This window comes from Haliotis rufescens, unplaced genomic scaffold (genome assembly GCF_023055435.1).
Source record: "Haliotis rufescens isolate VD_foot unplaced genomic scaffold, xgHalRufe1.0.p SCAF_64, whole genome shotgun sequence".
Lineage (NCBI taxonomy): Eukaryota > Metazoa > Mollusca > Gastropoda > Lepetellida > Haliotidae > Haliotis > Haliotis rufescens.
Genome location: NW_025964355.1, coordinates 597,910 through 742,088, shown reverse-complemented (window position 1 = coordinate 742,088; position 144,179 = coordinate 597,910). Strand labels below are relative to the sequence as shown.

Below are 144,179 nucleotides of genomic sequence, written 5' to 3'. Positions count from 1 at the left end.
TTTTAGAGGTTACAAAAACAGCAGGAAAAGGAAAAAGTCAATTTTAACTCTGATAATGGTGAGGACTATAATGAAACATTTTCACTCCATGAATTATATACTGCCCTAGGGCAATCTCATGACACTGAAGCAGGAGCCGACAACATCCACTATCAGCTCCTGAAACACTTGCCCGATTCACGAAACGTTACTTAGTATATTTGATGAAATATGGACAACCGGAAATTTCCCTTCTTCGTGGCACAATGCTATTATTATTCCTATTCCAAAGCCAGGTCGGGATCATACCGATCCATCCAACTACCGTCCAATATCATTAACTACCTGTGTTTGTAAAACCATGGAGCGCATGGTCAACAATCGATCAGTCTGGTACCTGGAGACCAATAACCTCCTGAGTGACATCCAGTGTGGTTTCCGAAAACACATGAGTACCATTGACCATTTGGTGCGTTTAGAATCGTTTATTAAAAATTCTATTGTCAACAAACAACATACTGTATCAATCTTTTTTCGATATAGAGAAAGCTTATGATACAAGATGGAAACATGTTTTTTTAAAAGATTTCCATGAGTTTGGATTTAGGGGTAGATTACCTCAGTTCCTATCTAAATTTTTAAACAGACAATTTCAAGTACGAGTTGGATCTACCCTGTCTGATCGTTTCGATCAAGATCATGGCGTCCCCCCTCAAGGCAGTATACTATCAGTCACCCTTCTCAGCATCAAAATTAATAGTCTCACTAAAGTATTAAACAACATCGTTGATGGTTCACTTTTTGTGGACGATTTCAACATTTCTTGTGGTAAGAATATGAATACAATAGAAAGACAGCTACAGGTCTGTCTTAACAAAATTCAAAAATGGGCAAACGAAAACGGCTTCAAGTTTTCTAAATCCAAAACAAACTGTATTTTTTCACTTTTGTTGTAAATACAAACCTCACAAGGATCCAGATTCATTTTTAGATGGTACTCCTACCAAGGTGGTAGAGGAGGCTAAATTCCTGGGCCTCATATGTGACTGTCATCTCACATTCTTACCACACATTAAACATCTCAAGGCAAAGTGTCTGAAGGCTCTCGACTTGTTAAAAGTCGTTTCAAATTCCGAGTGGGGAGGGGATCAGACCACCCTCCTTCATTTGTACAGATCGTTAATACGCTCTAAACTAGACTATGGTTCCGTTGTCTATGGTGGAGCCTGTAAAAGCAATTTAGAAAAATTGGACACTATACACCATCAAAGCCTAAGACTCTGTCTTGGAGCTTTTAGGACCTCTCCCGTGGACAGTTTGTATGAAGAGGCAGATGAACCTTCACTCGAACCGCGCCCCATTAAACTTTCACTGCAATATATCACTAAATTGCACTCAAATAAATCTAATCCAGCATACAATTGTGTTTTCCACCCTCAATATGAAAACCTGTTTCAAAATCTATCAAACCTGGTTCCACCACTTGGAATCAGAATTCAACCACACATCACTGCAGCTAAAATAGATGTAAATATTATATCACCTCACCATCTTCTGTCTTCTCCTCCATGGCAGATGGTGAAGCCAGAAGTAGACCTCACTCTAACCAATCTAAAAAAGTCGGATACCAATCCTTTGGTATATCAACAATCATACAACCAATTACGCTCCAAATATAATTCTCACAGGTCCATTTTTACAGACGGGTCCAAGGATGGTGGCAAAGTTGCAAGTGCCACCATCATTGGATCAAGAACTGTCTCCTCAAGAATCCCAGATTTAAGTTCAATTTTTACTGCTGACGCCAAAGCTATCCTAACAACTTTGACCTATATTCAACAACAAAACCAATCTAACAATTTCATCATATTCTCTGATTCGTTATCTTGCCTTCAAGCACTTAAAAGTGTCTCACCATTGCACCCTATTACCCTTGACATCTTAGAACTCTATAATGATCTTTCCACTGGCCAATGTGACATCGTCTTTTGCTGGTTACCAAGTCATGTAGGCATAACAGGTAACTCAAAAGCCGATGCTGCAGCTAAAGCAGCTCTTGACAAACCGTTATCTCCACTTCTTATCCCGTACAGTGATTTCAAACCAACCATCAAATCTTATACTCGGGATCTCACGCAAAAGAGGTGGGACACCCAAGTAGGAAGCAATAAACTACACGAATTGAAACCAACAATTGGTCATACCTACTTGGGTTGTCAGTCAAGACATGACGAGGTCGTTTTAAGACGATGTCGTATTGGCCACAGTCGGTTTACACACGAAAATCTGCTTAAGACGGATGAGGACGAACCTGCAAAGTGTATCCCTTGTGATAAAAGGTTCACCGTCAAGCATATATTGCTTGACTGTGTGGACTTTGCAATTGCAAGGGATTCATATTATCAAAGCGTAAATCTACAAGATATCTTTTCCCGTGTCAGCGGGCATCTCATCATAAATTACTTGAAAGAAATTGGTCTGTATAATAAATTTTAAATATGTATGTGAATAATTTAATGGTTGTTTTTTAACTTTGGTGTGATGCTACTATTAACAGACATTATTGAAGGCTCTGTCCAGGAGGTTAAAGTGTGACACGTAATCCTATCATAATCAATGTAACTATCATCAACCAGTGTTTTGAAGCCAACACATTGATGAGTATATTTTAATATTGGCTAGCATTGTGCACAACCCCCAGGTGTTAAAGTGATGACGTAAATCCTGCTGGGGTATCATGCAGGAAGCAGAGGTACTGTAAGTCTCCATGATCCCCAGCGAGGTGGCCCAGCTTTGGTTATTGGTGGCCTATAGCCCGTGTTTTAAAACTGTATACATGATATTGTTATGCTCAGATATGTTTCATGAATGGTTTTAAAAAATATAACACTCATGTATGTTTTATGAATTGTTTTTAAATACAACTTTTGTACAAATGTCTCAATTGTGAATATATTAACTTGGTCTCGTCGCTATATGGCTGAAATAATGCCGATGCAACGTTACATTTTAACTCACTCACTCATTCTTTATTTGCTGTTTAACGCCGCACTCCGCCATATTCCAGCAGTATGACGGCGGTCCGTACATAATCGTGTCTGGACCAGACAATCCAGTGATTGACATCTTACGTCGCCTATTACGACAAACATGGTCGCCTTTCACGGCAAGCATGGTTGCTGAAGACCTATTCAACCCAGGTCTTCAATTATATAAATGATTTCGGGGTATTCATGGTGAATTAGTGATAGGATTGCAGATGCATTGTACACGATGTCACATCTCTTTGGTAGCAACAAACCTGATGCATTGAATGAAGGAAAAAGGGTCACAAGAACTAAAGGCATTGTCTAATATATTGCCTGCAGACAGACGCAACCTAGTATGTTTGTTTGATTTCAGAGTATCGAGGTTTGACATGTATGTCTTTAATTTGTCAAAAATACAAAGCAAATCCAATCTGAAGTTTACTGAGAATTCAATTTGTAAAATTTTGAACTTCCTCATTGATAACATCCTTGTAAAATTTGGGAGCATGACATTTTAGTAGAAGTAGGCATCCCTACTACGTAAAGGTAGTAAAGGTAGTTAAAGGTGACTAGTGAAACCGCCTCGTCTGTTTTATATATGCCATAACAACTTCGACCTCCTTCAAGTACAGTATCAAACAAGTCAACTTTTCTGACTTCCGCATAACACAACTTCAATTTGTCATTCATTTGAAAAGCGGGGAGCTCTTCGGACACCAACCAGTGGCTAAAGTGATGACGTAATTCCTGCTGGGGTATCATGCAGGAAGCAGAGGTACTGTAAGTCCCCATGATCCCAAATGAGGTGGCCTAGCATTGGTTACTGGTGGCCTATAGCCCGTGTTTTAAAACTGTATATATAATATTGTTATGCTCAAATGTGTTTCATGAATTGTTTCTAAATATAGTATGCTCAAATATGTTTTACAACTTGTTTTTAAACAAAACTTTGCATTAATGACTAAATTGTAAATATATTAACTTGGTCTCGTCGCTATATGGCTGAGATAAAGCCGATGCAACGTTAAATTTTAACTCACCCACTCACTGTTACAATGACGAAATATTGAATATTATTAACAATACATGATATTAATTACACTTTCGCAAAAAACGCTGTTTTAGATAATGTATTATTGGATATGATTAAGCCTTAATAGATTTTTTTTCAAAATAACAGAATATTACTTTTCTTTATTAGAGTAGACTAATCAGATTCCTATTTATCAGATTGCTCTACGTCTGTCACGTTTAATATAATGCTATTGAACAACAGCATGTAATCTACGTTTTTCAGCTGTTGCCACTCACGTTTTCTCATCTATGTTCTCAAACATAATGAAACGTTAGCATATCACAACTGTATGGTCGAAAAGTATTAGACAAAAGAGAGCTGGTATCTTTGCTATCCACCGCCACGCGTTTAGCGGGTGGTATTACAATGGACACCGTTCGTCCGTCCGTCCGTGCGTCCGTACAAGATGTCGTTTCCAGAGCAGATCTTGAAAACCGCCCCCGTGGGGATCCGGTGTAGAATAGAATGTGTCCTCAGCACCCCATTGCTGGTCGCAAGAAGCGACCGAATTGGGCAACCCGTTTGTCGTGGGTTGCGCCCATGTATCAGTCGGGAAGGGGAGTATCCTGAATAAATTGCTAAAAGGTCATTGTTTGTGGGTGATTTTAATATTTCATGTCAAGGTAACAATATACACACCCTTGAAAGACAATTACAGTTGTGTCTTGATAAATGTTGTCTTAAGAGTGGCCTTAAGTTTTCACAGACCAAGACCAATTGTATACATTTCTGTTGCAAATATAAACCCCATAAAGACCCCCGAACTATTTTTAGACGGCACGTCAATTAAGATTAGAAAAGAAACACAATTTTGGGGCTTAACTATCGACCACCATTTGACGTTTTTGCCACATATTAAATATCTAAAGACAAAATGCCTAGATTTGTTGAAAGTCGTCTAAAATTCAAAGTGAAGAGGTTATCAGACAATTCTCCTTAACATATATAGATCATTAATCCGTTCTAAATTGGACAAGGGCACTGTGTATGCAGGAGCTTGTAAGAGTAATTTTTAAAAGCTGGATTTAATCCGATATCAAGAACTAAAACTATGCCTTGGTGCTTTTAGAACTTCTCCTGTTGGCAACCCCTATGTCAAAGGTGATGAACCTTCTTCGAAACAACGCCGTATTGAACTGTCTCTTCAATATATATGACTAAATTATACTCCAATCCTTCTCATCCTGCCTATGACTCCGTTTTTTATCGTCTCTATGTTTGTTTGTTTGTTTGTCAGTTTGTTTGTTTGTTGTTTAAAGCCGCACTCAGCAATATAATAGCTATATGACGTCGGCCTGTAAATACAATGGACTTCTTCACATCATGGAATGGGGTTTCTTTCGCTTTCATTCATGTACTCAATACATACACATACCTGTCCAAGGCAACAAGCCATCTACATTACTGCATACATGTGCAAGTTCGCTTGATGAAAAAAACAACACTCAGCTGTATGATCTGTAAATATCCGAATCTGGACCACACGATCCTGAGCATAATATTGTGGGCAATGATCCAAGCCACTGGGGTACATTGGCTAGCGTAAACAAAGTCACCGAGTGTGACCATGTAAGCCGATCCATTAAGTCGCCTCTTTCGACCAGCATATACTTTATACGTGTATATGACTCTGCCAAACCAATGTGGATAAATATACTAAAGACATATTTGATATTGTGAATAATAGTTACTTTAATTAAAATTTAATTATGAACTCCATTGAACACAATGCAATCTGTTACCACAACGCCAACATCCTATATGAAAGGTAATTAAACTATCTATGTTGATAATTAAATGTGGGTAGTAATGTGGGTAAAACAATGTTACATGGGAAAAATGAAGGAGCCTGTTTCAAATATACTAAAGGCCTTGTCCACTAAAAGAGTGGAAACAACACTTATGCAGTAGTAGTTTAAGTGTATGTATATCCCTGAAGATTTAGCAGAAAGGCGATATGCAAAGTTCAACAAACCTGAGCACTGTGGTAATAAAATAACTCGTAGGGTTATTGTATAGTTTATATATTACAATTTATGAAGGTCATCAAACTACTTTTAACCCATTTATACGCCTGATTCATACTAATTGAGTGAGTGACTGTAACTTTTACCTATTCCAGCCATACAGTGACTAGCAGAAATCGTACACTAACAATGTCTAACCCCTTGTCAACGATGAACAGTATACTCACCAGATTATCGCAGATATTATGTAAAACTCGAATATGGAGCAGTTATGACTATTATTTGATGGTACAAACTAGATCGCCAGCAACCAAATACAAAACGCCAGACAATAATCAGACTCCATTGAGATGCAAAAGGCAAAACAGCGGTGGAAATGATATGAACGGATCACTGAATAGCAGTGATGACACCAGGCGTTTGCAAATGTGAGGCCACCCCACTAGGGATCATACGAACTTCTGTTACACCATCCCTTCAGCTGAAAATTGGAATGAGCAAATATTCTAAAACGTGGTACAAATATACATACATGGTCTTGCAAAACCCTCCAAAAGGACACTAATTCACACTACTTCAACCCCCATCGATGGCACAGCCACTGTCAATCTCAGTTCAATCTCAATTAATCATTCTAGTGATCCATTCCTATACTTTAGTGAGTGAGTGCGTTGGGTTTAACGCCGCTTTTAACAGTATTCCAGTTATATCACGGAGTGTCAGCTTAATGTGGGAGGAAAGCCGGAAGTGATGCAGGTCTCAGACATTTACCACTTCGGTGAAACCTAACGAGCACGGGTATGGTGCTGACAAACCTAGAAATATAATTAGCGCGAACCGGGATTCGAACCCACAATCATAGGTTTCTGGCGTCCCCAAGCAACTCTGTGCAGCGAATCATGGCGTTTTAGACGACTGGGCCATCCGTGCCCCCTCGTATACTTGAATTCACTGGGTTTTTTATGACTGATCATTTTCCGGCCCTGATTTTCCGGCATTTTTCAGACAAGCGTTGTCTTCACTACACCACGGAGGCGGTACACGTTTGTCACTAAAACGTGATACATATTTGTGATATTGTTACAATGACAATCCCCGTGGGGATCCGGGGAAGATAAACAAGAATGTGTCCTCAGCCCCCCAATGCTGGTCGTAAAAGGCGACCAAATTGGGCTGCGACCCTGTGTCGGCAGAGGAAGGGATTCTCGTGGTTGAGGATGACGGAGCCGGCAATAGTGCTCCTTAAACTAACACACCACTTCGACCCTAACTTTGCCTAGACGGGCGGTAGAATGGACCAGATTCTATCAATCAGCTGATCATGTCATGCCCTGTGCATACCTTTTCGCACAAACGATTGGTACTTAAAAATAAATGTATTCACAATGTCTATTCTAAATGTATGAATCAATAAACTTGCTCTATGCCCTATGCCCAGAAGGCGGTGGCTCATGGGCCAATCTGGTGATGCTGACCTCCGAATTCTGTACGTCTCCAATTAATTGTCATGGGCCGAACCAGCCTGACCCTTAATTCGGTAGGGGCGGTCGGGTAGCCTAGTGGTTAAAGCGTTCGCTCGTCACGCCGAAGACCCTGGTTCGATTCTTGACATGGGTACAATGTGTGAAGCCCATTTCTGGTGTCCCCCGCCGTGATATTGCTGGAATATTGCTAAAAGCGGCGTAAAACCATATTCACTCACTCACTTAATTCGGTAGATAGTTATAGCTTTTCGTATCAAATTTGCTTGAGTATACCACCCCTTTATACCCTGTCTTTGGAGCTTGGAGATCCGCAGCAGCATAAGACTGTCCTTGTAGACACTCCATGGTGGGTGGGGAAAAGGGGTGCAGAATTATTTCCCTTTCGACATGGCTTCCCAACACCCTGGTTCAAAAAGAAGACACATAGAGACTGACGAAAATACTACGCCTACTCGATCCGACTATTGGCCACGTTTCTTGGTTATAGAAGATGAAGACAAAGAACCAATCAAACTCAATCCATTTGCAATCTCCAAAGGTATCATTGGTGTCTGCGGAGAGGTTACAAATGTCACAGTTATGGCTCTCTCCTTGTAGAATGTGCACGGAGACCTCAATCTGTCAATATTCTCAAAGTAAATGAGTTTGTCCATATCAAGGTTGTTGTCTCAGTGCCACAAGACACTGAAATCGTGTAAGGGCATTGTCCGTGACAGAGCTCGCTGCCTGTCCAGCATGTCCGAAGACGATATAGCCAAGGAACTTGAACAACAGTCGGTCACAGCTGTAAGACGGTTTACTTTCAAGAAGGATGGTGTGGTCCAACCAACCAACACCTACCTCTTCACTTGCGCGCGAACGTCTATCCCTCGATCTATCAAAGCTGTTACTGTAACATTGGAGTGGAAGTGTATATCCCCAATCCGCTCCGGTGCTACGCCTGCCAAGCGTTTGGACATGGATCCAAGTCCTGCCATGCCTCCGCTGTTTGTTAGCGCTGCGGTGACAAGCACGAGGCCACTGACTGCAGGAAGGATGTGAAGTTTTCAAACTGCGCTGGGAACCATATGGCTTCTTAAAAATCCTTTCCTGTGTGCAAACGCGAGTCCCAAATCATGAGAATTAAGACCGAACAAAATGTCTCGTACCACGAAGCCAAGAAGAGGGTTGAAGGGCTCACTACAAGCACTCTCGCCCTCCTGTCACTACTGCCTCTATTGACTGCCAGACTGATCTGACATGGGTCAAGTCTGTTCAGCCACTTCCAACTGCTTCAATCCAAAAACCAGCTGTGCCACCTTCATCTGCAACACCCCCAAAACAAAACATCGTCAAAAATGTTGAGTCTCAGACTCCTAAAATAACACCTGAACCAGAACCAGTTACACTTACAAACAGGGAAAAGAAATTATTGAAAAAGAAGCAGCTGAGAGAACAGCTGCAAACACCAAAGGCCTCCTCTCCTTTAGAGGTCCCAGTAGAGGTCCATAACTCCTTTGGTCCTCTGGACATGAAGGTAACTCCATCTCTACATGATACCAATAGTAGTACCATAAAGTCTTCCTCATGTTCTCGTGACATTTCTCCAGTGGAAGCACCACCACCATGAATCCACAACACATTATACAATGGAATTGCAGAGGACTTAAGAAGAATTTTGATGAAATACAACTTTTAATCCAAGATTTTAAACCGTCAGCTTTTTGTCTCCAAGAAACATATCTAAAACACACAGATCTATTTGATATCCGTCAGTACAGTTCTTACCACTCGTTTTCCCCTCCTGGTGATAAAGCTAGAGGAGGTTTTTCTATCCTGGTGAAGCAGAGCATAATCCATAGCCCTGTTCCACTCAACACGACTCTTCAAGCTGTTGCTGTGCGTGTTACCTTGAACACAGTGTTTACACTGTGTTCACTGTATCTTCCACCTTCCTCAACTATCCGTCAGTCAGATCTTCAGAGCTTGTACGATCAGCTCCCGAAGCCCTGTATCATCATGGGCGATTCAAACGGTCATAATCCCCTATGGGGGAGTACTGACACAAATATTAAGGGAAAAGTCCTTGGATATTTTATCTCAAACAATGATTTAAGCATCTTCAATGGTGGTAATACCACATATCTTCATCCCGCCATTGGCACATTCTCTGCCCTTCACCTTTCACTGACAGATTCAAATATTTTAAATGAATTTGAATGGTCGGTCCATGATTACCTTTGTGGAAGCGACCATTTTCCAACGATACTTACTACTATTAATCCGCCTGACGAACCACCGTCAACAAGGTGGAACTTTACAAAGGCCAATTGGTCTTTATTCCAAACACTTTGTTCTGAAAAACTCGAACCCGACAGTTCCTGATCCTATGCAACTTTTTTTCAGATATATTGAAGGCTATTGGAGACGAAAGCATTCTTAAGTCCTCTGCAAACCCTCATATACGTAAACCATGGTTTGATTATAATTGTAAACAAGCTAGGAATAAATAGAAAGAAAGCTCAAAAATATTTCCAACGACATCCAACTGTCCACAATTTGAATAACGTTTAAATCACGGGTGCTAAGGCGAGACGTACCTTTAAACAGAATAAACGTACATCCTGGAGGAACTATATATGTTTCAAAAATTAATTCCCGCACACCTATGTCCAAGGTGTGGAACATGATTCAAAAGATTAAGGACAAAGGATCATAATCTGGAGTTCACCATCTCAAAGATGGTAATACACTTTTAAGTACTAAATCCGAAATTGCCAACAAACTTGGTGACACTTTGGCAAACCATTCCTCATCACCAACTATAATCCTCAATTTCAGAGGTTACAAAAACAGCAGGAAAAGGAAAAAGTCAATTTTAACTCTGATAATGGTGAGGACTATAATGAAACATTTTCACTCCATGAATTATATACTGCCCTAGGGCAATCTCATGACACTGAAGTAGGAGCCGACAACATCCACTATCAGCTCCTGAAACACTTGCCCGATTCACGAAACGTTACTTAGTATATTTGATGAAATATGGACAACCGGAAATTTCCCTTCTTCGTGGCACAATGCTATTATTATTCCTATTCCAAAGCCAGGACGGGATCATACCGATCCATCCAACTACCGTCCAATATCATTAACTACCTGTGTTTGTAAAACCATGGAGCACATGGTCAACAATTGATCAGTCTGGTACCTGGAGACCAATAACCTCCTGAGTGACATCCAGTGTGGTTTCCGAAAACACATGAGTACCATTGACCATTTGGTGAGTTTAGAATCGTTTATTAAAAATTCTATTGTCAACAAACAACATACTGTATCAATCTTTTTCGATCTAGAGAAAGCATATGATACAAGATGGAAACATGTTTTTTAAAAGATTTCCATGAGTTTGGATTGAGGGGTAGATTACCTCAGTTCCTATCTAAATTTTTAAACAGACAATTTCAAGTACGAGTGGGATCTACCCTGTCTGATCGTTTCGATCAAGATCATGGCGTCCCTCAAGGCAGTATACTATCAGTCACCCTTCTCAGCATCAACATTAATAGTCTCACTAAAGTATTAAACAACAGCGTTGATGGTTCACAGTTTGTGGACGATTACAACATTTCTTGTGGTAAGAATATGAATACAATAGAAAGACAGCTACAGGTCTGTCTTAACAAAATTCAAAAATGGGCAAACGAAAACGGCTTCAAGTTTTCTAAATCCAAAACAAACTGTATTTTTTCACTTTTGTTGTAAATACAAACCTCACAAGGATCCAGATTCATTTTTAGATGGTACTCCTATCAAGGTTGTAGAGGAGGCTAAATTCCTGGGCCTCATATGTGACTGTCATCTCACATTCTTACCACACATTAAACATCTCAAGGCAAAGTGCCTGAAGGCTCTCGACTTGTTAAAAGTCGTTTCAAATTCCGAGTGGGGAGGGGATCAGACCACCCTCCTTCATTTGTACAGATCGTTAATACGCTCTAAACTAGACTATGGTTCCGTTGTCTATGGTGGAGCCTGTAAAAGCAATTTAGAAAAATTGGACACTATACACCATCAAAGCCTAAGACTCTGTCTTGGAGCTTTTAGGACCTCTCCCGTGGACAGTTTGTATGAAGAGGCAGATGAACCTTCACTCGAACTGCGCCGCATTAAACTTTCACTGCAATATATCACTAAATTGCACTCAAAAACAATCTAATCAAGCATACAATTGTGTGTTCCACCCTCAATATGAAAACCTGTTTCAAAATCTATCAAACCTGGTTCCACCACTTGGAATCAGAATTCAACCACACATCACTGCAGCTAAAATAGATGTAAATATTATATCACCTCACCATCTTCTGTCTTCTCCTCCATGGCAGATGGTGAAGCCAGAAGTAGACCTCACTCTAACCAATCTAAAAAAGTCGGATACCAATCCTTTGGCATATCAACAATCATACAACCAATTACGCTCCAAATATAATTCTCACAGGTCCATTTTTCCAGACGGGTCCAAGGATGGTGGCAAAGTTGCAAGTGCCACCATCATTGGATCAAGAACTGTCTCCTCAAGAATCCAAGATTTAAGTTCAATTTTTACTGCTGACGCCAAAGCTATCCTAACAGCTTTGACCTATATTCAACAACAAAACCAATCTAACAATTTCATCATCTTCTCTGATTCGTTATCTTGCCTTCAAGCACTTAAAAGTGTCTCACCATTGCACCCTATTACCCTTGACATCTTAGAACTCTATAATGATCTTTCCACTGGCCAATGTGACATCGTCTTTTGCTGGTTACCAAGTCATGTAGGCATAACAGGTAACTCAAAAGCCGATGCTGCAGCTAAAGCAGCTCTTGACAAACCGTTATCTCCACTTCTTATCCTGTACAGTGATTTCAAACCAACCATCAAATCTTATACTCGGGATCTCACGCAAAAGAGGTGGGACACCCAAGTAGGAAGCAATAAACTACACGAATTGAAACCAACAATTGGTCATACCTACTTGGGTTATCAGTCAAGGCATGATGAGGTCGTTTTAAGACGATGTCGTATTGGCCACAGTCGGTTTACACACGAAAATCTGCTTAAGACGGATGAGCACGAACCTGCAAAGTGTATCCCTTGTGATAAAAGGTTCACCGTCAAGCATACATATATATTGCTTGGCTGTGTGGACTCTGCAATTGCAAGGGATTCATATTATCAAAGCGTAAATCTACAAGATATCTTTTCCCGTGTCAGCGGGCATCTCATCATAAATTACTTGAAAGAAATTGGTCTGTATAATAAATTTTGAATATGTATGTGAATAATTTAATGGTTGTTTTTTAACTTTGGTGTGATGCTACTATTAACAGACATTATTGAAGGCTCTGTCCAGGAGGTTAAAGTACCGTAAAAATATTGCCCCCCTGTGTGACACGTAATCCTATCATAATCAATGTAACTATCATCAACCAGTGTTTTGAAGCCAACACATTGATGAGTATTTTTTAATATTGGCTAGCATTGTGCACAACCCCCAGGTGTTAAAGTGATGGGTATCATGCAGGAAGCAGAGGTACTGTAAGTCTCCATGATCCCCAGCGAGGTGGCCCAGCTTTGGTTATTGGTGGCCTATAGCCCGTGTTTTAAAACTGTATACATGATATTGTTATGCTCAGATATGTTTCATGAATGGTTTTAAAAAATATAACACTCATGTATGTTTTATGAATTGTTTTTAAATACAACTTTTGTACAAATGTCTCAATTGTGAATATATTAACTTGGTCTCGTCGCTATATGGCTGAAATAATGCCGATGCAACGTTACATTTTAACTCACTCACTCATTCTTTATTTGCTGTTTAACGCCGCACTCCGCCATATTCCAGCAGTATGACGGCGGTCCGTACATAATCGTGTCTGGACCAGACAATCCAGTGATTGACATCTTACGTCGCCTATTACGACAAACATGGTCGCCTTTCACGGCAAGCATGGTTGCTGAAGACCTATTCAACCCAGGTCTTCAATTATATAAATGATTTCGGGGTATTCATGGTGAATTAGTGATAGGATTGCAGATGCATTGTACACGATGTCACATCTCTTTGGTAGCAACAAACCTGATGCATTGAATGAAGGAAAAAGGGTCACAAGAACTAAAGGCATTGTCTAATATATTGCCTGCAGACAGACGCAACCTAGTATGTTTGTTTGATTTCAGAGTATCGAGGTTTGACATGTATGTCTTTAATTTGTCAAAAATACAAAGCAAATCCAATCTGAAGTTTACTGAGAATTCAATTTGTAAAATTTTGAACTTCCTCATTGATAACATCCTTGTAAAATTTGGGAGCATGACATTTTGGCTAGCATTGTGCACAACCCCCAGGTGTTAAAGTGATGACGTAAATCCTGCTGGGGTATCATGCAGGAAGCAGAGGTACTGTAAGTCCCCATGATCCCCAGTGAGGTGGCCTAGCTTTGGTAACTGGTGGCCTATAGCCCGTGTTTTAAAACTGTATATATAATATTGTTATGCTCAAATGTGTTTCATGAATTGTTTCTAAATATAGTATGCTCAAATATGTTTTACAACTTGTTTTTAAACAAAACTTTGCATTAATGACTAAATTGTAAATATATTAACTTGGTCTCGTCGCTATATGGCTGAGATAAAGCCGATGCAACGTTAAATATTAACTCACTCACTCACTCACTGTTACAATGACGAAATAATTAATATTATTAACAATACATGATATTAATTACACTTTCGCAAAAAACGCTGTTTTAGATAATGTATTATTGGATATGATTAAGCCTTAATAGATTTTTTTTCAAAATAACAGAATATTACTTTTCTTTATTAGAGTAGACTAATCAGATTCCTATTTATCAGATTGCTCTACGTCTGTCACGTTTAATATAATGCTATTGAACAACAGCATGTAATCTACGTTTTTCAGCTGTTGCCACTCACGTTTTCTCATCTATGTTCTAAAACATGATGAAACGTTAGCATATCACAACTGTATGGACGAAAGGTATTAGACAAAAGAGAGCTGGTATCTTTGCTATCCACCGCCACGCGTTTAGCGGGTGGTATTACAATGTGCGTCCGTACAAGATGTCGTTTCCAGAGCAGATCTTGAAAACCGCCCCCGTGGGGATCCGGGGTAGAATAGAATGTGTCCTCAGCACCCCATTGCTGGTCGTAAGAAGCGACCGAATTGGGCAACCCGTTTGTCGTGGGTTGCGCCCCTGTATCAGTCGAGAAGGGGAGTATCCTGAATAAATTGCTAAAAGGTCATTGTTTGTGGGTGATTTTAATATTCCATGTCAAGGTAACAATATACACACCCTTGAAAGACAATTACAGTTGTGTCTTGATAAATGTTGTCTTAAGAGTGGCCTTAAGTTTTCACAGAACAAGACCAATTGTATACATTTCTGTTGCAAATGTAAACCCCGTAAAGACCCCCGAACTATTTTTAGATGGCACACCAATTAAGATTAGAAAAGAAACACAATTTTGTGGCGAATCTGGACCACGCGATCCTGAGAATAATATTGTGGGTAATTATCCAAGCCACTAGGGTACACTGGCTAGCGGAAACAAAGTCACCGAGTGTGACCATGTAACCCGATCCATTAAGTCGCCTCTTACGACCGGCAATGGTTCCTGAGGACCTATTCTAAATCCAGAATCCCCATGGGTCTGAAAGGCACATTATTGAAAAGTCAGCGTTGCTCCTTTACACACGATATAACTAACCAAATCACTGGTTGAACTGAAAACATTCATAAAATTCAGTGATGTAATTAATTATATCGTGTACAGATCTAGGGGGATAATCATGATAATTTAATTGATGTTGCTTCTAGCCAGGTACTTATCAAGAATAACATTGAAATCTTACCGCATTTGTTCAATGCAGCTTATCAGTGAGCACTTTTCAGAGAGCTATTTCATGTTTGATGATAACGTAAACAAGAGTAAGTACGTATCTTATATAAAAATGTGACCGCTTTAGGGCCGCGTCCCAATCAAACCCTCTCATTCAAAACTTAATAAACCAAAACATCAGCCCCAAAAACCAAGCTCTAGCTCGTAAACACCCCTTACTTACCCCAATATCCCAAAGAATAACAAACTACCTAAATGAACACCAAATTAAAAATCTTAAACAAAACTGCAAACAATCAAATATCTTCACCCCTAAACTTAAAATACCCAAAATAGACACAACACTAGCTAGCCAAATAAATAAACAAACCGACCCAAACATAGCTAAAACTACCACACTAGCATACATACACGAAAATTGGCCAAATTGGTGTCACATTTACACGGACGGATCCTCAAATCCGACCTCCAAACACACAGGTTTCGGAGTCCATACCACACAACCAACTAAAACCACACAATCCTTCCGACTCCCAAACAACCAATCAATATTCACGGCAGAACTAATGGGCATGGCCTCAGCCCTCCATAATCAAGAATCCAAAAAACACAATAAAATCCTAATACTCACCGACTCCCTAAGTGGACTGCAAGCCCTCCAAAACAAAAATACCAAAAACCGACCTAAATTAATAAATCAAATACTTAAATGCTCCAACGACCTAACTAAGGCAGGCAAACAAATAACCTTCTTGTGGATACCCGCCCACGTAGGAATATACGGTAATGAAAACGCCGATAAAGCAGCTAAACTATCCCTCAAAATCCCAGAAATAAGCTTAAACTTACCCATCTCAAAATCAGAAATTAAAAGTGTAAACAAGCAAAAAATCACAAAAAAATGGCATAACCTATATCTAAACTCAAATAGCCAAATCAAAAAAGTGCTCAGCAAACCACTAACCAAACCAAAAATTCTCCATCCATCCAAAAAAATCGACAGAGTAATCACTAAACTCCAAACAGGACACACCAACCTAAATAACCACCTAAAAAAATTAAAAAACACACTACAGGTAACTCCCCACACTGCAAACAACCAGAAACCCGAGAACACGCACTCATCCACTGCACACACTACCTAACACATCGAACCGCATTACAAACCACCCTCAATCTAAACAAGGTTCTAACTCTAGAAGCAATACTAAACCCACAAAATAAACTAGAAAACTTCAAGGCCTTAGGCGTATTCTCAATAAAAACGGAACTAATAAAACGCATCTAAAAACACAATAACCTACCAAATCAAAATCACATAAACAAACAAACATCCACCATACCCAGCTCCCTTAGTTCTCCTCCCCAATCCCATCGGCATCTATTCCAAATCTCAAAATTCCCAAATTCTATATAAGCAACCCCTAACCCCCCCCCCCCCCCCCCCCCCCTCTTGGGTTGCACAGACCACCTTCGCCCCTTTCGGAAACACATTAAATGGCCTGGCCGGGCCCGTGTGCGAAATACGCATCAGTCGGAAAGCGCACGTTAAATCTCTAAAGTAAGTAAGTAAGTAAGGGGTGAGAAGTTTTACTCGAGGATGACATATACTTTATATGTGTATATGACTCTTCCAAACCAGTGTGGCTAAATACACTACAGACATATTTGATATTGTGATTAATAGTTACTTTAATTATAAAATAATTATGTACTCCATTCAACACAATGCAATCATGCTAACACAACGCCAACATCCTACATGAAAGGTAATTAAACTATCTATGTTGATAGTTAAATGTTGGTAGTAATGTGGGTAAAACAATGTTACATGGGGAAAAAGAAGGAGCCTGTTGCAAATATACTAAAGGCCTTGTCCACTAAAAGAGTGGAAACAACACTTATGCAGTGGTAGTTTAAGTGTATGTATATCCCTGAAGATTTAGCAATAGGGCGATATGCAAAGTTCAACAAACCTGAGCACTGTGGTAATAAAATAACTGCTACCGTTATTGTATAGTTTATATATTACAATTTATGAATGTCACCAAACTACTTTTAACCCATTCATACACATTATTCATACTAATTGAGTGAGGTAACTTTTACCTATTCCAGCCATACAGTGACAAGCACACATCGTACACTAACACTGTCTAAACTCTTGTCAACGATGAACAGTATACTCACTAGAAATCGGAGATTTTTTGTAAAACTCGTATATGGAGCAGTTAATAGTTAACGTTATGACTATTATTTGACGGTACAAACTAAATCACAAGCAACCAAATACAAAACGCCAGACAATAATCAGACTCCATTGAGACGTAAAGAGCGGTGGAAATGATATGAACGGATCACTGAATAGCAGTGATGACACCAGGCGTTTGAAAATGTGAGGCCACCCCACTAGGGATCATACGAACTTCTGTTACACCATCCCTTCAGCTGAAATTGGAATGAGCAAATATTCTAAAACGTGGTACAAATATACATACATGGTCTTGCAAAACCCTCCAAAGAAGACACTAATTCACACTACTTCAACCCCCATTGATGGCACAGTCACTACAAATCTCAGTTCAATCTCAATTAATCATTCTAGTGATCCATTCGTATACTTGAATTCACTTGGTTTTTTACGCCCAATGAAATATGTTTCGGCAATCGAGACTTAATATTTTCCGGCGCTGATGTTTTTACATTTTTCGGACAAGCGTTGCCTTCACTGCACCACGGAGGCGGTACTACTTTGTCACTATAACGTGCTACATATTTGTGATATTGTTACAATGACAAAATAATAAATATTATTAACAATACATGATATTAATTACACTTTTGCCAAAAACGCTGTTTTAGATTATGTATTATTGGATATATTTTAAGCCTTATTAGCCCTTTTTCAAAATAAGAGAATATTACTTTTCTTTATTAGATGAGTCTAATCAGATTCCTATTTATCAGATTGTTCTACGTCTGTCACGTTTAATATTATGCTATTGAACAACTTCACGTAATCTACGTTTTTCAGCTGTTGCCACTCACATTTTCTCAATTATGTTCTAAAACATGATGAAACGTTAGCATATCACAACTGTATGGTCGAAAGGTATTAGTCAAAAGAGAGCTCGTACACTACTGCCTAAAAGTTCATTCCCCTAACACGCGTTGAGAACGCGTGTAACACGCATGTGACACGGGTGCTCAACGGGTTGCACACGGGGTGAGCACCCGTTGGACACGTGTGTGCAGCGCGTGTAACACGGGACCGGGTTCCGGTTGAAGTTGACAAATTTATCAAATGAATAGTGAGATAAAACAAAACAGTGAGATGTGAAATTTGAGTTAATGAGCAGTCATTGAGCTGTGTTCACCAGACCGTAAATACAAGGTCGGCCCGTCTTAATTAGTGTTCGGTTGCTAGACTTTTATGGCATGAACCATTCCACTAGGGTCCAGTGTAGCCATTGTGGCTAGCCGACAGTGGAACAGTAGTGAATTTAGATGCGAGTTTATTGCTAGGGGAACCCCCGTGTTGACACGATTGTCGCGGGTTGGTAAATGTTCGCCATTAAGGAATATGTCCCATTTCCCTACACCCCACTTTCTGTTTTGTATTTTGAAAGAATAAATAAAAGAAGGTTTTATACTAATTATAAGAGGATGTTGTAAATGAATATGAACTGTTGATAGAATTTGAGATCTTCAGAATCACCGGGTGTGACCATGTAGACAGAATCTCGTTAGGGTTTCTGATTTTTACATTTGCCCAATGACCATAGTGAGTATTGCTGGGGATACCAAACGTAACAGTTTATTATTAGAGGCTGTGAGTACCTATACCACGTAGATAGGATATCTTTAGGATTTTAATCCTTCTTTGAGAGGCATTTAGAAGTTGGAGTACTACGTTAGGATAAGATTTATGGGTGACTTTAATCCTTTCTTTCTCTGTGGGTAATCCGTTCACGTTGATTGGAGGAAGTCACTCAACCAGGTCATGACAGGTCGTGAGTTTACTCACTAACTACTGTGAGCGTTTTTGGCATGACATCTTTTCTTGTATAAACATAGAAACGATGCTCACTCACTCACTGTTAATTTTCTGCAGTTTGCTGGCAAAGTGGGGATAAACCTCAGTGTCAAAGACGATCAAACTTAGTTCGAATCCTTGTTTATATGTGACATCTCCCAAATTGGGACATTTTCATAAACTTGGCAAGTGATGATGAATTGTAATATCAATATTATTATAGTTTATGAAATTGTTAATAAAACTTTAATAAAATTGTGCTTCACTCTCACGAAAAATATATTGTCTGTGAGTAAATTTATATGTCACGTTACATCGGCATTTTTCAGTGATATTGGGACTATATGAAACATGGCTGGTTTTCCATTTCTGATACAGGTGCTTGACTGACTGAGTAGTTCATGATCAATTAGATATGTTTAAATCAGTCAAGTTTGCAACAATAGATGAATAAGTTGATACATTTGGACCGCAGTTACCGATTAACAACTTAAGACATAGAGACAGGGAGGAGATATATAACCAAACCTATGGTCTTGTTGAGACAGTTGACAGTTAGAACGTTGGATTAAATGACAGTAACTAATTTGAACATTCCCCAGTAATATCATAAAATACATCATAACTCATAACAGTCCGAGAGACAGCTTCCAGCCATATACTAGTATTGAAGGGACAATCGCTTTTGACAGTTTAAAAATAAACTGACCTCAGAACTGAATATGTTTTTTAGGTTTGACAGCAACTATGCTTGTGGATTTCAGAGAAAGACATGATTTGTTAGCTAGATGTTATTACAATAAGCGAGAATGTCTTAAAAGTCCACAGTTTGTTTAATAGTACAAAAAGTGTGTTATAGATCTATCAACGTTTTCTTTTATTGAACATAATATTTGCACTATATTGCTGTAAGCTGTAAATAATCTAGCCTCCCCATGTACGTAACTTACACATATTTATGTATGACCAGAACAGCAAATAAAGTTCTGGTAGATAGGTACCTCGGAGATTTAACGTGCGCTTTCCGACTAAAGCCTATCTCGCACACGGGGAAGCACTTATACTATTAGGGAAAAAAAGCGTAATGATTAAATAAAGAAGTGCAACCCCCCCAAAAATGTATAAGTTTACAGCCTATTCTAATAAAGTTAAGGGGGTTGGGGTTTGGCTGGGTGGGAGTGGGTGATAAAAGAATATTCAATAATATGGAAAAGTTTGGACCTGGGGGTGGGCAAGCGTGGGAAGGCACGGCGTCGGCTGGCGAGCGTGTGTGGCTAGAAGTCTAGGGGCGGTATCCTTGTAGTAGTCTCTTGGTCAGATTCTCATCCTTGGGGTCGGGATTCTGGTCGAGACTCTTGGCAAGGAGGGCGGCGGTATTGGCGACGAAGTGGTTTGAGGTCGGTACGCCACTACTCTGGAAGAAGTGGTACAAGTCTATGTAGTTTGTGATGTCGTACTCGATGTTCTGTCCCCCCTTCTTGTGCACCATGACGAAAGGAACTCCTTGTTTGGCGTAGAGATGTTCCTTTGGGGTGTTGATCTGGTCAACCTTGAGATCCGGCCGGGCCTTGTAGTGGTTGATCGGAATGTCTGACTTTTCCACTAGTAAATAAAGTTCTTTGGTATGACCTCTTTTATCCCTGCTGACGTAATCCTAATCTTCAATTTCAGTCTGCCTCACCAAGCGTAAGAAAGCATTGTACATGTCCTGATAAACCACACTGATGCAATTAAGCAAATGAATATTTGCTGTGGGCAAATATCTATTTTCTATATATATTTGTGGATATGAAGCATTCTAGTTAATTGTGGATACACTGGGCAGACAGAATTGTGTTTATTTCCAGGCCATCCTGATCGTCGTTTACTACTATAAGGTGTATGATTGGAGGCAAGATCAAAGGCGCCGCACAGCATTTATTAGATAACAGACGGGGTCGTCCGTTTCGCTTTGAACAACCACCCCACCCTGTCTGTAGGAGTTATATAATCGGTGCGCAAATAATATAACTGTGTCAAGTCCACTGCCGGGCTGATGCGGTGTCAGTGTCAGCGATGAACATGAATGCTCAAATTATAGACCTGTAGCACTCACAAGTTGCTTAGCCAAAATATTTGAAAAGTGTATATTCAATTCTCTGATAACAGCAAATATAACCTTAGAAATAGGTTCAACATACAAACAATCAAATGTAGAACACAGACCTATGCTTAATCATTTCTTCTGGATATGATCAACCTGCGGAACCCTCTATCCGATGAAGTAACTAATGCTCGCTTTAAAAGAAATCATTAAAGAAATCAATTCCTTAATTAATCATTCTGATGCAATTATTAATAATTTTGACTTCAAATATTTTCATAGATCATGCCAAATTGTCCACTGTCGCCTTAGGCTCGGCTGCAGTGACTTAAACGCCGATAAGTTTAGACGACATGTATCAGACATACCAGACTGCACTTGTGGATATCACCTTGAAGATACAATTAACTTTTTCTATAACTGTCAAAAAATACGATAATATCAGAAACTCTGTGTATTTCTACACACATGGGTATGGTCTAAAAATGATATTACATGGCAGTAGTTAAGCAGTTCTACAAACATGACTCTTCTTAAATCAGTTTACGACATCATTGTCAAAAGCAAAAGGTTTGAGTAGCTTAATTTTATGCATGTAGTAAAGGAAAACTGCATTACCTTATTTCACAGACACCACTTGCTTCAGTGTATTGGCTTCGTGTATTTCATTTGTGCATTTTGTATGTTTATGTTCAGCACTCTCTTATATATATCCAGCTGTTGTTAAGTTGTTACCTGGAGAGATATTACATAAGCAAGTTTTGCTTGTTTACCGATCCAGATTTCTTTTGAAATAAAAATACGTTTAAACCAACACAGCTAACCCTAAAACACATGTTTGTAAACTATTCAAAAAGGGGCACAAATCTCTGGCTTCTTCTCGGGTGTCGGACTCAAACTCATTTATTCTTAGAATAACATGACATACAATTATCTACAATTTTTATTATGTACAATTTAACAAAAATAATAAAAAATAGGATACGTGGATACTAATACAATTTACCAATTGTATTGTACACATTGTTTAGGAATTTAGATAGGCCTTTTAGATTTCTTACACTGTTAGTGGTCATAATTTTCTTAAATGTTTGGAAACTTAAGATATTGCTTATTTAAGAGTTCATATCTCCGTTGGTGAAAAGCTTCACATCGGAATAAATAATGCAATTCATCTCCCACAGCGATAGAATCACAGAGTGGACACTGGCTGTCTTCCCTGGGAATGTTCAGCCATCGACCAGTTTCAACTGGTAATCCTTGGTTAGAAAGTTCTGACTTTTAGTATTGGGAGAAATATTGATTTTGAGAGCAGTAGATATTTCTCAAATGAAGGTTGATTCTTCAGGTAATACGACGTTTGATTTCCGCTTGGGCTTACTAGCTGCCGTGAGTCAATTTGCTCGTAAACGCAACCGAGCATGACAAGAGACTGGGCTACCAGTCTGCAAGGACAGCTAAATAAACTTACGCATTTTTGAAAACTGATTGGTTACCCGTGATCTATGAAGATTTCGACAAAGGGCGCATGGTAATTAATTTCTTCAGCCTAAACAAACAGACAAATAACGGCGAAAGTTCATCGAATGTCGTTATTTGGAAATACCCCTGATGGTTACAGTTTAATAATAAAAAAGTATCCCTGAGTGAAAGCATTTGCGGATTTCGGATTGCGTGGATGATACAATTACTACTCCCTTGTTGTCATCCACATTTTCTGGTTTAACCCTACACTTGTGTATTTGTCGTAATTCACTTGCTGCTCAGTTAATGAATTTATAACATGTATACTTACCTGGGGTAATTATTCAATCTAAATCCAGGTTTGAAGTGAGGTGGAATGTGAGTTATGTGATATGCACGTGGCAGCCCAGCAAGAGATGTATGATCAGTTGCTTTACTTTTTTTGTAAATCATCGATCATTCCCAGACATCAAAGGATCAACAGGAAATACGTTGATTGATTAATTACTGTTATCTTGCACAGTGGATATGTCAAAAGTAAGTGTTTACATGTGAAGGTAGGTTTACTAAACCTAGGGAATACACTCATATCATGCCGTGAAGTACAGATGTAAAAACAACATACTTTGTTCAAAGGGTAACCGATAATACACTGACTGGTTGTTCATTGTTATCTAACTCAATGTATGTTTTTAAGAACCGTGGACATAATAAAATAGTTGTCTCGTGGGCTTTCTCAGCTAACTTGGCACCTATGTGAAACAATTGAAACAAACTAAGTGATCAGTTAAGAAACAAACACGGGTTATAATATTCGATACATTTAAATAACGTTTAAAAACGATATATTTAAATATTTTAATATATTTCATATATATTCCAAATATTGTTTCCAAATAATTATTATTAAAGTATTTGATTCTCACATAGACATTTGACATCGAAAAAGTATTTTTGTACAGCTGCAGACGCAATGGATATTGTTCCTAAATGTTGATATTCCCGGATACATTATAACTTTGGTAGGTTGTAATAATGATATTTGCATTTTGTTTTCATTCATTCGCTGCAGCTTTGAACAGAATCATTCTTGTTCCTTTCTGTTTGGTTGGGAAGTTTTTCGATGCGCGATAGACGTTGTTTTCACAAGTATTTTCTTTTGTAAGCGTGTATATGTTACAGTCAATGTGTAAAATATGATCTACTCAGGCAATTTATTAAATATCTAAATATTTCAGTCATTTTACAAAATGACTGAATAATCCATTATTTAACCGGCTGACTAAAAATCATAAAGACGATCAAAAGAGCTTAACACATCACAATATATTAATTATGCTAAGAAAAGAAGCCAAACAATACAGAACTGTACTTGGTGATGATATTAAACATAAAAAAATATTTGGAATTCGTTATCATATTAATAAAGATGGACATATTTTTCAGTTAATTTGTAAAATAAACTGAATATTTAGGCGTTTAATAAATTTCCTTAGTGAAATCTGTTTACATTTTGAATGTAAACATATACACACGGTAAAATAAGCAATGTTTAGATGAAATATTTACTTTGTGTTGCAAGTCAAAATAGTGTACACGAAGATCGCACAATTACCAAGCAAGTGACTTATCAAAACTGCATCACCATTATCGATGCTCCCCACAAATATACCTACATTTCCTTATTATTTCCAAAACTGTATTGTTGATCAATGTGACCATACGTCCTTCTACTATCAATAAAAATGCGCTTACGAATGGCGAGCACAGGTCGCGAACAAGTCTAGATTTCTGCTATATCATCGGGGTACTCACTGGGAAAATACAGTAATGCACAGGTAACAACTACTCCCGCGGAATTGCTTTAGATCAGTGCTCCTTTGTACGTTGAAATACTATATGTTGTGAATGCCAAATTGATGTATCAAGGATCAAATAGAAGATGCATTGACCGTAGCGCTGGGAGTTTATTCAACAGACCCGTGAAAATTACACTGCTGTATCTTATTATTTATTTTAGATGACGCAGTCAAAGCTCACTTCTCCTGGCGGCCATTATCGATCGGCCAGCTAAAACACAACCCCGCGCTTACGTCTACAGGCCTCTTCCTGTAGTACGGTAATTAGTATTCTCTCCCTCAAGTGTATTCTCAATGATATAACCCACCCTCATTAATTACATGCTGCTCTTTTCCAGCTTCACGGATATGGAGCTGAGATAAAGAGTCCAAGTCATCATAAAGTAATTAGGGTCCAATAAAAACAATGCGCCGCCAAACCTCATACATATTATCAATGAAAGTCGTACTACAGACGGTTAATGTCAAATCACAATAAAAACATTTCAATTGCAATAACATGTTCCAGGACCATGTATTCTCTTAACACCATCGGATTTAGAAGCAATGGTCGTATAAAACAAGACAGATCTATTTAATCACAACAGTATTCATGTTATTCCCACAAAATCACATAAAGAAAGGAGACATTAGCAAATACATGTGTATTATCATTTTTCGTCAGGATAACAAAATTTTCTCTTCTTGTTACCACCTCCAGGTTCTGCTTAACACGGGCCCTCCTTTGGTCAAAAGTTTGTTCCCCCTCTAATGAGTGTGTCACGCGTGCACACGAGTGGCGGACGGGGTGCACACCCGTGTGCAACGCGTTGCACACGGGTATCACACGCGTGACCAACCCGATGCACACTGGTTGCGTAACGCGTTGCCCATGCGTGTAAGGGGAATGAACTTCTAGGCAGTAGTGTATCTTTGCTATCCAGCGCCACGCGTTTAGCGGGTGGTATTACAATGGACACCGTTCGTCCGTCAGTGCGTCCATACAAGATGTCGTTTCCAGAGCAGATGTTGAACACCGCCCCCATGGGGACCCGGGGTAGATTAGAATGTACATACATGGTCTTGCAAAACCCTCCAAAGAAGACACTAATTCACACTACTTCAACCCCCATTGATGGCACAGTCACTACAAATCTCAGTTCAATCTCAATTAATCATTCTAGTGATCCATTCGTATACTTGAATTCACTTGGTTTTTTACGCCCAATGAAATATGTTTCGGCAATCGAGACTTAATATTTTCCGGCGCTGATATTTTTGCATTTTTCGGACAAGCGTTGCCTTCACTGCACCACGGAGGCGGTACACCTTTGTCACTATAACGTGCTACATATTTGTGATATTGTTACAATGACAAAATAATGAATATTATTAACAATACATGATATTAATTACACTTTTGCAAAAAACGCTGTTTTAGATTATGTATTATTGGATATGATTAAGCCTTATTAGCCCTTTTTCAAAATAAGAGAATATTACTTTTCTTTATTAGATAAGTCTAATCAGATTCCTATTTATCAGATTGTTCTACGTCTGTCACGTTTAATATTATGCTATTGAACAACTTCACGTAATCTACGTTTTTCAGCTGTTGCCACTCACATTTTCTCAATTATGTTCTAAAGCATGATGAAACGTTAGCATATCACAACTGTATGGTCGAAAGGTATTAGACAAAAGAGAGCTGGTACATGTATCTTTGCTATCCACCGCCACGCGTTTAGCGGGTGGTATTACAATGGACACCGTTCGTCCGTCAGTGCGTCCGTACAAGATGTCGTTTCCAGAGCAGATGTTGAACACCGCCCCCATGGGGACCCGGGGTAGAATAGAATGTGTCCTCAGCACCCCATTGCTGGTCGTAAGAAGCGACCGAATTGGGCAACCCGTTTGTCGTCGGTTGCGCCCATGTATCAGTCGAGAAGGGGAGTATCCTGAATAAATAGCTAAAAGGTCATTGTTTGTGGCTGATTTTAATATTTCATGAACAGGTAAAAATATACACACCCTTAAAAGACAATTACAGTTGTGTCTTAATAAATGTTGTCTTAAGAGTGGCCTTAAGTTTTCACAGACCAAAACCAATTGTATACATTTCTGTTGCAAATATAAACCCCATAAAGACCCTGAACAATTAAGATTAAAAAAGAAACACAATTTTGGGGCTTAATTATCGACCACCATTTGACGTTTTGTCACATATTATATATCTAAAGACAAAATGACTGAAGGCCCTAGATTTGTTGGAAGTCGTCTAAAATTCAAAGTGGGGAGGGGATCAGACAACTCTCCTTCACCTATATAGATCATTAATCCGTTCTAAATTGGACAAGGGCATTGTGTATGCAAGAGCTTGCAAGAGTAATTTTGAAAAGCTAGATTCAATCCAATATCAAGAACTAAAACTATGCCTTGGTGCTTTTAGAACTTCTCCTGTTGACAACCCCTATGTCAAAGCTGATGAACCTTCTTCGAAACAACGCTATATTAAACTGTCTCTTTAATATATGACTAAATTATACTCCAATCCTTCTAATCCTGCCTATGACTCCGTTTTTCATCCTCTCTATGTTTGTTTGTTTGTTTGTTGTTTAAAGCCGCACTCAGCAATATTATAGCTATATGACGTCGGTCTGAAAATACCAAGGACATCTTCACATCATGGAATGTTTTTTTTTTGCTTTCATTCATGTACGCAATACATACACATACCTGTTCAAGGCAACAAGCCATCTACATCACTACATACATGTGCAAGTTCGCTTGATGTTTAAAACAGCATTCAGCTGAATGACCTCTAAATAAGCGAATCCGGAACACACGATCCTGAGAATAATATTGTGGGCAATGATCCAAGCCACTGGGGTACATTGGCTAGCGGAAACAAAGTCACCGTATGTGACCATGTAACCCGATCCATTAAGTCGCCTCTTACGACCGGCAATGGTTTCTGAGGACCTATTCTAAATCCAGAATCTCCATCGGTCTCAACGGCACATTATTGAAAAGTCAGCGTTGGTCCTTTGTATACCACATAACTAACCAAACCACTGGTTTAACTAAAAACATTCATAAATATCAGTGATGTAAATAATTATATCGTGTACAGATCTAGAAGGATAATCATGATATTTTAATTAACTTTGCTTCTAGCTAAGTAAAATTGAAATCTTACTGCATAAGTTCAATGCATTTAATCAGTGAGCACTTCTCAGAGCGATATTTCATGTTTGATGATTACATAAAACAACAGAAAGTACGTATCTAACATAAAAATGTGACTGCTTTAGGGGTGAGAAGTTTAACTCGAGGATGAAATATACTTTATACGTGTATATGACTCTGCCAAACCAGTGTGGCTAAATATACTATAGACATATTTGATATTGTGATTAATAGTTTCTTTAATTAAAATTTAATTATGTACTCCATTCAACACAATGCAATCAAGCTCACACAACGCAAACATCCTACATGAAAGGTAATTAAACTATCTATTGTGATAGTTAAATGTTGGTAGTAATGTGGGTAAAACAATGTAACATGGGGAAAAAGAAGGAGCCTGTGGAGCCGCTGGGGTACATTGGCTAGCGGAAACAAAGTCACCGAGTGTGACCATGTAACCCGATCCATTAAGTCGCCTCTTACGACCAGCAATGGTTCCTGAGGACCTATTCTAAATCCAAAAAGAAAGGAGCTTGTTGCAAATATACTAAAGACCTTGCCCACTAAAAGAGTGGAAACAGCACTTATGCAGTGGTAGTTTAAGTGTATGTATATCCCTGAAGATTTAGCAGAAAGGCGATATGCAAAGTTCAACAAACCTGAGCACTGACGTAAAAAATAACTCGTCCCGTTATTAGTTTATAATTCATGAATGTTACCAAACTACTTTTTACCCCATTAATACACCTAATTCATACTAATTGAGTGGGTGAGTTTAAGTTGTAACTATTCCAGCCTTACAGTGACTAGCACAAATCGTACACTAACAAACCCTTGTCTAAACCCTTGGCAACGATGAAAAGTATACTAGATTATAACAGATCCTATGTATATAGAGTAATTAATAGTTATGGCAAAACAGCGGTGGAAATGATATGAACGGATCACTGAATAGCAGTGATGACACCAGGCGTTTGCAAATGTGAGGCCACCCCACTAGGGATCATACCAACTTCTGTAACACCATCCCGTCAGCTGAAAATTGGAATGAGCTAATATTCTACGATTTAAAACGTGGTACAAATAAACATACATGGTTTTGCAAAACCCTCCCAAGGAGACTCTAATTGTACAACCCCCATCGATGGCACAGCCACTACCAATCTGAGTTTATAATTATTTTACTACCAATTTGTTAACTTAAAAGAACAACGTTGTTCAATGTAAGAAGAACTAATAGTTTTCAAAAAATCTTTAAGAGATGATGCTTGGAATTATTAATCCCTTGTGAATAAGGGATCACCAGCCTAGCTGATCATGTTTAATCGTGACTATGATTCTTTCAACAAATATTCATGTGTAAATCGCGAATGGCCAATACGTCCCGACTGGAAATCTAGTTGGGTGTTTCCAAAAGTTAATTTCATGTAATCTGTTGATATCCACTTATGTTTCATTTCATCTTTGATGTACCTAGTAAAAAGGTTTGATATCACTGTATGATTTGTTGAGTACCTTACATCATGCAACACGAGCTATTGTGTTATTATTGAGTCCAGCATGGCTGGGTAACCATCTGAAGACAATGTCATATTGACCAGTAGCAAAATATTTGAACAATTCAACAATTGCAAGTAAAAACGTTGATGTGTACATGACAGAGACACATGAAAGGGAGTACGAAAACATTCATTGGTTTTAGAGCCCTTAAATTGCCTTGGACTGCTGTAAAAACTTAACTATCATTTGGTAATCGCGATCATAAAGCTACCTTTGCACTCTCCTCCATACACGACGAAGCCATAATTCAGTTTATAGCGTATAGGAGCTCTGTATTATTGGAGGAGGTTTTTCAGATCCCCTTCCAACTCTGAATTTGAAGAGACCTCAAGCATTTTTCTCTAAATATTTACTATGTGATAAAAAGCTTAAATGATGGTACGAAATAATGCCAAAGAACTTGCTGTCCTTTTCATTTGCATTTAATTTTAAAAGGAATGCCATCCAATACAAGTGAGGGTTAAGAGATGATGGTGGCAATCCATGCAGGTGTTACCAAAAGTTAATTTGTTTATCTTCAATTATTTTGCATTTGATCTCAATTTACACGCAGTAACAGGTTTGATATCACTAAATTAGAAAAATAGTTGTCGCAGATGTTTTGAGTGCAGTTTGTTCTGCAGCGCCAGCCATTGTGTTATCAATGATTGCAGTATGGCAGGGTCACCAGCAAAGGACAATGTCATATTGATCAGCAGGAAAATCATTAACAAAAATCAACAAAATCAACAATTTCAAATTAAAAGTGTGGAAAACATTACTAACATTTCTGTTTAGTTTGGATATTAATTTTAACTGTTTGATTGGCATTCTAGAAGTGGGCAAATAAGAATGGAAAATTTTACAACTTTATGGATAACAACTTCTGGTTCATGCAAATGGCAACGTTTTGATGTAGATTCTTACACCGTTATGAAACTTGAGTGACAACAACCAACTGATGCGATTTATATGTGCATGACATGTTGTGATAAGCAGCAGATTAACATAGACAGCAACAGTAATAGATAACAAGCAGATAATGGATGAAAATTCGCGAAGTGCATTAAATCACGAGAGCACCTTCATTAAAAATATTGAAAAGATTTAGAAAATATATGTCGACGTCCAGTTGATGGTACACATGCTTGCAAATCAACAGAAATCTGCAGTCTAAGAACCAAACGTCCATTAAACGGGTTTGATTGGACCAGCAGGAAACATACTATGTACATCGAAATGTGATTGGTTGTTGTCACAAATTGGCAAAGCAATGGCCTGACCAATGGTTGCTCATAGGTAGAGTTCATTACAACTTACATGGGCATCTCCTCATGTGATTCTATAATAACGTTGATTGTTTGCACGTCAACGTACCTAACCACCCTTTCTGTAAATGGACCTAACTATTGAACAATTATATACATATATGGAGTTCAGCTGTGCTGAAGCAGTGAATCGGTTGTTCTGTTGCAACAGATAGCGATGGAAAGTCTCGGGTTTGGCGTATTAGCTGTAATGCTTATGTTGGGCTTTGCCAGATGCGAAGACTACGCTCGTTTCCTTGTTGAAATCGTTGAGCCAAGAGGTGTTGCTGACGTGGAGACCACCATGGCCACTGTAAAGGGGATCTTGGACGAAACAGAGGGTGTTGAATTCATGTTCAAGGTTGGTTCAAATTGATATTCTGTGTTTGGTCAAAATGCATTGAAGGGATTTGGAAGAATTTAAATTGATATTTACTTTACTTTATCTTTTGAAATATTAATGCAAAAATCATGTTGAAGGGGTAAACAGTTTTAACAAAACACAATGATGCGTTTTTGTGTCTTTTTTGCAGGAAGTTGGCGAACCAAGAGTATTAGTGAGTAAGTACAAACTTGACAGTCATTCAGAGTTCCAGAATTCGTGTTTTGATATGTGCGCTTGATAATGAGTGTGATGAGATCATGAAGAAAGTTTTAAAGATCTTGAATACATTTTGAAGCCTTTGATCAAATATTGGCATATGTGCAACCAATCAAAAACTAGCGCCAAGTTCAATTACTGAATGATTTAATGTGTAAGTGATAATTTGCATGACAATCAATAGTTCAGAAAATAGTAGACAGTAACACCTCTTCAGGCCCAAACAATGCATCATGTTTACCTTTAGCATGAAGATAGAGTTTGCTTTTAATTAGTCGACACACTAAGTGTTATTATTACCCATAAAGGCTCAAATATTCAGTGTAAGAACTTTTTGATATTTGCACAGTGTGCAATTAGTGATTCTCGACCAGATTTGAGACCTGTCAAAGTAAATGACATCGTTAAAGCAGACGGAGATCTGACTGACATGAAAAGTTATTCGTATAAGTCAACCTCTGAACACATTTAATGTCTTTGTCGTCAAAACTGCATATGGCCAGATTGAAGTTCCAAGATTCAGATTTTGATGTTGCCAGAAACTGTTTCTAGGGCGCCAAGATCATCACCACCAAGTCCTAATTTGCGTCTGTGTTAGAGGACTTGCTGTTTGATGAATTTTTCGACCACTCGAATTCAAAAACCGGACTTTGTATAGACAGGTTTGCCTTTGTGAACGATGATGACATCGATCACTGCAAATGAAAATGAAAACACAATGAAAAAGAATAAACTTGACAAGTTGACATGAACTTATTTCACTTTGCTGAACTCGGAGAGGTTTTGAAATCAAAACAAAAATAATTAAAAATACAAGGAAAAGAAAACTTACCCTAGCGAGCTGATCCTGTGTCCGATATTGAACTAAATGAACTCCGTGAATGCGGACAGCTTAGCACCAAGTCTCCAGATACCGTGTTTGTCTATCAACAGGTATTCGACCATTATGAATCACATCAAAATGTGAACAAACTCCCGTCATCTGACTGTTTCCACTTGCCTTGTGACAAATCCTGTTGAAATCCCACATGCACATGTCTCCCATCAGTGACACTTGTCTCAAATCACACACGATGTTCATTAAATTTGTTGTCCGGATTAAACTGTAACGCTGGTTCTGTTGTCATTCCTGGTTTCGGCTGTCTCATATCTGGGTCAAGTCGGGTCATTCATTCCGACACTGTGACAGCAATCGTACTTTTCAAAGTTTACCTTCTTTTCGTAACTTTTCTCCAACAAACAAGACTTTTGTACATTCCGTCTATGTTGCTGTTATAGTTTTTGGCATTTTTGTCAAATGACACATACAAAATTTGACATGTTTTCCGTGTTTCCTCTTCTCAATGTGAAATGCATGTATCTGCCGATGCACGACGGGGGCTGTCTGTCACTGACGTGATCTTGTCAAAACAAGCTTTGATTAAAAATCCTGATGAACCCTTTCATCTTTATCAATGCTAGATAGTGTACGCTGTGTAAATCGGACAGAAATATAACTGCAATAATGTGATCTTTACATTTTTTTAACAGAACTATATTTTTCACGCATAACAACACGTTAATTGAGTTATGCGGTTGGAATGAGTTGACAGCGTTTTTTCACATGCGGATTGATACAAAACAGCTGATTCTTGATCGGCGACAGTTGATTGTTTTTTTCTTGAAACATGTCTTTAATATGAGATGGGTAATAAATAGAATAACCCACTCCGTACGAGTGATTACGGAAAATATGTCACTCGTGAAATTAATGTTTTAAGTTCCTTGCTAAAGCTCGGGACTTAAAACATTAATTTCATCATTCGTGACATATTTTCCGTAAAGACTCGTACCTCGTGGGTTATTCTATAATTCTATGTACCGACACCACTGCTGACGTTGTAAGATTGTGTTTCCAACTTGATGAATTCGTAACAAAAATCATGTCCTATCCATTTCCTTAGTTTGACCATATATTCCCATAATATTTTCTGACATTGCCACAAACTATAAATTATTTATCTTTTTAATGCCTTTTCCAGTTACATATAGAACTGACGAAAAATAGGGGAACTTATGAAATGATAGTGAACGACATGGTGCAATGAGGATAAATGTCTACATTCCTGAGCTGTAGATCAATATCTGGTGTGTCCACCATGTTGGGCGATATATGCACGTCAAAATTTCGTCAACATATGATTGACCATGCACAATAACAAATAAGTTCGCCTGCAATGTGTGATACCCACACCATGAAACTTCTGCTCAAATACCGAAAGTGGTCAAGCATTGTTGTCCCAGCATACCGCTCGACGCTACATCCCCAGAAACTTTTTCTGCCATCTGTGACTCGGTGGTAAATTATTGAAGCATTATTGTTCCTGGTGTCGCATGGCCCAACCCAATCTGTGCCGCCTACGTTATGTTGTAAGGGTCACACCCTTCACAGGACGCCATCTTCTCTGGTGGGCTGCCTAGACCCAGTTTGTAGTGGTAGACGTTGAAAAGACCTTCCTGTTATTGTACGGAACTCTCTATTGATAGATTTGAATCTCTTGTACTGTGCAATGTTATTAAGTGATGAGACGATCTTGTCTAGGTCTCGTTTATTGATCCCCATGGGGATCAACAAGATAAACAAGAATGTTTGCAGTGGGCTGCGACCCTGTGTCGGCAGAGAAAGGGGTTCTGGTGGTTGAGGGCGACGGAGCCGGCAATAGTGCTCCTTAGTCCAACACATCACTTCGACCCTAACTTTGCCTAGACGGGCGGTAGAATGGGCCAGATTCTATCAATCGGCTGGTCATGTCATGTCACGCACACTTTTGATATTTAATTTTTTTTTTAACCTGAATGTATATCATATCTAACAATCTATAAAACTTGCTTAGAGCCCAAAGCCCAGAAGGCGGTGGCTCATGGGCCCATCTGCTGGGGCTGACCTCCGAATTCTGTACTTCTACAATTGATTGTCATGGGCCGAACCAGCCTGACCCTTCATTTTGTAGAATGCTTTAGCTCTTCGTGTCAAATTTGCTGGAGTATACCACCCCTTTATCCCCGGTCTTTGCAGCTTGGAGATCCGCTGCAGCATAAGACTGTCCTTGTTGACACTCCATGGTGGGTGGGGAAAACGGGTGCCGAATTACTTTCCTTTCGACATGGCTTCCCAACACCCTGGTTAAAAAAGACGTCACATTGAATCCGATGAGACCCTTACGCCCACACGATCCGACTATTGGCCAGGTTTGTTGGTTTTAGAAGATGAAGACAAAGAACCAATCAAATTGAATCCATTTGCTATCTCCAAAGGTATCATTGGTATCTGCGGAGAGGTTACAAATGTCACAACGCTTCGTTCTGGCTCTCTCCTTGCAGAATGTGGATGGATATATCAATCTGTCAATCTTCTCAAAATAAATGAGTTTGTCAATATCAAGGTTGTTGTCTCAGTGCACAAGACACTGAACTCGTGTAAGGGCATTGTCCGTGACAGACCACATTGCCTGTCCGCCATGTCCAAAGACGATATAGTCAAGGAACTTGACCAACAGTCTGTCATATCTATTAACCGATTCACAGTGAAGAAGGATGGTGTGGTCCAACCGACCAACACCTACCTCTTCACTTTCGCACGAACATCTATCCCTCAATTGATAAAGGCTGGTTACTGTAGCATTGGAGTGGAGGTGTATATCCCCAATCCACTTCATTGCTACACCTGCCAAGTTTGGACATGGATGCCTCTGCCATGCCTCTGCTGTTTGTTACCGCTACGGTGCTCAAAGTGATGACGTAAATCCTGATGGGATATCATGCAGGTAGCAGAGGTACTGTCAGTCCCCATGATCCCCATAGAGGTGGCCTAGCTTTGGTTACTGGTGGCTTATAGTCCGTGTTTTAAAACTGTATATATAATATTGTTATGCTCAAATATGTTTCATAAATTGTTTCTAAATATAATATTCTCAAATATTTCACAACATGTTTTTAAATAAAAAAATGCATTAATAACTAAATTGTGTATATATTCACTTGGTCTCGTCACTTTATGGCTGAAATAATGCCGATGCGACGTTAAATTTTAACTCACTCACTCACACACTCTAGGACTCCCATAAGCAACGGTGTAATAAGCGAAATTCTTAAAATAACCATAAATATAACCACGTTGGTCTTTTTTGAGTGCTCAATAAGCGCCAGTATACACTACTGCCTAAAAGTTCATTCCCCTAACACGCGTTGAGAACTGAGTTTTGAACATTAGATCACGCTTGTCCCTTCTAATTTTTGTTCGGGGGATTTGAATATACATCGTGCACGAGGTTTAAAACACAATCTGGGATCCCTTCCCCGTTTTGTCCACACCAATCCTTCATCTGGTGCAACGTTTAATATCCGTTTCTTCAAGTCCGAGTATCTACGATCGCTCCAAACACTTCATTTATTTAGCTCAGTCCAGAAGTTTTGGCAACGCTGTTTTCGAATCGACGAATTTCTGCAACATGGTGGCCTCACCATTCCCAAACTGCGACCGTCTGTGCTGTGCTGTGTCACGCATGGTTGACAAAAGAAGTGTGAACATACAAATTCGGCTTCATCTGTTTCCACAATGAAATATCGCCGTGACACTGATTCACTGGTCCCAAGAATCGGAACTGAATTTGTCAAAGTTTCTGTTGCACTTGCAAGGGCGGGAAGAGAGGCGCCATATTGTCGATTGGAGTTGACGATCGGAATTATGTCGTCTTGAATTGGAACTTTCTCCACGACAAAGTCACCAATGTCATAATCAAAATAACCAAAGGCTATCTAGAACAACTCTCCGTTAAATTACGTGTCACATGGAAATGTTTTGTTGCTCATATCAAAGACAAGCGAACTTGCAAAGTTCTTGAAGTCATAAGCGGATGCGCTTATGGGGCGTGGTTGATATGAGATCGCGTGGTCAGAAAGGGGGAACACAAAAAGTTTTAGAAAATAATAAAAGAAATCCGCAGTGCAATCAAAAAGTAACATGTACAGGATGTTTTTTAATAATTGTATTCACGATAACATTTCTTTTCTAAAAATGCAAATTAATTTATCAATTCATCCCAAGGTCGTAACCCTGATCACGTGGTGGGTATTTTGGAAGGAATCTTGGGATGAGGCCTTGTGTATTACATTGTTGAATTCAACTGACGAGGAAGATGGTCGAGGCATTGACATTATGACAGATGCTCGTTATGAAGAAATGCATCTGAGAGAAACATTGTTGCTTTGAGATATAGATAAAACATGTGTTCATGCCGAAGTAGTTTACAAGAGAGGATGACCTGTGAATCCAGCGACCTGAATAAGCTTGATGAAAATAATGTTGAAATCCATTTTAACGCACATGACAGAATTATTGTGAACATATATTTATCTGAACATCGATTCGAAGTATACACATGCACGAAGGTTAAGTGCCACCCATCATATTTGTGAGCTGTTACTTCTGGCACTTAATGATGACTATTATAACTATTATGTATGATTGTTGTAAGCCGTATATGTAAACCTCATGTGATGCAAAAGTTGTCCCAAAGCAAATTTATCTTGTGTTCCCAAAGAATATGAGCAGAAAGGATTTTTACCGAAGACCAGAAATTGAAGGATTAGAAATGATTGAAAAACGTCTTTGTCATGTTACTGTTATGATATCATTAGACCATATCAGGTGTCACATAGACACCCTAGGGAGTGCAGGGTCTATTGCAAGACAGAAACGTCAGTAACGTGTGTATGATCCACGGACATTGACCACAGCTTCAACCCTACGCCTCATACTCATTACAAGTCGTTCAATGCTTCTCTGAGGCAAACGGATCCATTCTTCATGAAGTGCGGCTTCAAGCCCAGCGAGATTTTGAACTGGCGGATCACGATGTCTGATTTTCCGGCCAAGAATGTCCCAGAGATGCTCAATCGGATTACGATCCGGACTACAGGCCGGCCAAGGAAGAGTGGCAATAGCTTCTTGACGCAAATAAGCCAAAACTGCCCGAGATCTGTGTGGTCTAGTAATGTCATCCATGTAAACAGGTCTTGTCTGAAGAGGATGGTTGTCAAAACGAGGGACTACCACTGGACGAAGAATGGCATCTTGGTATCGTTGGCCATTCAGGTTTCAAACAAATTGTCACCAGCGGAAGTTTGCAGCCGAAGGAAACACAACCCCATATCACGACGGAACCCCTGCCACATGCTAAGGTCTTCTGGATGTTCCTTGGTGCAAAACGAGTGTTACGTTGCCTCCAAACACGTATTCGACCATCAACAGTTCATAGCAGCATTCGACACTCGTCAGACCAATGGATCCTTCTCCAGTTGGCCAAGTTCCATCGACTACGGGCACGTCACCATATCAGACGATTCCGCATGTGCCTCTCAGTCAGTTGAGGACGTTTTACTGGTCTTCTGGCGTTATAACCAGCCGCTCTGAGTCTCTGATGGGTAATCCACTGCAGTCTTAAATCTGTTCAAGTGGCAAATGGATTTCGTCTGACTATCCTGAAAAGACGTCTATCCTCTCTGTTAGAGGTCTTTCTTGGCCTACCAGACCTATGCCTGTCATTGACATCATTGGTGTGACCATGTTTGGCAATCAAACGAGTGTTAACACTGTGATGACGACCCATTTGTCTTGCAATGGCCCTGCATGACATGCCAGCATTTTTCATGCCTATCACTTGCCATCTTTCAGCGTTCCAGACCTATGCCTGTCATTGACATCATTGGTTTGACCATGTTTGGCAATCAAACGAGTGATAACACTGTGACGACGACCCATTTCTCTTGTAATGGCCCTGCATGACATGCCAGCATTTTTCATGCCTATCACTTGCCATCTTTCAGCGTTCGTTAACTTTCTCCTCACCATGGCTGATTTTCAACCTCTATTGGAAGGGGAATTTCACACAGGAGCGAAATGCAACCACGTTTCTGAAACTTGAATTTCACTATTTATAGGGTAGGGGAACTGCAGCAACACGTAAAGCACGCTTTCCTTGAGGTATCTGGACAAATTTGGGTTCATGAAACTATGGAAGCCTAATTCAGTCATACATCATCATATTTCGTATTTCTGATTCCCATATGTGAAATCAAGAGACTATGAATAGGGTAGCGCTTTGTGCATGTGTATATATGGGGCTGTCCGTATTTTAATATTTTTATCTCCATTCCGACGTGAAATAATAGAAAGTTTTCGTGCCTCAAATTTGCGGCCGCTGTGGGAAATTGTACACCGATCCAATAAAAGAAATACGACTAGATCTACCATTGCACCGTCATAAAAGAACCGGCTGTTTATTAAACATTCGATACGAAGCAAAGCGAATCAATCTACATCATGAAATAATTCATAGACTGGGTTCTAGTACCAAGTGTTTAAACCTTTTTTTAAATGTCACAAAATAACTTGCACAATTATTGAAAGACATTTTTTTATAAGGTGCACCGCTCACAGCTCACAGTTAAATATTGTATCGGTATCGTTTTCAATTTTATTGTATTAAAGTTCATGGTAGTATGAACTTAATGATATATTTACTGTCGTGTGAAATAATCCCCCTCCCTCTATCCTTCCCACAATTCGCCATTTTGCCTGTTCATTGAGATACTTTCTCGGGGGCATCGTTGAGCGTGTGCTTAGCTCATTTGCATTGGTGTTGTGTTCAGATACATTGCATTGGTATTATAAATGTCCACCTCAACAATAGCTACATTACAATCATTTCAATAATTACAATTTGAATATGCAATATATTTTGTTATTTCATAATATCGAAGTATTTCTTTTTGAATAAGTTTGGTTTGACTTTTTTCTATTAAATGTAAACAGCACAGATTTTGTTTCCATAATTACTGCATTGGGTGAATTATTATTATTCTCTTTAAATCCAAACAGTATGTGTTCATTACTAAAATTAACTCTGCCTTCTGTATAGTTTCCAAGCCAATCTGAGAGTGTCGTCCATATATCAGCAGCATAGTGACAATTACATAATGAACAAACTGGCGATTCAACATAGCCAATTTTAAATAAAAATAACCGTTAGTACTTAAAAAATTAGGCATAACTTTGAACTGAAACCATCTTAAATCAGAACTTTGTGTACATCTTTTTGCCAGGTTAAAGTTTGTCCACTCTGTATCTGTATACTGTTTTTTCACAAGAACATCTTCCCATTTACTGTTACACTTATGTTTTATAAATTTACGGTTTAACAGGGCTTCATAAAATACCTTGCTTCACTTTTTCTTGTTTAATGTTGATACATTATAAGGAAGTACAGGTCTTTGGCAAACTTTAGCACAAAGTTTTATATTCTTATACCGGACTACTGGCAGTTTTCCTCATTGATAGGTCAAAAAGTCTGTCTTCAAACTGTATTTTTGCACATGTTCGTCAGAATTATATAATTTCCCTGTGTCATGAATGAAGTCATATATATATGCTATACCCTTTTAAAGCCATTTTGGGAAATAAATAGACTTACCAGCAATTTTGATTTCATTATAATACCAGACAGATTTGCTCATCATACCCTCACCAGATCGTTTAACATTATCACAGCAATTCAAGTATACTGACCACCATAACAAAACCTCTTTCCAAAAGTTAATATTGTTAATGTTTGGAATAATATTTTCGTTAATATAGGCAGCATCAGCCATGTTAATTACATTTGCAATAGCTACATTTAAAAAAAAGAAAGCTGTCCACGTGGAATTACCATGAACCAGTCTCTTAATCCAGCTTAATGTTTGTGCAGCGATAACCACTTCCAGCACTGGGACACTGATGCCGCCATATTTAAGATGAAATGACATAATTTATCTTTAACTTTGTCAGGTTTAGGTCTCCAGATGAAATGAAAACATTTTGACTGAATTTTTCTATTACAATTTTGGATGAGCTTCGTATACTGCAAAACAGGTGATTAAGTTTGGGTAACAACAGTGCCTTCAGTACAACATTTCTACCAATAGGTGTCGGGGTTTTTCAGTTTTATTGTATTAAAGTTCATGGTTGCATGAACTTAGTGATATATTTACTGTGGTGTGAAATAACACAAAGGGATGGTAAACGAAGTAATTAATTAATGAAGGAAAGATACAAAAGAAATTATCGACATGAGTGGGTAAGTTAAACATAGTTTCTCTTTTGTCTGTTCAAGATTATTTTGAAAAATGCTACCAAGTTATGGTTACACGTCTCAGGGTCAAAATGACTATATCTGTCTCAATTATTATGTCTTTATAATTACTTTCCAGTCCTGAATATTGCTTCTCTGTGCGATATTCGTCCTCTCGAAGAGCAGTTGTTCGCAGCTAATCTGGACATCACTGTGACGTCTCTTTTCCTGGGCCAAAAACTAGCAGAGGATCTGGGGGTGAACAAAAGCCTCATTGCAAGTGCCCCATCTCCGACAAATCTGACTGGAGACTACATTTACTATTGGGATGCCATATTCAGAATGGACGGTAAAACCTATCATCAGTTTGACTGTATACGGTTGCAGTGTTGTACTTCAAATATACAAATCAGGTTCTAGGTATACAGGACCAATGGTGTTATGGTGTAATTCTTTTAAAAGGCGTCTGTGCCCGTGTAGATTCGGGTTAGAATTGATTTTCAGCAACCCATGCGTAAGAGACAACTAACTGGAAAGCGTGGTCAAGCTCGCTGCCATCATATCCCAGGCGCTGCGGTTCGCTGTGCAGTTTCATCCCTTGAGCACGCCAGAAACTTATGATCGTGGGCTCGAATCCTGGTTCGTCACGATTATTTTTCTAGGTTTGTCAGCAGCATATACCCATGCTCGTGGGTTTCACCGCAGTGGTAAACGTCTGAGACCTGCACCACTTCGGGCTTTCCTCCCACATTAAGATGACACGCCGTGATATAACTGGAATACTGTTAAAAGCGCTGTTAAACCCAACTCACTCACTCACCCACTGTCTGGATCGATGATCCATGCAATCAATCACTGGTCCATTCTCGATTATTTACAGACCGCCGTCATATGGCTGGAATATTGCTGATTGCGGCGTAAAACAACCAACAAAATATATAGAGAGTCTCTTTATACATTTTAGTGATTTAGAAACAACCAATGATACCTGTGTCATGATGTTAACGTGTAATATTCAGGTCTAAGCAGTGAAGAATACAAAGAGGAAATCCGAGACAATCTGGAGAGCGGCCTAACGTTCAGACTGGACAATCACCAAAATCTCATGTACAGAGTTCTCGGAGAGTTTCCTATTCAGGTAAAAACTACCATTACTGTCTCTCGATAAGGCTCTGCTTGCTTTGTGTCTTGGTCGTTGGTTCAGCGTTTTGTCACTGATTGCCTGGTCCAAGCTCGATTACCTTCCATCCGGAATTGGCTGAAAATGGAAGATTGCATAAAAAAACACCCACTCACCAACTTCAATGAACCAAAGTAAAATTATCAATAGCTCACTTTCCAATTCGTGTCTGGTATTTAAGTTGTGCCTTTTGAATGATCACATTAACTTACAATTAATTCAGGCCATATTAACAAAAACACATTTTAAACACTTCGTCGTTTCTAAAGAAATATTGATTATGGTTGTTTTTTCCCTTGCAGATGATGTATTTTGCAGCACTGAAACCAGAGGATTCTGAGATGGTTATCTGGCACTTTAACCGCCGGAAACTCATTTTCACAGCTAAGGTGACCTTGTTGCAGTACCTCGACGTCTATCTGAATGGCTGTCAGTAGCAATCTGTACCTTTTGCATTAAAGAAGTCAGTTTCAGACAGTTAATTTGTCGTAATTTAGCAAAAGTTACTCCCTTGAGATACACAGGATACATTTTGTCACAATCTGAACATCTTCAGATGCCGAAACATATTTTTCTGTACTCTTAGCCGCACAATGAGTCCTGCACTTCTTCACATCATGGAATGTGGTTTTTTTTCGCTTTCATTCATGTACTCAATACATACACATACCTGTTCAAGGCAATAAGCCATCTACATCACTGCATACATGTGCAAATAGCTTGATGTTTAAAACAGCACTCAGCTGTATGACCTGTTAATAAGCGAATCTGGACCACACGATCCTGAGAATAATATTGTGGGCAATGATCCAAGCCACTGGGGTACATTGGCTAGCGGAAACAAAGTCACCGAGTGTGACCATGTAAGCCGATCCATTAAGTCGCCTCCCTACGACCAGCAATGGTTCCTGAGGACCTATGCTAAATCCAGAATCCCCATGGGTCTCAAAAGCACATTATTGAAAAGGCAGCGTTCGTCCTTTGTACACCATATAACTAACCAAATCACTGGTTTAACTAAAAACATTCATAAAAATCAGTGATGCAATTAATTGTATCGTGCACAGATCTGGAAGGATAAACATGATATTTTAATTAATTTTGCTTCTAGCCAGGTACTTATCAAGAATAACATTGAACATTTGTTAAATGCAGCTTATCAGCTAATCATGTTTGATGATAACGTAAACAAGAGTAAGTACGTATCTTACATAAAAATGTTACCGCTTTAGGGGTGAGAAGTTTTACTCGAGGATGACATATACTTTGTACGTCTATGTGACTCTGCCAAACCAGGGTAGCTAAATATACCACTGACATATTTGATATTGTGATTAATAGTTACTTTAATTAAAATTTAATTGTGTACTCCATTCAAAACAATGCAATCATGCTAATACAACGCAAACATCCTACATGAAAGGTAATTAAACTATTTATGGTGATAGTTAAATGTGGGTAGTAATGTGGGTAAAACATTGCTGCATGGGAAAATGAAGTAGCCTGTTTCAAACATACTAAAGGCCTTGCCCATTGAAACAACACTCATGCAGTGATAGTTTCAGGGTATGTATATCCCTGAAGATTTAGCAGAAAGGCGATATGCAAAGTTCAACAAACCTGAGCACTGTGGTAATAAAATAACTCCTACCGTTATTGTATAGTTTATATACTACAATTTATGAATGTCACCAAACTACTTTTAACCCATTTGTACACCTGATTCATACTAATGTACACCTGATTCATACAAATTGAGTGAGTGACTGTAACTTTTACCTGTTCCAGCCGTACAGTGACTAGCAGAAATCGTACACTAACAATGTCTAAACCCTTTTCAACGATGAACAGTGTACTCACTAGATTATCGCAGATATTATGTAAAACTCGAATATGGAGCAGTTATGACTATTATTTGACGGTACAAACTAGATCACCAGCAACCAAACACAAAACGCCAGACAATAATCAGACTCCATTGTGAAGCAAAAGGCAAAACAGCGGTGGAAATGATATGAACGGATCACTGAATAGCAGTGATGATACCAGGCGTTTGCAAATGTGAGGCCACCACACTAGGGATCACACGAACTTCTGTTACACCATCCCTTCAGTTGAAAATTGGAATGAGCAAATATTCTAAAACGTGGTAAATATAAACATGCATGGTCATGCAAAACCCTCCCAAAGAGACACTTGTTCACACTGCTTCAACCCCCATTGATGGCACAGCCACTACCAATCTCAGTCCAATCTCAATTAATCACTCTAGTGATCCATTCGTATACTTGAATTCACTTGGTTTTTTACGCCCAATGAAATATGTTTCGGCAATCGAGACTGATTATTATCCGGCCCTGATGTTTTGCATTTTTCGAACAAGCGTTGTCTTCACTACACCACGCAGGCGGTACACGTTTGTCACCATAACTTAATACATATTTGTGATATTGTTACAATGACAAAATAATGAATATTACTAACAATACATGATATTAATTACACTTTTGCAAAAAATGCTGTTTTAGATTATGTATCCCATTCTCTCAATTATGTTCTAAAACATGATGAAACGTTAGCAAATCACAATTGTATGGCCGAAAGGTATAACAACATAAGAGAGCTGGTATCTTTGTTATCCACCGCCACGCGTTTAGCGGGTGGTATTACAATGGACACCGTTCGTCCGTCCGTGCGTCAGTAGAAGATGTTATTTCCAGAGCAGATCTTGAAAACCGCGCCAATGGGGACCCGGGGTAGAATAGAATGTGTCCTCAGCACCCCAATTGGTGGTTGAAAAAAAGCGACCGAATTGGGCAACCCGTTTGTCGTGGGTTGCGCCCCTGTGTCAGTCGAGAAGGGGAATATCCTGAATAAAAAGCTAAAAGGTCATTGTTTGTGGGTTATTTTAATATACTGAGTCAAATTAAAAACTTCACATTTTTAAAAGTAATCCCATATATGATATACAACGGACAAATGTATCAGAGAAGGTAATTTTTACTCATTAATGTCCATAGAAGGATTTTAATTAACGGTGGTAACCATAATTTGTTCCAAGCACCTACGGTATTCGGTAATAACATCAACAGTTTAAATCATAAGTCCCAAGCACGAGAATCTGATGGCAGACAAGTTCAGTAGCGTGTATGGTCACCATGTGCGTTGACAACTGCCACACAACGCATCCGCATGGAACTGGTGATGCTTGTGAACACATGATTGGGAAGACGACGCCATTGTTGCTGCAAAATGGTGCCAAGATCTTGCAAATTCTGTGGTTGGTTCTGGAGAGTGCGCAGACTTCTGCCAAGAGCATCCCAGACGTGTTCGATGGGATTGAGGTCGGGAGACCTTGACGGCCAGTCCAAGACGTTGACTCCCGCATTCTGAAGAAAAATCCTTGTCAAAATTGCTGTGTGGGGTCTGGCATTGTCGTATTGAAAGATCAAACCGGGTCCATGTGCTGCCATAAAAGGCAGAAGTTCTGGTGCCAGTACCTGGTCGCGGTAAGCAGCAGCGTTGAGGTTGCCACGGATGACAAGGAGCCTGGAACGTGCATTGCCACAGAAAGCACCCCACACCATGACACTTCCGCTTGGAAATCTGTCAACTTCCTGTACACAACACTGGGCCTAACGTTCATGACGGTGCCTCTACACCCTCGCCCTACCATCAGCAAATCGAAGATTAAATCGGGATTGATCACTGAAGACGACTTGATTCCAATTCCTCTGAGTCCATCGTAAGTGTCGCTGTGCCCACAATTGACGTTGACGTCTGTGTAAATGAGTCAGAATCGGCCCGCAGCATGGCCGTCGTGCTTGAAGGTGAGCAGTTCTCAGACGGTTTCGAACAGTTTGCGCACTCAGTCTACCCCTAAACAGTTCATTTCTGGTTGATGTAGCTGACACAAATCGGTGTCGGAGGTGACGTAAGACAATCTGACGATCCTCTGCATGTGACGTCACACGTGGTCGACCTGGCCGAGGGCGATCAGCGGTGGTACCCGTTTGCTGTAGACGCGTCTGTAAATCATAAACAGTCCGTCGACTACAACCCATCGTCCTTGCCACTTCAGCTACGGACGTTCCCGTCTGCAACATGCCGATGGCACGTTCACGTTGCACATTTGAAAGGCGTGGCATGACAAATGGACGTAAAGACTTTTGTTTTCTCGTGTTTTTGTTTGTTTGTTAATGACTGCTAACAAGTATGGCTGAAAACACGTGCGGTTTTATGGCCACGTGACCAGTTGCACGTGAAAAACCACTTTATCCACTATAGTGCTGTGCACATGATTTTGATCGATTCACCTGCACAAAAACGGGTGTTATCTGAAGACAATACGTGGCCATTACTGTTTAAATACACAATAAGGACCCACAATGATAACTGGTCAAAATGTTAAATTTTTAGGATTGTGAAGTTTTTCATTTGGTTCAGTATATTTCATGTCGAGGTGAAAATATACACATCCTTGACAGACAATTACAGTTGTGTCTTAATATATGTTGTCTTAAGAGTGGCCTTAAGTTTTCACAGAACAAGACCAATTGTATACATTTCTGTTGCAAATATAAAACCCGTAAAGACCCTGAACTATTTTTAGATGGCACACCAATTAAGATTAAAAAGGAAACACAATTTTGGGGCTTAACTATCGACCACCATTTGACGTTTTTGCCACATTTTAAATATCTCAAGACAAAATGCCTGAAGGCCCTAGATTTGTTGAAAGTCGTCTAAAATTCAAAGAGGAGAGGGTATCAGACAACTCTCCTTCACCTATATAGATCAATAATCCGTTCTAAATTGGACAAGGGCATTGTGTATGCAGGAGCTTGCAAGAGTAATTTTACAAAGCTAGATTCAATCCAATATCAATAACTAAAACTATGCCTTGGTGCTTTTAGAACATCTCCTGTTGACAACCCCTATGTCAAAGCTGATGAACCTTCTTCGAAACAACGCCGTATTAAAATGTCTCTTCAATATATGACTAAATTATACTCCAATCCTTCTAATCCAGCCTATGACTCCGATTTTCATCCGCTCTATCTTTGTATGTTTGTTTGTTGATAAACGCCGCACTCAGCAATGTTATAGCTATATGACGGCGGTCTGTAAAAACCATCAACTTCTTCACATCATGGAATGGTTTGTTTTTCGCTTTCATTCATGTACTCAATACATACACATACCTGTTCAAGGCAACAAGCCATCTACATCACTGCATACATGTGCAAGTTCGTTTGATGTTTAAAACAGCACTCAGCTGTATGATCTGTAAATAAGCGAATCTGGACCACACGATCCTGAGCATAATATTGTTGGCAATGATCTAAGCCACTGGGGTACATTGGCTAGCGTAAACAAAGTCACCGAGTGTGACCATGTAAGCCGATCCAGTAAGTCGCCTCTTACGACCAGCATATACTTTATACGTGTATATGACTCTGCCAAACCAATGTGGATAAATATACTATAGACATTTTTGATATTGTGAATAATAGTTACTTTAATTAAAATTTAATTATGTACTCCATTCAACACAATGCAATCATGCTAACACAACGCCAACATCCTACATGAAAGGTAATTAAACTATCTATGTTGATAGTTAAATGTGGGTAGTAATGTTGGTAAAACAATGTTCCATTGGAAAAATGGAGGAGCCTGTTTCAAATATACTAAAGGCCTTGCCCACTAAAAGATTGGAAACAACACTTATGCAGTGGTAGTTTAAGTGTATGTATATCTCTGAAGATTTAGCAGAAAAGCGATATGCAAAGTTCAACAAACCTGAGCACTGTTGTAATAAAATAACTCCTACCGTTATTGTATAGTTTATATACTACAATTTATGAATGTCACCAAACTACTTTTAACCCATTTATACGCCTGATTTATACTAATTGAGTGAGTGACTGTAACTTTTACCTATTCCAGCTATACAGTGACTAGCAGAAATCGTACACTAACAATGTCTAAACCCTTTTCAACGATGAACAGTGTACTCACTAGATTATCGCAGATATTATGTAAAACTCGAATATGGAGCAGTTATGACTATTATTTGACGGTACAAACTAGATCGCCAGCAACCAAATACAAAACGCCAGACAATAATCAGACTCCATTGAGATGCAAAAGGCAAAACAGCGGTGGAAATGATATGAACGGATCACTGAATAGCAGTGATGACACCAGGCGTTTGCAAATGTGAGGCCACCCCACTAGGGATCATACGAACTTCTGTTACACCATCCCTTCAGTTGAAAATTGGAATGAGCAAATATTCTAAAACGTGGTACAAATAAACATACATGGTCTTGCAAAACCCTCCCAAGAAGACACTAATTCACACTACTTCAACCCCCATCGATGGCACAGCCACTACCAATCTCAGTTCAATCTAAAATAACCATTCTAGTAATCCATTCCTATACTTGAGTGAGTGAGTGCGTTGGGTTTAACGCCGCTTTTAACAGTATTCCAGTTATATCACGGAGTGTCAGCTTAATGTGGGAGGAAAGCCCGAAGTGATGCAGGTCTCAGACATTTACCACTTCGGTGAAACCTAACGAGCACGGGTATGGTGCTGACAAACCTAGAAATATAATTGGGGCGAACCAGGATTCGAAGCTACAATCATAGGTTTCTGGCGTCCCCAAGTGACGCAACTCTGCTCAGCGAATCGTGGCGCTTTAGACGACTGGGCCACCCGTGCCCCCTCGTATACTTGAATTCACTGGGTTTTTTATGACTGATCATTTTCCGGCCCTGATGCATTTTTCAGACAAGCGTTGTCTTCACTTCACCACGGAGGCGGTACACGTTTGTCACTATAACGTGATACATGTTTGTGATATTGTTACAATGACAATCCCCGTGGGGACCCGGGGAAGATAAACAAGAATGTGTCCTCAGCCCCCCAATGCTGGTCGTAAAAGGCGACCAAATTGGGCAGCCTGTTTGCCGTGGGCTGCGACCCTGTGCCGGCAGAGGAAGGGATTCTCGTGGTTGAGGGCGACGGAGCCGGCAATAGTGCTCCTTAGTCCAACACACCACTTCGACCCTAACTTTGCCTAGGCGGGCGGTAGAATGGGCCAGATTCTATCAATCGGCTAGTCATGTCATGCCCTGTGCATACCTTTTCGCACAAACGATTGGTACTTAAAAATAAATGTATTCACAATGTCTATTCTAAATGTATGAATCTATAAACTTGCTCTATGCCCTATGCCCAGAAGGCGGTGGCTCATGGGCCAATCTGGTGATGCTGACCTCCGAATTCTGTACGTCTCCAATTAATTGTCATGGGCCGAACCAGCCTGACCCTTAAGACGGTAGATAGTTATAGCTTTTCGCGTCAAATTTGCTGGAGTATACCACCCCTTTATCTTTGCAGCTTGGAGATCCGCAGCAGCATAATACTGTCCTTGTAGACACTCCATGGTGGTTGGGGAAAAGGGCTGCCGAATTAATTCCCTTTCGACATGGCTTCCCAACACCCTGGGTAAAAAAGAAGACACATAGAGACTGACGAAAATACTACGCCTACTCGATCCGACTATTGGTGCTACGCTACTCCGGTGCTACGCCTACCAAGCGTTTGGACATGGATCCAAGTCCTGCCATGCCTCCGCTGTTTGTTACCGCTGCGGTGCAAGCTCGAGGCCACTGACTGCAGGAAGGATGTGAAGTGTTGAAACTGCGCTGGGAACCATATGGCTTCTTCAAAATCCTGCCCTGTGTGGAAACGCAAGTCTCAAATTATGAGAAGTAAGACCGAACAAAATGTCTCGTACCACGAAGCCAAGAAGAGGGTTGAAGGGCTCACTACAAGCACTCTCGCCCTCCTGTCACTACTGCCTCTATTGACTGCCAGACTGATCTGACATGAGTCAAGTCTGTTCAGCCACTTCCAACTGCTTCAATCCAAAAACCAGCTGTGCCACCTTCATCTGCAACACCCCCAAAACCAAACATCGTCAAAAATGTTGAGTCTCAGACTCCTAAAATAACACCCGAACCAGAACCAGTTAAACTTACAAACAGGGAAAAGAAGTTATTGAAAAAGAAGCAGCTGACAGAACAGCTGGAAACACCAAAGGCCACCTCTCCTTTAGAGGTCCCAGTAGAGGTCCATAACTCCTTTGGTCCTCTGGACATGAAGGTAACTCCATCTCTACATAATACCGATAGGAGTACCACAAAGTCTTCCTTACGTTAGCGTGACATTTTTCCTGTGGAAGTACCACCACCATGAATCCACAACACATTATACAATGGAATTGCAGAGGACTTAAGAAGAATTTTGATGAAATACAATTTTTAATCCAAGATTTTAAACCGTCAGCTTTTTGTCGCCAAGAAACATATCTAAAACACACAGATCTATTTGATATCCGTCAGTACAGTTCTTACCACTCGTTTTCCCCTCCTGGTGATAAAGCTAGAGGAGGTTCTTCTTTCCTGGTGAAACAGAGCACAATCCATAGCCCTGTTCCACTCAACACGACTCTTCAAGCTGTTGCTGTGCGTGTTACCTTGAACACAGTGTTTACACTGTGTTCACTGTATCTTCCACCTTCCTCAACTATCCGTCAATCAGATCTTCAGAGCTCGTACGATCAGCCCCCGAAGCCCTGTATCATCATGGGCGATTTAAACGGTCATAATCCCCTATGGGGGAGTACTGACACAAATAATAAGGGAAAAGTCCTTGGAGATTTTATCTCAAACAATGATTTAAGCATCTTCAATGATGGTAATACCACATATCTTCATGCCGCCACTGGCACATTCTCTTCCCTCGACCTTTCACTGACAGATTCAAATATTTTAAATGAATTTGAATGGTCGGTCCATGATGACCTTTGTGGAAGCGACCATTTTCCAACGATACTTACAACTATTAATCCGTCTGACGAACCACCGTCAACAAGGTGGAACTTTACACTTTGTTCTGAAAAACTAAAACCCGACGGTTTCAGGAATGTTCCTGATCCTATACAACTTTTTTTCAGATATATTGAAGGCTATTGGAGACGAAAGCATTCTTAAGTCCTCTGCAAACCCTCATATACGTAAACCATGGTTCGATAATAATTATAAACAAGCTAGGAAAAATAGGAGAAAAGCTGAAAAAATATTTCCGTCGACATCCAACTGTCCACAATTTGAATAACGTTAAAATCACGGGCGCTAAAGCGAGACGTACCTTTAAACAGAATAAACGTGAATCCTGGAGGAACTATATATGTTTCAAAAATTAATTCCCGCACACCTATGTCCAAGGTGTGGAACATGATTCAAAAGATTAAGGGCAAAGGATCAAAATCTCGAGTTAACCATCTCAAAGATGGTAATACACTTTTAAGTACTAAATCCGAAATTGCCAACAAACTTGGTGACACTTTGGCAAACCATTCCTCATCATCAAACTATAATCCTCAATTTTAGAGGTTACAAAAACAGCAGGAAAAGGAAAAAGTCAATTTTAACTCTGATAATGGTGAGGACTATAATGAAACATTTTCACTCCATGAATTATATACTGCCCTAGGGCACTCTCATGACACTGAAGCAGGAGCCGACAACATCCACTATCAGCTCCTGAAACACTTGCCCGATTCACGAAACGTTACTTAGTATATTTGATGAAATATGGACAACCGGAAATTTCCCGTCTTCGTGGCACAATGCTATTATTATTCCTATTCCAAAGCCAGGTCGGGATCATACCGATCCATCCAACTACCGTCCAATATCATTAACTACCTGTGTTTGTAAAACCATGGAGCGCATGGTCAACAATCGATCAGTCTGGTACCTGGAGACCAATAACCTCCTGAGTGACATCCAGTGTGGTTTCCGAAAACACATGAGTACCATTGATCATTTGGTGCGTTTAGAATCGTTTATTAAAAATTCTATTGTCAACAAACAACATACTGTATCAATCTTTTTTCGATATAGAGAAAGCTTATGATACAAGATGGAAACATGTTTTTTTAAAAGATTTCCATGAGTTTGGATTTAGGGGTAGATTACCTCAGTTCCTATCTAAATTTTTAAACAGACAATTTCAAGTACGAGTGGGATCTACCCTGTCTGATCGTTTCGATCAAGATCATGGCGTCCCCCCTCAAGGCAGTATACTATCAGTCACCCTTCTCAGCATCAAAATTAATAGTCTCACTAAAGTATTAAACAACATCGTTGATGGTTCACTTTTTGTGGACGATTTCAACATTTCTTCTGGTAAGAATATGAATACAATAGAAAGACAGCTACAACTCTGTCTTAACAAAATTCAAAAATGGGCAAACGAAAACGGCTTCAAGTTTTCTAAATCCAAAACAAACTGTATTTTTTCACTTTTGTTGTAAATACAAACCTCACAAGGATCCAGATTCATTTTTAGATGGTACTCCTACCAAGGTGGTAGAGGAGGCTAAATTCCTGGGCCTCATATGTGACTGTCATCTCACATTCTTACCACACATTAAACATCTCAAGGCAAAGTGCCTGAAGGCTCTCGACTTGTTAAAAGTCGTTTCAAATTCCGAGTGGGGAGGGGATCAGACCACCCTCCTTCATTTGTACAGATCGTTAATACGCTCTAAACTAGACTATGGTTCCGTTGTCTATGGTGGAGCCTGTAAAAGCAATTTAGAAAAATTGGACACTATACACCATCAAAGCCTAAGACTCTGTCTTGGAGCTTTTAGGACTTCTCCCGTGGACAGTTTGTATGAAGAGGCAGATGAACCTTCACTCGAACCGCGCCCCATTAAACTTTCACTGCAATATATCACTAAATTGCACTCAAATAAATCTAATCCAGCATACAATTGTGTTTTCCACCCTCAATATGAAAACCTGTTTCAAAATCTATCAAACCTGGTTCCACCACTTGGAATCAGAATTCAACCACACATCACTGCAGCTAAAATAGATGTAAATATTATATCACCTCACCATCTTCTGTCTTCTCCTCCCTGGCAGATGGTGAAGCCAGAAGTAGACCTCACTCTAACCAATCTAAAAAAGTCGGATACCAATCCTTTGGTATATCAACAATCATACAACCAATTACGCTCCAAATATAATTCTCACAGGTCCATTTTTACAGACGGGTCCAAGGATGGTGGCAAAGTTGCAAGTGCCACCATCATTGGATCAAGAACTGTCTCCTCAAGAATCCCAGATTTAAGTTCAATTTTTACTGCTGACGCCAAAGCTATCCTAACAACTTTGACCTATATTCAACAACAAAACCAATCTAACAATTTCATCATATTCTCTGATTCGTTATCTTGCCTTCAAGCACTTAAAAGTGTCTCACCATTGCACCCTATTACCCTTGACATCTTAGAACTCTATAATGATCTTTCCACTGGCCAATGTGACATCGTCTTTTGCTGGTTACCAAGTCATGTAGGCATAACAGGTAACTCAAAAGCCGATGCTGCAGCTAAAGCAGCTCTTGACAAACCGTTATCTCCCCTTCTTATCCCGTACAGTGATTTCAAACCAACCATCAAATCTTATACTCGGGATCTCACGCAAAAGAGGTGGGACACCCAAGTAGGAAGCAATAAACTACACGAATTGAAACCAACAATTGGTCATACCTACTTGGGTTGTCAGTCAAGACATGACGAGGTCGTTTTAAGACGATGTCGTATTGGCCACAGTCGGTTTACACACGAAAATCTGCTTAAGACGGATGAGGACGAACCTGCAAAGTGTATCCCTTGTGATAAAAGGTTCACCGTCAAGCATATATTGCTTGACTGTGTGGACTTTGCAATTGCAAGGGATTCATATTATCAAAGCGTAAATCTACAAGATATCTTTTCCCGTGTCAGCGGGCATCTCATCATAAATTACTTGAAAGAAATTGGTCTGTATAATAAATTTTAAATATGTATGTGAATAATTTAATGGTTGTTTTTTAACTTTGGTGTGATGCTACTATTAACAGACATTATTGAAGGCTCTGTCCAGGAGGTTAAAGTACCGTAAAAATATTGCCCCCCTGTGTGACACGTAATCCTATCATAATCAATGTAACTATCATCAACCAGTGTTTTGAAGCCAACACATTGATGAGTATATTTTAATATTGGCTAGCATTGTGCACAACCCCCAGGTGTTAAAGTGATGACGTAAATCCTGCTGGGGTATCATGCAGGAAGCAGAGGTACTGTAAGTCTCCATGATCCCCAGCGAGGTGGCCCAGCTTTGGTTATTGGTGGCCTATAGCCCGTGTTTTAAAACTGTATACATGATATTGTTATGCTCAAATATGTTTCATGAATGGTTTTAAAAAATATAACACTCATGTTTGTTTTATGAATTGTTTTTAAATACAACTTTTGTACAAATGTCTCAATTGTGAATATATTAACTTGGTCTCGTCGCTATATGGCTGAAATAATGCCGATGCAACGTTACATTTTAACTCACTCACTCATTCTTTATTTGCTGTTTAACGCCGCACTCCGCCATATTCCAGCAGTATGACGGCGGTCCGTACATAATCGTGTCTGGACCAGACAATCCAGTGATTGACATCTTACGTCGCCTATTACGACAAACATGGTCGCCTTTCACGGCAAGCATGGTTGCTGAAGACCTATTCAACCCAGGTCTTCAATTATATAAATGATTTCGGGGTATTCATGGTGAAATAGTGATAGGATTGCAGATGCATTGTACACAATGTCACATCTCTTTGGTAGCAACAAACCTGATGCATTGAATGAAGGAAAAAGGGTCACAAGAACTAAAGGCATTGTCTAATATATTGTCTGCAGACAGACGCAACCTAGTATGTTTGTTTGATTTCAGAGTATCGAGGTTTGACATGTATGTCTTTAATTTGTCAAAAATACAAAGCAAATCCAATCTGAAGTTTACTGAGAATTCAATTTGTGAAATGTTGGACTTCCTCATTGAGAACATCCTTGTAAAATTTGGGAGCATGACATTTTAGTAGAAGTAGGCATCCCTACTACGTAAAGGTAGTAAAGGTAGTTAAAGGTGACTAGTGAAACCGCCTCGTCTGTTTTATATATGCCATAACAACTTCGACCTCCTTCAAGTACAGTATCAAACAAGTCAACTTTTCTGACTTCCGCATAACACAACTTCAATTTGTCATTCATTTGAAAAGCGGGAAGCTCTTCGGACACCCACCAGTGGCTAAAGTGATGACGTAATTCCTGCTGAGGTATCATGCAGGAAGCAGAGGTACTGTAAGTCCCCATGATCCCCAATGAGTTGGCCTAGCATTGGTTACTGGTGGCCTATAGCCCGTGTTTTAAAACTGTATATATAATATTGTTATGCTCAAATATGTTTCATGAATTGTTTCTAAATATAGTATGCTCAAATATGTTTTACAACTTGTTTTTAAACAAAACTTTGCATTAATGACTAAATTGTAAATATATTAACTTGGTCTCGTCGCTATATGGCTGAGATAAAGCCGATGCAACGTTAAATTTTAACTCACTCACTCACTGTTACAATGACGAAATATTGAATATTATTAACAATACATGATATTAATTACACTTTCGCAAAAAACGCTGTTTTAGATAATGTAATATTGGATATGATTAAGCCTTAATAGATTTTTTTTCAAAATAACAGAATATTACTTTTCTTTATTAGAGTAGACTAATCAGATTCCTATTTATCAGATTGCTCTACGTCTGTCACGTTTAATATAATGCTATTGAACAACAGCATGTAATCTACGTTTTTCAGCTGTTGCCACTCACGTTTTCTCATCTATGTTCTAAAACATGATGAAACGTTAGCATATCACAACTGTATGGTCGAAAAGTATTAGACAAAAGAGAGCTGGTATCTTTGCTATCCACCGCCACGCGTTTAGCGGGTGGTATTACAATGGACACCGTTCGTCCGTCCGTCCGTGCGTCCGTACAAGATGTCGTTTCCAGAGCAGATCTTGAAAACCGCCCCCGTGGGGATCCGGGGTAGAATAGAATGTGTCCTCAGCACCCCATTGCTGGTCGCAAGAAGCGACCGAATTGGGCAACCCGTTTGTCGTGGGTTGCGCCCCTGTATCAGTCGGGAAGGGGAGTATCCTGAATAAATTGCTAAAAGGTCATTGTTTGTGGGTGATTTTAATATTTCATGTCAAGGTAACAATATACACACCCTTGAAAGACAATTACAGTTGTGTCTTGATAAATGTTGTCTTAAGAGTGGCCTTAAGTTTTCACAGACCAAGACCAATTGTATACATTTCTGTTGCAAATATAAACCCCATAAAGACCCCCGAACTATTTTTAGATGGCACGTCAATTAAGATTAGAAAAGAAACACAATTTTGGGGCTTAACTATCGACCACCATTTGACGTTTTTGCCACATATTAAATATCTAAAGACAAAATGCCTAGATTTGTTGAAAGTCGTCTAACATTCAAAGTGAAGAGGTTATCAGAGAATTATCCTTAACCTATATAGATCATTAATCCGTTCTAAATTGGACAAGGGCACTGTGTATGCAGGAGCTTGTAAGAGTAATTTTTAAAAGCTGGATTTAATCCGATATCAAGAACTAAAACTATGCCTTGGTGCTTTTAGAACTTCTCCTGTTGGCAACCCCTATGTCAAAGGTGATGAACCTTCTTCGAAACAACGCCGTATTGAACTGTCTCTTCAATATATATGACTAAATTATACTCCAATCCTTATCATCCTGCCTATGACTCCGTTTTTTATCGTCTCTATGTTTGTTTGTTTGTTTGTCAGTTTGTTTGTTTGTTGTTTAAAGCCGCACTCAGCAATATTATAGCTATATGACGTCGGCCTGTAAATACAATGGACTTCTTCACATCATGGAATGGGGTTTCTTTCGCTTTCATTCATGTACTCAATACATACACATACCTGTCCAAGGCAACAAGCCATCTACATTACTGCATACATGTGCAAGTTCGCTTGATGTAAAAAACAGCACTCAGCTGTATGATCTGTAAATATCCGAATCTGGACCACACGATCCTGAGCATAATATTGTTGGCAATGATCCAAGCCACTGGGGTACATTGGTTAGCGTAAACAAAGTCACCGAGTGTGACCATGTAAGCCGATCCATTAAGTCGCCTCTTTCGACCAGCATATACTTTATACGTGTATATGACTCTGCCAAACCAATGTGGATAAATATACTAAAGACATATTTGATATTGTGATTAATAGTTACTTTAATTATAAAATAATTATGTACTCCATTCAACACAATGCAATCATGCTAACACAACGCAAACATCCTACATGAAAGGTAATTAAACTATCTATGTTGATAATTAAATGTGGGTAGTAATGTGGGTAAAACAATGTTACATGGGAAAAATGAAGGAGCCTGTTTCAAATATACTAAAGGCCTTGTCCACTAAAAGAGTGGAAACAACACTTATGCAGTAGTAGTTTAAGTGTATGTATATCCCTGAAGATTTAGCAGAAAGGCGATATGCAAAGTTCAACGAACCTGAGCACTGTGGTAATAAAATAACTCGTAGGGTTATTGTATAGTTTATATATTACAATTTATGAAGGTCATCAAACTACTTTTAACCCATTTATACGCCTGATTTATACTCATTGAGTGAGTGACTGTAACTTTTACCTATTCCAGCCATACAGTGACTAGCAGAAATCGTACACTAACAATGTCTAACCCCTTGTCAACGATGAACAGTATACTCACCAGATTATCGCAGATATTATGTAAAACTCGAATATGGAGCAGTTATGACTATTATTTGACGGTACAAACTAGATCGCCAGCAACCAAATACAAAACGCCAGACAATAATCAGACTCCATTGAGATGCAAAAGGCAAAACAGCGGTGGAAATGATATGAACGGATCACTGAATAGCAGTGATGACACCAGGCGTTTGCAAATGTGAGGCCACCCCACTAGGGATCATACGAACTTCTGTTACACCATCCCTTCAGCTGAAAATTGGAATGAGCAAATATTCTAAAACGTGGTACAAATATACATACATGGTCTTGCAAAACCCTCCAAAAGGACACTAATTCACACTACTTCAACCCCCATCGATGGCACAGCCACTGTCAATCTCAGTTCAATCTCAATTAATCATTCTAGTGATCCATTCCTATACTTGAGTGAGTGAGTGCGTTGGGTTTAACGCCGCTTTTAACAGTATTCCAGTTATATCACGGAGTGTCAGCTTAATGTGGGAGGAAAGCCGGAAGTGATGCAGGTCTCAGACATTTACCACTTCGGTGAAACCTAACGAGCACGGGTATGGTGCTGACAAACCTAGAAATATAATTAGCGCGAACCGGGATTCGAACCCACAATCATAGGTTTCTGGCGTCCCCAAGCAACTCTGTGCAGCGAATCATGGCGTTTTAGACGACTGGGCCATCCGTGCCCCCTCGTATACTTGAATTCACTGGTTTTTTTATGACTGATCATTTTCCGGCCCTGATTTCCCGGCATTTTTCAGACAAGCGTTGTCTTCACTACACCACGGAGGCGGTACACGTTTGTCACTAAAACGTGATACATATTTGTGATATTGTTACAATGACAATCCCCGTGGGGATCCGGGGAAGATAAACAAGAATGTGTCCTCAGCCCCCCAATGCTGGTCGTAAAAGGCGACCAAATTGGGCTGCGACCCTGTGTCGGCAGAGGAAGGGATTCTCGTGGTTGAGGACGACGGAGCCGGCAATAGTGCTCCTTAAACTAACACACCACTTCGACCCTAACTTTGCCTAGACGGGCGGTAGAATGGACCAGATTCTTTCAATCAGCTGATCATGTCATGCCCTGTGCATACCTTTTCGCACAAACGTTTGGTACTTAAAAATAAATGTATTCACAATGTCTATTCTAAATGTATGAATCAATAAACTTGCTCTATGCCCTATGCCCAGAAGGCGGTGGCTCATGGGCCAATCTGGTGATGCTGACCTCCGAATTCTGTACGTCTCCAATTAATTGTCATGGGCCGAACCAGCCTGACCCTTAATTCGGTAGGGGCGGTCGGGTAGCCTAGTGGTTAAAGCGTTCGCTCGTCACGCCGAAGACCCTGGTTCGATTCCCGACATGGGTACAATGTGTGAAGCCCATTTCTGGTGTCCCCCGCCGTGATATTGCTGGAATATTGCTAAAAGCGGCGTAAAACCATATTCACTCACTCACTTAATTCGGTAGATAGTTATAGCTTTTCGTATCAAATTTGCTTGAGTATACCACCCCTTTATACCCTGTCTTTGCAGCTTGGAGATCCGCAGCAGCATAAGACTGTCCTTGTAGACACTCCATGGTGGGTGGGGAAAAGGGGTGCAGAATTATTTCCCTTTCGACATGGCTTCCCAACACCCTGGTTCAAAAAGAAGACACATAGAGACTGACGAAAATACTACGCCTACTCGATCCGACTATTGGCCACGTTTCTTGGTTATAGAAGATGAAGACAAAGAACCAATCAAACTCAATCCATTTGCAATCTCCAAAGGTATCATTGGTGTCTGCGGAGAGGTTACAAATGTCACGGTTATGGCTCTCTCCTTGTAGAATGTGCACGGAGACCTCAATCTGTCAATCTTCTCAAAGTAAATGAGTTTGTCCATATCAAGGTTGTTGTCTCAGTGCCACAAGACACTGAAATCGTGTAAGGGCATTGTCCGTGACAGAGCTCGCTGCCTGTCCAGCATGTCCGAAGACGATATAGCCAAGGAACTTGAACAACAGTCGGTCACAGCTGTAAGACGGTTTACTTTCAAGAAGGATGGTGTGGTCCAACCAACCAACACCTACCTCTTCACTTGCGCGCGAACGTCTATCCCTCGATCTATCAAAGCTGTTACTGTAACATTGGAGTGGAAGTGTATATCCCCAATCCGCTCCGGTGCTACGCCTGCCAAGCGTTTGGACATGGATCCAAGTCCTGCCATGCCTCCGCTGTTTGTTAGCGCTGCGGTGACAAGCACGAGGCCACTGACTGCAGGAAGGATGTGAAGTTTTCAAACTGCGCTGGGAACCATATGGCTTCTTCAAAATCCTTTCCTGTGTGCAAACGCGAGTCCCAAATCATGAGAAGTAAGACCGAACAAAATGTCTCGTACCACGAAGCCAAGAAGAGGGTTGAAGGGCTCACTACAAGCACTCTCGCCCTCCTGTCACTACTGCCTCTATTGACTGCCAGACTGATCTGACATGGGTCAAGTCTGTTCAGCCACTTCCAACTGCTTCAATCCAAAAACCAGCTGTGCCACCTTCATCTGCAACACCCCCAAAACCAAACATCGTCAAAAATGTTGAGTCTCAGACTCCTAAAATGACACCTGAACCAGAACCAGTTACACTTACAAACAGGGAAAAGAAATTATTGAAAAAGAAGCAGCTGAGAGAACAGCTGCAAACACCAAAGGCCTCCTCTCCTTTAGAGGTCCAAGTAGAGGTCCATAACTCCTTTGGTCCTCTGGACATGAAGGTAACTCCATCTCTACATAATACCAATAGTAGTACCATAAAGTCTTCCTCATGTTCTCGTGACATTTCTCCAGTGGAAGCACCACCACCATGAATCCACAACACATTATACAATGGAATTGCAGAGGACTTAAGAAGAATTTTGATGAAATACAACTTTTAATCCAAGATTTTAAACCGTCAGCTTTTTGTCTCCAAGAAACATATCTTAAACACACAGATCTATTTGATATCCGTCAGTACAGTTCTTACCACTCGTTTTCCCCTCCTGGTGATAAAGCTACAGGAGGTTCTTCTATCCTGGTGAAGCAGAGCACAATCCATAGCCCTGTTCCACTCAACACGACTCTTCAAGCTGTTGCTGTGCGTGTTACCTTGAACACAGTGTTTACACTGTGTTCACTGTATCTTCCACCTTCCTCAACTATCCGTCAGTCAGATCTTCAGAGCTTGTACGATCAGCTCCCGAAGCCCTGTATCATCATGGGCGATTCAAACGGTCATAATCCCCTATGGGGGAGTACTGACACAAATATTAAGGGAAAAGTCCTTGGATATTTTATCTCAAACAATGATTTAAGCATCTTCAATGGTGGTAATACCACATATCTTCATCCCGCCATTGGCACATTCTCTGCCCTTCACCTTTCACTGACAGATTCAAATATTTTAAATGAATTTGAATGGTCGGTCCATGATTACCTTTGTGGAAGCGACCATTTTCCAACGATACTTACAACTATTAATCCGCCTGACGAACCACCGTCAACAAGGTGGAACTTTACAAAGGCCAATTGGTCTTTATTCCAAACACTTTGTTCTGAAAAACTCGAACCCGACAGTTCCTGATCCTATACAACTTTTTTTCAGATATATTGAAGGCTATTGGAGACGAAAGCATTCTTAAGTCCTCTGCAAACCCTCATATACGTAAACCATGGTTTGATAATAATTGTAAACAAGCTAGGAAAAAATAGAAAGAAAGCTCAAAAATATTTCCAACGACATCCAACTGTCCACAATTTGAATAGCGTTTAAATCACGGGTGCTAAGGCGAGACGTACCTTTAAACAGAATAAACGTAGATCCTGGAGGAACTATATATGTTTCAAAAATTAATTCCCGCACACCTATGTCCAAGGTGTGGAACATGATTCAAAAGATTAAGGACAAAGGATCATAATCTGGAGTTCACCATCTCAAAGATGGTAATACACTTTTAAGTACTAAATCCGAAATTGCCAACAAACTTGGTGACACTTTGGCAAACTATTCCTCAGCACCAACTATAATCCTCAATTTCAGAGGTTACAAAAACAGCAGGAAAAGGAAAAAGTCAATTTTAACTCTGATAATGGTGAGGACTATAATGAAACATTTTCACTCCATGAATTATATACTGCCCTAGGGCAATCTCATGACACTGAAGTAGGAGCCGACAACATCCACTATCAGCTCCTGAAACACTTGCCCGATTCACGAAACGTTACTTAGTATATTTGATGAAATATCGACAACCGGAAATTTCCCTTCTTCGTGGCACAATGCTATTATTATTCCTATTCCAAAGCCAGGACGGGATCATACCGATCCATCCAACTACCGTCCAATATCATTAACTACCTGTGTTTGTAAAACCATGGAGCACATGGTCAACAATTGATCAGTCTGGTACCTGGAGACCAATAACCTCCTGAGTGACATCCAGTGTGGTTTCCGAAAACACATGAGTACCATTGACCATTTGGTGCGTTTAGAATCGTTTATTAAAAATTCTATTGTCAACAAACAACATACTGTATCAATCTTTTTCGATCTAGAGAAAGCATATGATACAAGATGGAAACATGTTTTTTAAAAGATTTCCATGAGTTTGGATTGAGGGGTAGATTACCTCAGTTCCTATCTAAATTTTTAAACAGACAATTTCAAGTACGAGTGGGATCTACCCTGTCTGATCGTTTCGATCAAGATCATGGCGTCCCCCCTCAAGGCAGTATACTATCAGTCACCCTTCTCAGCATCAACATTAATAGTCTCACTAAAGTATTAAACAACATCGTTGATGGTTCACAGTTTGTGGACGATTACAACATTTCTTGTGGTAAGAATATGAATACAATAGAAAGACAGCTACAGCTCTGTCTTAACAAAATTCAAAAATGGGCAAACGAAAACGGCTTCAAGTTTTCTAAATCCAAAACAAACTGTATTTTTTCACTTTTGTTGTAAATACAAACCTCACAAGGATCCAGATTCATTTTTAGATGGTACTCCTACCAAGGTGGTAGAGGAGGCTAAATTCCTGGGCCTCATATGTGACTGTCATCTCACATTCTTACCACACATTAAACATCTCAAGGCAAAGTGCCTGAAGGCTCTCGACTTGTTAAAAGTCGTTTCAAATTCCGAGTGGGGAGGGGATCAGACCACCCTCCTTCATTTGTACAGATCGTTAATACGCTCTAAACTAGACTATGGTTCCGTTGTCTATGGTGGAGCCTGTAAAAGCAATTTAGAAAAATTGGACACTATACACCATCAAAGCCTAAGACTCTGTCTTGGAGCTTTTAGGACCTCTCCCGTGGACAGTTTGTATGAAGAGGCAGATGAACCTTCACTCGAACTGCGCCCCATTAAACTTTCACTGCAATATATCACTAAATTGCACTCAAAAAAAATCTAATCCAGCATACAATTGTGTGTTCCACCCTCAATATGAAAACCTGTTTCAAAATCTATCAAACCTGGTTCCACCACTTGGAATCAGAATTCAACCACACATCACTGCAGCTAAAATAGATGTAAATATTATATCACCTCACCATCTTCTGTCTTCTCCTCCCTGGCAGATGGTGAAGCCAGAAGTAGACCTCACTCTAACCAATCTAAAAAAGTCGGATACCAATCCTTTGGCATATCAACAATCATACAACCAATTACGCTCCAAATATAATTCTCACAGGTCCATTTTTACAGACGGGTCCAAGGATGGTGGCAAAGTTGCAAGTGCCACCATCATTGGATCAAGAACTGTCTCCTCAAGAATCCAAGATTTAAGTTCAATTTTTACTGCTGACGCCAAAGCTATCCTAACAACTTTGACCTATATTCAACAACAAAACCAATCTAACAATTTCATCATCTTCTCTGATTCGTTATCTTGCCTTCAAGCACTTAAAAGTGTCTCACCATTGCACCCTATTACCCTTGACATCTTAGAACTCTATAATGATCTTTCCACTGGCCAATGTGACATCGTCTTTTGCTGGTTACCAAGTCATGTAGGCATAACAGGTAACTCAAAAGCCGATGCTGCAGCTAAAGCAGCTCTTGACAAACCGTTATCTCCACTTCTTATCCCGTACAGTGATTTCAAACCAACCATCAAATCTTATACTCGGGATCTCACGCAAAAGAGGTGGGACACCCAAGTAGGAAGCAATAAACTACACGAATTGAAACCAACAATTGGTCATACCTACTTGGGTTATCAGTCAAGGCATGATGAGGTCGTTTTAAGACGATGTCGTATTGGCCACAGTCGGTTTACACACGAAAATCTGCTTAAGACGGATGAGGACGAACCTGCAAAGTGTATCCCTTGTGATAAAAGGTTCACCGTCAAGCATACATATATATTGCTTGACTGTGTGGACTTTGCAATTGCAAGGGATTCATATTATCAAAGCGTAAATCTACAAGATATCTTTTCCCGTGTCAGCGGGCTTCTCATCATAAATTACTTGAAAGAAATTGGTCTGTATAATAAATTTTGAATATGTATGTGAATAATTTAATGGTTGTTTTTTAACTTTGGTGTGATGCTACTATTAACAGACATTATTGAAGGCTCTGTCCAGGAGGTTAAAGTACCGTAAAAATATTGCCCCCCTGTGTGACACGTAATCCTATCATAATCAATGTAACTATCATCAACCAGTGTTTTTAGGCCAACACATTGATGAGTATTTTTTAATATTGGCTAGCATTGTGCACAACCCCCAGGTGTTAAAGTGATGGGTATCATGCAGGAAGCAGAGGTACTGTAAGTCTCCATGATCCCCAGCGAGGTGGCCCAGCTTTGGTTATTGGTGGCCTATAGCCCGTGTTTTAAAACTGTATACATGATATTGTTATGCTCAAATATGTTTCATGAATGGTTTTTAAAAATATAACGCTCATGTTTGTTTTATGAATTGTTTTTAAATACAACTTTTGTACAAATGTCTCAATTGTGAATATATTAACTTGGTCTCGTCGCTATATAGCTGAAATAATGCCGATGCAACGTTACATTTTAACTCACTCACTCATTCTTTCTTTGTTGTTTAACGCCGCACTCCGCCATATTCCAGCTGTATGACGGCGGTCCGTACATAATCGTGTCTGGACCAGACAATCCAGTGATTGACATCTTACGTCGCCTATTACGACAAACATGGTCGCCTTTTACGGCAAGCATGGTTGCTGAAGACCTATTCAACCCAGGTCTTCAATTATATAAATGATTTCGGGGTATTCATGGTGAATTAATGATAGGATTGCAGATGCATTGTACACGATGTCACATCTCTTTGGTAGCAACAAACCTGATGCATTGAATGAAGGAAAAAGGGGTCACAAGAACTAAGGCATTGTCTAATATATTGCCTGCAGACAGACGCAACATAGTATGTTTGTTTGATTTCAGAGTATCGAGGTTTGACATGTATGTCTTTAATTTGTCAAAAATACAAAGCAAATCCAATCTGAAGTTTACTGAGAATTCAATTTGTAAAATTTTGAACTTCCTCATTGATAACATCCTTGTAAAATTTGGGAGCATGACATTTTGGCTAGCATTGTGCACAACCCCCAGGTGTTAAAGTGATGACGTAAATCCTGCTGGGGTATCATGCAGGAAGCAGAGGTACTGTAAGTCTCCATGATCCCCAGCGAGGTGGCCCAGCTTTGGTGACTGGTGGCCTATAGCCCGTGTTTTAAAACTGTATACATGATATTGTTATGCTCAAATATGTTTCATGAATGGTTTTAAAAAATATAACACTCATGTATGTTTTATGAATTGTTTTTAAATACAACTTTTGTACAAATGTCTCAATTGTGAATATATTAACTTGGTCTCGTCGCTATATGGCTGAAATAATGCCGATGCAACGTTAAATATTAACTCACTCACTCACTCACTGTTACAATGACGAAATAATTAATATTATTAACAATACATGATATTAATTACACTTTCGCAAAAAACGCTGTTTTAGATAATGTATTATTGGATATGATTAAGCCTTAATAGATTTTTTTTCAAAATAACAGAATATTACTTTTCTTTATTAGAGTAGACTAATCAGATTCCTATTTATCAGATTGCTCTACGTCTGTCACGTTTAATATAATGCTATTGAACAACAGCATGTAATCTACGTTTTTTAGCTGTTGCCACTCACGTTTTCTCATCTATGTTGTAAAACATGATGAAACGTTAGCATATCACAACTGTATGGACGAAAGGTATTAGACAAAAGAGAGCTGGTATCTTTGCTATCCACCGCCACGCGTTTAGCGGGTGGTATTACAATGTGCGTCCGTACAAGATGTCGTTTCCAGAGCAGATCTTGAAAACCGCCCCCGTGGGGATCCGGGGTAGAATAGAATGTGTCCTCAGCACCCCATTGCTGGTCGTAAGAAGCGACCGAATTGGGCAACCCGTTTGTCGTGGGTTGCGCCCCTGTATCAGTCGAGAAGGGGAGTATCCTGAATAAATTGCTAAAAGGTCATTGTTTGTGGGTGATTTTAATATTCCATGTCAAGGTAACAATATACACACCCCTGAAAGACAATTACAGTTGTGTCTTGATAAATGTTGTCTTAAGAGTGGCCTCAAGTTTTCACAGAACAAGACCAATTGTATACATTTCTGTTGCACATATAAACCCCGTAAAGACCCCCGAACTATTTTTAGATGGCACACCAATTAAGATTAGAAAAGAAACACAATTTTGGGGCTTAATTATCGACCACCATTTGACGTTTTTGCCACATATTAAATATCTAAAGACAAAATGCCTGAAGGCCCTAGATTTGTTGAAAGTCATCTAAAATTCAAAGTGGAGAGGGGATCAGACAAATCTCCTTCACCTATATAGATCATTAATCCGTTCTAAATTGGACAAGGGCACTGTGTATGCAAGAGCTTGCAAGAGTAATTTTTAAAAACTGGATTTAATCCAATATCAAGAACTAAAACTATGCCTTGGTGCTTTTAGAACTTCTCCTGTTGGCAACCCCTATGTCAAAGCTGATGAACCTTCTTCGAAACAACGCCGTATTCAACTGTCTCTTCAATATATGACTAAATTATACTCCAATCCTTCTAATCCTGCCTATGACTCCGTTTTTCATCCTCTCTATGTTTGTTTGTTTGTTGTTTAAAGCTGCACTCAGCAATATTATAGCTATATGACGTCGGCGTGTAAATACAATGGGCTTCTTCACATCATGCAATTGTGTTTTTTTCGCTTTCATTCATGTACTCAATACATACACATACCTGTTCAAGGCAACAAGCCATCTACATCACTGCATACATGTGCAAGTTCGCTTGATGTTTAAAACAGCACTCAGCTGTATGACCTGTTAATAAGCGAATCTGGACCACACGATCCTGAGAATAATATTGTGGGTAATTATCCAAGCCACTAGGGTACACTGGCTAGCGGAAACAAAGTCACCGAGTGTGACCATGTTACCCGATCCATTAAGTCGCCTCTTACGACCGGCAATGGTTCCTGAGGACCTATTCTAAATCCAGAATCCCCATGGGTCTGAAAGGCACATTATTGAAAAGTCAGCGTTGCTCCTTTACACACGATATAACTAACCAAATCACTGGTTGAACTGAAAACATTCATAAAATTCAGTGATGTAATTAATTATATCGTGTACAGATCTAGGGGGATAATCATGATAATTTAATTGATGTTGCTTCTAGCCAGGTACTTATCAAGAATAACATTGAAATCTTACCGCATTTGTTCAATGCAGCTTATCAGTGAGCACTTTTCAGAGAGCTATTTCATGTTTGATGATAACGTAAACAAGAGTAAGTACGTATCTTATATAAAAATGTGACCGCTTTAGGGCCGCGTCCCAATCAAACCCTCTCATCCAAAACTTAATAAACCAAAACATCAGCCCCAAAAACCAAGCTCTAGCTCGTAAACACCCCTTACTTACCCCAATATCCCAAAGAATAACAAACTACCTAAATGAACACCAAATTAAAAATCTTAAACAAAACTGCAAACAATCAAATATCTTCACCCCTAAACTTAAAATACCCAAAATAGACACAACACTAGCTAGCCAAATAAATAAACAAACCGACCCAAACATAGCTAAAACTACCACACTAGCATACATACACGAAAATTGGCCAAATTGGTGTCACATTTACACGGACGGATCCTCAAATCCGACCTCCAAACACACAGGTTTCGGAGTCCATACCACACAACCAACTAAAACCACACAATCCTTCCGACTCCCAAACAACCAATCAATATTCACGGCAGAACTAATGGGCATGGCCTCAGCCCTCCATAATCAAGAATCCAAAAAACACAATAAAATCCTAATACTCACCGACTCCCTAAGTGGACTGCAAGCCCTCCAAAACAAAAATACCAAAAACCGACCTAAATTAATAAATCAAATACTTAAATGCTCCAACGACCTAACTAAGGCAGGCAAACAAATAACCTTCTTGTGGATACCCGCCCACGTAGGAATATACGGTAATGAAAACGCCGATAAAGCAGCTAAACTATCCCTCAAAATCCCAGAAATAAGCTTAAACTTACCCATCTCAAAATCAAAAATTAAAAGTGTAAACAAGCAAAAAATCACAACAAAATGGCATAACCTATATCTAAACTCAAATAGCCAAATCAAAAAAGTGCTCAGCAAACCACTAACCAAACCAAAAATTCTCCATCCATCCAAAAAAATCGACAGAGTAATCACTAAACTCCAAACAGGACACACCAACCTAAATAACCACCTAAAAAAAATTAAAAAACACACTACAGGTAACTCCCCACACTGCAAACAACCAGAAACCCGAGAACACGCACTCATCCACTGCACACACTACCTAACACATCGAACCGCATTACAAACCACCCTCAATCTAAACAAGGTTCTAACTCTAGAAGCAATACTAAACCCACAAAATAAACTAGAAAACTTCAAGGCCTTAGGCGTATTCTTAATAAAAACGGAACTAATAAAACGCATCTAAAAACACAATAACCTACCAAATCAAAATCACATAAACAAACAAACATCCACCATACCCAGCTCCCTTAGTTCTCCTCCCCAATCCCATCGGCATATATTCCAAATCTCAAAATTCCCAAATTCTATATAAGCAACCCCTAAAACCCCTCTCTTGGGTTGCACAGACCACCTTCGCCCCTTTCGGAAACACATTAAATGGCCTGGCCGGGCCCGTGTGCGAAATACGCATCAGTCGGAAAGCGCACGTTAAATCTCTAAAGTAAGTAAGTAAGTAAGGGGTGAGAAGTTTTACTCGAGGATGACATATACTTTATATGTGTATATGACTCTTCCAAACCAGTGTGGCTAAATACACTACAGACATATTTGATATTGTGATTAATAGTTACTTTAATTATAAAATAATTATGTACTCCATTCAACACAATGCAATCATGCTAACACAACGCCAACATCCTACATGAAAGGTAATTAAACTATCTATGTTGATAGTTAAATGTTGGTAGTAATGTGGGTAAAACAATGTTACATGGGGAAAAAGAAGGAGCCTGTTGCAAATATACTAAAGGCCTTGCCCACTAAAAGAGTGGAAACAACACTTATGCAGTGGTAGTTTAAGTGTATGTATATCCCTGAAGATTTAGCAATAGGGCGATATGCAAAGTTCAACAAACCTGAGCACTGTGGTAATAAAATAACTCCTACCGTTATTGTATAGTTTATATATTACAATTTATGAATGTCACCAAACTACTTTTAACCCATTCATACACATTATTCATACTAATTGAGTGAGGTAACTTTTACCTATTCCAGCCATACAGTGACTAGCACACATCGTACACTAACACTGTCTAAACTCTTGTCAACGATGAACAGTATACTCACTAGAAATCGGAGATTTTTTGTAAAACTCGTATATGGAGCAGTTAATAGTTAACGTTATGACTATTATTTGACGGTACAAACTAAATCACAAGCAACCAAATATAAAACGCCAGACAATAATCAGACTCCATTGAGACGTAAAGAGCGGTGGAAATGATATGAACGGATCACTGAATAGCAGTGATGACACCAGGCGTTTGAAAATGTGAGGCCACCCCACTAGGGATCATACGAACTTCTGTTACACCATCCCTTCAGCTGAAATTGGAATGAGCAAATATTCTAAAACGTGGTACAAATATACAGACATGGTCTTGCAAAACCCTCCAAAGAAGACATTAATTCACACTACTTCAACCCCCATTGATGGCACAGTCACTACAAATCTCAGTTCAATCTCAATTAATCATTCTAGTGATCCATTCGTATACTTGAATTCACTTGGTTTTTTACGCCCAATGAAATATGTTTCGGCAATCGAGACTTAATATTTTCCGGCGCTGATGTTTTTACATTTTTCGGACAAGCGTTGCCTTCACTGCACCACGGAGGCGGTACTACTTTGTCACTATAACGTGCTACATATTTGTGATATTGTTACAATGACAAAATAATAAATATTATTAACAATACATGATATTAATTACACTTTTGCAAAAAACGCTGTTTTAGATTATGTATTATTGGATATGATTAAGCCTAGCACTTTTTCAAAATAAGAGAATATTACTTTTCTTTATTAGATGAGTCTAATCAGATTCCTATTTATCAGATTGTTCTACGTCTGTCACGTTTAATATTATGCTATTGAACAACTTCACGTAATCTACGTTTTTCAGCTGTTGCCACTCACATTTTCTCAATTATGTTCTAAAACATGATGAAACGTTAGCATATCACAATTGTATGGTCGAAAGGTATTAGACAAAAGAGAGCTGGTACACTACTGCCTAAAAGTTCATTCCCCTAACACGCGTTGAGAACGCGTGTAACACGCATGTGACACGGGTGCTCAACGGGTTGCACACGGAGTGAGCACCCGTTGGACACGGGTGTGCAACGGGTGTGCAGCGCGTGAACACGGGACCGGGTTCCGGTTGAAGTTGACAAATTTATCAAATGAATAGTGAGATAAAACAAAACAGTGAGATGTGAAATTTGAGTTAATGAGCGGTCATTGAGCTGTGTTCACCAGACCGTAAATACAAGGTCGGCCCGTCTTAATTAGTGTTCGGTTGCTAGACTTTTATGGCATGAACCATTCCACTAGGGTCTAGTCTAGCCATTGTGGCTAGCCGACAGTGGAACAGAAGTGAATTTAGATGCGAGTTTATTGCTAGGGGAACCCCCGTGTTGACACGATTGTCGCGGGTTGGTAAATGTTCGCCATTAAGGAATATGTCCCATTTCCCCACACCCCACTTTCTGTTTTGTATTTTGAAAGAATAAATAAAAGAAGGTTTTATACTAATTATAAGAGGATGTTGTAAATGAATATGAACTGTTGATAGAATTTGAGATCTTCACAATCACCGGGTGTGACCATGTAGACAGAATCTCGTTAGGGTTTGTGATTTTTACATTTGCCCAATGACCATAGTGAGTATTGCTGGGGATGCCAAACGTAACAGTTTATTATTAGAGGCTGTGAGTACCTATACCACGTAGATAGGATATCTTTAGGATTTTAATCCTTCTTTGAGAGGCATTTAGAAGTTGGAGTACTACGTTAGGATAAGATTTATGGGTGACTTTAATCCTTTCTTTCTCTGTGGGTAATCCGTTCACGTTGATTGGAGGAAGTCACTCAACCAGGTCATGACAGGTCGTGAGTTTACTCACTAACTACTGTGAGCGTTTTTGGCATGACATCTTTTCTTGTATAAACATAGAAACGATGCTCACTCACTCACTGTTAATTTTCTGCAGTTTGCTGGCAAAGTGGGGATAAACCTCAGTGTCAAAGACGATCTAACTTAGTTCGAATCCTTGTTTATATGTGACATCTCCCAAATGGGGACATTTTCATAAACTTGGCAAGTGATGATGAATTGTAATATCAATATTATTATAGTTTATGAAATTGTTAATAAAACTTTAATAAAATTGTGCTTCACTCTCACGAAAAATATATTGTCTGTGAGTAAATTTATATGTCACGTTACATCGGCATTTTTCAGTGATATTGGGACTATATGAAACATGGCTGGTTTTCCATTTCTGATACAGGTGCTTGACTGACTGAGTAGTTCATGATCAATTAGATATGTTTAAATCAGTCAAGTTTGCAACAATAGATGAATAAGTTGATACATTTGGACCGCAGTTACCGATTAACAACTTAAGACATAGAGACAGGGAGGAGATATATAACCAAACCTATGGTCTTGTTGAGACAGTTGACAGTTAGAACGTTGGATTAAATGACAGTAACTAATTTGAACATTCCCCAGTAATATCATAAAATACATCATAACTCATAACAGTCCGAGAGACAGCTTCCAGCCATATACTAGTATTGAAGGGACAATCGCTTTTGACAGTTTAAAAATAAACTGACCTCAGAACTGAATATGTTTTTAGGTTTGACAGCAACTATGCTTGTGGATTTCAGAGAAAGACATGATTTGTTAGCTAGATGTTATTACAATAAGCGAGAATGTCTTAAAAGTCCACAGTTTGTTTAATAGTACAAAAAGTGTGTTATAGATCTATCAACGTTTTCTTTTATTGAACATAATATTTGCACTATATTGCTGTAAGCTGTAAATAATCTAGCCTCCCCATGTACGTAACTTACACATATTTATGTATGACCAGAACAGCAAATAAAGTTCTGGTAGATAGGTACCTCGGAGATTTAACGTGCGCTTTCCGACTTAAGCCTATCTCGCACACGGGGAAGCACTTATACTATTAGGGTAAAAAAGCGTAATGATTAAATAAAGAAGTGCAACCCCCCCAAAAATGTATAAGTTTACAGCCTATTCTAATAAAGTTAAGGGGGTTGGGGTTTGGCTGGGTGGGAGTGGGAGAATATTCAATAATATGGAAAAGTTTGGGCCTGGGGGTGGGCAAGCGTGGGAAGGCACGGCGTCGGCTGGCGAGCGTGTGTGGCTAGAAGTCTAGGGGCGGTATCCTTGTAGTAGTCTCTTGGTCAGATTCTCATCCTGGGGTCGGGATTCTGGTCGAGACTCTTGGCAAGGAGGGCGGCGGTATTGGCGACGAAGTGGTTTGAGGTCGGTACGCCACTACTCTGGAAGAAATGGTACAAGTCTAGGTAGTTTGTGATGTCGTACTCGATGTTCTGTCCCCCCTTCTTGTGCACCATGACGAAAGGGACTCCTTGTTTGGCGTAGAGATGTTCCTTTGGGGTGTTGATCTGGTCAACCTTGAGATCCGGCCGGGCCTTGTAGTGGTTGATCGGAATGTCTGACTTTTCCACTAGTAAATAAAGTTCTTTGGTATGACCTCTTTTATCCCTGCTGACGTTATCCTAATCTTCAATTTCAGTCTGCCTCACCAAGCGTAAGAAAGCATTGTACATGTCCTGATAAACCACACTGATGCAATTAAGCAAATGAATATTTGCTGTGGGCAAATATCTATTTTCTATATATATTTGTGGATATGAAGCATTCTAGTTAATTGTGGATACACTGGGCAGACAGAATTGTGTTTATTTCCAGGCCATCCTGATCGTCGTTTACTACTATAAGGTGTATGATTGGAGGCAAGATCAAAGGCGCCGCACAGCATTTATTAGATAACAGACGGGGTCGTCCGTTTCGCTTTGAACAACCACCCCACCCTGTCTGTAGGAGTTATATAATCGGTGCGCAAATAATATAACTGTGTCAAGTCCACTGCCGGGCTGATGCGGTGTCAGTGTCAGCGATGAACATGAATGCTCAAATTATAGACCTGTAGCACTCACAAGTTGCTTAGCCAAAATATTTGAAAAGTGTATATTCAATTCTCTGATAACAGCAAATAGAACCTTAGAAATAGGTTCAACATACAAACAATCAAATGTAGAACACAGACCTATGCTTAATCATTTCTTCTGGATATGATCAACCTGCGGAACCCTCTATCCGATGAAGTAACTAATGCTCGCTTTAAAAGATATCATTAAAGAAATCAATTCCTTAATTAATCGTTCTGATGCAATTATTAATAATTTTGACTTCAAATATTTTCATAGATCATGCCAAATTGTCCACTGTCGCCTTAGGCTCGGCTGCAGTGACTTAAACGCCGATAAGTTTAGACGACATGTATCAGACATACCAGACTGCACTTGTGGATATCACCTTGAAGATACAATTAACTTTTTCTATAACTGTCAAAAAATACGATAATATCAGAGACTCTGTGTATTTCTACACACATGGGTATGGTCTAAAAATGATATTACATGGCAGTAGTTAAGCAGTTCTACAAACATGACTCTTCTTAAATCAGTTTACGTCATCATTGTCAAAAGCAAAAGGTTTGAGTAGCTTAATTTTATGCATGTAGTAAAGGAAAACTGCATTACCTTATTTCACAGACACCACTTGCTTCAGTGTATTGGCTTCGTGTATTTCATTTGTGCATTTTGTATGTTTATGTTCAGCACTCTCTTATATATATCCAGCTGTTGTTAAGTTGTTACCTGGAGAGATATTACATAAGCAAGTTTTGCTTGTTTACCGATCCAGATTTCTTTTGAAATAAAAATACGTTTAAACCAACACAGCTAACCCTAAAACACATGTTTGTAAACTATTCAAAAAGGGGCACAAATCTCTGGCTTCTTCTCGGGTGTCGGACTCAAACTCATTTATTCTTAGAATAACATGACATACAATTATCTACAATTTTTATTATGTACAATTTAACAAAAATAATAAAAAATAGGATACGTGGATACTAATACAATTTACCAATTGTATTGTACACATTGTTTAGGAATTTAGATAGGCCTTTTAGATTTCTTACACTGTTAGTGGTCATAATTTTCTTAAATGTTTGGAAACTTAAGATATTGCTTATTTAAGAGTTCATATCTCCGTTGGTGAAAAGCTTCACATCGGAATAAATAATGCAATTCATCTCCCACAGCGATAGAATCACAGAGTGGACACTGGCTGTCTTCCCTGGGAATGTTCAGCCATCGACCAGTTTCAACTGGTAATCCTTGGTTAGAAAGTTCTGACTTTTAGTATTGGGAGAAATATTGATTTTGAGAGCAGTAGATATTTCTCAAATGAAGGTTGATTCTTCAGGTAATACGACGTTTGACTTCCGCTTGGGCTTACTAGCTGCCGTGAGTCAATTTGCTCGTAAACGCAACCGAGCATGACAAGAGACTGGGCTACCAGTCTGAAAGGACAGCTAAATAAACTTACGCATTTTTGAAAACTGATTGGTTACCCGTGATCTATGAAGATTTCGACAAAGGGCGCATGGTAATTAATTTCTTCAGCCTAAACAAACAGACAAATAACGGCTAAAGTTCATCGAATGTCGTTATTTGGAAATACCCCTGATGGTTACAGTTTAATAATAAAAAAGTATCCCTGAGTGAAAGCATTTGCGGATTTCGGATTGCGTGGATGATACAATTACTACTCCCTTGTTGTCATCCACATTTTCTGGTATAACCCTACACTTGTGTATTTGTCGTAATTCACTTGCTGCTCAGTTAATGAATTTATAACATGTATACTTACCTGGGGTAATTATTCAATCTAAATCCAGGTTTCAAGTGAGGTGGAATGTAAGTTATGTGATATGCACGTGGCAGCCCAGCAAGAGATGTATGATCAGTTGCTTTACTTTTTTTGTAAATCATCGATCATTCCCAGACATCAAAGGATCAACAGGAAATACGTTGATTGATTAATTACTGTTATCTTGCACAGTGGATATGTCAAAAGTAAGTGTTTACATGTGAAGGTAGGTTTACTAAACCTAGGGAATACACTCATATCATGCCGTGAAGTACAGATGTAAAAACAACATACTTTGTTCAAAGGGTAACCGATAATACACTGACTGGTTGTTCATTGTTATCTAACTCAATGTATGTTTTTAAGAACCGTGGACATTATAAAAATAGTTGTCACGTGGGCTTTCTCAGCTAACTTGGCACTTATGTGAAACAATTGAAACAAACTAAGTGATCAGTTAAGAAACAAACACAGGTTATAATATTCGATACATTTAAATAACGTTTAAAAACGATATATTTAAATATTTTAATATATTTCATATATATTCCAAATATTGTTTCCAAATAATTATTATTAAAGTATTTGATTCTCACATAGACATTTGACATCGAAAAAGTATTTTTGTACAGCTGCAGACGCAATGGATATTGTTCCTTTATGTTGATATTCCCGGATACATTATAACTTTGGTAGGTTGTAATAATGATATTTGCATTTTGTTTTCATTCATTCGCTGCAGCTTTGAACAGAATCATTCTTGTTCCTTTCTGTTTGGTTGGGAAGTTTTTCGATGCGCGATAGACGTTGTTTTCACAAGTATTTTCTTTTGTAAGCGTGTATATGTTACAGTCCATGTGTAAAATATGATCTACTCAGGCAATTTATTAAATATCTAAATATTTCAGTCATTTTACAAAATGACTGAATAATCCATTATTTAACCGGCTGACTAAAAATCATAAAGACGATCAAAAGAGCTTAACACATCACAATATATTAATTATGCTAAGAAAAGAAGCCAAACAATACAGAACTGTACTTGGTGATGATATTAAACATAAAAAAATATTTGGAATTCGTTATCATATTAATAAAGATGGACACATTTTTCAGTTAATTTGTAAAATAAACTGAATATTTAGGCGTTTAATAAATTTCCTTAGTGAAATCTGTTTACATTTTGAATGTAAACATATACACACGGTAAAATAAGCAATGTTTCGATGAAATATTTACTTTGTGTTGCAAGTCAAAATAGTGTACACGAAGATCGCACAATTACCAAGCAAGTGACTTATCAAAACTGCATCACCATTATCGATGCTCCCCACAAATATACCTACATTTCCTTATTATTTCCAAAACTGTATTGTTGATCAATGTGACCATACGTCCTTCTACTATCAATAAAAATGCGCTTACGAATGGCGAGCACAGGTCGCGAACAAGTCTAGATTTCTGCTATATCATCGGGGTACTCACTGGGAAAATACAGTAATGCACAGGTAACAACTACTCCCGCGGAATTGCTTTAGATCAGTGCTCCTTTGTACGTTGAAATACTATATGTTGTGAATGCCAAATTGATGTATCAAGGATCAAATAGAAGATGCATTGACCGTAGCGCTGGGAGTTTATTCAACAGACCCGTGAAAATTACACTGCTGTATCTTATTATTTATTTTAGATGACGCAGTCAACGCTCACTTCTCCTGGCGGCCATTATCGATCGGCCAGCTAAAACACAACCCCGCGCTTACGTCTACAGGTCTCTTCCTGTAGTACGGTAATTAGTATTCTCTCCCTCAAGTGTATTCTCAATGATATAACCCACCCTCATTAATTACATGCTGCTCTTTTCCAGCTTCACGGATATGGAGCTGAGATAAAGAGTCCAAGTCATCATAAAGTAATTAGGGTCCAATAAAAACAATGCGCCGCCAAACCTCACACATATTATCACTGAAAGTCGTACTACAGACGGTTAATGTCAAATCACAATAAAAGCATTTCAATTGCAATAACATGTTCCAGGACCATGTATTCTCTTAACACCATCGGATTTAGAAGCAATGGTCGTATAAAACAAGACAGATCTATTTAATCACAACAGTATTCATGTTATTCCCACAAAATCACATAAAGAAAGGAGACATTAGCAAATACATGTGTATTATCATTTTTCGTCAGGATAACAAAATTTTCTCTTCTTGTTACCACCTCCAGGTTCTGCTTAACACGGGCCCTCCTTTGGTCAAAAGTTTGTTCCCCCTCTAATGAGTGTGTCACGCGTGCACACGAGTGGCGGACGGGGTGCACACCCGTGTGCAACGCGTTGCACACGGGTATCACACGCGTGACCAACCCGATGCACACTGGTTGCGTAACGCGTTGCCCATGCGTGTAAGGGGAATGAACTTCTAGGCAGTAGTGTATCTTTGCTATCCAGCGCCACGCGTTTAGCGGGTGGTATTACAATGGACACCGTTCGTCCGTCAGTGCGTCCATACAAGATGTCGTTTCCAGAGCAGATGTTGAACACCGCCCCCATGGGGACCCGGGGTAGATTAGAATGTACATACATGGTCTTGCAAAACCCTCCAAAGAAGACACTAATTCACACTACTTCAACCCCCATTGATGGCACAGTCACTACAAATCTCAGTTCAATCTCAATTAATCATTCTAGTGATCCATTCGTATACTTGAATTCACTTGGTTTTTTACGCCCAATGAAATATGTTTCGGCAATCGAGACTTAATATTTTCCGGCGCTGATATTTTTGCATTTTTCGGACAAGCGTTGCCTTCACTGCACCACGGAGGCGGTACACCTTTGTCACTATAACGTGCTACATATTTGTGATATTGTTACAATGACAAAATAATGAATATTATTAACAATACATGATATTAATTACACTTTTGCAAAACACGCTGTTTTAGATTATGTATTATTGGATATGATTAAGCCTTATTAGCCCTTTTTCAAAATAAGAGAATATTACTTTTCTTTATTAGATGAGTCTAATCAGATTCCTATTTATCAGATTGTTCTACGTCTGTCACGTTTAAATAGTATGGCATCAATTGTGATGATGGTTGATGGAGCTATTGTTAATGCTCTAGCTTTTTCAGGGAGTAATTATTTATTTTCTACTTTGAGGGAATAAAACGCTTAAGAAATAGAAGTGGAGCGTAAACGACATAATAAAGAATTAGAACAACTCGAAACAGCTCAGACACAATGGGCCAGACAGAAGATGTTGAGATTAGATTTTATTAATGATGAAGTTCGTAAACAAGGACATTCAATTCAAACGTTTAAGGATGTTGAATCTGCCATGCACGAATACTTCCTTGTTTACGGAAAGACACTTGACCCAAACAAAAAACAAACCCGCCCGTGATTTACAAAGGTTCCAATGCTGCGGGAAAATTCATAGACTACCTACAAAACAAAGAGAGAATAATCAGGGAAGATTTATCTCGTAAGAAACCCATGTGTATGACGAGGGATGATTGGAGGGCCTGTAGGAAGTCAATGATTTGTCATGTTTGTAATAGAACCCTGAATGGAGATTCCGTAAGAGATCATTGCCACGTCACGGGTAATTATCGAGGAGCCTCGCATAACGAGTGTAACTTGAAACTAAAAATGAATTCTCAAACAATACCCATCCCATATGTGTTTCACAACCTTAGAGGATATGATACTCATCTCATCATGCAAGCTTTCTCAAAGACCGATGGTGGTTTAACGTGCATTCCTAATAATATGGAAAAATACATATCATTCTCGTTGACTAAAACTATACATTATACCGACAAGGATGGGAAAGTTAGAACAAAGCAAAGTAATGGGCTTAGATTCATAGACTCCGTACAGTTTCTGTTATCTTCCCTGGACAATTTAGCTAATGCGAACAATCCCAATGGCTTTGCAATAACAAATCAATATACTGATCGGTTAACTTGTCATTTGTTGCTGAGAAAAGGTGTATATCCTTACTAATATATGGATGATTGGTCTAGATTCGATGAAACTAAATTACCACCCCATGAATCATTCTATAGTAACTTAACAGAATCTAAACTAACCGATGCCGATTATGAACACCCTCTGATGGTGCGGGGTAAATTAGGTTGTAAGAATATAGGTGATTATCACAATCTGTACTTAAAAACCGATGTACTGTTACTCGCTGATATATTCGAGATATTTAGAAAGACATGTTTAAAACAATACCGCTTGGACACGGCATGGCACTATTCCAGTCCGAACTACTGCATTGTTGAAGAAGACCGGTGTAGAACTGAAACTACTCACCAATTACGATATGCAATTGTTTGTTGAGAACGGATTAAGAGATGGTATATCGATGACAGCAAAAAGGTATTCTCAGGCTAATAATAAATTAGTGGAAGGATATGATCCGAGAAAAACCCGATACGCACAAATTATATCTCGACACCAACAATTTCTACGGATGGGCTATGAGTCAACCTTTAGTGGTTTTGAGTGGATCAATGTGAATGATATCCACAATATCGATGTGAATGATATTCATAATATCAATGTGAATGATATCCCCGCAGATTCCAATAAAGTGTACATACTAGAAGTTGACTTAGAATATCCAACAGAGTTAGATAAAGACCATAACAGTTATCCGCTAGCTCCGGGCTTTATTAATGGTTAATAAAGATTGGATGTCGGAAAAATCAACATTGGTAATACTAGGTTAGCTAATGTCGAAAAACTTGTACCAAATTGGATGAATAAGACAAAATATATAGTTCACTATAGAAATCTCCAGTTATATCTTTTGTTAGGTATGAAACTAAAGAAAATACACAAAGTTCTAAAGTTTGATCAAAGCCCTTGGATTGAGCACTATATAAGGCTGAACACAGCTTTAAGAAAGATAGCAACCAGGGGTTTCGAAAAGAACCTATATAAGCTCATGAATAACTCAGTACTTGGAAAAACTATGGAGAATCTAAGGAAGCGTGTTGTTGTTGAATTAGTCAGGTCTAATGAGGAAGAAAGACTCATGAAACTTATAGCCAGTCCGGCTTATCTTATCAGTTATCTTACACTTACTCTATCAGGAAGTTTTTGTTCTTTGCCTCTCCACGGTGCTGAAGATTCGGAAGTCACAGATTTAATTTTAATCACATCGGATGGTTTCTTCCCGATTAATCTCAATACTTCATTATTAAGTGCTGATACAACAGCTGATAATTGTGTCGCCCATTTGGTTGATCTTAATCCTTCCGAACAAACGTTCCGCTTATGTCCGGTTAAATCTTTCAACAATAGCTTGACTACGGTGGGCCTCTTTTTCACCACGCCTGATTGTGACATCGTGCTTTGTTAACAGTTTAGTTACTGATCCCATAAACTCGCGACCAGGATCTACTTGAAATAACTTATATATGCGCCTCAGTGTATTAACTACTTCTTTTGAATCTTTCGAGGTTAATGGTTCAGCCTCCTTGTTGCGACTAGCCACATCCACTACGGTTAAAGCGTATTCATATGTTTTGCGTCTTACCTTATCATGGGGAAGAAACAAGTGGTAAGCCTGATGAACTTCATTCGTTGTAAAAATATCATATTTCCTCGATATATAACGCGGTGTCGCTAAGTTTATTTGCCACATCGATTGTTTCTTTTGCCAATCCTTTAGCCAATCCTTTGCCCACATCTTTAGATACCTTAGCCGCAGTGGCTTATTTTTGCATTGCTCCTTTACCTTTGCAATATCCCCGTGGGCTATAGTAAATTTTATTCATTATTAATAATATTGATGTTTCTTTTAATACGAATCCTGACGATCGTTGAATCACATCATCTTTTCTGCATAAAAAAATCCCTCTGTAGCAGCAGTATAGGTATATAAATCTGGCTCCAGTGGCAGTGGTCCAGAATCCCCATTACCTATACTACTGATGGATCCAAGGACGGTGGCAAAGTAGCGGGTGCAACTGTCATGGGTCAAATCATTTATCATCTGGAATACCAGACAATAGCTCTATTTTCTCTGCCAATGCCAATGCCAATATGGCCAATGCCATCCTTACAGCCTTGGAAAACATTCAACGACAGTCTGCATGTAATCAATTTATCATCTTATCTGATTCACTGTCTTGTCTTCAGGCATTGAAAATAAATATTTTAAAACATTACAATGATCTTTCAACTGGCCAATACGACATTGTCTTTTGTTGATTGCCCAGTAATGTGGGCATAAAAGGCAAAAGCAGCACTCAACAAATCTGTGACACCACTTCTTTTACCATACAGTTATTACAAATCAGTGATTAGATGTTACATACGCGATCTCATGCAAAACAAGTGGGACGCCCAAGTAGGTATTAATAAGTTACATGAAATCAAATCAATTATCGGTTACACCTACTTGGCTTGTCAGTCCAGATTTGAAGACGTCATTTATCGACGATGTCGTATTGGCCACAGCAAATATACCCACGAATATTTATTGAAAGGTGAGGATCCTCCATTCTGTATCCCTTGTGATGAATGAATCACGGTCAAGCATGTCCTGCTTGATTGTGTTGATTTTTCCATCACAAGAGATACATATTTCAAGGTTTCATCCACAAAGGATCTTTTTAATGTATATTCTAGTTAAATTCTGGGAGTTTATTCTGAGTTAATTGATAAATGTTGATAATATGTATTGTAAAAAGAAAGGGATTTTAATGTGTTTGAATAAATTAGTAACTGAGATTGTTAGTGAGTGTACCTTCAAAGGAGGTTTAAGTAACGTAAAATAATTTACGTACGTCCCATTTCATTCAAAGTATCTTTTTAACAATATCAGCTCTCATTTAATCATCCGTTTTTTAAAAGAGAACTTATTGATACATTTTTATGTAAATAGGTCTTCTTATAAACTGATAGTGTCTAATTATTAACTGAGATTGTTTATGGCCTTGATGAGGGATGAAGTACTGTAAAATGATAGTCTCCCTGAGAGGGTATTGTAAGACCTTGTCTTTCAAAGTATGTTATTCTTACCTTAGTTGTAATCGCAGCGTATTTGTTATTGTAAGTGATGGCTAAAGTTGCATATCAGGGAGGGTGCAAAAATCCTGCTGGGAAACCATGCAGGTAGCAGAAGTAATGTAAGTTCCCACGTCTAGCATGGTGGCCGATCTTGGGTTGATGATCATCTGTAGGCCTTTTCTATGTTGTGTTATTTAATGATAGTTTATTCTTTTACATGTTCTCAAACTAGTTTGACCTCAAATCTGTGATAGTCTAGTTATTGAACTGTCCTTCGGAGACTGGTTTTATGCAATCTAAACATATTTGTTGTCAATGTTTAACTTTATCACGTCATGTTATGACTGAAATACTGCCGACGTGTCATTAAATCTTAACTCACTCAAGTAAGGACATTTCCCAATACAGGGTGGGGAGGTATAATGTTTTATTTTTATAATTTACCGGGGTGGGGGTAATTCCTAACTAGTTATAAGATTCACACATTCAAACTAAGTATCATAATGATATTTTAAAATGTTTGATTGGAAAAAAGAAATTTCAGGGTGTTTCTGAAACCTCCAGTATGAACTTTGGTAATATTTGTTACATTTATAACTATCTGTGACCTCGTTTTGAATGTTCTCATGAAAGCGGACCTTGGTACCCTGTGTTCTAACGCGTTGCAAGAGAGCGCTGTTTTCAAACCGCCGTTGTTGTCATGGTGGAAAGGAGATAAGCCTACTGTGTTAGCCCGAGGTTCCAAATGTAAATAAGAGGTATCTTAAAATTTCATCGATTTACATCATATTTCAAAACACATCAGCTTTATCTCCTAAATATTGAACAGTTTAGGAGTTCTGCTCCAGAAACGGAAAATGGACGGGACAGATGTTCGGACATGCTGATCAACATGTTACCCTATTTTTCTAAACGTATTCCACATATTCTATAAATGACACTAAGAAGAATTTTCTAAATTTGACTTTTTGCCTGTCAACATGATGTGCTGAGGGTACTGAGAATGAAAATTGAGTGCACACATCCATTGACCAGGGTAATGATAATGTACAGCGTACGCTAGAGAATAATAAATGAGCCACGAGGAATTACGCTCAGGAATTTTGATGGAGTTTGTAAATCATTCCTTTAACCATGTTACGAATGAGCCACTCGGAAAGACATTCAACTGGTTCATTCACTTGTTGTGCCCACTGGCATACACTTCAATAGCATCCATGATTAATTTAAGCTATACACAGAGAAAAAGGTTAAGCCAGCCAGTATTTCTAAACCATGACAAATGGTAAAAATCATGACATGGGATGACTGACCACAGGAGCTGGGCGATACCAATGTCAATTGATAGAACAAACATTTCACAACAAATAAAGAAGGTATTGGTGAGTTGTGACTTAAATTTACTGACCAAGAAATCATGCTAACACATGTAGTGTTTTTGACCTCAGACAATACCTTAAAAAAGTATGGAGCTGCAGGATTAAGAAAACGAGTTACGTTTGATGTTTCATGTGAAAATGTTCCTTCAAGTCTCTACTTGACATGACACGTGAAACAGATCAGTAGCGGGTAATACCGCCACGTGCCCGAAAGAGGCATTCCACCCTACGTCTCAACATCATGTCACACGTTGGATCTGTTGATGGATCAACAACAACCACTTCCAATTGGCGTAAATCTTGTACAAAAGGATCTCGTGCCTGTATGTGCCGCCCACGAATATCCAAAACATGTTCAAGGGGTTTCAAATCTGGGCTCATTTCTGGCCAGGGTAGAGTCGTTATTGCATTGGCCCTCATGTACTCCACGACTGCATGCGAACGATGAGACCTGGCATTGCCATCTATGTACTGAGGTCCAGTAGCAAGAGGGTGGTTGTCAAAATGAGGAACACCTCAAAACGTCCCCGATGTGCTGAGCCCCTGTTAAGTTGCCCCTTATGGTGACCAAATCCAACCTGCAATCATGAGAGATACACCCCCAAACCATTACCGAGCCCCTGCCATATGCAACAGTCGGTTTAATGTTTCTGGGGGTATAGGCCGTGTTACGGTGCCTCAATCTCTTGTTCTTCCATCAGTGACGTGGAGCCGAAAGTGACTTTCTTGCATCTGACCAATGGATCCGTCTCAAAGTTCTCAGATTCCAGTTCTGTCGCGCAATACACCATGCTAAACGAGCAGCTTTGTGGTGATCTCTCAACAAGGAACGCTTTATGACTCGTCAAGCCCCCAGTCCTGCTTCTTTCAGCTGGTTCCTGAAGGTTGTGGTGCTGAAATGACGATTGGGCAACCACAACTGTTTCAGATGAGTACTTGTTAAAAAGGGTGTGTTTTTTTTCTCGGCGTTTGAGACGAAGAAGGTCTTCGCTATATGTCGTCACAGGAGGTCTTCCGGATCTGGGACGATCCTGTACATCCCTGGTCTGAGCATGTTTCTCGACTGAACTGCTTATGACAGTGTGATGATAACCATGGCCAAATTCCGACCAATGGCATTACAAGACATTCCTGCGTTATGCATGCCGATTATTTGCCATTTTGTGGCGTTTGATAATCACTTTCGTGCCATTGTCACACAATATCATGGAATAACTGTTTTAAACCGAGCTTAAGAAAGCAATTTTAACGTTTGGCGATACTGTTTTTTCGAGATACTCGAGGCTAGCATGCTGCACGGGCTTACCATGCATGGCACGTGAGCTTCCGTAACACATGACCAATTACATAATCTCGAGAAAACATAATTCTTCCCGTAATTATATCTTTCATTACTGTACCAAATATTGGGACCAAACAATAATGAAATATATTAGGGTGTGCTTAACTTTTATTTTCTTTGTGTATTCATTCACAATTCGCTTTGCATTGTTCCCAGTTTTTAGGGCAACTCTGAAATAACTGTTGACGCGAAAACCTGTCACGTATCGAGATATCACCAGTGATGGTATCTCCAGACTGTGGTATACATGGACTTTACATAGATTATTACCCAACTTGTGTAAAGTACTGGTGTAAATTGTTAAGAATGTCGGATGATCGCTATCCAAGACAATGTTACCTACTAATTAAGTAGTTAGATTCAGTGGGAAGGAAGACATGGGCATCTTGTATATGATTGTTGTTAAACAATGGATATGCATGGGTTAGTCATGATATTGGAGATATTTCATATTTTCTGTTTAGACAGAGGATTATGGAAAAAAAATATTTTTTAGAACATCAATGATTCAAAACGACTTGCACATTATAAGAATATTAAGTCATTGTTGGCTTTTGAATATTATGTTACAAATATCAATGTTAGAGAATTAAGAAGATGTATATGTTCGTTGAGATTGCATGAACTGCCGTTGCGTTGTAATATCAGATGTAAAGAAGCTATTATTTTCAACCGATTTTGTAGGATGTGTAATACTATAACCATTGAAGATGAACTCCATTTCATATTTGATTGCGAGGCATATAAACTGAGTCCAATTAAAAAAAATAATCTAAAACTTCACATTTCTAAAAGTAATCCCATATATGATATACAACGGACAAATGTATCAGAGAAGGTAATTTTTAATCATTAATGTCCGAAGAAGGATTTTCATTAACGGTGGTAATCATAATTTGTTCCAAGCACCTACGGTATTCGGTTATAACATCAACAGCTTAAATCAAAAGTCCCAAGCACCAAGCACGAGAATCTGATGGCACACAAGTTCAGTAGCGTGTATGGCCACCATGTGCGTTGACAACTGCCACACAACGCCTCCGCATGGACCTTGTGATGCTTGTGAACACATGATTGGGAAGAAAATTTGTTGCTGCAAAATGGTGCCAAGATCTTGCAATTTCTGTGGTTGGTTCTGGAGAATGCGAGGACTTCTGCCAAGAGCATCCAAGACGTGTTCGATGGGAGTGAGGTCGGGAGACCTTAACGGCCAGTCCATGACGTTGACTCCCGCATTCTGAAGAAAATTCCTTGTCAAAATTGCTGTGTGGGGTCTGGCATTGTCGTGTTGGAAGATCAAACCGGGTCCATGTGCTGCCATAAAAGGCAGAAGTTCTGGTGCCAGTACCTGGTCGCGGTAAGCAGCAGCGTTGAGGTTGCCACGGATGACAAGAAGCCTGGAACGTGCATTGCCACAGAAAGCACCCCACACCATGACACTTCCGCCTCGAAATCTGTCAACTTCCTGTACACAACACTGGGCGTAACGTTCATGACGGCGCCTCCACACCCTCGTCCTACAATCAGCAAATCGAAGATTAAATCGGGATTCATCACTGAAGACGACTTGATTCCAATTCCTCTGAGTCCATCGTAAGTGTCGCTGTGCCCACAATTGACGTTGAAATCTGTGTAACTGAGTCAGAATCGGCCCGCAGTATGGCCGTCGTGCTTGAAGGTGAGCAGTTCTCAGACGGTTTCGAACAGTTTGCGCACTCAGTCTACCCCTAGCAGTTCATTTCTGGTTGATGAAGCCGTCAAAATCGATTACGATGGTGTCGTAAGACAATCTGACGATCCTCTGCATGTGACGTCACACGTGGTCGACCTGGCCGAGGGCGATCAGCGGTGGTACCCGTTTGCTGTAGACGCGTCTGTAAATCATAAACAGTCCGTCGACTACAACCCATCGTCCCTGCGACTTCAGCTACGGACTTTCCCGTCTGCAACATGCCGATGGCACGTTCACGTTGCACATTTGAAAGGCGTGGCATGACAAATGGCCGTAAAGACTTTTGTTTTCTTGTGTTTTTTATTTTTTTGTTAATGACTGCTAACAAGTATGGCTGAAAACACGTGCGGTATTATGGCCATGTGACCAGTTGCACGTGAAAAACCACTTTTGCCACTATAGTGCTGTGCACATGATTTTGATCGATTCACCTGCACAAAAACGGGTGTTATCTGAAGACAATACGTGGCCATTACTGTTTAAATACACAATAAGGGCCCACAATGATAACTGGTCCAAATGTTAAAATTTTAGGATTGTGAAGTTTTTAATTTGGTTCAGTATTTTTCTATGAGAAATAGATACATACCGAGATGGCATATTTCATGACATATTTGTAAATTTCACAAATTACTGACTTCAATTGATGTGTCAATCCTTAATATGTATTGCCAATCACCCTTGGATATGCCATCAAATGCATTCTGCTACACATTTTGCAGGACTTCTTTTTAGTTAAGTAATTTGGATGGAATGGTGTTGGTATAGGAGTGTGATAAAATTGGTGCATCTTGATTTTCTAAATATGGAGGGGATACTTGAAACAAATTTGTTTTTTTTAATATACAGCCTGAACTAAGATGATGAAAACAGACTCATTACGTTAGTACGAGGACTGGGCAAGTTACCAACTTCTTTAACTTTGTGATTGCATCCACATGGCGCTTTGACATGGCTCATTAATGACTGACTTCTTTATTGCAAAAGGTACACATAGTTACTGACAGCTATTAACGTAAACGTCAAGGTAATGCACCGGGGTCGCATAATAAGTATGCCACAGCTTCACACGACTCGTTAAGTGATATAAACCACGGTCTTTGCATGTATCAATCTTAAATACATATGGATTAGCCATCAAACCAGTGGTGATACCTTGGAGCGATGGCGTTTTGCTTATCTTATTAAGCACGCGTACGAAGTTGGGTATAATAGTTGACAGATTATTCAACGCCTATTGCACGGAATGTGCACAGATGCATGTAGTGATTAGGGAATAGTTTTATCGGCTTTACCCGCTGCTTTACCCGCTGCTTTACCTGCTGTTTAGCCCCCTATGGACTTTGTGTCGGAGATTAGTTATTCTCTGGCGTTGACGTTTTATATTTAAATCGCTTCGGCAATATTAAAGTAAAATATGTTAGTCGTGGTGCACTAAATGTTGATATAAATATATGAAAAAGTCGTGTTTAGGTGTGGTAGTGTTAAAGTGTAGAGAGTAGTTTGGAAAACATCTAAAAATGGTAATATGTAGAATACATTAACAGTATGACTTTTTGTATTATCAAGACTTTACATTAAACCCATCCTGGGTTAGGATGATTATCACCACAACAAAGCAGATAAGCTAATAAAAAGAGAACAGGGACGAATATTAGCAACGTGTTCCAAAGAAGTGACTTTTTCCAAATAAATTCAAAAGCAACCAGCGCCGGATTACTGAACATTAACCAGCATCGTCAATGTAAAATGTAAAAAGAAGTGTCTCAAAAAGGCTGGCAATGAGAGTGTGAATAACACACACAAACTCTTCTTGAATATTAATGACCACAAACTAAGACGGAACATGAAATAAGCATGAATAAATGGACATAAACCAATGCCCTTGGACAATTGCAAGCTGGACAAACCGCCCAGCAAGTAGCCAATGCATTTCAAGTCCACGTAAGGATCATATACAGGCTCCAGCAACGGTACCAGACCACCAACACCACAGATGACCGACCACGTAGTGAAAGACCAGAGTCACCACCTGACCTCAGGATCTTCAGATTGTCCGACAGCATCCTCAAGATCGCTTTGTTACTGCTGCGGAAACTGCTCGACAGACCATTGGGACACCAGCGACACATTAGTGCGGACAGCGAGCGTCGACGATTGACGCGCAGGCACATCCACTATTCCAGCAAAGTCAGGATGAGGGACAGCCGAAATCGACTTCACCACTGCCGTCTTCATCACATTAATCGCACGAGCTATATTGCAATATTAAGTTGATGGAGGTTACTCATACTATATTAATAGCTCAAGCTGATCAATAATACATAACAAGCTGTATTAAAAACTGTACTTATTGCGAGTCACATGTTAATTCCTGAGCAACAAAATAACTGCATTTATTATTTAACTAAAGCATTTATCTATGACATTAGCATATGAAATAAAACCATGTATGTCATACCTTATTGACATAAGAATGCAAATTCGATATGTAAATTAGATAACCGGAAGTGGGACTTTTTTCGCCGGTGCACGCGAGTAGGTGTTTACAAACAACATGGATACCTTTGATGTTGGAGACAATGTTTTAATAGATCAAAGGGGAAGTGCTACAGTGATATCCATGTTGACAAACGGATATTACCGGTTGATGGTACCGAATTTGAATTTGACTGTGATGAAGGTCTGTGCTGACGCCCGGGAAGGTCACAAGAAATATTGATGCCATTACCAAAGTCTTGAGGAAGCGCTTAGACATCATTTTCTTTGGATGTATACTTTTCACATGAATGGTTTTTATATGAAACATTTATTATTTTTATAAAGTTCTATATTTACAGTTATACTGTTTTTGTAAACATAGAATACCAGAGAACTAATGCCTCTATAATTACTTCCCAGTTCTGAAAATTGCTGCTCAGTGCGATCTGCGTCCGCTCGAAGAGCAGTTGCTCGCGGCTAACCTGGACATCACTGTGAACAAAACCCTCATTGCAATTCCCACCTCCAATGAGTCTGACTGGAGACTTCATTTACATGGGGGATGTCACATTCCCAATGGAAGGTACGAGGGGCGATTGATAAGTTGTGAGCCTACCTCTGAAGGAGTGTGGTAAGGATGAATTCCTTTGTGGTGGTGATAGACTGATCAAGTACAGTGACATACACAGGAGGATTGTTGTATTGGACACATTATTTAGTTTAGTATAAGCTATTGACTGCAAGGGGGGTTATGAGATGACTTAAAATGGAGAAGCAGGAAACGCGAGCTGTTATTAATTACCTTTACAAGAAAGTCTTAACACCCAATGCCATATATGAGGATATGTTATCCACACTAGGGGAAGATGCCCCTCATATGCAACAGTGAAAGATGGGTGGCAGAGTTTAAACGTGGGCGATGGAGCACTGATGATGAACCCCGTCCTGGTCCACCTGTTGTGTCGTCAACACCTGAAATGGTACAGCGAATCATGGGCATAGTCATGGACGACCGACGAGTGACACAGCGACAGATAGACAACTTAGTGGACATCTCTCAGGAGCGAGTGCATTTCATTCTGACAGATATTCTAGGAATGCACAAGGTTTCTGCTCGATGGGTCCCCAAACTGTTGACAGCTGATCAGAAACGTCAAAGAGAGAATCTCTCAGGGGAGAACCTCAAGCTTTTTGAAGGTGATCCAGATAACTTTCTCAAACGATTTGTTACAATGGACGAAACATGGGTCCACCACTTTGAACCTGAATCAAAACAACTGTCTAAACAGTGGAAACATGTCACATCTCCTACTCCAAAGAAAGCAAAGTCTGTGCCTTTAGCTGTGAAAGTCATGGCATCCGTGTTTTGGGATTCTGAAGGTTTGATCATGGTGGACTGGCTTCCTAAAGGCCGTACTGTTACAGGGGCTTACTATGTGGAACTTCTGAGACATTTAAGAGTGAAAATCAAAGTTACGCGACGTGGAAAGTTGACGAAAGGTGTGCTTTATCATCACGACAATGCTCCAGCACACACATCACTGATAGCAATGGCCAAAATCCTTGAATGTGGCTTTGAACTTCTCCAACATCCACCTTATTCACCTGATTTTGTTCCGTCGGACTATCATCTGTTCCCACAGTTGAAGAGGCATTTAGCTGGAACTCATTTCCAGTCAGATGATGACGTCATTACAGCGGTCAACAACTTTTTGAGTGACCAAGAAGTTGACTTCTACAAAAGTGGCATAATGGCATTGCAACATCGCTGGCAGAAGTGTGTTGACCTTAAAGTGGTCTATGTCGAAAAATAAAAAAAGCTTTGGTATCAAACTAACTTTGTTTTCTTTGTTTGTTAGGCTTAGAACTTATCAATTGCCCCTCGTAAAACCAACGTTGGGGTCCACTTTATGAGATTTTATGAGATCGCACTGTTATGATTCTAAGTAACAATTAATGTTGTACAGGGTATTCTTTAAATAAAATGTCACTTTTTATACATTTTATTGTCATTATATGTATTCGTACTTGTATCATTCACATCTAACTTGTGAGGAATACAAGAAGGAAATCGTGGACAATTTAGAGGACAGCCTTAAGTACAGACTGGACAATCACCAGAATCTCATGTACAAAGTTCTCGGAGAGTTTCCTGTTGAGGTAAGTAACTGTCATTGCGGTCTCGATAAAGACCCTGATTGTCTCAGACCGAAGTCTGGATCGTTGCTCATGCTTTCAGTCAGTGATTTGCCTGGTCAACGCTCGATTTCCTACAAGCCAGACCAATTTATAGACGGAAAATTGCATAAAACAACACCCATTCACTCACTTCAGTGAACCCATGTAGAATTCTCAATAAGCCCATTTTCCAGGCTGATGGTTTACGAAATATGGACAACAACTCAGTGTCCAGTATTTAAGTTGTGCCTTTTGAATGAACATATTAACTTAAATCAATTCAGGCCCTATTAACGAAAACACATTGTAACCACGTCGTCGTTTCTAAAAAGTGAAGACATATTGATTATGATTGGGGTTTTTCTTCTAGATGATGTACTTTGAGGCACCGAAACCAGAGGAGTCTGATATGGCTATCTGGCACTTTAACCGCAAGAAACTGATGTACACGGCAAAGGTGACCCTGATACAGTACCTCGACGCCTACATTGAAAGCTGTCAGTAACATGTTGTACTGTTTGCAATAAAGAAGTCATTGTCAGACAGAAACAACTTGTCCTAAATGTAAATTAAAGGGGTGGCGTTACCAGTGTGCCGTCATTGTTGGGTTAATAGTTATCGGTGATGGCGAAAGCTTTTCTCCTACTGGATACATTTTGTCAACGTCCACAATCTTCAACAATCTTCCAACGAAGAAATAGGGTTTATTTTCTCAATATGCTCCATATACATGTTCAAGTCTACAATATATAAACATTACAGCGTGCATGTACGTTACATACACCGCGTGTAGGGTTTATTTTCTCAATAAGCTCCATATACATGTTCAAATAATCAATCCATAAACATTACAGCGTGCATGTACATTACATACACCGCGTGTAGGGTTTACTATCTCAATACGCTCCATATACATGTTCAAGTCAACAATATATAAACATTACAGCGTGCATGTGCGTTACATACACCGCGTGTTAGTCAGTGGCTTTGAAAGCGACAGTATAAACGTTTAGTTGGAGAGAATGAGCATTTTAGAGCTACCGAATGTAAAGACCATTTCTCGAGTGACTTATTACAGTCACATGACATCTCTGGCGTAGATACACTCGATTCAGATATTAGCATTTATCATCCAAAACTGGCTCCCATATGAGATATTGCTTGGGCAAGATCAAGCGATCACCCGTTTAATAAACCTACAGCGGTATTACACATTGTTTAATAACATCACGTGCATACGGAACTATTTTTGGCCGGCCACATGATACATCACATGACCAAACAAAATGGCTACTGTCAAAATGTACCGATTCTCACCAGGGCGTGATTACAAATACTTTTTGGTCAGATAAATTATTATGAAATCGAAAAAGTAATATGTTCTAAATATATGGATGGGAAAATATTCATTAATTAGAAATGATAAACGACATGAAAATTAAAGTACATATAGCAGACGATGAATCTATCGTCAAGTGAATGATCCTATCACAATGGCAACCGAAGCTATAAATGTAAATGATTGTGTCAAAATTGATGGTCAAAAAGGGAAGGGTGCTATCGGTTGTTCACCCCTTAGGGACATACAGCATGTTCAACGTTAAACTGGATGATGGTTCCATGAAACAGGTACCTCGCTATCGAATGCAACGAATTCCGGTGACAGTTTCGGCCATGTTACCCCCACCCACCTTTGTTGATAATGACAACAGTTTCTTCCATCTTAATGATCTGTTCAAAGATGACGTTTTTTATATTGTGTCTGTTCCTCTAAAGGGGGATGTAATACCTGCTCCGCCAACCTACTGTGGCGATTCCGAAAATGCAAATTTCATTGCAACAAATCAGAATGTGATGAACACTTCCAGGAAGACCGCGTATGACTTGAAAATCATCACTCGATTCATGCACAAGCAGAATGACTTTAGACAACTAGAAGCTATCCCGGCCCATGAACTTTGTAAACTTTTATGGAAATTCTTCATTAATGTCTAAAAGGGTGACGGGTCCGATTATGAGCCCACGAGTTTGAGGGGGATGATTGCCAGTATAGACAGGCACCTCAAAACAAAAATTTACGGGAAATCAATCATGCACGATTGATAGAGTTTACACACATCAGGGAGGTACTGAAAACCAAACAAAAAGTTCTAAAACAAGAAGGTCTCGGAAACTTACCTATGCGTGCGCAGTCCCTTAGTCATAACGACATTGACACATTATGGAAATCCGGGGAATTAGGTCTCGAAACTCCCGAGTCAATTTTGAATTCACTTTCGACTGCGTAGGGAGACGTGATGTTAATTCAAGATGGAAATGGCATGGTACCTGCAGTTTGTTGAGCGACAAACCAAAACACGCACTGGTGTAACCATCCGGGATGTTCGGATGTCACGCCGAAAACTTGGGCAACAGGTGACACTCGCTGCCTGGTCCTTGCGTATTTATAAGCGCTATGCTAACCTTAGACCAAATGGTTTATTGGCCATGACGCGCCTTTCTACTTGGCAACAAGTTCTAAAACTGCTCCTGCTCCGACACATCCTTGGTTTAAGCGACAACCTGTTGGCATCAACAAGCTTGGGTCCATAATGAAACGCATGGCAGCAAATGCAAAACTTGAATCTACCAAACGGTTGACGAATCATTCCGCCCGAAAGTAACTGGTCCAAACTCTTTCTGAGAAAAATGTTCCACCTACTCATATAATACAAATCAGAAATGTGCAGAGTGCAGAGTGTCAATAACTATTCACAAATTTCTGAAGAGCAGCACAAACACATCAGTAAATTGATTGACAGGCCTAGTGATTCTTGCACTGTGTTCCGACTTGCCAACCGTCGACCGTCTCTCCTCCATCCCAAACTTTCAATGTGACAGCTAGCCGGTCTCGCACACTCAGCTCTATCTTTACCAGTACAATCACCAAGTCTGTGATAAATGTAAATTTTCTAAACCAGAGCACTGACAAGTCATCAGACACGAATCTCCAGTGAAAGAAAGTTTGACAACAGACTGTCATCGGGGGAATGCCTCTGCCTGTGGTCATGGGACGTTGTGACCTTGGCCTTGTCAACGAACGGTTAAACAAACTTGTTTTGTTTTCGAAACATCACCGCAGTTTCACAATTTCGCAGGAAGTTCAGTACAGTTGATTTGTTGTGGAAAAAAGTGTTCGGGTGTTTTGTCTATTGGAATTGCTAAAATTTTAATATTATAGTTACACTTGACGATGACCATTTACATGACTTTTCATACGCATGACCTGCTTTACACAGACCATTGTGACGTCACTGTTACCATGACGATTTGTTTTTTCCAATAATTTATCATCATGTGGGTTTTTTTCAAATTCATGGTGATGACTAGAATAAAAGGTGACAAATAAGGCATCCAGCGTCCATTTGTTTTCAGACCGCCGTCGCAGGTGTGATGGCGACAAACAATATTAACGTGTAGATCTAAATGTGTTTGTTTATTTGTTTGTTGTTTAACCCCGCACGCAGCAATATTCCAGCTATATGACGGCGTTCTGTTAAATAAATATCATTTTGTATTAGACAGCTGGACTATTTTTCTCTCACTGAGTTCATTCACAAATCCAGGGAATTAATTGACAATTTTCACGTGCTACAAGACCCGTGAAGGTCCGGGCTAGTATAGGTCTTTAGCAACTCATGCTTGCCGTAAAAGGCGACTATGCTTGTCGTAATAGGCGACTAACGGGATCGGGTGTTCAGGCTCGCTGACTTGATTGATGCTTGTCATCGATCCCAATTGCATGGACCGATGGTCCTGATGTCAATCAATGGATTGTCTGGTCCTGATTCGATTATTTACAGACCGCCGTCAGATAGCCGGAATATTGCTGAGTGCGGCGTTAAACAACAAACAAACAAACGCACGTGTTCAGTAGTTGGCCCTAATTTTCACAGACAAAGTTATGTCTGTCCTTAAAGGGCCAATCATTCCACTTGTCTGGTCCAGACTCGAATATTGTTTTTGATTTGAAGTTTACACGATATACTGTTTTTCCATTGGACGAGAGATCAGTCACATGACCACGAAATTGACGGTCATAAGTGTATGAACGACATAATTTGATACGTTTTCACGATACAGTGTTCTTGAAATGACGTAAACACTGACGGACTCGCTGTGCAGAGTTGCGTCCCTTGAACATGCAGGAAACCTATGATTGTGGGTTCGAATTCCGCTTCGCCCCGATTATGTTTCTAGGTTTGTCTGCACCATACCCGTGCTCGTGGGTTTCACCGAAGTAGTAAACGTCTGAGACCTGCATCACTTCGGGCTTTCCTTCCACATTAAGCTGATACGACGTGATATAACTGGAATACTGTTAAAAGCGGCGTTAAAACCAACTCACTCACTCACTCACTCAATTTAAACACAACATCTCTCGGGGCCCATATTTGGAGGCGTTTTCATTTTCACCATATCTTCTTACGACGAGGATTACTCAACTATCGACAGTCATCTACCGGTCCCAAAGAGGACTCATTGATTCGGACTCTGAGTAGTCAATGGGAGTTATTGTTCGGAATAAACTGCAACACCGGTTCTGTTGTCGTTTCTAGTTTCAGCTCAGCTGTCTCATACCGGAGTCACGTCAGGTCATTAATTCCGACACTGTGACAGCAATATTACTTTTTAAAGTTTACCTTCGTAGCTTTTTTCTGACAAACATGACTTCTGTACATTCCTTCTGTGTTGTTGATACAGGTTTTGTCATTTCGTCGTATGACACATGAAATAATTTGACAGGTTTTCCGTGTTTCCTCTTCTCTATGTGAAATACATGTCAATGCGCGACGGCTGGTGCCTCTCAATGACTATATTTTGCTCAAACCAAGCCTTTTTTTAACCATGTCTACTTTTATCAATGCTACGTAGTGTACGCTGTGTAAATCAAACATAAATAAACAGCAACAATGTGATCTTGAAAGGTTTTTCATAGAACTACCTTTTTCACGCGTAACAACATATTAACGGAGTAACTGGAGTAACTGAACTGGGTTTTTTCACACCAGCATTGATACGAACCAGCTGATTCTTGAACGGCGACAGTATTGTTACTTTTTAGTGTGTATATGGGTAATAAATAAATAGAATAGATAAATAGAAAGGCGTTGCTCTTTATGTTTGAATTCCACACTTTTAAACAGCAAATGTATCTAACTTCCGTTCATACCCATATGAATTTCGTATAATCGACGATTAAGCTTTATCCATGTATCTCAGTAAAACGACTAGGTGCCACAGTACGCGAAACGTGATGTTCTTATGCAACGTAAAGTTCGTTGGTAAATTATGAATTTTGACAGCAACGCAAGTATTTAATAGGTATATAACTGAGAAAGGTGAAAACAAAATGGTCGCGAAATTGCAAAACAAACAGGCACTGACAAATTATGTCATCAACTACGTATACAGCAACATTCAAAATAAAACCCTGTGGGAACGGGGTAGAATGTGGGCAAACTGTTTGCCGTGGATTGCATCCCTGTGTCGGGAGTATTCCAGGAATAGTTGTCCTGTGCCCAATACCCCACTTCGTCCCTTACTTCTCCTACAAAATGGTAAGATGGACCCGGTCCTATAAATCGGCTAATCATGCCTGGCCCTGTGCATCGAAACTGAGTTGCACAAGTTTGTCAAAATGGTGAAATGATTTGTTGAACTGTTGTATGAATAGTTTATGTTTAGACAAATGATATATTAGTAGCATTTCAAATGTAAATTTAATAAGTTTGTAGTTTGTCTGAAGTTGTACGTCCAGGAGACTGTTACTAATGGGTCAATCTGGTTGACAAATTAATTCTGTTTGCGTATATCATCTGAGCATCCTTGTTACCGCATGTCATGAAAAGGGTGTACTTAAACGTAATCATTTCATTTGAAGTAAATATTTACATGTTAGCAAATTAAATTTCACTGAGATTTTAGCCTCAAAGGGGGTTGAAGTAGCATAAAATACTTGTTACCCTAAGAAGGTATGTCAGGGCACATCATTCACAGTAGGCCGCCTCCGTGGTCTAGTGGTAGAGCGTCCGCCCGGAGAGCGGAAGTTCCGGGGTTCGATCCCCAAACGCGTCATACCAAAAGACGTTAAAAGATGGTACTTGTTGTTACCCTGTCTGGCGCTCGGCATTAAGGGGCTAAAACAAGGACCGGTCGGCTCGGAGTCAGTATACTGTGTCTGAGTGGGGTATTCATGTTAAACTGCGGCATGGTATCTCAGTGTGCTAGCACTATAAATCGGCATCAGTCTGGACTAGTACAAGCAGCAACACACACACATATACACGAGCATGCACGTCGCTATATAAGTGCAATAATCTTGGACGCGACGTTAAACCCCATTTCACCTCACCTCACCATTCACAGTAAGGTTATTCCGAGTAATATTTTAATCGTAGAATAATTATTTGTTTTAATTATTTTACTACATTTTTTGACAATCGCCAACAACTAGAGGGGTGGTGTAAATCCTGATTGGGTACCATGAAGGTAGCTGAGGTACCGTGAGTCCCTATGGTCCCCTGGTAGGGTAGCCTTTCTAAGTGATCTATAGCCCCTGTGTTGTTATATGGCAGTTTAGCTTATTGTTTAAAATTGATTATAGCTGAGATCTTTTTCTGTTGGGATTCGGTAGACGCTGATTGCATTGTGTTTGGACAGTGATCAGTCGTCAGGAACTTTAGATGCTAGTGTGGTGTGTAAATTTCTGGTCCGGTACACCGCGGACAATGGTAGTATGATATGGAAACTTCTTTAATGTTCTAGTGCCGATGGATTGGAGAGGGCAGTGTGTTGAACTTTTCATTTGCTGGGTAGGTTTTATGTAAGGGAACAATAGCGTGTTTGCGTATCTCTCATGAATTTGTATCCCATCGGAACCAGCTTTCATGTGAGGATCGCTCACCATGACTGATTCCATGCCTAGCCCATCATGGAAGCTTGGCCACTGTCGCCACTTGGTGAATATATATTATCATCACTGACTTTTGCTATCACCACTGTATATTTATATTTGATACTGACCGCGTGCACTGCCATCATATTATTTACTGTCGGTGGATATTGTACTACCGCTCTATTGTGTACTGCCATTGTAATTTATGTGCTGTAATTTCTGTTCATTTTTAAACGGCGGTCTACATGTAAATAATCGAGTTTGGACCAGACAATCCAGTGATTGACACCATGAGCATCAATATACGCAATTGGGATACGATGATATGCATCAACCAAGTCAGTAAGCCTGACCACCCGATCCGGTTAGTCGCCTATTACAAGCATAGTTGCCTCTTATATCAAGCGGGGTTGGTGAAGACCTATTTTGTACCAGGATCTTCACGGGTCCTAAGTTACATGTCCCGCCTCAGTGTTAAGGCACAACAGCTAAATGTATTTTTCCATAGTAAACGTTTTTCAAATGAATTGTAAGACAAAATCAGTTTGGTCTCGGAACAAGGTTCGATAACTTAGGACAAATATCTCAGATGAGAGAAAACTCAAATTGTTTTTTTTTGTGCGTAATATTTAGAAAAATGGACACTGAAAACAAATTAAGTAGTTCTGGGTATTTAGGCATGAGGTAATCAAACACAACAATTTCGTCGCAAGAGTTCGAATCTCATTGGAGATGGACTTAAACACAAAAACAAATATTTTCTGATTAAGAGTTAAAGTTGATTATGTGTATGTTTAAAGTGTTTCAGTATAACGTTTTTGAGTGGCATTTAGAATTTAGTATGATGATCAAGAGAGATGCATCTGTGGAAACTAGTATATAACTTGTGGATAATTGATGTTTATACTTTAATTGTTTGATTAGGCATTACTTAGAAGTTGACGGATGACAAAGTAGACAAATTTTTGGATAACAACTTCTTTGATACTGTAAAGGTGACGTTTCGGTATAGATCCTTATACCGTTGTCAAGCAAGACTGAATGAGGCTATTTTATCCCATCCGCCTACTATGAACTCATTAAGCAATAATCACTACACCTATATAAACTTATCCTGTTTAATTGGCTTCATGTCCCATTGGCTTCCACCTGTGTGTTCTCTGTCCATCATGTAGTGACAGTATTTTTCTTCTGTTGTCAAAACTTACTTATGTTATCCCACTCATGTGAGCATTGTTGTTACTGTTAATCCTCTACTGTTATATATATTCTGTACAATGTACAACGGTATGAGGATCTATAGCGAAACGTCGCCTTTACAGTATTAAAGAAGTTGTTATCCATGAATTTTGTCTACTTTGGTGTTTATACATTATGTTTATACTAACACATTTTCTTTTGTGTAATGATCAACCTATGATCATTCAACCTTGTATAAACATCCATTATCCACATGTATTTCACCTTCCTACTTCACATTCTGTACATCACTTGCTTAATAACGGTGTCAATACATACGCCGAAACTATTCCTCTTTTTAGTATGTGTTGCACATGACAACACAATAATAAAACCAACAAACAATGGATACTGATTTGGACCTGTATCATTTATTACGCACGTGTACAGTAGCTGTCCCTAATTTTCACAGACAAAGTTATGACTGTCCTTACATGGCCAATCATTCCATTTGTAGGCCATAGTTTTGTCTATGCCCATACAGTTCTCTTGGCCGCCCCAGTTGGATGGCTGCCCAGGGTACCAGTTCTGGTAGACCATAGGGGTCACTTGGCCCTCCCAAGTAAACCGTCCTTCCAGTCGCAGATCGGTACCCCCCAGAAGGTAGTAAGGTGCTGCAATTAAATGGTATGTTTCAGACTAACTATAAATTAACAAGATAAGCGAGTCCTGCTTTACACAACGCTACTTTTGACTTCCTACACTCGACGCATATTGGTGAAGACCTTTTCTACCCCGGATATTCACGAGTATATTGGTGAAGACCTATTCTCTCCCGGAAATTCACGGGTATATTGGTGAAGACGTTTTCTACCCCGGATATTCACAGGTATATTTGTGAAGACCTTTTCTACACCGGATATTCACGGGTATATTGATGAAGACGTTTTCTACCCCGGATATTAACAGGTATATTTGTGAAGATCTTTTCTACACCAGATATTCACGGGTATATTTGTGAGGACCTTTTCTACCCCGGATATTCATGGGTGTATGTGTGAGTGACTATTTCAGTTTTATCTCATGTCAGCTTAATACAGGAGGAAAACCACCCGATCCCGTAAGTCACCTCTTAATATAAGGCAAGCATGGGTTGCTAAAGACCTATTCTCCTCCGGATCACGGCGGGGGACATCAGAAATGGGCTTCACAAATTGTACCCATATCAGGTATCGAACCCGGGTCTTCGGCGTGACGAGCGAACGCTTTAACCACTAGGCTACCCGACATCCCCATCGATATCATGGGCATCTATCTACGCAATTGGGATATGATGACGTGCATCAACCAAGTCAGCGACCCTGACCACCCGATCCCGTAAGTCACCTCGTACGGCAAGCATGGGTTGCTAAAGACCTATTCCACCCCGGATCTTCACGGGGCGGCACGCATAAGAACGAGACCCTCAAGGGATAGTAGCTGTGAACAATTCCTACTTACACTTCCCATGACGCTTGATGTGACCTGTGACGAATTCATCCTCATCTCGGTTATTTATCTCAGCCAGGCGACTCTTTAAGTAGCGGCAAACAGCCTGTAGGAAACTATAGCATGAGTTTGTTTGTTTGTTTGTTGTTTAACGCCGCTGTCAGCAATATTCTAGCTGCATGGAGGCGGTATGTAAATAATCGAGTCTGGACCAGACAATCCAGTGATTGACATCATGAGCAGCGATCCACGCAACTGGGAAACGATGACATGCATCAACCAAGTCAGCGAGCCTGACCACCCTATCCAGTTGTAGCATAGTTGCCTTTTACGGCTAGCATGTTTTGCTGAAGACCTATTCTCTACGCGGATCTTCACGGTCCGAGTTTCATGTACATTATAACATCATCAATGTTGAAATTGACAACGAAGCCAAAAGACGGTTTTGAGTAGTTAAAGTAGTTTAAAGTGTTATCCATAGAGATGAAGAGAAAACAGAAAATTTTAAGAGTAAAATAAAGAACTGAAAGAAAAGGGCTAAATTTAGTACTGAAACTGGATAATACAGAGGCACAGAGTAGAAGAAACAATTTGTGAGCTAAAAGCAAGGTCCTTCATACAAGATAAACTACATGTATGAACTGAAACTGATATCATTCACATAGAAAGAGCACATGGATTGAAAAGTGGTGCAATAATTCTGACGTTTTCATCATTTACAGCCAGATTTAGTGTGTAATAACACATCTCAAACTTAATAAAGTTTTCAGAGAGACAAACGACTATACAGAGGTTGTTAGAAACATTCGTAAATCTCTCATCCTTTTTATGATCAAAGCTCATGAAACACAAAAGAAAGCCTATTTATCACACGACAAGCTAGTAACTGGTGATAAAGTGTATGTTAAAGCTAAAGATGACAACAGTTTAGGTCAAGTCAGAACAAGACGAAGTAGATCACTACGTCTAGGGATTCACAGGTGTCCAAACGTATTTTCATCAATAGTTGAGTCGAGACTGCGACATTGGTTCGAGTTAAATAAATTGTTAGCCCAATCTAAAGCTGGGCTTAGAAAGGAATATTCTACGATATATAATATCTTTGTCTTGCAATGACTTGCTCAGAAATATTTACGAAAGCCTAACGTCGTTTTTGTGCATCTTACATTGATTTCCGTAAGGTTGATAGGAATCGTTGTTTCATATGTTATTACATAAGGGTATTCATGGTTAAATGTATAATGTTTTGGAAATGTACAGAAATGTTTGTGCTTGTGTACGCTCTGGAAAGTCAAGAAAGATGTCGTTTCAACGTCATACGGTGTTAGACAAGGCTGTATGCTTCGTCCTGTACTTTTCATATTTTTAATCAACCAGTAGGCTACTGATATGATGGAAAGTGAAGCAAATGGTATCTTTGAAATTGATATGACTGAGGGTTCGTATGTCAAAAGTGTAGAAAAATGGTTTTATGGCCATGACAAAAATGAATATAGTATCTTATTATAAATATATTGGTCTATAATTTTCTTCACGTTTAGTATGGTCAAAAGTTGTGTGACGTTAGCTGTATAGGCCAAGAAAGCATGTGTTCCCATATATAATCATATCAGGAAATCTCCGAATCCTTCATTAATTGTTTCTATTTTTGAGACAAAGATAGGCCCTATTGCATGCTATGGCAGTGAGATCTGGCGATACACTGTTAGGGAAAGTGTTGAAAAAGAGCAAAGAGATTTTTTCAAAAGATTCATTTTACTTTGTAAACGCACATCAACCATGCTGGGCTTGGGGAAGTGGGGCGATATTCATATTGTGTGCTAAGTATTTCTGACGCTGCATGACGTGTTGCTGTAGGCTGGTGCGTATAAACCCAACATGCTATCCTCGGCTTTCTATGACATGCTAAAAGTACATGTTGGTTGGTTTGTTGTTTTATGCAATATTCCAGCTGTATGACGGCGGGCTGTAAATAATCGAAGACCTATTCTACCCCGGATCTTCACGGGTCAAAGGTACATGTGGATAATGCAGGAGTAAACTGGGCGTCACATGTTAAAATGTTACTATTCCAAACAGGATTCTCACGCGTCTGGATATCCCATGAATTAGATGATGAATCTGATTTTTGAGTATATTCCGTAGCACACGCATTGATATTCAAATGTAAACTTGGTTTCTAAAGAAAAATACTTCTGTAGTTCTTGTATATTATGAAACGTATAAAACTTTACTCGAACATGAATAATATACAATTTCAAATTTTGATAAGGATCTTATGAGAAAACTTGGTTTGAAAATACAAATGCAACGCTACAGTGAAAACAGTGTATGATTCAAGATGCCTCATTTGTGAAAAAATGTAACTTGGAGATCGAAGATGAACACCATGTTTATCTAGTGTGTCCCTACTACAGGTCAAGGAGAAATATGTTGTTACCGATATACTATCATCGTTATCCATCAAGACAAAGTGTATAAATTTGATGTCAACAAGAAATAGAAAAACTTAGAAAGATTTAGCCATTCTCGTTAAAAGAAATTTAATTATGGAAATTCCACAACTGATGTACATTCATGATGTAGATATAGTATCGTAGTATCGTAGGGCAGAATCATATGGATGTGCAGCTTGATGTCCATTTATGATACACTCCTGGCGATATCCATCAGTGTCATTAAGAGAGTTTTAAAAGGCGAGTTCCACATGATGGCCCCTAAATCGAATTAATTTGAGAAGGTGATGGTTGTCGGGAAAAAAGTAGTTTCAAGGCGTTGTTTCAATATGAGGAACGTCATATTTTTCTCCGAGCTGCTTCACTGTTCTATTTGCGTTTGCTTGGAGTATTCTCAGGATTATCCTCATCTGTAACGCTTTATGTTTGAGTCAGAGTTTACTTTCTATTGTAGTCGAAAGAGCAAAACAAAAACGTCATTCCCTGATTCATGGAACGTTATTAACTAACCGTGGTGACCGCAGATATAGCTTCATATCTATCTTTCAGAGGTCCAGACTGTCTGATTGGTTGAAAAAAATCGTTATAAATATATCTGAAAGCAAAAATCATCTCCAGTTTACTGAGAAAATAATATGTGAAATGCTGGACTTCCTCATTGATAACATTCCATGTACATTTTTGGGTAAAACATGCGGGCAAGAAGTAGGCACCCCGTGTACACAAACTGTGCTCCCCTTCTTGGTGATCAGTTTCTTTATGAATATGAATCGGAATTTCTGCTCGGATTGTCAAAATCAAAACAAGGGAACATGGCAAAGACGTTAACTCATGCTTCAAGTATATCGATGATCTGATATGGTCCAAAAACCGATTTACCAACGTGAACTATAAAAAGAAGATACCAGTGAGATGGCCTCATCTGTTTCGTATTTAGATCTATGCATACAGAGTGATAATAAAACTCACCGAAAGAGGGATGAACTCAACTTTCCTAATGTAAACTTTCCCTTTATGACGAGCAATATTCCAGCAGCTCCAGCCTTTTGAGGTACAATCGAGCATGCACTTCTCACGAAGAATTTAAAGAGCATCATACGACTTTTGCTCAAAAATTGTTTAATCAAGGTTACAACATTCATGTCCTCAGTAACGTTACAAAAGGCTCTGTAGTAGATATGTTTAGAATTATATATATTATAACTTACAGTAGCCTCTGCAAAGGATCCTTTCTCATTTGAGAACCAGTAGCAGGAATGCTTGTGTGGCACAAAGCCTAGTTGGCACCGGGCTCCTGGGGTGTGGAAGATAAACGTTAACATCCGCTCAATAACAGAATCAGACTAATAATGCGTAAATCATTGCCATACTAGGTACTTAATTTATTGCAAAGTAGAAGCTTTTATAAACTCTTCAATAAACAATATCTTAAGTTTCCAAATTTGTTCCAATTTAAAAAATGTATTACCACTGACAGTGTAAGAGATCTACAAGAGATCTACAAGATCTCTCTAAATCCCTTAACCATGTCTATAATACATTTACATGTACGTCATTAATCAATATCTACGTATCCAATTTTCATTACTCTTTTTTAATGCTGCCGTTGTGTACACATTGAAAATGGTATATTATTAAATAGCATGTATGTATGGAATACTGTAAGGGACATTCTCGCGATCTCGCATTCTCGCGATCTCGACCTTTGGAAACGAGGTAAATATACCCAAAACACGAGAATGCGAGATCGCGAGAACGCGAGATTTGGCCAAAATCTCGCGTTCTCGCGATCTCGCGATCTCGCATTCTCGTGTTTTGGGCATATTTACCTCGTCTCCAAAGGTCGAGATCGCGAGAATGCGAGATCGCGAGAATGTCCCTTACAGTATTCCATATGTATGGGTGCTCTTTCCGAGAAATAAATAGTTGATAATAGGATCGAATCGCTATCACAACCATACCCGTGCTTGTGTACGTGGGTTTTATCATCGGGGTTAAATTGTCTCAGTGAAGACATTCTACCCACATATTTAACACGCCATGATGTATCAAATATAGCGGCATTTATGCGGTACAGGCACTCATGGTCACTTTGTATGATTGGGTACTCTAGTAGTGATGTAACGTTAGCTTGTTACCCTGGTTCGATTCCCTACAATATGGACCCTTGAAGATCAGGGGTAGAATAGGTCTTCAGCAACCCATGCCTGCCCTAAAAGGCGACTACGCTTGTTTTAAGAAGCGACGAACGGGTTCGGGTGGTCAGGCTCACTGACATGGTGGATGCATGTCATCGTATCTCATTTGCGTAGATGGATGATGTCAATCACTGGATTGTCTGGTCCAGACTCGATTATATACAGACCGCCGTCAAATAGCTGGAATATTGCTGAGTGTGGCGTTAAACAACAAACAAACAAAACTAAACCTACAATATGTCAAAGCCATTTCAGGTGAAACCCTCTGTGATATGGCTTGACTATATCAACAAGCAATGTTAGCTCTACTCACTCGTTCACACGCTCGCTCACTCTCTCACTCACTAACTCACTCACTCACTCTTCTGAATCCCAGGTGTGTGATTTCTTTTGGAACAGTACGACTACGTTGTGTACGTGTAAGTCTAAATGTGAGATCATGCACCAGCTTGCTATGTCAACAATGACACGTTTCGTTTGTGACTGATAATCTAACGATGATCCTAACATTCCTTAATGATTAAATAGTGCATTTTTAAAATAAAGAAATGTGTTTACCTTCGTTTGGAAATACACACACTATAACCATCAGCAGCAGAGCGTTCCACAGTCCCATGTTGTATCCGATATCCCACTTTGTGAACTGTAATGAAGCATCTGTTTTGAGCGTGCATACGGATTTGACACCTTCACTCTCATCTCTACTCGTCAGATCCGGAACATGTGTGACACCATTGAGACCCACGTTCAAACCCTCGTATAACCACGCTCATGTCATATTAACATTGTTCCACGACAGCTGTTCGATTGAGCTGACTTTCACTGAGCCTGAAAAAGTATGCGGCTTTTTGCTTCGAGTGATGAGTGATTTTCTCCTGTTCAGAAATCTGAGTGAAGCCTGATTTCTCCGTGGAGGGGTATAATGAACTTATTCTCCGGCACATAAATGTATTTTCCTCCAAGGCGGGATACATGGTATTTTATCAAGATCACGAGAACCAATTCTGACATGGAGGTATGATAAAACATTTTGCACTACGTTTATACGTCATGCAAACCAAATATAACAAATATGTTTGTGTTGTCTGATATATCGAGATTACGACACGAGGGTCTGTCAGATACCATTTATGTTTAAACGAGCTGTTTCAAAACCTATCCAACAGAAAGATGGCACATTAAACAACATTAAATAAGTTTAATGCATCTTTGAAGGGAATTTCAGCCATATATGATGGCGTGTCAGTATGTCGTCTAGCGATGACTAGTAAGCATGGGTAAGGTGCTGACACACCGAGGATTGTATTCGGGGATTCGAACTTATGATCAAAGAGTCTTGACGCCACCAAAGGACGGAATCGACCCGTGAAGATCGGGGTGGTATAGGTCTTCAGCAACCCATGCTTGCCGTAAAAGGAGACTAAACATGTACTTGTCGTAAATGGAGACTAACGGGATCGGGTGGTCAGGCAGACTGACATGGTTGATGCATGTCATCGTATCCCAATTGCTTGGATCGATGCTTATGATGTCAGTCACAGGATTGTCTTGTCCAGACTCGATTATTTAAAGACCACCGTCAAGAGCTGTAATATTGCTGAGTGCGGGGTTAAAAAACAAACAAACACCGTATCCCAAATGCGTGGATCGATGCTCATGTCAATTATTGGATTGTCTGGTCAAGACTTTTTACATACCGCGTCTTATGGCTTGGTTTTTGTTGAGTGTGGCGTTAAACAACAAACAAACTAACATTTCAATTCCGAAAGTCACGCCATCACGCGGCGTTAAACAACAAACAAACAAACGGAATCTCTGCACAGCGCACCTTAGAACGCAGGACAGCCCGTGCACCGAGATATCTGCAGACTATCTACAGACAATATAGTTACCACACTATCTATTCGCAGCGGAAACGTATCTACAGATGAGTTGTTGTGTGTGGCATGCCTGTAGTTTAACACTGCAAACACGAAAACGTCGTTTTTTTCCGTATATGGTCATTGGACGGAAAAACGACGTTATTTGGACGTTTTCAAACCATCGTTTTTCCGTCCAAATAACGTCGTTATTTGACATCGGAATTTACTGGGAGAGAACGATAGCGTTAAGCTCCTCCCTTTCTTGATTGACATTGTCAATCAAGCAACAGCGTCTACCGGTATTTCTACTTCTCAGATTTCATTGGTCAGTCCCCGCGTGTTAGATTACAGGCCCGCGTTTGACGCTGCACTCGAAGCGCTTAGCGGAAGTACTGAAATCAATCGTTCTGCGCATGCGGATTACTTAATGCCTTGACCAAATTTTCCGTTCTGTGCATGCGCGATTTCGCGTATTGTTTCCTAGATTTAATGTCACCACTATTTGACAATGGTTCATAAACACAGTCAAGTGAAGGTTCGGAATCGTAACGAGTAACTCCATTTAAATTGAAGAGGATCCCCAGTGATATGGGAGATTCCAAGATGAAACTATTCTATGGCTATCTAGGCTGCCACCCAAACCGATCTAAACGGGACCCGATAGCTTATTGTATGCTATATAGTCATATGGAAGTGGACAAGAACTATACATTGTATTCCGGCCGATTGTTCTTGCATTTACTTATAAGTCAGGAAAATGGACTTAAAAGGGGAGTTGTTAAATGTAATTATTTTAATTATTAAATGTTGCCTATACACTAGTCTGGACGAACTTCTCATTGTTCTGTTTATGTCATCCTATATACTATTAGTATGTTACCGTTCTAAAGTCAACCTCTCACATAACATTATACTGTTCATAGTATCAAAGTTTAATCAACAATATCAAGAGCAGCGATTTAAACCACTGAAACACCCAAACACAAGGCTGTTATCAAGCGCTAGTGCAGACGTGGTGCATCGTAAAAACTGTATCGTGATGTCTTCAGAAATACAATTATACTACGAGACAGTACGGCTAACGCTGACTCACCGGTGGAACAAAGACAATATCGCTAATACAGATATAACGTATTTGAATGTTAATACTAAAGACAAACAATCATTATTTTGCAGTGACGATATAACACGTATACACGTTTATTGTTAACTTTCATCAGTTTTGCTCTTCATTTTAATAACTTTGTTTTCACATATATATGTAGCAATACCCGACAAGCATGTCAAACATAATTATGGGGCAGTTTTCAATCTTGTACTGAATTACTCTGGTGTTAATGAGCGAAGTTTATTGGCTTGTGTGTAAAACCCCGTTTTTCTGGTAATCTTATTACTTAGTTTATTTCTATCTAATGACCCCCTGTACTCTGGATCATGGCTCCGTGACTATCCATAACAATTAAGATGAACATTCAGTTCAAGTAAATGAATGAGTTTGTTTTGACGCTACAGTCAGTCAAAAAACCAATGCTGTGAGGTTTGATAACACACTTCTACCAGGTCGAACATCGTGGATCCTCATTTTCTGCCTAAAGAGAATCATAGTTCATATGCTAATCCATCTGCGAATACCCTCCCACTCAAGATGACTTTACTTGTTGATAAATCTATCATCTATCCCCCAAATCTCTTGGCTATTTAAGGTCCTATCTCTTTTTTGATTACCCAATAGAGTCAATTCATAGTTACACGGTTGTGAAGAAGCTTACAACTTTATAAGATTTATTCATCTCATTCCAAAAAAGCTACTCGCGCTCACATAAAGTTGTAGTTATTATGTCACTGTTTTATTTCTTTAAAAATATATTACATGTTCAACAATAACAATTAAGATGAACATTCAATTTCCGATACAAGTAAATGAATAAGTGTGTTTTACGCCACAATCAGTCAAAGACCAACGTTGTCCGTTCTGATGACACACACACACACACACACACACACACACACACACACACACACACACACACACGCACGCATTAATTGTTTTATTAAATGTATCTTCGAGAGTCAGTAAGAAACTAGAAATAACTGCCTTTTTTCTGTAAACCTCACCAAGTTTCAGCTTTCGCCTCTTCCTTTGTGGACTGAGGTTTCACATGATCTCTCTTATCTGTCTGTACCATCAACTTAACTGCCCTCACCCCCTGCAGTTTTCCCGTCCCATATTGCCAAGCAGGTGACCCACAAGGAGGAATACCGCCCTCCCTCAGTCCAGTGATACTGTGCCTAGCACAATATGTTGGGGATACGTAGCCTTGCTGTGGGCAAACATTTTGTAACAGTTTGGTAAACTTTGATCTGTAAACAGCAAATATTATTCAGTTTTATTTCAACAAAAACGGAAAAAATCGGATCCTACTTATTTTGTGGATACCATAACAATAAATCAAGTCAATAGATCGTTTGAGCTGGCATGAATATAAAAAATAATTAGCAAGTCGATAGTCATTATTCCCTCTGTTGGTCCCACGTGAAATGTTCTTCATGAATAGAATAGATGGCTGATAGACGTTCGACCGAATAATATCATTTGCTAACTTCAACTATTCATCTAATTTCCATGAATGTATGTTACATAGTTAATATGTTCATGGGCTTCTTCACTGAATGTATAGTGTGGAGGACTACTTCACTTGAGGATAAGTAACATGAATACTGATGATAATTATGATAGTATTGCCATTATTATTCCTTCAGATTATTAAAAAAAAGTTATTATGTTTTAATAGTGAGAAAGAGGTATGGATATTGTAAGATTATTTTTAGCATCGGAATTGTTAACATAATTCTTAAAGATATTATGTTTTGTTTGTTTGTTGTTAAATGCTGCACTCAGCAACGTAAGGATATTAAAACATTACATTTAGGTTCAGTTGCATTTTTATATTTGTATCATTTGGCAAATGTTACAGAGACCTGATAAGGGATATATAATAATGTATAGTCGCTATTCTTAAAGTAAGAATATGTTAGATTTATCAACAAGAAATATTGCACACAAGAGGATAATCATATTTCATGACACTATTCAACGTCGAAGTCAACGATATTTGTGTATGTTATTGCTACATGACACGGATACGTCATGATAAAGCAATTAGAAATTGACATTTGATGATATAAGATAGCTACGCGATAAATCACAAAGAACAAAGAAGGAAGCGATATTTATTTCACGATAAAACATTGTTCTATCATGACGTCATTTATTGAGATTCGAACATGCACTCGCAACTTGAAAAGTAAAATTTGTAAATTTGACCTTATTTTTGAGAGGTATGTGTCTAGTGAGTTGTTCCCAATAAATGTTGCTGGAGAATCCGAAAGTGAGAGTGATATGACTATCGGTATTGGGAGAAAAGGTACAGATGATTGACGAGAAAATTGTGAGAATATGCGGGACCAAACTCAAATCCTAAAATGGATTTATCTAGCATGGCCGCTGTCGGATTCTATTCAAGGAATCATCATTATTTAAGTACGGGTAAATATTGTAAAGCGTGTATTTTTTCCTATTTTAACACCCTAAAAGAGGCTGTACGTAATGTTGATATCTCATATAGAAATAAACGAGTCTCGGTCGTTGTTTATCGTACAATAAACAACTCCCACTCGTCGTTTGTTTCTTAATTACATGACCATATACACTAACATTATATCTTTTCATGTTTATCGGTCAACAAAAGCGACATAAGCATTTCCATTATCATGAGAAACCCTTGCCAAAAGTAGCGCCAACTGCACCATTGCGACAACATCAGGAGCATGTTTCATGATTCATCATAATAAATGATGACATTGGATGCTCGCAAAAACGCGAGCTCATTCCGATCCACTAGTGGCACCCGCCACAAACACATCCAAAGGCAAGCCAATTGTTCACCCGAAAAGGCAGAGAATTGCATCTGACATCATTTTTGTCATTGATACGTCAAACCTGGAAATGCCGTCTACACGTCCAGCACAAAGCCCAAGCCAGGACCCAAATCCTTCAAACCCGGCCAAAGTTATGTTAATTACATACATTTCCCCCTAACCTTAAATAATCTATACTAGTTCTGAAGTAAATCGTATTTACCCGTATGAATCGTCTTATGTTATTTATTGCCGATAAACAGAATATGCACACTTTCTGAAAGTACTGTGTGATAAGTCACGCACCAAACCTATACTCTCGATATACATGCTGCTCTTACTTAAAAAAGAATATTGGGTTAACAAGATACGTATATTAAAGTACCATTCTTTCCTGATGTGCTCTCATTCTAATTTGAAGTAATGGCATAACTAGTTACCAGTCATCTTTCAATATTTTTCAAGGTTGGGTTAATCACGAACATATTTGAATATGTACAACATCTATACTTACTTATCTTTACACTTAAAGGCATCAGGTTTGTCTGTCATAAGACCCCGGAACAAATATGTCCAACAGATCCCAATATTTGGCTCTTGGCTCCTTGTTCTTATATTTTATAAGTATTGTTTAAATAACTGTTTTTTTCTGTAAAATATGTTCATTTCAGAAATTAGATGTTATTCTAGCATTAGGTCTGTGGTACGTTTACTGCATCAGCATTACATTAAAACGATATTACATTATATAAATACATACAGAGGAAATGCTTAACATTTATCTTTTAAGGAAGAGTGCAGGACGACTTGCTTTATACATATAAATGTGGACATATATGTATGGACATTTGGATGATACAGATATACCTCCTTAAAGATAGTGTTCGTAGATGACTGTAGAAAATGGAATAATTATGTGAGTAATCGGGTTAATACCACGTTCAGCAATATTTAGCCATATTGCGATATTGGTTTCCAACATACAAGACGGACCATGAAATTATGACTTGAATTTGGACCTGGCTTTCTGGTGTGATGTAACACCCCAGAATCTCCGGTAGAAAAAGGGCTCAAAGCACGAATTAAGATCACGAGATGATACTGATGTATGCATCTGGACATATATTTGCGTAGTATTACTACCTTAATTCATCAGTATATATGTATTTTGCATAAAAGGATATTATAGGGTCGACGCTGACATGCGCATATAACCTATTCACCAGTGCTGTAATATTTCTTCTGACACATATCGACACGAGAAATTATATTTAAATTTAAAAGGAGCCCAAGTGGGATAGAAATTTGAGTCTGAACCTGTTGAACAAGGCTTGTTTCATTTTGGGCTATAGCATTGCCGCAAGGCCTGGGCGGAAGGGAACACCTGTTTGCACCCATCAGATACCAATCACAACTTCTCTCTCCAAACGAAAACAAAATACGAAAAATGTCGGAAGTGTATCCTTCTAATTTTCTATTTAGATACATGTTTTAACTTTAAAGTAATTATATGTGTCTCATGTATTATTGGTATCTGTGATGCTGGTACCGTTTTGTTGCCATTGTGTAGCTTTTGTGGAGTTATAAATGCCTTGAAATATGGACTTGTGAAAGAACTCATCATTGAATCATTTGCATTTAAATAAATGCATATACCATTTACTTGGCGTGTATGGACATATTATCCATCTACTTATACACACTTATTATGGACATAGACAGGATTTCATTGTACCTTATTATTTAAAAAAATACCCGTGAAGATCCGGGTTAGAATAGGCATTCAACAACCCATGCTTGTACGAAGGCGACTTGGCTCGCTGACTTGGTTGATGCATGTCATCGTATCCCAAATGCGTAGATCGGTGCTCTTGATGATAATGACTAAATTGTTTGGTCCAGACTGGATTATTTACGAACCACCGTCGTATAGCTGGTATATTGCTGAGTGCGGCGTTAAACAAGAAACAATCAAACAAAATTTTTATAATTATTAAACACCTTCCAACAATGAGAAATTAAACTTATATTTTCTAAATATTATGTTATTCTTATAACATAATTTGATTCATAATTTAATTATTGCGTTGCTTTCTTCCCTGTCATTCAATGTGCATGTTCAAACCCCTAAACTTTTAATATTCCATTTTTCATAAATGGCTACGTTAGTGCGTTGCCTAGATCTCTCGTTACCTATTCACAAGAACAGATTAAAATAATTTGTTTTACTATCATATTTCTGTTTATCTAATTCATAATACGAAATTGATAATTCATTTATAATAGTATAGATCATATTCGTGTATATCACTATCTGATGCTAAGGTTTTATTTCAGAAAATATAATTAATTCAAAATGTAGAAAGATACACAATCTGCCATTATTTGACTATTAAACTGTACAAAGTATGATATAATGATCAGAATGCCTGTAACGGGAGGTATTTAAGAAAGAAATGTTTTTGTCGAGAAGTCCCATTTTTCAGATATGCCTTTCAGTAGTATTATTGCATATCTCCAGAGAGAGGTTTACATTGTAGTTCTCATTATTTGTGGATAATTCAAAAAGCAACATAGAAAATATATATGCTACCATGACGAAAGAATACAGAGTATACATAACTCGCAATTCTATATATTCAGCAAACAGCCCAAAACCGAAACTCCACAACATATCCGATTACACTGATTAAGGCTGTCCCAGTTCTCAATGCGATACTGACGCCCGTTCGTCTCCCAGACCATACAGAATAAATTTAAAAGGAATCCAGCTCAAGTCTAGAACGATTTGGCAAGCCTAGATTGCCTCAATTCTATCCATGAAAGTAAGCATTAATAAAAAAATATTGTTCTTGTCTGCTTCAGATTATATTTTGTAGATACTTATTTTAACTAGGAAAATGAAAATAATACAATTAATATGGAGCATAGAACAATTCTTAATTTCAGGCTAGAGCTGTGGAAATCTAGACTTTCCCAATCATTATAGACTTGAGTTGGTCTCATGTTTTACATTATTCTCTTGGGTCAACGTCACAGCTCATACCATACAGTAACAAGACCAGATTGCCCCCCGCCGGAGCTCCCGGATTTTGGTTATATCATCTAACATGGCCAACTCTGCTCTTAAGTAAACAAGAACCTAATCAGCGAGGGGTCCTTTATCATCCCTATGTGGCTGCTTATAAAAATCTGATATCTTTTCCCAAAGACCTGGTTAATAATATATTTTCTGCTGAATATTCGAAACAAATAGAGTGAGTTGGTACTACATGTACATATGTATACGGTTCTATTTTAAATGACTGCAGCGCTCCATTATGAAAACAATTTGTTTTAACGCCGCTCTCAGCAGTATACCAGTGATAAATGACGGCGGTCTGTTGTATATGAAATCAGAGACCATATATCGGTATATGGTCTCTGATGAAATATATGCAAATTGAATCTTGAATCTTGAAAGTTGTAACATTTCCGCAAATAAGTGTAACATGCAGTATACAGTATATCAACTGCAATATACTGTATACATCAGTATACAGTGTGTCGCGAGCTCTGCGCTGGGCTGGAGCACACATTTCCTACAACTCTCCCTTCGGCAAACACATCACGAGGGTTGCAACGAGGTCACAGGTCAGGCGTACACTCGTCAGTTGTCTAATACGGTCAAGAGTAAGATCTTCCGGAAGACCACTGCACTGGAGGTATGTGGATTATTGAGGAGGTACTACGTGTTTGGAACTGGGAGTTGAACACTAAGCACTTTTAGAGAAGAGCTCACAATAAAACGTTATGGACTCGTGGACGGACTTGTGTTTTCATTTCAAGAGGTATATTTATCAGGTTGAACTTCCTAACTGTAACAATAACTGAACTTTACGCCTTTTATACACATTTGTGATGGGGCGACAATGCGACAACGAGACATATTTTGACCTTGAAAATGTCGCGTTACGGCATCGTCGCCCTTTTGTAAAATAAAGAAAAGGATTATCAAAGAGTGACAATGCGAACACGCGACAATGCGACAAATGGCCAATTGTCGCGCTTTTGTTAATTTTGACACGTTTTGCTTGTTTTTGTAAAGGCGTCAATGCGACAAAGCGACAACGAGACAATGTCCCTTCCATAGTAATCCGTGCAAATAAAACTGAGTAATGAAATAGAAGTCTGACAATCCAGTTAAAAGATAGAGTGTTGCAGCTTCTGATTTCATAGATCTTCAAGAAGGGTATCAATAATGGGATGGGTGATGAGTTCAACTGCATACGCTGTGATTAACAATAATGCTCCGAGTCAATACATTTTGTCAAATGTATGACATGTATTACGTGAATGAACATATCGTTTATACTCGTCCATGTTTTTGACGGACAAACTAATTTACATGCTCGGTAAAACTGAGGACGGGCATCATTGTGTGTTTCCGTGCTTTGTTCAGGTGAACAATTGGCTTGTCCTTGCATGTGTTTGTGACGGGTGCCACTTGTGTGGCAGGATACGCTCACCTTTTCCCGAACACCCATTGGATGACCTGAACCACTTCGGATTTTTATCCCACATCAGTCTGATACACCATGATATAACTGAAATACTGAAATACTGTACAGTTGAACATGATGTTTAATGCGATTACCGTAGTGTGTTACTGCAACTGTTCATATTTTGTGCAGTGATGTTATGTAATATGTAAAAGAAAGCATAATTATCCAATTGATTTGAATAGAATATACTTGCGTCGTAATTTAAACACATAAAATAACAGATCACGCATGGTGCCTTGACTTACTACTAGATTTAATGGGCCACCCCGGAATAAAATAGTTCCCCCCAAAGCGAGGAACATATGTTTTAGTATGTTTACAAGAAATATATTCCAAACAATATCCTCATTAGATGAGAAGATCTTTTACAGAATTACCTCAGTAAGTCAATTACAGTGACAGAGCGTCGTCATACATTTACATCAAGTACAATACGTCAAAATGGCCGACACGATAAACGTGACGGGAGATATTTTCGAAGTTGTTAATTAACCTTTGGCTATTTCAAGCCTTTGGCATCACTGATCAATTGGCCGATCATTGAAAGGTGATTGTGAAGATGTGTCAAATAGAAACTAAGGTAAATTCATAGATTTCTGTAAATTGTCACTGCGACAGTTTGGATTTTTTTTCGTGTTTTTTCTCTCTGGGATGGGTTGTAGCGAGGGTATCCTTAAATGGGCTTGCAACCACGCTTCTGTATGAATTCGTACCAGGGAATTCCAAGGGTTTTCCCCAGGAATGTGGAAGTAGTCAGTGTTTACGCCTTTTCAAGAATACAGTCACGTGAAGAACGTCATGTGACCGACCTCGCGTCCAAGTCGTAAATCTTGTAAACTTCACATTAAAAAATTAGTTATTGTTATAACCAAATGAAACACAACCCATTATCCGATAGGGGTAACTGTACATAGCCGTTACCACAATAAACTTAGTAACATTGTTTGGTTTGACTTCTTGGCGCGTGTCTGAATTCCATTAACATGTAACATATCCTAAAACTAGCTTATCAGCAAATCTCGCTGTCTGCGCGCGACAGATACTAGAGCAAGGCATGCCAGAAATACGAAACCTAAAGCTTCCGAAAGGAAGCTTTGGACATCACGTGCGTCGGGGGACCAGCGCCATCTGATTGGCCGTTAACAGTTGTACAAGGCGGAGCAAAAAGCATCGTTTTTCCGTCCATTTTACGCTTGAAAAACTCGACCCTTTTCTGGACACTTTCTAGACGCTGACCAATTAATCAATTTTAATGAATTTTTAGTCGTTTTTCCGTCCAATGACCATATACGGGAAAAAACGACGTTTTCGTGTTTGCAGTGTAAGGTATCAAACATGGCTTGCATGCAGGCGGCACGGGGGGCCCAGTCGTCTAAGGCGTCGCGATTCGCTGTCCAGAGTTGCGCCCACTGGGCACGCCAGAAACCTATGATTGTGGGTTCGAATCCCGGTTTGCCCTGATTATGTTTCTACAACTCGTGGGTTTCGCCGATGTGGTAAACGTCTGAGACCTGCATCACTTCGGGCTTTCCTCCCACATAAGCTGACACGCCGCGATATAACAGTAATACTGTTAAAAGCGCTGTTAAACCCAACTCACTCACTCGCTTTCATGCCGATAATCTACCAGAAAAACCCATTGCTCGATGATTGACAGAACTGACATGGTGAGGTAAACAATACATCGACAAAATATTTAGTCAGTTTAATTTCCACTATAAAGACATTGTATTGTAGCTAGACGGATTGAGTTGTTTTATATTAATTCTTAGATCGAATCAGCTGGATGCATTTTGTCACACAACTGGATGCATTTTGTCACATAATACCAAAATGTTTCATTTCATGAAGGTAAAACGTTTGTTAAGCTGTAAATCTAAACTTTGATGTACAGAATCTGTAGCTGTAATCACTTTTCCCTGAAGACAAAACTCTAACAATTCGTGTTGTGTAAGAATTGTTTTCTATATGTTCTACAGTATACTAGTGAATTTCATCTCTCTGTCTGTCTCTCTCTCTCTCTTCCCCAAGTGTCTTTTGATATCAAGTACATCAACATGAGTCGGTACAACCTTTATCGACGAGTATTGATATATTTCATATCAAAAGATACGCGGTTATAAATGATGTTATGTCCATATCACGATTTTATATCCATTTATGATGTTTATACCAGTATTATGGTGTTGTAATGGGTCTAAAGCGATCTTATTCGCTGTGTTCGTTATGAGTTCGAATCAAAGATGGGGGCACGGGTGGCCCAGTCGTCTAAGCGTTATAAGCGTGTTCGTTATAAGCGTAGTTTACTGTGCATGATATAACTAAACGGGAAACAATGTACATATCCTCATGTCACTGCACATATATCATGTTCACTGAAACCGACAATGTTGGTGTTACGTGATAGGTTAGGCATGTGGTGTTGTTTTATTGATACCACAGCTGTGCACAAAGGTGAGAGCGCTTCATCGCACTCGTGCCCTGTCTGTCTGTGCAAATAAAAACGCGTAGAATTTAATTGCAAACCCTTGTCTTTTTTGACATGAGAACAATAAAGCCTCAAATGTAGTAATTTTAAGATGTGTATGTATCACACATGCGTATCTGACTTTTGCGAACACCTGGCGTCATATGCATCACTGATATTCAGTGATCGATTCATATGATTTTGTCAAATGGAATATGTTTCGGCTGATAATCAAGGTTATTTTTTAGCGTTGTCGTTTTGTTTTTAGCGAATTCAAAGATGATCTTCATTGTATTCCATTTGTATGCCACATGCACGAACATGTTGGCATGTCTTTTGTTGGAAAATCGTACCAACTTGGTTATGTAGAACAAGACGCCCCGAAAATGGGAACGACAACATTTTCCCTATGTATGTAGTTGGAGTGAGTGACGTTGGTTGAACGCTGCTTTGAACGATATTCATCTTCAACTTCATGTGAGATGCACGAAGTCTTACCCATGAAGATTTCAAGTTGTGCCAGATCGAGCAGAGCAAAGCAAACGACCCTCACCACTGCACAGTCAGATCACCCTCACCACTGCACAGTCAGATCACCCTCACCACTGCACAGTCAGATCACCCTCACCACTGCACAGTCAGATCACTCTCACCGCTGCACAGTCAGGTCACACTCACCACTGCACAGTCAGGTCACACTCACCGCTGCACAGTCAGGTCACATTCACCGCTGCACAGTCAGGTCACACTCACCACTGCACAGTCAGATCCCACTCATCACTGTACAGTCTGGTCACACTCATCACTGCACAGTCAGATTACACCCACCACTGCACAGTCAGGTCACACTCACCACTGCACAGTCAGGTCACACTCACCACTGCACAGTCAGGTCACACTCACCACTGCACATTCAGATCACTCACCACTGTACAGTCAGATCACACTCACCACTGCACAGTCAGATCACATTCACCACTGCACAGTCAGATCACACTCACCACTGCACAGTCAGATCACACTCACCACTGCACAGTCAGATCACACTCACCACTGCAGTCAGTTCACACTCACCACTGCACAGTCAGATCTCATTCACCTGTACTGCACAGTCAGATCACACTCACCACTGCACAGTCAGATCACTCTCACCACTGCACAGTCAGTTCACATTCACCACTGCACAGTCAGATAATACTCACCACTGCACTCAGATCACACTCACCACTGCACAGTCAGATCACATTCACCACTTCACAGTCAGATCACACTCACCACTGCACAGTCAGATCACTCTCACCACTGCACAGTCAGATCACACTCACCACTGCACAGTCATATAATACTCACCACTGCACTCAGATCACACTCACCACTGCACAGTCAGATCACATTCACCACTGCACAGTCAGATCACACTCACCACTGCACAGTCAGATCACTCTCACCACTGCACAGTCAGATCACACTCACCACTGCACAGTCAGATCACATTCATCACTGCACAGTCAGATCACATTCACCACTGCACAGTCAGATCACACTCACCACTGCACAGTCAGATCACACTGACCACTGCACAGCCATATCAAACTGCGCAGTTTAGTCACCCTTGCAGAAATATGGAAAAACACCGGAAAAGGTTTACATAAAAGGCAATACAATGGCTCATAAATGGGGCAGCAGCAACAAATAATGGGCCCTATTACAACAGTTAACATAATCTAGTACACGGAATTTATTTCACAAATCAAGTTTGAGTACATAGGAATTACAGTTTACGCAATGCATAACACTCAAATTACGTCTCCGACCCTTTTGGCAATAATACATAGCTTCCTGATTGAATTTCATAGTTCAGTTACTGAAAACGTAATGTAATTTCATTGATTGTTAACGGACAGTTCACACGCTACATTACCAATCACAATGAACTCGGGTTACAACGAAGTTTGATATAGTGAATATTTGGCGATGAATTTCAACGTTATACGAAGAACTTGCTGACTTTAGCTGTTTACTGTACAGTAAACTACGGTTATAACGAAATCAAAGGGACTACTAATTTTAGTTCGTTATAATCGTAGTTCGTTATAAGTACATATACAGCATGACTACAGCAAGTAGTCGGGACCAAAAAGTAAGTTCGTTATATCCGTCAGTTCGTTATAAGCGTGTTCGTTATAACCGTGATTTACTGGATATGTAACGCTATCTATTGCTAATAATGGGTTTGGCTGTAACCCTGCTCTATGACATGTTTAGGAATATGCCGGTGCGTCAGTGTAATGTCGGAGGAAAGCTCCAAAATACAGACGTTTACAGTTTGGAGCACGAGGAAGGGTCTGACAGGACAAATGACATTATCCGGTTGAAGCTATGATTCGAACTTTCGAACCCCAGATCACAGACGCGCCATGGTTTTGCGTGGTGTTGCGTGTTTCTTTGTGTGTAGCGACTGGACCAACCATGGTTCACATATTATAAAAAAGATAAGACTTCCGTCAAATGATAATGTTGAAAGTGGTGTCACACGGAAATGAGGGTAAACCTGCCCCCACGTATGCTGCAAATGGGACTGCTAGAACACATGGTTTACATGTCAGTCCTCGGGTGGTGCTTCGGAAAATCAGGAACATATGTACAACATGAAGGCATCTTGTACTTCAAAAACAAAGATCCATTTACTAACAACCAAAAAGTGTTCTTTCAGTAGATTGCTTTAATTTTGAGAGACAACATGAGTCAGCACGAGTCGGACAGCATATAGATCGGGCATCAAAAGAAATGTTTCCAATAAAAGTGTCTAATAAAATTGAAGATCCGGGGTAGAATAGATTTTCAGCAACCCATGCTTGCCGTAAATGGCGACTATGCACCCTCGGAGATTTGGTTGATGCATGTCATAGTATCCAAATTGCATGGATCGATGCTCATGATGTCCATCACTGGGTTGTCTGGTCCAGACTCGATTATTTACAGACCAGGCGTTAACAACAAACAAACTGACATGTCAATTCTGAAAATCACGCCATTCTTCGCATGAAACCATTCCATTCATTTGATAGCCTCAAATGCAGTCGAACTTGTATGATGTCCAGAGGAAATCACATGATTCGAGTGCACAACAAAGGCAGTGCAACAATTTCATTACAGATGTAATGACAAGATATAATCATTCAGTCGTGTGACGAGCTGCAAAAGGTGTGATATATGGACACCAAATGCTGGAGCTGCTGGAATTTTGATCGACATAAAGGGAGAAGTTGACTATTGGAAAGTTTAAGACATCCCTCTGGAGGAAGGTGTTTTTGCCACTCTGACTCTGACTCTGACTCTGACGTAGATATAAATATGAAGATATACCTAAAGCTTACGTTAAACTTCTGATGAAAATTTCCGTAATTTGCTTTTGTCAATCTGAGCAAAACTTCGATACATATGCATAAAAAAAACAGATCAGCAAGAAGGGAAGCACAACAGGTACCCATAGTGATGCCAACTTCTTGCCTAACTGCCCAATCCCCTAATCGAGCATAGTGAGTGATTGGGGGAGTGAGTGGGGGCGTGAGTTGCTTTTAAGGCCGCTGTGGTGCTGACAAACCTAGAAGCATAATCGGGGCGAACTGGGATTCGAACCCACGATAAATTTCACATGGATGTTGTCAATGACGAATTATTCCAGACACGTATTCACATTGTATTTGGGCATGAACTTCACATTCTCATAATTGGGACGAGACTGCTTTGAACGTCTGTTCTTTGGTAAATCAAACACAATAATCTCACCGGGAACCGGTGTTGTGTCAGCCTGACTTCTTGGAGCTTCTGTACTTTCTATAGGCTCAAGTGAAGTCGATTTACCATTTTCCCCTTCTTCTATATCATCACGTGTGCCTGATCCCGATAAAACTGCACCTTCCTCGTTGTCAAGGTTCTGTCCTGTCTCTGATCCACTTGAAGCCCAAGGTTCTGATCCACTTGAAGCCCTAGGTTCTGATCCACATGTAGCTCTGGGTTCTTCTCCACTTGTAGCCCTAGGTTCTGATCCACTTGTAGCTCTGGGTTCTTCTCCACTTGTAGCCCTAGGTTCTGATCCACATGTAGCTCTGGGTTCTGATCCACTTGTAGCCCTAGGTTCTGATCCACTTGTAGCTCTGGGTTCTTCTCCACTTGTAGCCCTAGGTTCTGATCCACATGTAGCTCTGGGTTCTGATTCACTTGTAGCTCTGGGTTCTGATCCACTTGTAGCCCTAGGTTCTGATCCACATGTAGCTCTGGGTTCTGATCCATTTGTAGCTCTGGGTTCTTCTCCACTTGTAGCTCTGGATTCTTCTCCAGCTGGTGTCCTCAGTTCTGATCCAGTGAAAGCCCTGGGTCCTGATCCCGATCCGATGTGTGCAACCGCTAATCCATCAGCTGTTTCTAGGCAAGGCGTTGTTGTCTTCCCATCAGGATCGCAAACTTTACTTTTCACTTCTGAAACTTCCCTTTCTGATGTACACACTTTTTCTGAAGAATACAAAAATTCAAACTCAGTTAACTCGATACGCTTTTAGACATCAGAGCACATACTAACAATGGTGTAATATCGAACCTACGCCTGTGCCGATGGTCCACATAATGAGGTTTCGTTGTACACAGTACCATCACTATTGACAAATTATAACCAGATATGGCTTGGGTTGTGGATATATATACACCTGAGATTATGCACTAATGTTGCAATATTTAAGTTAAAGGAGATCATAGGAAGTTGAAGTGACATGCCTCTGACTAAACCTTACACAAGGACATTCGTGAAGCGAGTTCTTGTATCCAGTCTGTGACTATAACCATGAACAATGATCTACACATTCAGTACAAACAGAGAGTCTCCCCAATCCGGTTATGGCCCTTATGACCAAAACAGGAATTTTTTGGACTTAAGAGTTGAGTTTATTTCAATTTTTGTTACATCTGTAGAGGTAACGATGAATTTTGGTGGTGTTGAATACGGCATATACACAATTTGGTGTTTGCATTGTGACAGCGCTTCAGATTGATGTAACAACTTATGGGTGTAGTAATCATGTGAGGCAGTCGAGTAGCCTAGTTGTTAATGCGTTCGCTCATCACACCACACGGGTTCAATTCCCGACATGGGTACAATGTGTGAAGCCCGTGATATTCATGAAATATTGCAAAAAGCGGTGTAAAACCATACTCATTCATTCATTCAGTAATCATCGCATACTGCACCTGGCAGGTAATGCATCATAGTAATAGGGTCATAGGAACATACGTTTAGAGATGCAGTCATTTGTTTAACTTTGCTTCATAGGTCAATGGTAATCAAAACGAACCGACTAATTTACCTATTTGGGGTGTGGTTTTCGTCTTATCACGTTTACCACTGATTTGTTTTGTTCTCTCGACGATCTGGTCCATGACCGCCTGTCCTTCAGTTGTTTCCATGACGAAGACCCCTTTCCCTGTCTTGCACCTTCTACCTGCTTCCACTGTGAAGAGGTTTTGCGTCCTCCCGTACCTCCTGACGCAAAGGTATGGCCACTCCAAAATGAGGTCCTTTGACGTGAGGTCCCAGAGACGCAGCGCATCCTTGTCGATAGTCAGGTTGTAGAGTTCATGTTTAATGTTCTTGGACGCGGTCGGTGGACTTTCACTGAATACGACGCTAAATGTGTTACCTGAAAGTAGTCAGTGAAACATGCATCCTAAAATAAACTCTGTGAATCATTGAATTTGACGTGTCTACAAAGGCCTTAGTGATACCATGATCTGAATCAATCATCTTTGAATCGATATCATTACACAGATCAAATAACGACAGGACACTTTTGAAATTGTTCCGGGCAATATTCATAGCCCTTTTTGAGACGAGTCAAGCCACTTCTCAGGCATCCAGCTTCGTGCGAAGGAAAAGCAAAATTCTCGCTACGCCGTCATCGAGGGTTACCACTATTTTAACAGTTTCAAGCATGGATGTTTTCAGAGCAAGGGCGAATCATGGATTCGATCTCACGATACGTAGATCCGGATCCTGGTACGGCTGAGGGATGCTTAGGGGAATGAAAACTGGTGTGTTTTATATGAATGTATCTTTGTCATAACCCTGATCGTCATCATTGTATACATGTAAATAGAGATACCATGATATACTGAAATTGTGTCTGTGAAATGTTTAATGCATATTTCATATTGATAGTTAAATTTGCATATTTGTTTCAAAATAATGCAGCTATTCCGCAGTCATGGTGCCGGGCTACCATCATCATATACAATAGCGATGATCACCATTATACTTATAAAGTGGATGTAAAGGGTTTTGAAAGCTTGTGTAATAATATTTCGTAATTTCGATTGTATTTCCTGTAAAGAAAATTGAATATTAAAGTTATTTGTTTATAATCGTTTTATTATTCAGGAACGTAAAAATATCTGAAAATCACAGACGACAAATACAGTAATGATGCCCTAAGATTATGTATTAGTTACTGGATAACGTTTATAATACATAAAACACATACTGTGTTGATCGGGATTATTATTGTATCCGCCATGAACAGGAGCTGTAGTTATTATTTCTATTTCTAAATACAGGCGCAAAGAAGCGAACATAATAGGCAAAGAGTAACTTTGATATTGTCTAAATTTATAACGTTACGGCATGATCATTATCCATTATTATTACACTTTATCTGAAACCGAAAATACATTTTGTAGGTTGACTTTCTTCCTTCTCGCTTAAAAGTTTTAGGTAAATTACCACACAATATAAATAATAATGTTACGACATACATATAAATACAACAACAAAAACGAAACGATGTATTAAATCATATTCTAACTGTAACAAAGCAAAACATATTCAAATCAAACTTTTCCGACTCCATACCAAATTTCCCACACATCAAACAAGAAATAACCGATTCATATTACATCGACAGAAATATATCATATTCACAATGTAAATACACACAGTTCATGACATTTTGGTCTCTCTGTCACCACCTATTCGTTTAAAACCACGAACTTGCACAATCCAACAATATGACACTGGAATAGTTTTTGTTTGTTATCATCTTTTGATATACTTTGTAACTTGTATGTATCTAAGATTGCATGTGAACTATATTCTGTAAACATATTGTTTGTGTACACCAAAAAGAAATAAAATACTAAAAACAATAAAAAAAAATATAAGGTAGGTATATATAGTATGTATCATAAAATGATAAATTAATAAGTTAGGTTTCGACATTCCTACTACATACGTGATGCACGATGCGATGTGCAGTATAAAGTATGTGCTGTCCACAGTTTACAAATGTATTAGTTATACTTGTCAAATTGCAACACAATACGATACGTATCATGATCATTGCCATAAGGTACACGGACGTATAGCAAAACGTCTGATACGTATTATGCTAATAATTACACGACACAATACTATAAGGAACCTTACCACGAGATACGATACGTGCAATGTGTTAAAATATTTTCCACATGGTAGAAGACGAGGCGTTACTGTATGACTGGATTCCAAACTCATTATCGTCATTTAGATACTGATATACATCAATTATATAAAGGAGACCCTGAACACTATGGGTGAGTGGGTATGTTTTTATGCCGAAATGAATCCCACATCTCACGCCTAGTGACGATAAACCCTCAACAGTAGTGTTATCATATGATATTCAACGCCACTAAGTCCTGTCATGGATCAAGGACACCAGAAATGGGTTCACATATTGAACACACGAGGGGAATCAAACCCGGTACTTCGGCTAGACGAACGCTTTAACCACTACGCCACCGCAACTCCCCTGAACATAATGGGTTAAGTAGGTTACGTTAAACGTTTGACTATTGCCATATCAAGCTTTAAGTCAAACTCACTCACTCACTGACTCCATGATACACCGATTGACAGTTTACATAGCTATAATTGATCCAATTATAAAACGTGTATGCATTAGTGCTGGATTTGTTCTCGTTGTTGACAACACAAAAACATTTTATCAACATACTCACACGTTTCTAGTGTATGCAATGAAAAGACAGACTATTCACTGTATATATTTGGCATTCACATTGTTGAGCAGTGAAATAAATCCCCTATCGCTGCCAAGTGACGACAAACCCTTGAGAGTGGTGTTATAGAACGTTCAAGACCACATGTCATGACTCGAGGTCAAGAACACTGAAGCGACAATGCAACATCCTGGCTTGAAGTGATCCACAATTTTATTTCACTGTTTTTTGTTAGTGAATACAATATATTTGTTACAAAATATTAGTTGTGACAACGCTACTCGGTGAGATGACAAGCTTATGTATCAACAACCTTCATTGTACATTCTGTATGTATTTGAGCGTCGATAAATCATGATACACATACCGTTGTAGTGATTGTGTTGTTTTACGCCGCATCTATACATGTATGACGTCGGCCTGTAAATAATCGAGACTGAACCAGACAAACAGTTATTGCAATGGTGACCAACGCTCCATGTCATCTGGGGACGATAACGTGCAATCAACTGAGTCACCGAGCCTGACCAGCTGATCTATTTGGTCGCCTTTTACGACCAGCATGGGTTGTGGGGGACCGATTCTAACCCATAGAGCATACCCGTAGCAGAAATCGTAATGTGATGTTTGCAATGGCATGCCCACAGGTTGGCGTACACGTACTTTCTTATTGGTTGTCTTCAGTGTGTCATACATTATGGTTATTCTTGCGATCGGTACATTTGTTTGTTTGTTTATTTATTGTTTAACGGCGCACTCAAGCAATATTGGAGCTATATGACGGCGGTCTGTAAGTCATCGAGTCTGGAACAGACAATCCAGTGATTGATATATAAGCATCGATCCACGCTATTGGGATACGATGACATGTATCACACCAAGTCAGCGAGGCTGACCACCCGATCCCGTTAGTCGCCCCTTGACTTATTCTAACCTGGATCTTCACGGGTGAAGGGTATATGAACATTGTTCATGGTTACTTAATTTAGATTCTGCTTACCTTCTGTCTGTTCCATTATAAGATCTGACTGTGTATCTGTAGGCACAAGGAGGCGTAGTCTGTGTCAGCAGCAGAGTTAGCATCTGGACCACACGGGCGAGTCTGTTCCTGGGTTGGGTACGCTTACTGGGGTCTGGAAGTAAATTGCATATGTGAACGTATCAACCTGCATGACGTCATGCCACGATTTTGATTACAAAGCCACTGTGTGTATGTACACAACACTGAATACTATATTCGACGTGATCCATTCGTACCATCATGTCACATGATACGAGTGAAACATATATATATTTGTGGCTCCTTGGACCAGAGCAATATTTCGATTTGACTGACTATGTATACATATCTGTAGGTATGACAAAACCTTTATCATATATTCTATATGTATTTGACTGGATTATCAACACGTCATACAATAATAACAAATAATACTATTTAAATGTCAGCACGATACATAAAATTCGAGACAAAAGGGTATATATATAGGCGTAGACATTGATTGGATGTAACACTTGACATACAGTCGAACACCGTTGTGTCGAACTCGGATGTGTCGAACTGTCTGTTTGTCTACGCCTATATATATGTATATGTCGAACTCGGATGTGTCGAACTGTCTGTTTGTCTACGCCTATATATGTATATGTATATATATATAGGCGTAGACAAACAAACAGTTCGACACATCCGAGTTCGACACAACGGTGTTCGACTGTATGTCAAGTGTGTTACATCCAATCAATATCTTACTTATACCTATTCATACCGCCCAACATACGTTCATATAGAGAGTATATTTCTTTGTCAGGGATGGAATGCAGTTGATACAACTGAAACCTACATGCATAGTCACCTTTTACGGCAAGCATGGGTTGCTGTAGACCTATTCTACCCCGTAATCTTCAAGGGCCTATATTACCGGAGCATGTCCTTGTACCGGACATGTTGAGTGTGAGCAAACAAACCAGGAAGTAACACAACCCGTCTACTGGTTTTGTAAGTTTGCCATGGTGTATGGGTAACTCCTGCTAAATCGTATTGTAGATATATTTAGTGTTAGAGGGAAGTTATAACTATAAGTAGCGAATATGTAGGTGCTGCTCAGATATATTGGGCGACGAGACAGCATAACAACTCAAGATGATGTGGGATAAGATATTGCTTTAGTACGATCGCCAGGACTTTGTTCTTTCTTTGTTCTTTCTTTATTTCTTTATGAATGAATGAATGAATGAATGAATTTATTTATTTATGTATTTACTTGTTTATTTATTTATTTATTTAATTATTCATGTATTTATTTATTCATGTATTTATTTTTTTTGTACATGGGCCTATCGCCTGAAATACAGAAAAAAATCGCCTGTACAGGATTGAGTTAGTTTGAAAAAAAACAGGGTAACTCTTTATGTGAGATCAGGCAGGAAATCGGCTTATGTGCGATGAGACAGGATATTTACTTATGTTAGATGAGATTAGCTATTTACTTAAGTGAGATGAAACAGCATAGAATTGCTTTGTGGGATAGGATAGCTATAGGGTAACTGTTTATCTGAGATTCACCAGAAAATAAGATATCCCTGCATGGTTTGAAGAAAGTTGGGTTTTTTCAGTTATCGCTGGTGTGAGATCAACAGAGTAGGGTACGAATAATCGTCTTTAATCTTAAACTTCTCCTTACGGGTTTTAAAGAAACTGACCGTATTTTTTTTGCATGAAGTCACATATTTAAACTTTCTTCCCGGTTATTCCTCGTATCAGTCGACATTCATACTAAATTTACCCAGGAAGTGTTTGCAATGATCTAATCTCGAATGAATTTATTTAACATATGAAACTACCAAGCTGGTGTTCATGGTTGACGGACGGGCGCGTTCCTACTGAACTAACGACACCCGACATCACTGTAATGGTACTCAGAATCCAAGGATCACACTCTGGATGAATGTTGGATCAAACACCTTGACCATAGAGCGGATCCTTGCTTGGCTAAGGGACGCAACTGTGCACAGATAACTACGGCACATCACACCACTGTGACAATTTTGTCCTTTTATCTACAAACTCGAAGTTTGTAAATATTGACATCTACAAGATGTTCGAGTACTATATGGAATGTCGTTTTAAATATCCTTCAAGGACGTCAATCACATAAATTCAATTCAACCCCAAGAAAGATAAAGAAATACATTGTAGATTTCTGGAAGCGAATATAAACATTTATTTTAGAATTTAGGCAAATACAGAAATTGACATACTTTTTATATCAGTGTTCTTGAACGGGTTCCAGAGGTTTGGAATCGTCTGCATTCAATGTCTACTAAGCCGTTTGTGACAATGTGGGGCTGTTATGTTACCATTGCTCATTTTAATCCACCATTGGTGTGTCTGGATATTTGGCTCAACGGCACATCACGGCACATCACACCACTGTTGCTTTAATATTTGAGGTGATGTGAGGTGAGGTGAGGTGAAATGGGGTTTAACGTCGCGTCCAAGATTATTGCACTTATATAGCGACGTGCTTGCACGTGTTTGTGTGTGTGTGGCTGCTTGTACTAGTCCGGACTGATGCCGATTTATAGTGCTAGCACACTGAGATACCATGCCGCAGTTTAACATGAATACACCACTCAGACACAGTATACTGTATACAGTATACTGACTCCAAGCCGACCAGTCCTTGTTTTAGCCCCTTAATGCCGAGCGCCAGACAGGGTAACAACAAGTACCATCTTTTAACGTATTTTGGTATGACGCGGCTGGGGATCGAACCCCGGACCTTCCGCACTCCGGGCGGACGCTCTACCACTAGACCACGGAGGCGGTCTTCTAATATTTGAGGGTTGTCACTGCCGTTACAACAGTGTTGCCATATTATGTGACGTGAATACCACATTCACTCACTTGCTGTAGCATATTGTCACAAGCCAGACATAACTGAACATGGTTACAATAAAGGTTGAAAATCAGTTATAACCAAAATACATGAGACCAATTTAATTATCGACTTACCAATAGTAAGCAATACTTATCTTTCTTGGATAGTTAGTGTTGACATAGAGTAGCCTTACTCTAAATTGACTTGTGGCACAGCTGTGATTGGTTGGTTGGTTTGTTGTTTAACGCCGCAGTCAGCAATATTCCAGCTATATGACGGCGGTCTGTAAATAATCGTGTCTGGACAAGACAATCCAGTGATTGATATCATGAGCATCAATCCAAGAAATTTGGATCGATGACCGTGCATCAACCAAGTCAGCGAGCCTGACCACCCGATCCCGTTAGTCGTCTTTTACGACAAGCATAGTCGCCTTTTACGGCAAGCATGGGTTGCTGAAGACCTATTCTACCCCGGATCTTCCCGGGTCGGCACAGCTGTGAAGTCAGATTAGTTTATTAGTTTCTACAAGATCGGTAATGGTACTGTCGTGTCGTTGGATTTTCTGGTTCATCGATCACTTGATTCTCTAGTTTGTATACAGCCTGAAGAGTACCTGGCAGGAGTACAGCTGTGCTGCGTCAAGCAATAGATACTTACTTTTTATGCATATTGTGTGAATGGCGGGTGCTACTGGTAGGGCAGAAAATGCTTACCCTTTTCGCGAACACCTTCTTACCTTTCTTGTTACCGTTTCCCCGTCCTGTGCTTTGCATTCAAGTGCGTATTTTCATAATTTTCTTCCTTTCTTTATCGTTGGGTTCATATTCTGTTTACAGGAAATTGAATAAACGTTGCTGATAATACTATCAAATTGACTAGGAAACAAGGAAAACCATTGTAATATAATGACCCTGCAATACAATTGATAGCAATTCACAGCGTACGATAGCAGTTGTGTATGATCAACGATAATGTCTAACGTTCGTGTGAATAATTAACAGTGTAACAATGACTCGCATATTTATCCTCGCGATGTTGGCGGTGTTATTTCTATCAACCCAAACTACGCCATGTGTTCCTCTGCAATAGATAGTCAGGCAATTGACCACAGAAAGAACTGATATTTATACATGGCAAAACATAAATACTTTTGGGGGGTTTTGGGGGGAAAGTTAAAGTTTTCCCTCATGTCAATCAATCACTCAAAGCATAGATCTGAATATGACCAATTCGTTGGTTTAACGCGTTCATTTATTTCTAGTTCTGGTCGGTAAGTCAGAAGCAGGGAATTGTCCAATTGTATTTGACAATTAATGATCAGATGAGAAAAAAATAAAACTTTATTGATAGCAACTCCTGGTTTATTGCATATAGACAGACAGACAGAAGTTTATTCAATATTTTAGGCCGTATGACCTATTGAACAGAAGTGGGTTTTTTTGTATCAACATTGTCAAGTCATGTGTAGGTAATAATAAGATTACATAAAATATTAACGTCTAATTTCAAAAATCTTCTTCAGGAATATTGACAGAGATGATATTGTATTAGCATTGCGGGAGTGCAACACATTTTTCATCAGTTGTTCATCTTTGTACACAGTTGAAATCATAGTTGCATATAGCGACATTTCGATGTAGCTTCTTACACCGTTATCAAGCTGGAGTGACTCCAACCAAGTGATGAGAGGTATACAGCATGATATGATGTGATAAGCAGATTAACCTTGACAACAACAGGTAACAGGTAGCAAGCAGCATACATAAGGAAGAGAATGTAGGGATGTCAGCTTCTTACACCGTTATCAAGCTGGAGTGACTACAACTAAGTGATGAGAGGTACACTACTGCCTAGAACTTCATTCCCCTTACACGCATGGGCAACGCGTTACGCAACCCGTGTTCACCGGGTTGGTCACTTGTGTGGAACCCGTCCGCCACGCGTGTTATACGGGTGTGCACCCTGTTCGCCACTCGTGTGCAACGAGTGACATTACAGGATGAACAAACTTTTGAACAATGGAGGACCCGTGTTAAGCTGAACATGGAAGTGGTAACAAGGGGAGAACATTTTGATGTCCTGACGAAAAATGATAATACACATGTACTTGCTGATGTCTTCTTTTCAGATGTTATTTTGTGGGAAAAATATGAGTACTTAATAGATCCATCTTGTTTGATACGACCATTGCTTCTAAAGACGATGGTGTTAAGAGAATACATGGTCCTGGAAAATGTTATTGCCATTGAAATGCTTTTATTGTGATTTGACATTAACCGTCTGTAGTACAACTATCAGTGATCATATGAGATTTGCGGAGGATTGTTTTTATTGGACTTTAATTACTTTATGATGGCTTTGTCTCTTTGTCTCAGCTCCATAGCCGTGACGTTCGGAAAGAGCAGCGTTTAATTAATGAGAGTAGGTTATATCAAGAATGATACACTTGAGGGAGAGGGTTCCACTAATTACCGTACTAAAGGAAGAGACCTGTAGACATAAGCACGGGGACCCGTGAAGATCCGGGGTAGAATAGGTCTTCAGCAACCCATGCTTGCCTCAAAGGCGACTATACTTGTCGTAAAAGGCGACTTACGGGATCGGGTGGTCAGGCTCACTGACTTGGTTGATGCATGTCATCGATCCCAATTGCGTGGATCAATGCTCATGATATCAATCGCTGGATTGTCTGGTCCAGACTCGATTATGTACAGACCGCCGTCATATAGCTGGAATATTGCTGAGTGCAGCGTTAAACAACAAACAAACAAACAAACGTAAGCACTGGGTTGTATTTTACCTGGCCGTTACATAATGGCCTCCAGGAGAGGTGAACATTGAGCTTTGACTGCCTCATTTAAAATAAATGATAAGATAAAGCAGTGTTATTTTCACGGGTCTGTTGAATACATTTAAAGCACCAGGACCAGTACGGTGATCAAAGTACAGTAAACTATGGTTGTAACGAATTAGAAGGGGCAACTAATTTTTGATCGTTATGACCGTAGTTTGTTTTAAGCATATACATATGCAGCATATTTACAACATATATACAGCATAGGGACGGGACCATTGCTGCCTGCCGAATTATGTAATAAGGGAAATAAATCGAAAGGACCCGAATGTTTAACAAATGACATTGAATAAAAGGAAAAAATTCAGATAATCTGTCAAGTGTGAACTTAACGAGGTCACGGTTATCTAATCAAAACGAATATAACGAGGTCAACCTTGTTTATTTGTTTTGTTTGTTTTTTGTTAAACGCCACTATCAGCAATATTCCAGCTATATGACGGCGGTTTATAAATGATAAAGTCTGGACCAGACAATCCAGTGATTGACATCATGAACATGGATCTTAGCAATTGGGATACGATAACATGCATTAACTATGAAAGCGAACACCACGACCCGACCCTGATAGTCAACTCTTACAAGCAGAGTCGCCTCTTTGTGCAAGCCTGGGTTGATACACAGCAAAAAAATGCATTTTCCGGTATCCGGATACCCCCGGACACTTACCCAAAACGCGTCCGGGTATCCGGTGGCAGATACCTTGCCGGATACCAGATCCGTGGTATCCGGCATGGACACCTCACCTGAAAGTATGCCACCTGGAATCTGAGAATCCGGCATCGGATACCTCACCGGATACCTAAATCTGGGTGTCCAAGGACCCGGGACCGGATACCAAGGATCCGGCACCGGATACCTCATTCTGAGTTTCCAAAAAAATGTCACAACTTGGGGGGGGGGGGTGAATTTTGTTCAAATAAGTGTGAAACAACTAAATATATATTGGAAACTAACCAAAAAATTGAACATTGCTGAAGGTATCCGGATGCAATTTTTCGAGATGTCTTATTGCTGGTAAATAATGTTAGCCTGGGCATATCAGATAGCTGTAGTAATATTCTGTGTCATTTTAGTTGTAAATATCCCCTTAAAGTTGAGATCTATGGGCATGTACTTTTTGAGAAGACATTTTTTTCAATTTCATCTATAATTCTTTTTAGATGTTAAGCTGTTTAATGAATAAACATCAGTTCTAATACAAGTATGATGATATCCTTAAATTTCATGTTCAGACTTCCAGATTCATCGACTGTGTGCTCACTTGGGCCTTTGGTCCTAGTGAGATGATAATATGATTATTTTTAAAGGTACAAGTACTTGTTACGAGCATACCAGCTTCATTTAAGTTTGAAACACAATATGCCTCACTCTGAGGGTGACATGTACTAGATTTCATCACACTACAGAGAGCTCTTCCTCAGTTACTGTGAACATTTTGACTGAAAGACATTGAAAGCTAATTTGACCTTCAATAACAGTTGCGACTATTTCAAAAACAATTGTAAAGTGCTTCATTCAGTGATATATTGACAAACATATGACAATGATATACAACTATATGTATAAGAGTGATTTAGACTTCTGCAGGAAAAGACACATTAGAGAAAAAGTAAATGTATGTCCTTTTGCCAACTTCTATCCCTGCCCTAAGAAAGAGTTTGGCCATTAACATTTTTATTGTCTGGCTATGACATTGACCTTTGACATAACAGAACAATGTGTGATTCCAAAGATGTCCAAGCAATGCATGGTTTCATACGATAACTGTGGCTATCAAACTGAGGCAAAATATTGGAAAATCCCCATTTACACAGCTGGCTAATGAAACATAAACAACAAACAAATTATCAATTTCTTTTATTTATATGCCTATATCACACATTGAACAGTGTTCACATGATGGTTCCTGATGCAGTATGCAATTTCCTCCTATTCTTCAATACTCATAACAGAGCGGGATAACTGTTCGCTTGAAAGCATCAGCAGACCATGCTCACCAGTTCAGAGTTACTTGCCCTCAAACATCCTTTTCCTTCTATATTGCCATGGAAAAACAGGAACCAGGATGAGGGGAGGCCAGATGGGCTCTATCCCTGTTGCATTATGTTAGTAGAATTGTGAACATTCTATTTGGTGTTTGGGTCCACATTTATAGACAAATAGTCGCTAACATCATTCCTTTCAAGTGATTACAACATGGCCAAAGACAATAATTTCTTCAACGTCCTTGAAGGGTCCCACTCCGACTTGCATCGGTTGGTCTTCTCACATTAGCCAGACAAGCCTTTGAGTGTGTCCCAGTGTCAACTGGCATATAACTTCTCGGTAGGCCCCCATTGAGATAACAGGACTCTCCTCATCGCTGTCTGCCAATCACTTCGGAAATCTGGAAAGGTCCTTCCAGACCGTCAAGCTGGACTTCAGTTTCTGCAGAATTATGTATAAAGATTGTAGCAATAGAAAAGAATTGTTACAACATGTACTTACAGATAAAAGGCAGCAAATTCACTTAATTTATCATCTTTGAGTCTTGTTATATACCAAACATTTGAGATATATATTGTTCCATGCTGATGGGTTGAAACAATCATTAACTGACATCTCTTAAAATGTTCCTAGCAACCTATGCTTGCCATACAAGCCAAAGTAATAGATGAGGTAGCAAGTGGGCTCATTGATCGCTTGTAATAGTACCCCAATAACGTGGGATGTTGTCCATAACAGTCATCATCGGTGCGTCTGGATCGAGCTCATAACATTAATCACTGGTTTGTCTAGTTGAGATTTGATTATTTATAATCCTTGTCATTTAGCCGAACTATTGCTGGATGTGGTGTTAAATGAGTGAATTGGGTTTAACGCCTCTTTGAACAGTATTCCAGTTATATCATGGCATGAAAGCTTGATGTGGGAAGAAAGCCCGAAGTGATGCAGGTCTTACATGTTTACCATTTTGATGAAACCCACAAGCAAGTGTATGATGCTACCCTCGTTTCAAACCCACGACCATCGGTTTCTGTCAAGCCCAAGAGATGCAACTAAGCACAGCAAGTTGTGGTGCCTTTGATAATTAGGCCATCCATGTCAACAGGTGATAAAGAACAAGCAAACTGAAGAAATATTTGCAGAATAGCTTCAGGAACATGATAAACCAAACAGAATAATTTCAAATATTTACCACTCACTGCTACTCTTCTCTTGTTCCTCATTGCTTCTCTTTTTCCATTGATGCTGTGCAGATGACTGACTCATTCATTCATCCAGACATTCTGCAAACATAAGTAGCATTCACATTACAGAAATGTCCAAACTGTACATGCTGTACATTGAATTCAATTGAAAAGACCCCAATTGAGATTCCAACTTCGAACTGTCCTTATTAAAATATTTCATCCCAAACATTCAGAGATAAAACATAACCCCATATTTAACAACTGTCAAACAATTATTTGACAACAAAGCCAGGGTCATTCAACATACACTTCACATAGGGAATCACTTGTTGCAAAAAAGATCCTCGCCAAGGTCAGAGTCATTCCATGAAATATTGAATTATTAAGTTATGAAGCTTTTAAAAAACAAGGGCATAACAGTGTAATTAATAAAATATCTTAAGCGTAAAAACAAATAAAGTCTATGGTGGCCATTATTGTAAACTATAGTCTGTATTAGCATCCCACGAAAGTTTAGAGTTAATAATCGTTCCTAGATCTTTGTACTTTTCTTCATTATCTATAAAAAGCGGATCTAATTTGGATCATCTTGTTTTGACCACAAATCCATTACGCCCCTTATGCAAATCCTTGTCGGATAAATATCTAAATCAATCCGTTCCATAAGATCTCTACATAGAAATCATAAGGTCACGAAGACCTGCTACGTACCTAGCATCCGCATTTGCTGCCAATCGCCCTTCCAAATACTGTTGACTTCCGCGTTGTGGATGGCTCAGAGGAACTTCGGACGGCATTTCCGTGGTGGAGGTGAATGAGAACAATGTATCGATACACGAGGTAAGCTTATCGTAATCAAGCATCACAGTGTATATCGATACACGAGGTTTGTTTACAGCCATGTTCTAAAATGGCGCCCTGGGCCGTAGGGGAATTATGGGTAAAATGGCTTGTTCCGGGTTAACACTAAGCTGGGCCCCCTTCTCCAATATCACAATATTGTTTGGCGCAAGTTGACGACGCGCATATGTAAGCGATTTACTTCCACAGACTCATTCCCGCCTCAAGAGTTTGCATAACTCTTGTTACGCTTACAAAATATAAACAAGAGGTTCTCCAAGTTTGGGTGGCACTCTGAGTGAGGGAATAATGCTTAAGTCCTAAATAAGGGACAAACTACAAAATTGTTCCACATACTGATTTATTACAATTTTAAGTATTTGCAAACGATATACATGTGTTCTAGTTCGGTCACAACTGGTTACAAACCAATGGACGTACTAATATCGAACGATATACCTGTGTTACAAGTTCGGTCACAACTGGTTACAAACCAATGGTCGTACTAATATCGAAAGATATACATGTTTCTAGTTCGGTCACAACTGGTTACAAACCAATGGTCGTACTAATATCGAAAGATATACATGTGTTCTAGTTCGGTCACAACTGGTTACAAACCAATGGTCGTACTAATATCGAAAGATATACATGTTTCTAGTTCGGTCACAACTGGTTACAAACCAATGGTCGTACTAATATCGAAAGATATACATGTTTCTAGTTCGGTCACAACTGGTTACAAACCAATGGTCGTACTAATATCGAAAGATATACATGTTTCTAGTTCGGTCACAACCGGTTACAAACCAATGGAAGTACTAATATCGAAAGATATACATGTGTTTCAAGTTCGGACACAATCTGGTTACAAACCAATGGAAATACTAATATCGAAAGATATACATGTGTTTCAAGTTCGGACACAATCTGGTTACAAACCAATGGAAATACTAATATCGAAAGATATACATGTGTTTCAAGTTCAGACACAACTGGTTACAAACCAATGGAAGTATTATCGACCAGTATCCATGTGTTTCAAGTTCAGACACAACTGGTTACAAACCAATGGAAGTATTATCGACAAGTATACATGTGTTTCAAGTTCAGACACAACTGGTTACAAACCAAAGGAAATACTAATATTGAAAGATATACCTGTTTCTAGTTCGGTCACAACTGGCTACAAACCAATGGAAGTATTATCGACAAGTATACATGTGTTTCAAGTTCAGACACAACTGGTTACAAACCAAAGGAAATACTAATATTGAAAGATATACCTGTTTCTAGTTCGGTCACAACTAGCTACAACCTACCTGACACACTCGGTCGACACACCGGGTCCAAAGTTGTTAAAACTCTTTAGCCTAACCAACACTGGCACACAAATTCCAGCAGAAAATATTTGTTTAAACTACTGCTAAATCTATCCCATTATAACAAATATGATAACCTTAAAAAAAATATATAAAAAAATGGTGTGACTGGGCAAATAAAAAGAACAAACTACTACTAATACAATTATCTTACCATACCGAACGCACGTGTGTACATATTCCGGCAAGCCTGTCCACGGAGCCAGACGCTGACTGAAGCTCGTGCTGACTGACTGATATAGAAGATTTAACGTGCGCTTTCCGACTGTAGCGTATTTCGCACACGGGCCTGGCCGGACCATTTAGTGTATTCCGAAAACGGTGAAAGTGGTGTGTGCAACCCAAGAGGGGTCTATTAGGGGTTGCTTATATTGAATTTTTGGAATTTTTAAATTTGGAATAAATGCCGAGGTGGGTGGAGGAGGGAACTAAGGGAGCCGGGTGAGGTGGGTGTTTGTATGTTTGTTGGATTTTGGATTGGTAGATTAATTAGTTTTTAGATGCGCTTAATTAGGTCTGTTTTGATTAGGAATACGCTTAGGGCCTTGAAGTTTTCTAGTTTAATTTGAGGGTTTAGTATTTCATCTAGAGTAGGAACCTTATTTAGATTGAGGGTGGTTTGTAGTGTGGTTCTGTGTGTTTGGTAGTGGGTGCAGTGGATGAGTGCGTGTTCTGTGGTTTCGGGTTGTTTGCAGTGGGGGCAGTTGCCTGTGGTGTGTCTTTTAAGTTTTTTTAGGTGGTTATTTAGGTTCGTGTGTCCTGTTTGGAGTTTTGTAATTAATCTGTCAATATTTTTAGAGGGGTGTAGGATTTTAGGTTTGGCTAGTGGTTTTCTGAGCACTTTTTTTATTTGGCTTTTTGAGTTTTGATATTGATTATGCCATTTTTTGGTTATTTTTTGTTTGTTTACACTTTTAATTTCTGATTTTGAATGCATTATATATTTATGTTTCCATCCGTACATCTTATAAGATTGGTTTAGTGGTGATAACCATTTTCTAAAATGTGGGCCCACATCTTTCTTCATTCGTCACCACTCGCCCCTTTCCGTAACCTGCAAGAAGACTCGTCCCCCTATCGATGAATGTTATGTGCGAAAATACGACAAACCAATCAGAATGCGCGTATGAATCCAAGTTCTTCGTCAAAGAATCCCTCAGAAATAATTTTTGATTTTACATACGTCTTGCATCTTAAAATATACCCAAGACACAGTTAAATGTGTTCAGTCATACTGTATAATTCCGCATGTCCCGATGTGCTTTAAATTGCATCTGAAATATATATAATATATTGGGAAATAAACCTGAACCATTACACAACGAGTTGACAATTGTTTTAGGTATGCCCGTTTGCGCTAAGACGGAACCCGGTCACAAAAATGGCCACGAGAAGGGCACGAGTCGCTATTCGGCTTGTCCCAGAATAACACGAGTTGGTCACGAATGATCTTTCCCGTCATCTATGGTGATCGAAACAAGTGGGCCCACATTTGTATTTCGCCTAGCTTCGTAAGGTTGTTTCGTTAGTTCTGATAATCAATCCCTTAATGTGGGCAGACGTTCTTCTGTCATATTGATTGCAACAGGAGGGACCACATTTATCAATAGCGAAATTCTACTTAAATATCGATAATCATTTACTCAAATGTGGGCCCACATTGTTCCCGTCATATATGGTGATCGAAACAAGTGGGCCCACATTTGTATATCGCCTAGTGACTTGGTTGAAGCATGTCATCGATCCCAATTGCGCGGATCGATGCTCATGATGTTAATCACTGGATTGTCTGGTCCAGACTCGATTATTTACAGACCGCCGTCATATAGCTGGAATATTGCTGAGTGCGGCATAAACAACAAACCAACAAACCAAACCAAAGCCTAGTGGGTAGACATTCTTCCGTCATAGTGATTGCAAAAGGAGGGACCACATTAAAAAATCTCTAGCTTCATTAGCTTGGCTTACCTACAACCATTTTCTAAAATGTGGGCCCACATTGTTCCCGTCTTATAGTGATCGAAACAGGTGGGCCCACATTTTTAAATCGCTGGGTTTCATTAGGTTGACGAAGTCATTTAGGCTAGTGGGCTCACGTTTGTCATTATATTATGTGACATTATATATTATTCATATTTTGTAATATTGATGGGAAATATCTTTATAAATCATTTCGTGTGACATTAATTCGATGAAAGGCCCAAAAGTCTTTGACGTTTGAATAACTGCGTCATAGCTGACCACACTAGTTTTACAAAAATAGCTACCAAGCAAGAAACTAAAATCTACTTCAAATTAAATTTACAGAGGCAATACCACTCATTGTACTTTTTCCAATATAACACATCAATCTATTCATAAGTGTTGGTGGCGATATAAGCCTGAAAATATGTCTACACTTGAATTGATCTCGGACATGATACAAGCCTCATACGTTTCCGAGAACTTGTTCCATAAAAGGAATAACTCATGAATATTAATGACCCCACGTCCTAGTTTGGCGATGTTCGTAGAAGTGAGTTCTGCTGTATTGCCATCTTGTACATTTTAATCCAATTATAAGTCATATTACTTATTTTAAAAAGACAAATTATGAGTTCGTTATGCGGGTTTGTTTACGTAGTATATATCGTCAACAATAAGTGCGTTTAGTTTCGAATGTGGGCCCACCTCGAACTTTCGGCCTACCTTTAGAATACAGTACCACAAACTTTTCAAACACGTGATCATACCCTATGATGAAATTTGTAGTATTGTGTTGCCTGTCACACCGGCAAAACAATGCCCTGTGACGTCAGGGGTCATCGACACTCTCCTACCCAGAGTTCCATGCGGCCGGCAGCCAACGAGCATAGTACCTCTGCCACAGGCCAGCGCCATGTGACGATTCGTCACATCTTTCACAGTCCATTCAAGATATTGTATATGCTTTTCATCCGTTCATGTTTCACAAGTCTACACATTTTCATAAACAAATGTCAAAGAATGGTTAACTTTCATTTAGAAAGTATGCAAATACGTAAAAATCTACTTGTTTTTGCGTAGTTATCCTATGTTTACATTGGTTGTACGGCTCCACGTGCTGTCATCGAAGCCCAACGGAGAGCTAGCGACACGGTCACTTTGATGCATAAATATATATTGTCATGCAACTCACTGTCGCAGTTGTAGTAGCATATATATATAGTTATGCAAAACAATATGTAAAGCGCCCCCAAATACTTGCATTAGTCCGTTCTATACTGATTTCTGAAAAGCGCGTTTGTTTACAAACAAGAGAATAGTCCGGTCACGTGATATGCAAATTAGCCTGTGGCAGTGGTGTTATGCTGAGTCACCACTGCGACGGAGTGTGGGGTCATCGAGTGTGCATAAGCTCCTCCCAGTGATCTATCATCTCTACACGAAATATCATTGAATACGCCAAGCGCTGTGGAGAGTTTTGAATATTTGTTTACTGAATATAGCCTGCGGCGGCGCATTTTATAGCAATCCCTACTTTACGAAAGCACTTTTATTTTTTATATATTTTTTATTTCGTTTTTCTCGTAATTCAAGTGGCTAAAAGGGTTATAAATGGAAACTAATATACATATATTATTTTTTCGGTGCATTAATTTTCATTATTATGCACAAGTTTGTTAGGGATATTTAGTGGTGCTGAACACATCCAAATGTCGCCAGTGTTAGGTTAGGTTACCCTGAACTCTATCCTTAGCCCTTGGATCCCCTTTACGATAAATCACCCCTTTACGATCATTAGGGTTAGGAACCCGTTTAGTGGCTATTAGATTACCCTAAGTCTATCCTTAACCCTTGGATCCCCTTTACGATCAATCACCCCTCTACGATCATAAGGGTTAGGGGTTAGGTACTCGTTTAGTGGCTATTATAGATTATATAGAGGGTTCCTTATATTATTCCCACAAAAAACATCGAGTAAAAAGGATGAAATGGTTTTGTGTCGAATATTTTGGCCCCTGGAAACTGTCCTGGAACATTCACACAAGCCACTTTCACCGGCTACATTTTTCAGTACTGATTCAAAAGCGAACTCACCGTTGTGTCGTCTCTAGTCATGCTTATTCCTCCATCGTTCCTTACTATTATCCACATCATCCTTACAGTGTTCCCTACCACACTTTTCTGTCACAAAAATCACCCGACGAATTATTAAATACCATAAAATTCATGCGCACTCGTGAGTTCGACGTCTGACGTCTGACGCCTGGAGCCGTTTTCAGTTCGCGGCATATCGGCTCATTCCTCACCACCCGGTATCTTGTAGATTACGGAATGGGACGAGTGCGCCAAATGGCATCGGGATCATTCGTAAGTGTCCGTAGACTAAAGTCACGAGACACCATGCCAACCCGTAACCTTCGTAAGTGTCCGTGACCTGTTCGACTCTTTTCGTTCTTTCGTTTCGTAACGTCATAGGCATGACTAGGTAAATTTGCACTAAGTTTAACAGTGTGGACGTAGCTCAGTCGGTTAGCTGTCAGGCTAACAATCCGAAGGTCGCGGGTTCGTTCGCGTCCGACGGATTCTCACTTAAACTGGTTGCTTGTCTTGTGACATGTGACCTACGGCAGAGATCATCCTCACGAGAAGTTGAAAAACTTTCGATTAGGCAAACATTCTAGTCTGTTTATTCCTAATACAGGATATTTACTATCCCAAAACACACAAGCGTGATAACCCCTTTATCATATAATGTCATTCTTTAATTCTGTGCTTCAAAATCGCTTTTCCTGTCTCACAAACATTACCGAGTTTTCCTGAAATGCGAGCATTAATATTTATTACGTGACAGGGTAAGTGATGTGTCAGTCGGACAATGACAGTAGCCAATATAGTTCCTACTGAAATCTGTTTCTTATACAGTGGCGAAGCAACATATACGCAAAACAACAATTGTTTTTAATTGCCTTTCGCGGCAATCCATCGGTCTGTCCGCTGGAGTAATTGCCCTTTGTCAAAGGGAAGCTACTCTAACCCTAGTCTATGAGACGCCACGGTCACGGTCACACGTTGTTGACAGTTGGTCTGTCCTGTCATAATTCAAACATATTTCGGCCAAATCCAACTATTTTAATTTGTGGAGAAGGTTTCAAGCCGCAGAGGTCTACAAGCACAGATATGGCTACTGATCCCGCTTGGCTAGGCCTCGTGACCTCGCAAACTTGTTAAGAAATTTATATCTCCAAAGTTGCCAAAACTTAGCCTTAGCTACATCACAGTTGTAGACACTGATTTTCAGTATATTTCGATCAAATACACTGAATGGTTTCCAAATTCTGACCCGGAAACGAACCCCATCTCCAATTGAGTCTATGTGCAACTTTTCCATAAAAAAAATATAAAAATAAAAATTAGAAAAATCCCAAAATATCAAAAGGCACAACTTCAGTATGTGCCTGATAGCTTTGCCAAGTTTCGATCAAATACACTGAATGGTTTTCGAATTCTGCCCCGGAAACGAACCCCATCCCCAATTGAGTCTATGTCCAACTTCATTCCATAAAA

At 39.4% G+C, this 144,179-nt stretch overlaps 3 protein-coding genes and 1 long non-coding RNA gene across 4 annotated transcripts; 1 reads left to right on the top strand and 3 right to left on the bottom strand.

Moving 5' to 3' along the window:
- Nucleotides 1–31,021: 31,021 nt before the first annotated feature.
- Nucleotides 31,022–42,284, top strand: LOC124151705. Its single transcript, XM_048387082.1, has 5 exons — nt 31,022–31,242; nt 31,415–31,442; nt 40,771–40,980; nt 41,651–41,769; nt 42,114–42,284. Exons 1-5 carry the CDS (start codon nt 31,060–31,062, stop codon nt 42,246–42,248), a joined length of 675 nt encoding a protein of 224 aa, XP_048243039.1. The 5' UTR covers nt 31,022–31,059; the 3' UTR covers nt 42,249–42,284.
- On the bottom strand, nt 41,853–94,453 carry LOC125375974. Its single transcript, XR_007218865.1, has 2 exons — nt 93,598–94,453; nt 41,853–41,889 (listed from the first exon to the last, which is right to left on the bottom strand). It is a non-coding gene; the product is annotated as an uncharacterized LOC125375974 (long non-coding RNA).
- A 5,493-nt stretch (nt 94,454–99,946) lies between these two features.
- Nucleotides 99,947–106,368, bottom strand: LOC124127338 (perlucin-like). Its single transcript, XM_046490731.2, has 4 exons — nt 106,236–106,368; nt 104,688–104,773; nt 101,036–101,129; nt 99,947–100,209 (listed from the first exon to the last, which is right to left on the bottom strand). The coding sequence occupies exons 1-4, from the start codon at nt 106,291–106,293 to the stop codon at nt 99,995–99,997; spliced, it is 453 nt and encodes a 150-aa protein (XP_046346687.2). The 5' UTR covers nt 106,294–106,368; the 3' UTR covers nt 99,947–99,994.
- A 13,823-nt stretch (nt 106,369–120,191) lies between these two features.
- LOC124127339 (TRIO and F-actin-binding protein-like) lies at nt 120,192–131,728 on the bottom strand. The gene is made up of 4 exons (XM_046490732.2): nt 131,135–131,728; nt 127,512–127,644; nt 123,826–124,158; nt 120,192–122,980 (listed from the first exon to the last, which is right to left on the bottom strand). Exons 2-4 carry the CDS (start codon nt 127,525–127,527, stop codon nt 122,145–122,147), a joined length of 1,185 nt encoding a protein of 394 aa, XP_046346688.2. The 5' UTR covers nt 127,528–127,644; nt 131,135–131,728; the 3' UTR covers nt 120,192–122,144.
- Nucleotides 131,729–144,179: the final 12,451 nt, after the last annotated feature.

Excerpts from the sequence above, each read along its gene's own strand:
- LOC124151705 (XM_048387082.1), top strand. The coding sequence starts at position 31,060 with ATGGAAAGTCTCGGGTTTGGCGTATTAGCTGTAATGCTTATGTTGGGC. Across the intron at positions 31,243-31,414 it reads GTGTTGAATTCATGTTCAAG|GAAGTTGGCGAACCAAGAGT; the intron begins GTTGGTTCAAAT and ends TCTTTTTTGCAG. Across the intron at positions 31,443-40,770 it reads CGAACCAAGAGTATTAGTGA|TCCTGAATATTGCTTCTCTG; the intron begins GTAAGTACAAAC and ends ATTACTTTCCAG.
- LOC124127338 (XM_046490731.2), bottom strand. The coding sequence starts at position 106,293 with ATGGGACTGTGGAACGCTCTGCTGCTGATGGTTATAGTGTGTGTATTT. Across the intron at positions 104,774-106,235 it reads GTGTGTATTTCCAAACGAAG|GAGCCCGGTGCCAACTAGGC; the intron begins GTAAACACATTT and ends TCCACACCCCAG. Across the intron at positions 100,210-101,035 it reads CATCAAGCGTCATGGGAAGT|CACCTTACTACCTTCTGGGG; the intron begins GTAAGTAGGAAT and ends ATTTAATTGCAG.
- LOC124127339 (XM_046490732.2), bottom strand. Across the intron at positions 122,981-123,825 it reads GAAAACCACACCCCAAATAG|AAAAAGTGTGTACATCAGAA; the intron begins GTAAATTAGTCG and ends TGTATTCTTCAG.